The sequence below is a fragment of the Ciconia boyciana genome, chromosome 1, assembly GCF_034638445.1.
Source record: "Ciconia boyciana chromosome 1, ASM3463844v1, whole genome shotgun sequence".
NCBI classification, from domain to species: Eukaryota; Metazoa; Chordata; class Aves; order Ciconiiformes; family Ciconiidae; genus Ciconia; species Ciconia boyciana.
In genome coordinates this window covers 32,603,669-32,747,847 of record NC_132934.1, presented here as the reverse complement: position 1 = coordinate 32,747,847, position 144,179 = coordinate 32,603,669, and the positions used below count along the sequence as shown (strand labels likewise).

At 37.6% G+C, this 144,179-nt stretch overlaps 1 protein-coding gene across 29 annotated transcripts; it reads right to left on the bottom strand.

The window, feature by feature from the left end:
* Positions 1–39,344: 39,344 nt before the first annotated feature.
* Positions 39,345–104,587, bottom strand: NRCAM (neuronal cell adhesion molecule). 29 transcript variants are annotated; one of them, XM_072872983.1, is made up of 28 exons: positions 104,509–104,587; positions 101,403–101,599; positions 100,357–100,479; positions 99,807–99,977; positions 99,297–99,353; positions 97,059–97,170; positions 94,890–95,074; positions 93,364–93,495; positions 82,474–82,617; positions 81,355–81,466; positions 80,868–81,034; positions 80,637–80,784; positions 79,964–80,088; positions 79,051–79,080; positions 77,545–77,646; positions 75,028–75,225; positions 74,844–74,914; positions 73,776–74,001; positions 73,363–73,478; positions 70,016–70,220; positions 69,686–69,808; positions 68,494–68,679; positions 67,347–67,382; positions 58,525–58,650; positions 57,274–57,426; positions 52,800–52,931; positions 49,439–49,517; positions 39,345–39,582 (listed from the first exon to the last, which is right to left on the bottom strand). In XM_072872983.1, exons 2-28 carry the CDS (start codon positions 101,539–101,541, stop codon positions 39,345–39,347), a joined length of 3,636 nt encoding a protein of 1,211 aa, XP_072729084.1. In that variant the 5' UTR covers positions 101,542–101,599; positions 104,509–104,587. The 29 variants fall into 29 exon arrangements, with proteins under 29 accessions (XP_072729084.1, XP_072729254.1, XP_072729165.1 ...); XM_072873153.1 differs by having other exon boundaries at positions 68,503–68,679; XM_072873064.1 differs by lacking the exon at positions 67,347–67,382 and having other exon boundaries at positions 68,503–68,679.
* Between the last annotated feature and the right edge of the window lie 39,592 nt (positions 104,588–144,179).

Genomic DNA, 144,179 nt, shown 5'->3' with positions numbered 1-144,179 from the left:
GGGACACCCCGCCGCACCCGCTACGCAGCGAGCCGTGCCCTACCTGTGCAGTGCTGCCGCACAGCCGGGCTGTCACCCCGCGGCGTCCCGCCTCGGCTGCGCACACCCGGCACGGCACGGCACGGCCCGCCGCCCGCCCGAGAGCCGCCCGCACGCCCCCCCCCCCCGCCGCGCGCGGGGCCGCCGGGGCCGAGCGGGGCGCGGGGAGTGGCGGCGGCTGATTGGACAGGGGTGATGTCACTCGTGCGCGCGCGCGAGCGCGCGCGAGCGCGGCGGTGAGGGGAGAGTGGGGAGAGCGGGGACGTGAGACGTGAGGGAGAGGTGAGGGGCGAGGGAGGGTGAGGAGGGGAGAGGAGTCGGGATAGGTGAGGGCAGAGTGCTGCGGAGAGAGCGAGGAGAGCCGTGGGGAGTGGGAGGTGAGGGGAGGACTGTGGCGAGAGCAGAGTGGGGAGAGCCGCGGGGAGGAGGTGAGGCTGGCGCGGTGAGGGGCGAAGGGGCGTACCAGCCGGCAGCCCTGGCTGCGGTGGGTGCACCGTCTCGGGGGGTGGGGGAGCGGGCTGAGGGACAGCGGGAGGGTCGCTCCGTCAGCCCAGGAGGGGCGAGGGTGAGCAGTGCCGGGGACGCGGAGGGTTTTCAGCATCCCTCCATCCACGCCTGTCGCGCTCGCTGTGACACACGACTGCAGGTGGAGCAGCACTCCGCGCTGTGCAGCGGGCATGTGCGGCACCGAGTGTCACACACACTCAGCAGGGGCAGGCGTGCGCTCTGCACCTGCCCAAAGGGAGGGTGAAGCCCAAATGAAGCTGCTGCCCATACCCGGGCCGTGTCCCTCAACTGCGCCCGCATCCACTGACAGCAGAAAAAGAGGCGGGAGACGAGATGGACCTCAAGGGTGCCGCTGGGCAAGAGGCGTGATGCTTGGGACCCTCGAGAGATGTGCCCAGTAACGCCAGGTCCAAACTTTAAATTAATACCCTCCTCCCAAGTTAGGAGAATAATTTTGAAATTACAGGACTTTTCTTAAGCCTCAATTTATTTTCTGGACTTTGAATCTTCTATGCAGGGTCATATTTCTTAATTCTTCTTCATGACCACAAAGGCTAGATACTTATTTTTAAAGCCTCTACTTCTCCCTTCAGCCCCAGTCCTGTGTTATTTTCCACTTTGTAAATTGCTGCAGAAACCAAAACTCCCAGAGGGAAAAAAAGACAAAAGGGCTGTGTGAATGCACAGGCAGGAAAGTGCCCTGTCCCAAAACAAGTATGGGGCTTGCTGCATACCTGCTTGGAGGAAAGCAGACAGGGCCAGAGTGGAGAAATGATCCACTGAGGAGTCACGAGCTGCCAAATTTGTGATGGCTGCTGCAGGAAGGACTCATGAGGGATGGAACATGGAACCTGCAAAACTCTGAGACATGAGTTCCCACTGTATATGAAACACAACTTTTGGGGGAGCAGGGGCTGCAACCATGACACTTTATATTTACAGAGAGTGACAGATAACTCACAGTCACTAGCTGGCAGAGCACAAATAACACTTGACTAGGTTATGCCACCTGCACGGCAAAAAGGACCAGGGAGTGGAAAACTTCAGCTAGTCCAATGCCCTCAGCCTGACAGCCTGCAGCCCCTTGTTGCTCCATGATCAATCCTTTATGTTGGGAGTAGCACCAAAGTGCATTCATTTCCCCTTATGAGAAATCAGGTCTCTGCAGTAGAGAGGCATCGGAAGTACCTTTTTTTAGCAACTTGAGGTAAGGAGGGGTAGAAGGAAGTAAGTCAGGACTGCCTCAGTTGTAGCCGTCATCTCAGGTAGTTCTTGCATGTCTGAAATGATTTGAACTCACTCCTCTAAAATACAAGATACTACTGATCTTACGGCTTTACAGTCTGCAGATTGCAGCAACTACAGTTATGTCAATTACAGTGAGATCATACTGTCACAACCATGCAGGTCAGAAGCTTGTTGTTCAAGGATAAAAAAGATAGTTCATAAAAAAACCCCTAATAGATTCTCATTTAATCATTCCAGAGTTGGAGATTTATGCTTGGGTCTTAAATTCCCGTGTCTTAATCCAATACTGAGCATTGTATGCATACACAGACATGCAGAAGAGGAGAAGAGCTGTCGCTGTGGGTGCGCTCTCAAAGCAACAGGGACGGAGGTTGCACTCCAGGAAGGAAACTGGGTGGTACCAAAGGTGCAGAAAAAGCGGGAAATAAAGACTGAATAGCAGAGCATATTACGGTAAACAGGTTAGATATTGGCAAACAGTATATAGTAACGGAACAGAAGGCACTTGAAATATTAGTGAGCTTTGAAACTCTGGCACAGACTTCATCTGAACTGCAGTTTTTAGACACCTTAACTGCTTTCTTACAGTGAGGGCCATAAAACCATTTCAGCCCCTAGCAGTCTTAGGACTGCTCTGAATGGCGTTCAGTTCCAAAACTGCCTCAGGCTGCATTTTGCAGCTAGAAGCACTAAAACACAAAAGTCAACTTTAGGATGATTTGCTGAAGGGAGTGCTAGGCTGTTCGGCGTGTCCCCTCAGATGTACAGCACAGGCAGCTATATACTGCCGCAGTGTATTTAACATTTAGGATACTCTCTGAAGGATGTTATTCCCTAACGTTCAGTAATTTCAGTTTCCAATTTCACTGCCAGAAGTTAAGATGGCTGGCATACGCATTTTGAGGCAGGGTAATTTTTTGCTTAAATATACCAGCGGGTGTCTCTGCACTGCACAGAACATCCGTGTCTCTCCCTTTGCTTGATTCAAACATCCTTCGCTAGAGCCAGGGAGTCAGCAAAGCAAAAGAGGAACAAAAAATCTGCAAAAAGCAGAAACAGAGTGCATTCAGCACCCTGTGCATTTGTAATCATCAGCTACCCATTATTCTGTAACACTCTTCCTATGGTCAGTTTCTATCTGTAGCTCATACACATACCTGCATCACTGGGTACTTGGTTCCTGTGAGGAATTTGCTCCCTGGAAAGAGGCACAAGTCATTTAGGATCCGACCATAAGGATGAAAGAGGCATAGCTGCAGCGTGCAGCACTCGTGGAGGAACAGCAGCCACTGACCTCACTTCGTATTTCCTACAACAAACACTCATAGCATCCACCATGGGAGGAAGGGGGGCCAGACCAATATGAAGCAGGGACAACAGCTTTCTGTTACTATAATAAAATGGAGACACAGGCCAGCATGAGCTTTACATACCCCTACCCAGTCTCAGCAATCTTTTAGAGGATTAGTAAGATTAGAAGCCCCTATTGTTTTGCTAATGGCTGTTTATTTGAAAAACGGCTTTTCTTGTAAACATACAGAAATGACCATATGTTACTCCATACTTCAGTGCTGCCTTGGACTACTACTAAAAGCAAAGAATGAAAATCACGTTCCAACTGCAAATTTTACAAAAAAGAAACAATTAATTTGCCCTTCAACTCTGCTGCTGTGGAGTCTTAGCTAGTGGAGGGTAATGCATTAAAATAGCTTAAGAGTACTCTTTCTTTGAAAAATCTTGCTGCAGCTTATGCTGCTGTAAGAATGCTAACAATGCTAACAATCCATTTAAAAATCCGTGGTTATTTGAATTCCAGATGTATATTTGGAGTGATAATTTGAACCCTGACTATATCCAAGCCTATCATCCGTGAAGCTGATGCATGCAAGTTCCTTTTCATTGCTCCCAAATGATGCAAAATATTTCCCATTATATTAAAAATTCTCAGATGAAAGTAAGAGTTTTAGAGTCAGACATCACCAAGCTGAACACTACTCTTGTTGAATTCCAAACTTTCCAAAGTGAATGAAACATGTCAGAAAGGTAATTTTAATTATAGGGCTTAAAATAGAGCATACGGCAAGACTTAAGGTTGAAATTAGCTTCTGTATCTTACAAGTCTATTTTCAATAGCTTGTAGTTTAATCATTGAGGCTATTATTTCCTATGCTTGATCTCTTTCATGACTCAAAGGTTTCTGGAAGATGATTCAGACATTTTTGAGGATGCAAAAGGACAACATTAGATACTTTTAATGAGAAACAACTTTTCTAACCATTCTTTTAATGGGAATACTGTCCCTATATCCCTCCACAGGAGTAGGAGGAGTAGCAACTTGAGATCTGGCAAAAAAAAGGTAGCTTGGAGCTCAGATTTTTCTGTACAAACAAAAATATTCATATCTGACAAAGAACCGGAGCAGGAGAGAAATTAAGAGGATGACATGAGAGTATGTTTACACTCTGTTGATCACTGACTGGTACTGTGAGCTTTAGATACCAGTCCAGAGCTTGTAACTTTGGACATTAGGTTACTCTTAAGTTACACTGGGGTTTGTTTAAGAAGCAGTCACATCAGATCATGGGTTGGGTGAATGTAAAATTAGCTGTTCCTCTCAGTAAGCAGATCTCAACTTTACCATGAATCTAGTCCCACAAATTAAAATGTTTAACTTTCCCACAAAATTGTTTTCTCTATAAGCTGTTACCAGGATATCAGGTTTGTACCACAAGACAGGTGACTTGAGTGTCACTTCAGAGAAGCCAAAGTTGCCCAGATTCTCTCCTGAGTCAAAAATACAATATCTCACCAGTCCAGTCCACAGTCCATGGATGCATATAGCCAGATGCATATAGCTGCTTAAACTCACATAGCCACAGCCTTCTCATAGCAAAACAAAGGAGAAAAACAAAATAAATAACATTTTTAGGAAGCAAATTGTGTGGTCCTATATTGGCTATTTCTCACACATGATAATACCTATCGATGCCCACAGTTACTCATTTGGCCCAAGTGAGGGGCGATCATGTCGTGAACACAAAATTCCTCAGTTTAGTGACATTTCTACACATTGGGAAGATGTTTCCGTTTTCCTTAAGTATATATGAAAATCTGCATAAACACTGTGCAAAAAAGGATACTAGTACTTATGCAGTTGCAAGTCTTTAAATTTAAGAATTATTGTGTTACCTTAATTTTGTCACCCTACTGTTATGCATTATGTGAACCTTTACACGAGCTCAGTGTTTTTTTCTATGAATTCCTGTCTCATTCAGTATAAAATGTGAATATGTATGATACAGCATCTCTGCACTATTTCTTTATATTCTTACCAATCAATCAATTCAGGTGTAATTTACAGCTAAATGGTGCTAAATAAAAACTCATGGTCTTTTTTCATTGTGCCAATGAGTGCAGTTCCTGAGGGTTCTCCAAGGTTCCTGGCTTTGAAACTTTTCTTCCAAAAACTCAGGTAGGGAAAGATTATAGTCTCTTCGTTTCAGTATATGCAACTGAGATACAAAATGATGTGGAAATTCCTAAATAAATTGCAAATATCTCAGCAACTAGATGTCCAACTCAAAATATTAATAGCCTACTTTTTCAGAAATGCTAAATATTTTCCACATTCTTTACAGGAAGTGTGAACATAGAAAAGATTCCCCAAAATCGGGCCTGAGGCTGGCACTTCAAGCTGGTTAAATGGAGAATAAAGAACACGTGTCTACTGTCTTTGAAAAAAAATGACTCAAGTGGCTTGCACAGTAACACATAGTCTGCAAAAGATATGGAGCTTAGTCCTCCTATCTTGCTAACTTGTTTTAAGCACTTTCTGCTATTTGAAATCATGCAGTGTAAGGCTCTCACAAGAAAATGCACAGATTTCAAAGAAAAATCACTTCATTCAAACCTTTAGTAATAATGCAGACATAATCTTTACTTTGGCCTTTGGATTTTACTGTTCTTTCAGCATCATTTTCGGAGGGAAATATATAATGTGTATTTGTATGTTACTTTTTTTATTTGCTTTTTAAAATAAAATATTCATCAAATAGATACAAAAAAGAAGTATTAATTTACTTCAAAGGAGAAGAATTGCTGTGCAGTAGGGTTCAGCATATCTGTAGAGGCTATAATATGCTCCAGATTTCTGAAGATTATTGAACTATTCTTTGATGATATTTTCAGAAACTCTTTTAGAAGGAGCATTTCTGATGGAAGACTCCCAGTCACAGTAGGTATTTGGGTATTAGGTACTTAGCATTAGCTGTTGGATTCTTTCCACTAAGGTGTGACAGATGCCTTGGGCTTTTAGCACATTTATTTTTACACTCACTAGCCTGCTAGTCATCACATATTAGCAATGTGGGATTTAACCTCTATTGTTTCCTAAATCTTATCTGAAATCAGCCTGACAGGGCAAGGTACAGAAGATGATACAGCCCCTGTCTGATTGTGGAAGGAAATGGGAGAAAGAGATTAGTGCTAAAAATTGTATGGCTACTGTTATCTGTGCTGTTGGTTGCCATCAAGGTCAGTAACGGGTGGTTTCCTTGTTACTGCTGTTGTCTTCAGCTGGGGAATATTGACATGTCTGTGCCGAGGCTGGAGTGCTGCAGTGCTTGCAAAGCCGCTGTGAGACTATCTCACCATTCAAACTTCTTAAACAAAACAGCCACAATATCAGCTTGGTGGTAAAGGCGAGGCCAAGTTTACTGCTTGCCAGCACAGCCCTAAACACATTTGCCTCATGATCATCAGTACAGGAGATAAGGTGTATCAGAATGATATACTGGTGGTAAGGAATTTGGAACAGCATCAAAAGACATCCCCAAAGACTACCATCATCATCACTTGGTTTTAATTCTTATTTCATGAGCCAGAACAACCCTGCTTGAGCATCACATTCTCTCTGTATCTTTGTTTTCTTAATATCCTGTCTTAGGTGGCCTAACCCCAGCTTTATCAGGTTCATCAGTTGTACTACATCTAGTACAGTTTTTCTTTCCTTCTGTCCTGATAAGATTGTGCATTGTGTGAGTGCCGTGGTGAGCTTTACTGTGAGCAATGTACATTCTCCAAAGCATGCTCGAGTCCTACAGCTACAACGTAAGTGACACGGGAATTTGTCACATATCTACTAGTGCTAATGACAAGGCTAAAACCCCGAAACCTCCATAGCTGAAATCTGTTCGCCTTGCCTTGGCTGTGTGTGCACATAGGTAGATATAGATACATACATGTATGCATGTCCCTACATACAAATGAATTCAGAACAGTTTTCATCAGGAAGAAAATAATGAAAAGGACTATGTCTTAATTTTCATCCAATACAGTATTTTCTTTTAGAGCTCCAAAAAGTCTTTAATCTTCTCAGCAATGTACGGTTAAACTTAATTTAAAGAATTCTCATGGGACTGACACAAATTGGTTGCTCAGCAGTCGAGATCATCTAATAAAAGGCTAATCTTTAAACTACAAAGACCAGGCACTTTCACTTTAAAAGATTATGCTTTTTTCACTCATGCCTTTTCAAGCAAGGTGTTTTCCTTCTAAAAGGACACAAAAGTAAAGAAATAAAGAAAGGGAGATGTAACAAAATGCATACTTTAAAAGGTTTATATATTTTAAAGTAATATTTTTAATACATTTTACAATTAATTTTGCCAAATTTATTTTAATGAGTGTTATCTGTGGATTAGAAGACATTACCAATGAGAAAGATACTGAAAAAAAAAATTCTTAAACCTTTGATTATATGAAAGTTTAATTGACATTCATAAAGTTCTTTCCAAAAGTACAGTCATAATTATTGTGGTGTATTTTGCATAATGTGTTCCAAATTTTCAAGTTTCACATGTTTTAATGTTAGGAAATGTGTTAAAATATTTTCCCATTTCCAGCGGTAGAAGATGAAGCTGTCAAGATTTCCACCAGGAAACCTGACGCAACTGTCAGCAGCCAGCAGTGCGCCCTTGCAGCAAAGAGGGCCAACAGCATCCGGGGCTGCATTAGGAAGAGCATTGCCAGCAGGTTGAGGGAGGTGATCCTTGCCCTCTCCTCAGCACTGGTGAGATACATCTGGAGTGCTGGGCCCAGTGCGGGGCTCTCCAGTACAAGAGGGACATGGACATACTGGAGCAAGCCTAGTGAAGGACCACAAAGATGATTAAGGGACCAAAGTATCTGATCTAAGAGAGGGCTCGCTCTCTCTAGCTCCAAGGGCTGGGATGTTTTAGCCTGGAGAAGAGAAGGCTCAGGCGACTGTTATAAATATGTATATATATCTGATGGGGGCTGAGTAAGGAAAACAGAGCCAGTGGTGCCCAGTGACAGGATGAGAAGCAACGGGCACACATTAGAATACAAGTAATTCCGTTTAAGCATTAGAAAACCTTTTTTACTGTGGGGGTGGTCAAACACTGGGACAGGTTGTCCAGAGAGGCTGTGGAGGCTCCATCCTTGGAGATACTTAAAAACTGCCAGGACATGTCCCTCAGCAACCTTCCCTAGCTGACCCTGCTTGAGCATGGCGGTTGGACCAGATGATTTCCAGACATCCTTTCCAACTTCATGGGTTCTGTGATTCCGTGATGCGAATATTGTCCTGTATGTGGTTTTATGCAGATAATTCCAACTTTTAAAATATAATGAATACAATTTTGCAGTCTCTACATATTCAGGACATGAGACTTTTCCACATAATTTCAAGATGTGGTTCATCTTTTTCAGTACATTCAATATAGATACACTGAAGAAGTTTTTCTTAACACAGTGACATTTTAAAATAAATATATGCATGTGTACACATATGTATATGTATAATATAATGAAACATCAAAGCCATTCCTTATTTTTCAAAAGGAACAAAGATTTGATATCGGTTAAATGTGTCCATAAGTATTTGCAGAACTGAGGATTTTAATTTCAGATTGCATTACTTAATCCTTCTCTGAAATACACCCTCTTTTCTGAGTGGAATATGTCATGACAAGCAACTCTAAGCTATAAAAACTGCACAATTAATTTCAGAAGCAAGCAGAAAAATAGCATATTTATGCACACAACCACACACACTATTTCAAGTGCCAGGCATTACTCATGTTCTTGATCTTCCCCTTTCTTTTTGCAGAGTACATGATGCTTGAATCTTTTCATCATTCACTGAATGTATATATTAGGAAATGTTTTGTGTTTTGCTGCATATGGTGGCATGATTGGATGCTATATGGACCATTTCAAAGTAGACATAACCTTTCTAGTTTTCTGCCAGTCAGAAGGAGAGGTGCTGATCCATGTGCTTTCTTACAGTCTTATGTTCCTTCTAGAAGTCTTTACTTTCTGCTGACATGGTATTTGCTAAATGTAAAAACTATCTGAGTCTCATCTTCTGAATAGAAGGTCATTAACATGGGTTAATGATCTCATAAAGTTAGGCAACATGGATCATAGGCACATCAAGTTCTCAGCGTGGTGGTTTCTTACCTCCACTCTTTAGGATTCAGAGCAAAAGTCAATATGTATTATTTTAGACTGGCAGAATTTCTTTCCTTAAGGTAAATCCTTCCAGGGGCTGTAGGAATGACAGTGTCTGCCTTGTTTATCTTCCCCTCAACTTTTTAATAATTTTTGAGAGAATTGATGTTTTATGCTTACACTGTACATGTTTCCATCACACTGTCCATATGACCATTTGAAGAGCTCTGAACCTGTTGGCCAAATTTGAAGTCAGAGCTAAGTTCTTACACATTTAGTGAAGGCAGGGCAGAGTAGAAATACTTTGTAAACGGCTTGATTTAAGGAAAAGCTGTATTCTTTTAAAGATCATAAAAACTGCATGAGACTGAGCGTCCCTATAGAGGTCCCAAATTCAACATAAACTGCTCTGAGGATAACCCATTAAACTTATCCACAAGAAAAATCTGTCTCCAGTGCTGTAGGATTAGTGCAGTACTAATTCAAAACTGAGATTTTTCGTAGAGTAAAACACAGGGAAACAGCCTAGTTTTAGATGGTCCAGCCTGCTTGGTACATAAACCATGCTGAATTAGTGTCTGAGATTTGCTCCACCGCTACCTTATTTTGTGCTTACATATTGGTGCTTGCATGCTTTTCTTCTTGATTAACAGTTAACTGTGACAGACAAAAGCCAATAAACACAAGAGAAATAAAAATTCTAAGAGAAATGCAGTATTATCCATATAACGTTTCATTTAATGTCAACAAGGCTATAAAAATAAGTGAAGTCAGAAATTACAGCTTCAGTGAGGTTAGTATTTGTTTCTTGGTGGTTTGGTGCTTTTTGTGTTTAGCAGATGCTATACCTCAGGGGGAAAAAAACCCCAACAATTACAGTTTACAATTAATGCCTCTGTAGTTCCTAGCATTTTAGTGACTAATCACAACAAGCTGCATCATTACACTGCAGTATGCACAATTCCTCTGTTAAAAGAGTGGTTTAGAAAGAGAAATTTTAGTTCAGCTTAATATCCATCTATTTTTTTAATCCAGTGACATTCTAATGGAAAATACAGAAACTGTTCTGAACAGCAACCAGAACTTGAAGGTCTCTGTCTTGGATGAATGACATACATAATTTCTTCTTCTTCATCTCTCTCCCATTAAATCTTAATTTATTTTCCACATAGCTTCAGCTAGAGACTCTTAATCCTGCTGGGATTTAAGAACTAAATGTTACCAGGGTGCAGACTGCATTTGGAAAAATACACATATCCTAGAAGAAACGTAAAAGGGAATTTAGATTATTAGTAGCTATGAGTTTTGAGGATATGGGTCTTAGATACCTGAAATGACAGTTAGGTGGCACTTAAGTCCTTTTGTTAACCTACCTGTCTGCTTCTCTGCAGATATGTCAAGACCAAATTGTATCAGACCACTCTAATCTCCTCATACAACAGCCTAACCAATCCTGTGGACAGGTAAAGGCAGTAGATGTCAAATACTAGGAATTTTTTAATGTTTCCCATAACAGACTGAGCAAATTGGAGAAGATGGTTTAGGTAAAAATGCTATTGCCTGTCTACAAAACCAGTTATAAAAGCATATTCAGGGTAATTAGCACTGACTCAGAGTCAAAATGGAGACATGTGCTGAGAGATGTTTGTCAAGGGCCTGTCCTGGCATGGTATTGTTTAATATTTGCATCGTTGAGAGGAGTGATAGAAGAGACTACATGGCTTACTAAATTCAAAGATGGTCTAGATGGAAGGAACCCAGCTTGCCAGAGGACAGGTTTGAGTTCAAAGTGGAGTCTTGACAAATAGAGATTCAATCTGAAGAAAGTAGTGCATGGTAGGAAAGGATCTGTGGATTATCTGAGATGATTCCCAAGCACAGGCAAACAGCATCATATTGCTGCAAGAAAATCAAACATCACACTGGGACTTATAAACAGCAACGTGAAGCTGCAGAACATGTGAGCTGGTCCTTCCACCTTACTCGGGTCTGGCAAGGCCTTATTACAGTACCATGTCCGGTTTTGGACGCAACAGCGAATGGATGTGGAGCAGTTGGACAGAACTGAGACATGCTGAGAAGAGTCACTGTGCTGTATGGAAAAATCAGACAAAATGAGATTTTTTAGCCTAGAGAACTAGGGGAACTAGGTAGTGACATGACAGCAGTCAAGTAAAAGGTGGAAAAGAAGGAGGTTCACCTGCTGTTCAAGCCCATAGTAGAGAAGACAAGAAGTGATGGCTGTAAATTACAACAAGAAAGCATCAACTTAGATACTAGTGGTTTGAAGTCTCTAACTTGGGACCTTTGTAAAAGCAAGCATAATCTCACTAAAGATGATCTTGCCTCAGGAATTTGGCTGCACTAGGTGATGTCTTTAAAGCTCCTTCAGCCCTATGATTGATTGTCTTATTGATGTCTAAATCTCAACTAGACTATTTTCCTGTAGCAAAAGCCTCAAGCAATAGCAAAACTGAGTCCTGAATATCTTCAATCGCTTTTTAGGTTATCCAGACCATAGCAATATTGTATTCTGAAGCTGTAAAAGATTACTTTGCCAGTATTACTCGCATGAACTGAATGCAGGGAGTACACCTGCTGCTTTTCATAAGAAGATGCTGCAACAAAGGCAGTGGTTACTTCATTTGTTGCCCTGCCTGGGACCTGCTCAGCCGTAGCGTCACCTGTCAATTACAAAACAGACAACTACTGAAAATGCCAAGGCAGTGGCCAGATTCATCTCACCTATCTTCCTATATCTACAGCATAAACATCTACGACTGCACCACTCATGCTAATCTCCATTCACGGTGAGCAGAGAAAACTAGGCAATTTTGGGATGCAATTCATTTGACTTATTTTAGATGTCTATAATAGGGTGAGATGAACAGAAGTGCTTATTTTTGTCCATTGACTAGATGCAGACTAGATGAATAGCTCAGATGGGGAAATCTGCATGGCAAGTATCCTCAGTTTCCAACATAAATTCTATCTGGTGTGTCGATTTCAGAGTCCAACAGTATCCACATAACAAAATTAGATACACAACAGTGCTGACTAGCAGCTGTTTGAAAGAGAAGGTAATAGAGAGAAGACCTCACTCCACCTCTCAATTAACTCCTACAGCTGTTAACAGAAGATAAAGCTAGGAGGTAGAGATTATAAATAAAGTTGAAATGACTGACCCCATAAGAAAGGAGTATGATCATGCAAATTATGTTAAAACCAGAGAATTAATATGTAAAATCAGGGCCAATATCTTTCAGCTGAAGAATCTATTGATTAAAACTGCTATGTACACGACTGCAGTGCACTGGTGTTTATTTTGAATTAGAACTACCATTTATATTGAAAAGCATAGTATGTCTTCCCTTGGGCACTCCAGACGAAGTATTAAGATCAGGTTCATGCTAAGTCTGGAGTTACATATTCATAATCAGATTATTGTATTTTCAATCATTAAAAAAATATTTATAAGGGAGGAGCACTTCACCTTACTTCTAGTCCTAAGAGTTTTGCTGGAAAATGGCAGCCTTTCCTATTTCAGTATTTTCAGTAAAACGTTATTTTATAATTGAGAAAAGAGCAGAATGCACTCTTTAGCCTCAGTCTTTGGGTCTTTAACCCTGCTTACCCTTACAAGCTCAGATAGTTTTCTTTTCCTCTGGACTCAACCACTGTGTTAAATAAAATAAAATTGAAATCTTACCAAATATACACGTTATTACGAGTGCCTCCCTTGAAAGGCCAGGCATCCTGACTGGTTCCATAATCCCTGGCTCTTCCATCTCGCCCTTCTCCCCTCCTCTCCTCCCTCTTCAGCATTTGCCCCCAATGTATTTCTCTCTCTTTATATTTACTATAGTGTTCTGTTCTGGGATTGTCTGTGACAGTCAGACCCCATGCTAATGGCCACAGTGTATGCACCCAATTAGCAGAAGCATTTAATTGTCAGGTTCCATTCTGAATATTGCTTTGCACAGTGCTAGAGTCACTCTCAGACAGTCACTTGCAGAAGAAAAATAGAAGAAAACTCTTAGCTCTGGGGCTGCTAGAGACAATGTTTTCTCAAGTGCATAGAGGATTAATTGTTGTTTGATTGCTTGAGGATCCAGAATATAGAAGCAGATCAAGACGGACAAAGACCATCCTCTGGACATGTTCCCCATGGACCCCTGAAAATATACACAGCATCAGACTGTTTTTCTTTAAGCCTTCTAAAAAAAAAATCCATCAAGTTCTGCAGGAAATAGTTTGCATGTAAAACAGAATAAGTGCCCTGATGAAGTAACTGATGAAGGGATTGCAAGAAGACTTCTGAGAATTCAATGTATATTACTCAGATACTTTGGAGCCCTGAAAAATGAAGCTGAAGAACCTTTCTCTGAACAACAGGGGGTTATGCAGCACTCCCTAGAGCTTCATTATGAACATGTTTTTAGATAAGTCCTTGGGACTGGTGTTGAGATGGAAAAAGACTGTGTGGAGAAAGAGTTATTAGTTAATTCCACTCCTTTGTAACAGCTACAAAACTTTCCTGTTCTTGACCATGAAATTTTGAACACTCAACAAAAGTTCCCATGGATTTTCCAAGGTAAAACCCCATCATCTTGCTCAAGGGGAAAAAAAAAACTAACTACTATGCCTTGTAAAAAATATTAAACATTTTTGCACTGTGGAGTATTTGTAAATATAGCATGCAACACTATTGCATTTTGACTCAACTCTTACATGCCTGTATTCACTAAACTTCAACAGCTTATTTTAAACAGCAATACATTGAATGTGGCTTTGCTGAAATGCATCACAAATAAAACTGTTATGTTTCCCTAGCATAACAGGGCTAAGCACTGAAATTCAGACATTCCTAGAGAAGTTTATTCATTTCTAAATCATTTTCATGTCACTGTCACCCACAAAGATTGAAAAAACCCTCACACACAAAGGCTGTCATTGCTGATGAGGTCAATGAAATTACCTACATGATGAAATTTGCTGGATCGAGCTCTTAATTTCTTGCTTAGCATTTTTAATACCATAGGAAAAAATATTCATCAATATTTTATGTGCATATTTACTTATTTTCCAGTGACCTCCAGATAGCTGGTATGTTCCAGGCTGCAGTCACTGATATTGCATTATAAATAAACAATATAGACATGAAAAGCCAAATACACAGGTGGGTAAATAAGCAGATTCCAGAATGCCACACGGTTATCGCTCTCTGGAGTTAACACTGAGAATGCCGATGCATCCCCTTACTATGATTTAAATTATCTTCTAAAAAGAAGCAGGTACTCCAAGCTGGAGAACCCAAGTACCTGTGAGATATTCCATAACGTAGTGGAAATGCAAACCAAACAAATAAAAGATCAGAGAATAGATTGAGTGCAAATCAGAAGGGAGTGCAAAAGGCACTGCTTATCCGCCCAGTGTCTGGCTTAGGTTAGAGCAACATGCAAATTGTTCCTGTGTGGGTAAGCAAGGACTGCCTGGGAAGCAGATGCTGAAGATCACTTCTGGCTGTGGCCAGGCTGCTCCTGGTCTGGCCTTTGGCAGCAGTACCAGTGGTGGAGAACTCTAACACACCGCGCAACTGGCCCCAGAGCAGCCATAGCTCAGGGCCACGGGTGACGAGTGAGATCACGTGTTATTTTTCCATCCAGTTTCTGTTTTCAAGCAGAATCTGAAAATCAGCTGTCCAGTAAAGTCCAACTGCCTTAAGGGCTTTTAAACGCATGAGGATAGGTTTCAGACATCAGCGGTGACACCATCATGCTGTTAAGTGATACTTTCTGACAGACCCAGTAATCTTTGCAAAATGCTGCAGCTGTACGCCAGAAAGGCTCCTTCCATGTGCAAACCTGACATCAGTAAAGCATAAAAGATGGAATTGCCAGTAATGACTGCATAGCAAATGAGAATTTTAATGCCATATATAAAGAAAGCAAACAGCCAAGACCAGAAAAAGCCACTGTTAGGTAATAAAAAATTAAAAAAATAAAAAAAATCCAACAAGCTAGCAGTCTGGCAGCAGTCTTTTTTGAGCTCTATACTGATTTTCAGCTCACAGCTGCTAAACCCCAGCTGCGCACACCTTATGTGGCAGCCCACATGCTATTCCTGCAGCTTTCCAAAGGCCACACTTGGTGAGCTGACCTTTAAGAGAGATACTGGGGAAGGACTGCAATGTTTCCTGCTTGACCAAGAGGAAGATAAAACTACTGAAAATTATTAAGGCTTTAATGTATCCCAAATAGAAATCACTAGCTGGCAGTCTGCTGGAGAGAACAGACGGTCTGATCATACCACAGGTTAAACATCGCTAAAGCTGATGAGCTCTCTACTGCTCTGCTGGTGGAACTAAGAAAAGTAAATCTAATCTCTGCAGCATTACTGCTCCTTAAGCAAAGGAGCTTTTTACAGGTGTCGCTAATGGAGTGACTTTATTATCAATGTTGCCTTATACTTTGTATTAGGAAATTTTGTTCAACTTGCATATAGTTTTTCCAAACTAGTTTTTTTCCAGGCATATTACTTGACATTTTCCGTGCCCAAATACCCAGAATATAGTCTTTAGGGAATTCCTAAGATGCTGATGTTTCTCTTTAGGAAACCCTAGGACTTTATCCTTTGGACAAGGACTTGTCATTTGACAGGGAGGTAGTTTTTGTACTGTTACTTCTGTAATTTTGTCTCAAACTCAGGCAAACTGACTGCCCAAGTGAGTAAAGACTGCTGCTGTTTTACAGGTTACAGGTGTAATGAGTCAGGATGCAATAAGCATGACTGAGACTCTCAGAGTATATTCAGGCGAAAAAACATTAAATGTGCCTGTTCTCTGGTACAGAGAACAGCTGGCCTGGCATTGCCCATTGCATCATTATATTCTCTTTCTCCGTACAGCAGGGGGGGCCTCATTGCCAGTGCCTGCTGGGAAAGGTCCCTGGCTGGGCTAACGTCCGAATGGTGCCAGTGAATTGTTTGTCAGAGTGCTTGTTGGCCCAGGTCAAAGCTGTGCCATCACCTAAGAGTACAGACAGGTGAGCGTCAGTGCCCTGAGACTGTTTAATTTACTAGTAAAGCTTTGACCTCAGAGCTCCCGATCCCATGTGTCATCCTCACATACAAACATGCTTCATACTCTCCCTGTTCCTAAACAAGCTTGAGTTGCATGAGCAACATACAGAGCATATATGTTGGCCCAGAATTACCGGTGGCAAGCCAAACTTTCCTTGAAACTTCTTCTTTTGCCTAACCTTAGGAAACCCTTCTCCTCACTTTGGGGTCCTGGCATTGTGCTAGAAGCAGCCTGACTCAATACCCGCTAGGTTTGGTGTGCTGAGCAAGGGGCTGTGCTGCCCAGACAGGGCAAAGGAAGACATTGGAGAACTACCACGTAGAGCTTCTGGAGAGACTGGGACTGCCTGGGCAGGGGAAACAGCACTAGGTGGACACAACTTGTTGAGGCCCTTGAGCAGCATTCCCTATTAAATAGTGCCAACCCATGCCCAGAGTAGCTCCGTGATGCCACTCTGCATGCTACTCAGCATATGCTCTCTGAGACACCAGCTTGGTGGAGAAAATAATCTGTGGTCATATTGTCAAAGATCATTATAGTCCATGCATAAAAAGCGAAAATTAAGCTTGAACAAAAAAAGTTTGATTTTACCACCTTGTAGCTTTTTAGTGTTTGTCTTTCCAACATTAATAATGTACTTTTAAAACAGGTTTTCTGGCTTATTTGTCATTTAAGATAAAATGCATGAATAGTATTTATTCTTTCTCTGTACAGGGATGCCATGAGCATCCTGGGTACTATGGCTAAGCCAAAACACTCTAGGAAATGCGATTTAGAAATCGAAAATTTAGCTAACAATATTTGCAGTTAAATAGTTTAAGCACTTTTGCTTGTTTGTTTCAGATAAAAGTGCCATAGACCATCCTTCAAGCAGAACTCTGTGAGGATGGCACTGCATTGTTTGTACATGCAAATGTTACCAACTTATAGCTGTTGTAATGAGCTGCTGAACAGTGTATTGCTTTAATATTGGAAAAATGAGTTTAGAAAAAAGACATGCTATAGTTAATAATATAGTTAAACATAACCATTGCTCAAATCTCAGAGCTCTCCAGTAGGAATCACAGAAGATATTCTATATTTGGTACCAGGTATAGTGGAGAAATTTGACGAACAGTCTGTCTGATGGTAAAATTAAGGACTCATTGGTTCTATGGGATGCTTCAAGTTGTAATGAATTGCCTTCAGATAGGTTACTTGAACTCTTGTGTTGGCTTATGTATCAGCATCTGTGCAAATTCAAGCCTGAGAAAGTTAGTGTTGGTTTTATCCACAAAGGAGACCATCCTCCAACAGCCATTCCTGCTTTTTTGGTAGGGAAGCTGTGTCAAGTTAGTTCAAAACTTCATGAAGTTTTAGATATGGAAATACAAGTGCTGACCTCTAATGTGCTCAGAAAATCCAAATGAGATTTGGACCTCTTTTAAATATTAATTAAATCAGATGTACTATAAACTAATTAATATAATCTAGCCTTTGCTTTGCAGTAGGAACACATGAGATATTCACAGATAATAGGTCAGACAAGGAGACTTAAAAGGAGACAACCTTTTAATACAGAGCTTATATTAAATTTGATTTATTCATCAGATCCCTTATTGCAGTTATGAGATTTGGAGGCACAATATGTACTCATTCTGTCACGACAATATAAAACCCCCTTATTCTTTGGCATCAGTTGTAAGTGTATATTAAATAAAAAGCTAACACAAGATTAAAAACGGGGTCAAAATCAGGTTGATTACATTTTTTTTCACATCTGCCATTCAGTAATTATTTCAGTGTCTTAAAATGCAAGCGACCAATTCCATAAGAAATGGATTATCCATGCACGTATCATGAGGCAAATCCAGATGCTTCCCTCGTAATAAAAACCGTTCCCTTATCTCCCAAGAACACACTGTAGATTCTCCACGACTCCACACACTCGTTGGCATATTTTAGAGTCAGATGCAGTGACGAAATGGCAGCGCCACTGTGAGGACGCAGGCTTACATCACTAGCCGACACGAGCACCCTCTCCTGACCTTTATTTTCCTTGAACCTTTTGGACATGTTGGTCAGTATGCGACTGAAAGAGTCAGCAGAGTGATCTGGGTTTGGCTGGCAGTCAAACAGCGTGTGATGCTTGGGTTCAGACACTGCAAGTACTGGGCTTGGGGGAGTACGCTTGTTTCAAGGGTGGGAAAAAATGGCCACAATTAAGATTAAAATTCAAAATGAACTGCGGCCACATGCTCATTAAGGGAGCAATTAGATAAACTGTGTGGTTTTGCATGACTGTTTATTTGTGAGAAATGCTCCCAGTAAATATCAGATATTAGTAATACAACTGATAACCATTCAAACAAATTATAGCTACATTAAAAAGGGATTTTTTTTCCAAAGTGTCTGTCCCACGTTAAAAACTGAGATTTTTTTTCTCTGAAGTGTCTGTCCTTTTTTTCAGGAGATGATTGATTTTTCAACTCCACAAGGCCCTTATCCACGTGCTGTTCACCACCTTCCTGTCCCAGCTCTCCATGTCCTCTTAGATGTGGCCTGCTCCATACATAGCTGTTACATGCATATGTGCATCACTAAGCACTTCAGCGCCTCTTAAAATCGGGGCCCTAAACTCTTATGTGTCTATTCATTTTACCAAAATGAATGTGGAAAGTCTCTGCGGGTGCAGATTGATGGGAGGTCAGAGGGTTAATACGCACTGCATGTTCTGGGTTGTATGAGGATGGGGAGAAACTGCATCTCTGATTTCAGGTTGCCTACAAGGACAAGCTGAGTGTGCACAAGGGCATCTTGGAGACAGTCCAGACTCCAGGCTCTCTCGGGCCCAGATAGTTCAGCTAAACATAGACAGGATGATGGGGTCACAGTAAATTCACAGCTTTTATGAAAGGGAACAGATATTCTCAGCAACAGGCCCCGTCTCTCACCATCTGCACCATTGTACAGTACTGCAATATTTTTAAGTCCAAAAAAGAGAATAATTTTAGGCTTTAGTTTTCTTTGTTTCCACACAAAGAGACAACAACAGAGAAATATCTGGAAATAGAGAGCTTCTAAACATTCTCCTTGGTTGCTTCTGAAGTTGCATAGGAAGGTCAGTAGCTATCAAGTATTCATGAACAGCTCTGCAGGTCAGTAAAGGGGAGACGAAACTGGCTCAAAAACAGGTCAAGAAAGGTGCCTGCACATAGAACTGAATCCAATGTAATGCAAGGATTTGAGTGTTTTTCCAGGTTTTCTTACGAGAGAAGCCTTCTATTAGAGTAATATTTTGTCCAGCACAACATATTCCCTTTATCTAGGGAGTTGGCGGGGGGAGAGGACAGAAACTCTTCAGGCTGTGGAAGTTGAATTTAATAGGATTCACAGAAGAGATTTAAGGAGCTAATCATCCTTATAGCTGCTCAAGTCCAATTTTTATCCCCCAAAGCTACTAAATTTTTTAAGCATGTATTTTTGGCAGCGCTCTCCAGCAAATATCTCCCCTTGGAGCACATTGAATTGTGTAGGCTGTATTACATAAATGAGCTTCTTTGCCATCTGTGTAACCCCTAAATGCTAGTGAGACGAATAACTAGGTATTCCCTTATCTCACCAGCCTGACGTAGTCTTAGCCTTCCACTTAACAAAGCCAGAAGAGGACAGACATTCAACATAGGGCTTGGGACACAGTGGCATGCAGCACTACAGTGCCTAGATGCCAGGATCCAGAGTCAGAACTGACTGTATTAGGTGCTCAAAAAGTCCTATCCAAATATGAGGGAGGCTCAGGTGTCTACACCAGGATTCAAAGCAATTGGCACTCTCATCCTCTGCCAACCAAAGGAAATACCATAGATGGCAGTATGTTTGATATTCCATACATATATCTATAAACATATATTTTTCTGTATAGAGGAAAAAGGGTGGGGAAATGCAACCCAAGCCAAAGATTCCCTTGCATATGTTTATCCCTCCCTGGGTTGCCCCTATGATGGGTTCAGCATCATAAACAGGTAGGAAAGTGAAATAACTGTGGGTTTTGAGGTTTTTATCAGCTCACTATAGATGGGAGAGATACACAGCTCTGCTTTCCTCCCAAAATTCCTCTTTTTAAAGAAACACCCATCTCATACAAGTCTGCTATCTCCATAGCACATCCTCCTTAAAACATGAGGGCATTATCTTAGCTTAATAAATGCAAAGACACCTGGTTTGATTACTGTCCTTTCTGAAAAACTGTGAATGTCTCACTTCACAGCAGTTCCCGTCAAAAGAAACGCGTGTCTTGCCCCTATATGGCAGAAGAGGTTCATTCATCCGTGGCTGGGCTCACAGCCCTGCACAGGGAGACGGCCAAGACCGGTCTGAGCCACACAGCCTTGCTGCTCAGGGAAGGCAGGCTCGTTGAGATTTTCTCATCATTTGACGTTTTCTGCAGCACACTGGAAAAAGAGTAGGGCTGAAATCAGCAGATCTGGAAGGGCTGAGCAGCCACCATCATTTTCACCAAGTCCAACAAAGCTGAGGGCAGCCCACACATGGATGTTTGATTCCTCCCATCTACTCTGCTTCCATCTCCAGGGATCCCAGAGGCAAAACTCCCTAGTGGCTCCTGGGCACAGGGGGGCACAACACACTCTGAAAACACTCAAGAGAAAAGTAAGCCCTTCTGCTAACCTCAAGTTCCAGTCTTAGCTGCATAAAAAAATAAATATCAGAGTTTTGACTACTTCAGTTTTCAGAATTAGTGCACAACCCATGCAACGAGCCTCCCAAAGAAGTGTCATGTTCCTCAGGCCTTCCTATGGGTCCTTACAATTTTCCAGCCACCAAGTACCTGGCAACACTTTGTCAAACATTTTCTGTATTTCCTGGCTGGAAGCAGTTTGACTCTTGTAAAGGACCGGGTCAAGGCTGTCAAGGTTGATAGGGACTGTGAAGACACAACAAAAAAGACCTGGAAAGTACTCAGATGTAATACAAGATTTTGAGTGATTATGGGAAGGCCAATGTTAAAGAGACATCTGGAGGAAGAGGAGACTTAACGAAGATGAGGAACCGTGGCTATGTGGGTCTTCCACCTACCCAATACCCTGCGTACAGTAACTGTGGCTGTGCTGAGCCAGGCAGCAAGAGCCAGAAATCCCATCAGGTGAATAAAGATTGTTAATTAAATACCACAGCGAGTACCTGGATCTTTTCAGATGTACTTTAATAATCTAATTAGTTCCAACACTGAAAAGTGCACAACCGTACTTCAGTTATTATGTCTTTTCTGCCTAGGTAGAGTAGTCACCCCTTCATCTCAAGAAAAGCAGGTCAGTGCCAGTGTGTATCGCTCACTACCTGAAAATAAGATCTATATTGTTTCTGGGGAATCTCTCGTCCTGAAACCTTTGTCCTTACACTTGAAGAGAAAGACATGTAAATTGAGATCTCCAAGGTTGTCAATGGACTTGGATGATAAATTTTTACTCATTCCTATAGAATTTAGGAAATGGGATATTTCATAGCAATTTTGAATGAGATTATTTTAAAGGTTTTTGATTTATTTTCTTTGCGGTGCCATGTTGATAACATGAAAGATATGCAATATCACATACAATAACAGCAGAAAAAATAATTGCACCAGTGGACTACTAAAGGCTTATTTCATCACATTTTTATAACATTAACGTGCTGGATTAGAATATCTGATGGTGTTTATCAGATGAATGCCAAAACCCAGTATCACACAGTCACTGGGAGCTACTTCTGCAGTCCCACAAAAGCCGCACTCATTTACTTTCGAACTTGTGGCTATGAGCCAGTGTAAATGGGCAGCCTAAAATTATTAAACAAGGAACTGCTTCTTCAGTTGTGAGAATCTCTCTGGCTACAGACCTTCGGTAGCTCCTGGTGCCATTAAATCAAAAGCCTGATCCAATTCCTAGCTTTGTGTGGGAACTTGCTCAGACTTGCTTCATTTCTCAGTTGACCAGGGCTGAGCTTTCAAACCTGCACAACTTCCACAGTGTTTGTAAACTGCTGATGGTACAGAACTGTATTCCTCAAACATTGTTTTGCATTCTGGTGAGCAAAATAATTAGCATAAACATATTTCTATAATTGCAGTAAAAACCTTTGCTTTCTCATGGTGCTAAACCATGTTTTTAATTGGATTCACAAACTGAATTCATTTTATATAATTGCCTTGGATTCTGTAGTTCAGCTGTTAAAAATCATTATCCCGGCTGGCCCCTAGCAGTCTTTCCCCACATCTGACCAAGCAGTCCTGAATACAGACACGCGTGAAAGGCTGCCTCGTGCTCCAGGGGATGATGGAAATACGGGAAGCTATCAATAGCCAGCTCAGGCTAATGAAAGCACATCTCTGCAGGGGCTGAGCAAGCTGATGATTGGTTGTTAATTATATGGGGCAAGTTCAATTGCATTTCCCTGCAATAGGTTATGTCTGTTTGACCATGATATCTACTCGGTTTATATACCCATTTAATTACACTGCAGCCTTCATACTTGCAAACTGCAGAAACTCTTATTAAGTGAATAATTCAGAAATACGTCGGTTATCTCATTTTTAAATGTTTTTTGCCAGTCTTATCATATAAACTCATAAAGAATTTTCATTGTATATGTATGCATTGTATATGTAAATACCATTTGGGTATCTAATTTCTCCGTTCCGAAAGAGCAGTTCTCAGCCTGCTCCCTGTATCTCCCCTTTTTATCCTCACCTTTATATTTCTACCAAATGAGCCGTCTACGGCTGCTGCGTAGAGCTCCTCTGCCCAGCTCTTTCCTTGCTTCCACTGGGTTTGATTCAGCCTCCCTTTTGAAACTTCCCTGCACAGAGATTTTACAGCAGTTTTGGAGGAAGAAATATTGTGTCATCCAACTCAATGTCTCTTCTGCTTTCAGCACAGCAGCCAACATATTTTTTCTTTATATCCCATCCTGTGTGAGTTTTTGTCTGACCCCTCTTTAAGATCTCCTTCTCCTTTGTGACTCATCCACCTTTCTCCTACACTTCAACTCTGTTTTCTTCCTGTGCCTACTTAGTTTATCTAGTTAGCCGGAGTCAGACTGAGCTTCCAGCCTGACTCCTTGCAGATCTAACGCTTTGCTTGTTGCCTCTCTCTGTGCAGACTTGTGTCTCAGCCTGTCTCTCTCCCTTGTCTGGGACAGAGTTCCAGCTACAGACCTTCCAGCATCTCTCTCATCTTTCCAAACTCTCCCCATGATCTCCTTTCCTTGGCACAATTCAGAACTTTACTGTACTGTCTCTCTCTTTTCCATTATTTGGCATCGTATTTGATCTTCCTTCATATTTTTTTTCTCTGTCCAAGTATCAGTAGTTCTTCTGTCAAATCTCTCTGTCTGTCTGTGTCTCTCTCTTTCTGTCTCTGAGGAAAGGAAAGTTATCTTTGTTACAGTAACTGGAGTTCTTTTGAAGTGTTTTGCCCATATATTTTCCACACTTAGTAATGTAGAGCCCATGAAATTGGAAAGGGACTATTTTGGACCAGTAAGGGCATTAAGGGATCCTTTGCCACTGCAGAGTCCAGATTTGTTCAGTTTCCAAAGCAGAGGAAAAGAGTGCCAGTCATGGAGTAAAGGATGTCTGCGCTAATACGTAAGCTTTGAAGTTAGAGCCACGGGAAGAACCTTTGCCCATGAGACATGGTCTGAACCCAGCCAATCCAGAAACAGTGATAAATGGTTCAGCTGCAGGTCCGTCTTCCTAGAAACCATTTTATATATTGCTGTGAAAACATTCCGGTTAAGCAGTCAGCTGTGTTATCATAGCACCAAGTTCTGACCCTTGGGGTTATGTAGGATCTGTTCAGAATTAGTCTCAATAACATTTTTTTCCTACTCTCCCCAGACTTTTATACAGCTTCCAAATCTGAATCACAGTAGCTGTATTCAGTGCCTGGAAAAACAGTTCCTATTCATTATCATCCCTCCTTGGTCTCTCCAGTACTCCTTAGGTTGCCAAATTGCCATCAGTGCTTTTACTCTTAGTTTGTATTTATCTTCGTGTCCCACTGGCTCAGTTTCTTTTTGTGTTCTGTGTTCTTTTAGGAATGATAACTAAAAAATGTATCATGCATTTGTTTGAAATAATACCTTTTTTAAGTGGCATGTCCAGCTGCAGGCTACAGTGCTTACTCACTTGTATTCTACAGCCATTCCTCAAAGTACAACACTACGAAATCGTATCACTAATAGCTATGGACCCAGTGTGGGAGAGGGCTATGGGACCTCACCTCTTCGGGGCGTCAATGCACAACAGAACTGGGCTCCGAGGGAGCCAAAGGGTCAGGATTCAGCTTTTTGTTCCACAATTGTGTAGGCAAAACTAGAAGTTTTATGAAATGTTATTTGTTGTCCGTAATTCATTGATTTTGGATGGGACGTAGAGGTTCACACTCGATAACTAAAATACTAGGTGATGGAATATCACTATCAATATAATCTTTAAAATTTTTGTATTATACCCAGGTGTGTTTGTAGCCATTTTATCTTCTTGGGCGTACTGTCAGGCTATTTTTCAGGTACCTGTCATGATTTATGCCCTTTCTCTTAGAGTGAAACTTATTTCACTGGAGTAATCACAGTTTCCAGTCTATCTTTTATCAATGACATCAACTCACTCACCAGCCTAATGCTCCATTATCCCAGGAACCTCACGTTGTTGTGGTATTACCTTTCCCTGGAGGAGGCTGAATTGCTTTTATTACTTCCTGCTTGAACAACTGCTAATCTCTTTTCTGGAGTTCTTCCAACAGGATGACTATACTTCTGACATGACTGATTCAAATTGCCCTTGCCAGGATTTAACAGACTGAAATATCTGTCTCTCTTCAAGGACAGAGATTTGATTTCCTATAGAATCTATGATTTAAAAACAAGTGTCGGGTTTTGTGCAGTTTCCCATTTATCTTCCTTTTTTGATGAACTTTCCCACATTCTGAGTTTCCTGATGCCAAATTGCTAATTATTGGTACCTACAGCCAGACTGTATGAGGGTTTACAACCTGTAAATCCCACTGATTTCTGTTCCTGTTCAAAATCTAAACTACCCAGAATTTGTTGTTAAATTCCTGTTTTCCTGCATTAATTTTCTGGGCTGTGACTTCTTAGTTTGCTAACCTGAGCTGCTAAATCATCTGCCTACTTTTAAATCTAATGTTCAGTATAGAATAAGTTTTGTTAAACCAGTTCCTGAACTTTATTGATGTACAAAGAAGTTAGATCTTCTAGGGCCAAGAGCTTAACAGCAGTCACAGGACAAATACATACTGTACCCAGTCTTCACCAAGGTAACACTGTGGCTGTAATGTTCAAATTATACTGAAGGGACGCTCCCATTTCTAAACTAACACATTAAATTCCCCTGAGATTAAGCAGTAAAATTGCAGCAATGAGCTAGTATTCAAAAAGCTTTCAGCTTTACCATTGAATACAAGGCCCACGACAGGGCTTGGGACTTCCTGGGCTTGGGGAAGGAGAAGAGGTCTGAGGATGGTGGCAGAAGAAGCAAACGAGAGCCTTTCCCATGACCACCAAAAGCCTCCCACGATCCCCCTTCTCCACCACCCTGCCACAGCCCCCCAGACAGGTCCTGCAGTGGTAGCTGTACTGCTATGTCAGCTTGCTCAGGGGTCTATAAACAGTATTACTGAAGCAAGTTGTGTACCTTAACTTCTGCTTTTAGCTGGAGGTGAGTATTTTTTATATAAAAGTCTGTCCCTTGAGCAACACCCTTTCAGTTCTTGGGGAAGTATAGAAAACAGTAAAGTCAGTTCCTCCTGCTGACAGGGGCTGATCAGAATAAACATCTCAGACAAGTAAGTGGATAGTTGCAAGTCACACAGGTCCCGCTGTCTCTCCATTTCCTCCCCTAGTCTGTAATGTGCCTTTTTACTCTTGGCAGAAGGATTTAAGAGATAGGCCTGAGTCTAATGGTTGGCTGCCACTCAAGAGAATTGACAAAAATAAGGGGAATGGCTTATCAGTGTCTCTTGTGAGAGGATAAACATGAACTTAAAGACAACACCTAAGTTCGTTTTTTAAGCAGCTTAAATTAGATGGGATGGGCCCTAGCTCATTTTTAGTATCTCTTAACACACTGGGACCTCCAAAAGCCTCCTTGTTCTGTTGTAACATAAATAACAACCACAACAACCGATTCCTTCTGGTGATGGATCTGATCTCACGGAAGAAAATCACAGATGTAAGAGTAGGAAAAAGAGACATACTTAATTATGTTGAGATCTCTTTTCCAAGTTGCCTGGAGTCTGACAGTCCAGGTTTCTCATTTTAACAAAGTGTTTAGACCTGGCTATTTCAAACCAGTTTTGTCCTACTCAGCTCAGTGGGACCAGGTTGACATGGACTAGCTGAAGATCAAGTCTGTTCTCTTTCACTGCTGGAAGGGCACCACAATAGAAAGCTGAACGCACTGGAAAAAAAATTAGCAAAATATATAGTAAGAACAGTGAAAATCTGATCTTCTTTCCATTAACTTCACTGCCACATAAATTTCAAATTTCCCGTAAGATTATTAACCACAGGAAGTTACTCGGTTTGAAGCTGATAGCACACATGTCTATAGTCTACCACCTGTAGTTTGACTATCCAAAACATAAGCAGAGTTTTCTCAGTTTCTTCAGTGCTTGGAGCTGGTTTCAGAGTGGTGTGGGCCCCCAAAGGGACTGTGCTTTTAATTGTGCCTGTGTCTGGATTTAGTGACAAAACTGTGCACTCAGATATTAGGTCCATTAACAATGACCGCATTTTTAAATGGAGAGTGTGACTTATTTGATTATCCATTTAGTCAGAACATGATTGCTGAATACCCTTTAGAATAAAGTATTTAAATCAACCCAATTCTCCCCGGATGTCTTATTAACTACTATTCAATAAAAGAGTGGCAATTACTTGGCTCTAAAATTGTTTTTTTCCCTCCAACAAAAACATTTTAAGGCATCACACAAGTGTACATGCGGCAGTGGGCAGGAAGTTTCCTTTTAGGTTTGGGCAATCAGCCATTCATCTCTGCTTTTTGTTTCCTCAAGGTTAATCCTTCTTTCATCATGTTTCAGTGGCAATGAAGTTTTTCTGGATGGATTTATTGTTGCCTATTCATAGAAACCCAGTGCGAAGATCTTACAGATTCATTTCTTTCAAAGCTTAAGAAGTAAATACATCTGTGGTAGAAAAGTCTTGTCTTGGTCATTTACCAAGTCCTTATCTCCACCTTTTTTCTCTGATCTGTTGCTTACCTATTTGCTCACTGTCCTCATTCCTCCTGTGCCCTCTTCTTTGACACTTACTCCTGAGTTCTGTTGAGGCGTTAGTGCTTGAATGAGTGTGTATGTGAAACGTACCTTACATCTGGTACGCCTACATCATATATACCAGTCACCCTATATGGGTATGATACATTCATGTCCTCTGACCTATGCGCTTTTTCCTGTTCATTGCCACTGTTAGTTCATGTCTTTAAAAATTAAAATATTTTGTTTACCTGGAATATCCATTCTCAGCATCATTGCACAGATGTTCATTATCTCTTTGAAAAACACACTTTAAATATACATATTTAATAGTGGCGATTTCTTGTGTCTCAAGCAAGTAAAGGAATTTAATTGCATAGTGTCTTAAGAAATAGATCATGCCATACAAGAGAGAGAGAAGAAAGCAGTCTCTGACAAGCTAACCTCAGGTAAAACTCATTTGTGATCACAAAAAGAGCAAAAGCTGAGCACAGCAGTAGGATGCACCAGCCACATGAGATCAATTAACACCATTAGGACCTCCCTGTATCCTGTCTTTAGCTGGGCAGAGTCTCTAACGCCTCAGAGAAAAGTGGAATATTCTCCCTGGTCACCACTTGTAATTTTTTCTCACGCTGGGATGAGCTCTGTGGGATCTCCCATCTCGCTTTCTGGTGGACATGGTCTCCACTCTGCTTGCAATAAGGAAGAAGCAGAGATGGATTTTCTAAACCAACTATTTTCTCAACGTGGCCAGGAAACATGATTGGGTCACTTTGGGCTATTTTATTTAAAGTAATTATTGTTTGAGGGGTCCCCTCTCTCTCTTCCCCCCTCCCTTTTCAGGGTGGCACAGTTGTCATAGACACTCAGTGAATGAGACCACGGCAGTGCAGCGATATGCGCGCCTCAAAGAAGGATGAGTTGGTGGCCCCAGGGCCCAGGAGCACAGACCTGTCTGTGGCCTCCCTGCGCAGACCCTGCTCTGCGCCCACCGAGGCTCAGCCTGACCCTTCTCCCTCCCCAGGTCTAAAGCTGAGGTACTGGTATGGGAGCCCGCTCTTCCTAGGGCACGAATGCGGTGCATCCCGGCCGTCTGGCATGAGAGCGTGCTGAGATGGCGCTGAAGGGAGCCAGAGCTCACGCGGCCCGTCCCCATTGCCTTTCGGGAGCGGGTACCTCCGAGGCCCTACAGAGCCCTCGCAAAGCCCTTCAAAACAGAGCCTGGTAACGAGCTAATGGCGATGCTGTGGGGCTGGGCAGGGCTCCAGCGGTGAGCCTGGCCCGGGGACGCCTCTGATTAACAGCAAAGACAAACCCGCTGAGGCCAGTGCAGAGTCAGCAACGCTCCAAATGCGTGTTTGCATTAGGACTCAACTTCAGTTGTTTGCCCAAATGCAGAATGAGGCAAACCAACACGTTCCAAAGTTACACTGAGCCTTAGACAGGAACCACGGAGGGGCTTCAGCACTTGTTTGAGCTTTCTGAGAAATTATGACTGAAAATATCTGGGTATATGTATATTTTAGCAGAAATACATATACATTCTGCATGTGGTTTGAGCACATCTGTTTAAAAGGTAGGGGTGCAATTGGTAATTACAATATCACATTACTATCACTTGGTCACATACAGCTAGGCTATGTGCCATTTATTTTAATCAGTTTATATTTCAATTTTATCTGTGGTTTTATTCCAGAACACAGCTCCTCAAATATGATTTGGGCTATCACTTCAAGGTTAGGCATGTGTGCAGCTTATTAGGATCTTAGAAGGTGAAAAAATCAGTAGTGCATAGATTAATGAAGTTGACAACCCTTCCTGCAAGGATGATGCATGGACCCGTACCAAAACTGAAGCAGAATGCCTGGGGCTATTCAGTCTGGACAGTAACCTTTCAATGAACATATTTACCCAGACAAACTATATAAAGACCATCTCAGTTTTAGAAGAGTTGCACCAATGCATTTTCAGTTTGTTACCTGTTGTTAGTAGGAGCAGTGAAACACGGAGATTTACAGATCACCCCTGAGCCGCACCGTGTGATTCACAGCACGCGGCTGTGGCCAACCTGCAGCATCGCAGGAATATACTCGTTTTGTATGACACAAGCTTTCTCAGGATTTAGCTCTATGAGTGTTTTATGCAGTGAGGACAAAATAATCCCACATGCTTTTTTGTTTCATATAACATAATGGTGTACTCATTTCTGAAGAGCGTTTTGCAGGTGAAGATATACTGTAATGTTAAGTTGCTTAAAAAATCCATGCTGATATCTAAATTCCTGCTCCTGCATATATGTCTCAAGTGTCTCGATCAGAATTTAAAAAGCCAAAAGTCAACAGAATAGTTCTGTTAGTGTGCTGTTGACCAGCATGTGAGGTAACAGCACAACAACGTAACATGCTGTAAAATGAGCTGTTTATCACGAGGTTAGTAACGAGTACGGATGGATGGTGGCACAATATATTCAGGGGTTCATTTGCAGTACTGTTTGATTGTCTGTGCTACCAACAGCTACCGTATCAAGCATTTAATACACACAACAATGTGAATTAACAGAAAAGCACAGTATCTAGTGGCTTGACTTCTACCTAAGTCACAGCTTATTTGAGGGGTCAACCACTATGGCAATGCAAAAGAGATCCCGAGAATGACACATGGCTCTACCCACCAGAGCATGCCCTGCCTAGGCAGCCATGGGGCCGTGGGTGTCCCTATCACCCTCTTTTGTCATTAGCACAGTTCACTTGTGATCAGTCATCCCAGGAAAAGAGTAATTCAGTAGGAATTTAGGCACATAGCTCTAGGTAAGTCCTGCTTTGGCCATCTCCTTTTTTGCCCTGGACCAGAGTGGCTGGATGCTTGCTGTAGTGAAAGCTTGATTGCCAGCGCCAGCATCACGCCAGCCCAGAAGGACCTGGACACTGGCTGCTGCTGGCTCCCTCTTTTTTCTGATCAGGCAGGCTCTTCCCATGCTGGCAAAGGAAACACATCAACTAATTCGTTGGAAATAAACGCAGCACTTCCTTTGAGTGTGCGAAAGTGGCTGTGCGGGGCCATTCCTGTGATGAGGAGCCTCGTGACAGTGGGCAGACTGCTCTCTCCTAACCTCGGTAAATATTCATGTCTGTGTTGATGGAAATCTCTGCCCTGTGTAGGGAAAGGGGGTGATCCTGCTGACTTAAGTGGGTGTCTTCACATGTCTTTGACCTGCTATCATGTAACACACTGGTCTATTTGTATTTGCTGGCCTGAGTAAAAGGTGCATGGAGCCTTGGTTTACTCTCCATTCCTTCACCTGTTTGTAGAAGTAACTCCAGATGAGTCAGTTCTTTATAAAGATATCTAATTTTTCAAAATGTGCAATTAAATATTTGTTAAGACAAAGGTAAATCAAGTGGCCGCAGTGGCCTTGTTTGTGGGAACCATTTCCAGTGGGTGCCTGGTTAGGGTGCGAGAGGTTCACCTAGCACTTTGAAGAGGTGGAAAACCAAATGTCCTTTAAGCACTAACCTTCCTTTAGTGACCTTTCCCCCCTGTAACTCTTCCTCTTTGGAGCGGTGGTGGGATTCGGTGCTGGGTGAGACCGTGCTGCTGCAGAGAGCCCTGCAGCGCTGGGGAGCGGAGCCGGCTCCTCAAGGCTGCACACGGAGAAGAGGAAACATAACCCTTGATGTGAGGCTGAGACATAAATTAATGACTAAATTTTTAGCAAGGCTATCATTTCTGCTGCTCTATGATTCACTTCACATTATCTTCACCAGAAGCCACCCCCACCCCCCCCGAAATTTACCATCTTTTAATTTGTCTTGAACTAGAGCGATGCATATGTTTCATACATTAGCTTTTATTTTGTCAACTGAAGTAGTTGAACTTTTCAGATTCAATATCTGTGTAATTTTGTATCAATTCAAGTCTCACATAGAAAGCTTATTTGAAATTAAAATCTAAGTTACAGGGAAAGACTATTGCTAAATGAAGGACTAGGCTGCATTGATTGTTGTATCTGATTTTTGACAGACGTAGTCTTGTGGTATACAGCAATTTTTCTCTGAACATCTCTGAAAACCTCATCATCCAGTGACGAATGGATGTAAATCACTCTCGAAACCTATCCTACTAGTTGTATTAAAAAAAATAAATGCCTGACAGGCAACCAAAACCAGAACCAAACCTGCAGACAAGCCTGAGAAGAGTGACAGGCACATTCATCTTGTTTCTTATCTTTTACATGAAACATCAAATTCCAGCCATTAAAACCAGAAAATTTTATCTACAATTAAGAAGGACATTGCAATGATTCTCCCCAAGCTTTTGTGTGCAGAATTAAAATGTGCACTTTGAGAGCGAGCTTCTTAAATACATGGACTATGCCTCTGCAATGGTCCTTTCACATTATTTTTATTATTACAAATGTTTAGTGGACAACTGATGAGCAATAATCTCACCAAAATTAGCTTCATAATTAAAGTGTTTTCTTTTTCAATGTTTGTAGTGGAATGTTTTTCAATTGCAGTTTGAAATACATGATTTAGAAAAGAAAGATTGCGGTTCTGCCATGTGGCTGTCTCCAGCACGTAAACTGGCTGTGGCTGTGATGTCCCCGCTGGAGGCTGCTGTCATTAGCGGGGAAACCCTGACACTCTATTAGACAGTTATTCACTAAAGAAATATTCATTATGCAAACCTCTGCCCGAAGACCTGCCTAAAATGCCACAAGCAGAAGTCTCAGCTGGTGTAAATGAGCGCAGCTTCCATGGTTTTGGCAGGGCGGTGACTGCCTGCTCCATCTGAAACATCTGTCCTGGGTTCCAGTTTTCAGCATCTCTCCTCTCATCACCAGCAAAATTATTTGCCAGATTTTCTTTGTTGTTAATCATTAACCTGTGGCTGCGTTCCCATCTCTAACCTCAAACATCTTGTACCTGTGTATTTGGTATGATGCTGATACATGATGAATTTTCCATCTTGTTTGATTGGGAGCTGTAAGTAGTGTTTTGAAAACTTTTATTATTTTCTTAACACCTTAGGTTTTCTTGTTTTATTCTACTGCCTTGATCCATGCAAGAAGTCTCCTGCTACAAAGCCGTGTGCACCCTGCAAATGTTTTCCCTTCTACCCCTTGTTGCTACCGCAGGGATGATGTGAGGCTAATCCTGAAGGGCAGAGCCTCTGTCCTCCTCACATGAACGGGCCCTGACGTGCTGAGATGGTTCCTGCAGGCAGAGTCTCTCTGAAGGTGATGCTGTCTGACAACGTGAATCAATCCAGTGTTTCTTACTCTCATTTCAGACCAATGGCGCTTCCAGTGATGTGATACTGCAAATGTGCTACGCGTTGCCTGTCCTGACCAAAAGGCTTAATAGCGGTCACTGTCCTGGACACACTTTAAAAGGAGCGACTTACGGAGCGGCAGAGCAGGGGTGCCGGCAGAGGAGGCACAGCGCTGAGCTGTGCTCCCGCTGCTGCGACACCCGCCCTGCCTGACCGCAATCTGCTGCCTGACAAGCTATTCCCATCTTCATGCGTCAAGACCTTAAGCCCTTCTTCTTTGACACAGAGATTAAGGGCAATCCTGCCAAATTCAAAACCAGATCAAGCACGATACTTCAGCGAGATGAACTACTGGCCTACAAACTACCCGGCACAGGCTGGACTCCTGGGCTGCTCACGGGAACCTGTCCCCTCCAGTTTTGCAGGTTCAGCCGTGGGCACCACATCACCCTTTTCTGAACCTATTCTGAGCCTTTACGTGAATCGCGAAAGCTGAGCTAATTCGCTACGCACCAACCAAATCAACACCATTTTTTTTTAACTTTTATTTTTTTTACAGGGGTCAAGCACAGGTACCTACAAACACTGATCTGGGAGCTGACAACCTAGCAAGGCATTTGGCTGGTTTCTGATTCTGCCTCCAAAAAGCGCCATTTCTGTGTGCCTTTGGGACAGGACTGGCTGCTGAATTTCAGACCAAGCATCCCTGTCCCATAGTTCTTAACAATTTACTTCTCAAACAGCAGTTCTGCCCAAAATGTCCCTGAAATTTATGATCGTGATGACAAATAGGTGAATTAGAATAAGGTCATTGATATTATTGCTTACACAAATAGCATTATTGCTTTTTGCAAAACAAGCAAATTATTATGAACTTGTGTCTTTTTCTTATTAGCCACTATTTTATATATACATTTTCATATATGTAAGAGTATATATAAAATATAAATATACATGCATTCACATGGGATGTGAACTTAGATGCATTGCTTTGGGTAGCAGTTTTCCCTAGGCTTCTGCTAACCAACAACTGTGACTTCCCCCTAGTGGTCAAGTATTATTTTTAAATGCTAATGATTAAAGTGTGGGCTGCCTCACATTAAAAAAAAAATTGGTTTGTTTTAGAAAAATATATATGAGCTTCCCTTTTGATAAAGTTTATGGTCATTGCCTAATTTTAATAGAACAGCAGAGAACTGTTGACTAGAAAACTGTTTAATAGAAAAAAAAACTGTTTAATAGAACTGCAAACTTATTGGCAATTTTCAATTAAGTTTGACAGAAGCCTCAAAGATTATTAAGTCCTGGTAAGTCTCTTGAAACAATAGTTGGATAAATAGAAAAAAACCCCAAAACATAAAATTCCCTGGAAGGAGAATGACGTACTATTACTCCATTATATGCTGTTTGTCAACAACAGATAGTCTGGTCGACACCGAGTGGGTTGTGCTGCTCTGGACTAGCAAGGGCTCCTGCTGCCTCTCCCATGTGGGTAAAGTAGCCTTTGGCTGCTCTCTGCCTTTCCCCTTCAGGCCAGCTATCTAAATAGCTATTTCTCAAATCTCGAAAGGAAGCCTCAAATATTATACTTTGTTCTTTCATTTCTCTGTCCCAACAGTTTCATTTTCACTTCCTCTTCTTCTTATGGTGCTGGACAGGCTAACTTTTCACGCTGGCATGCCTGTAAGGCCTCCCTCGCCACGGCACATATATTGCAGACCATCTACTTGGAATATATTCCGAATACTGCCATTACAAAACTTAATTTGTCCCCTTAGTCCTATGAAGTCTTGAAGTCCTTGAGATCTTTGCAAACACAAGGCAGAGCAATGTATGGAGTGGGCTGTCAGAGAAGATGCTGGGTTTCAAGATGAAAGCATCCCTCTTCAGAGGCCTGTGGACTGGGAAATAGGGCAGCACCCTCTGGAAGATACATATCAAATACAGTTTATTATCAGAGGTACATGTAGTTCATTCCTTAATGGAGCACGAGACCTAGCAATTTTTAAGAAGTTAGGCACTAGAATTAGACTGTTTAAACCTTCCCTGTTCCCTGGACACGTGTATTTGTACAACATGCCAGGCTGGGGACTGGGGCATTTTTCCTCCTCTTCACTTATATTAAAAATGTAATAAAAAGCAAGGCAGAATTAAATCCAATTTACAGTAGCGGCTTATATTTTGACATGATGCCATGGGTTTTTTTCAGCTGATAGGGGAAGCATGCTATCTTCTAAACTTCTTTATTTTACCTGACCACCTCAGGGTAAGGGAGAACAGGACAAAAGGCTGGCCGGGTCCCGGTGACAGGAGCCGGGTCCCGGTGACAGGGGCCATCTCCTGCCCTGCCTCACTCCCCAACTTGTAACATACACAAACCCGTTACTTGCAAGCTGGCTCCAATTTTATCCCATGGGGCTTCCTCGGGGGACAAAGCCAACGCTGCCAAATTCACACTTGGGCAAACTTCTCCAACCCCAAATGAAGGATCCATCTTTCAGTTATTAAACATGATCTGATTTTTTTATCTGCTCACCTACACATGAGCACAGTAAGGAACTTTGTGTGTATTTTTGTTGCCAAAAGTCATGAGATAACAAGGATCACAATGTTCCTCCTTGCTTATAGTCACGATGGATCACATCTGCTGTCTGTCAAAGTCCTGTTGACATGTATTTATCCTGACAGATTGGTCTAAAGTTTCCACTTCATGTGTACAAAGATCAGCAAGAGACCCCTTCAGATATTAAAAAAAGATGGCCTGTTGGATTTATTTGCAATCCAGGAGGCATCATTTGGGGGTAGATTCCTACAAGTAGCACCTTCAGTTATTTCCATCTTCCCATCATATCAGTCGCTCCTTCTGCCAGCTCTCTGAAAAATTCTTTCCTAAGGTAGTAGGAGGGGGAAGACAGAGAGGGAGGGAGACAGACAGAAACACACAACGGACAATTACTTTCCAGAAATTATTGAAATCTCTTCCTCTTCCTGCTTGTCTCCCTAATTCTTCTTTCAGAGAAGAAAACACTTCCATACTGCAGACAATATTTCTTTGTATATTATTTCTCTAGTTTCTGTCTTAAAATGGGCCAGACAGCATATAAAGAGAATTTGGTTCTCAAATCTTTTGCCACTTTGCCTCCGCTATGTGGAGCCACAAGGAAACTGTATTTTCCTAGGAACAATGCGAGAATAGAAGATTACAAGAAAAATTACTGTTGGGGTATCCTCTTTAATTCCCTCCAGATTTATACAATCACTTCAGTGAGAATAAAACCAAAAGCAAAAGTATACCACTAAAAGGAAAACGTAGCAACTATACGTATTAGTACACTTTGGGGAACATGCACAAAGAGCGTACGTGTGTCTCCAGAAATGGTTATCGTATGAAATCTTTTGTCCCAACAAAGCCTAGGGAACTCAGACCCCTCTTTTCAGGAATTATTCTTTAATCAAAACAGAAACAGCCGTATTTCACATCTCCCAGTCAATGCATATTGCTGGAAAAATCAACAGACGCCTGTACAGAAAAATAGCCAGCCCAATATCTGAAGGTGCCAGAACTGAGACTACGCACATGATAGAAGCTGGAATAGCCAGGGGTTTCCAATTACACATAGGTGGCTCAGAAGGCTGACAGAATGGCTTCCAATTCAGTGATAAAATCCCTCTTTCAAGCATCAACTTTCTGATGTATCTCCTGAAGCATCTGTATCTCTTGGAATCCGTGGCTCTCCTGCAGTCTTCTCTGCAGAGCAGCTGCCCTCCTGCCCAGTCTACTTCCATTCATACACAGAATAGACAAGATATGAAAAGAGCATTGCAATGGATTTTGTGTACTGTAAAAGATGTTATTTAAAATTCCCTCACTTCATGTACTGTTTAAAACAAGCGCCCAGAATTTTATATGTCAGGTAATTCCTTTAGGACACAAAATCCTAATTTGCGATCCTACCTGAGGGCTCTGAATTTCAAATAAACATTCTTATTTTCTCTTATTCACTCTTGCAGGTATGGAACATGACTGTTTCAGTTTTTTTCTTTGCAGAAATAAGACTAAATAAAGCATCCATGGAAGTAAAATGTAAATAGCAGGAGATTTCAATGGGAAATAGTCAGAGAAATTCACATTTTTTCAAATGGTAGCATGTAAAGATATGCAACTTTCCGTAAACAATTTGGCTGCGGTACATAAAGTCCTATAACATCATGGGAACAGCTTCTGCCAGAGTGGTTTCATGCCTTTTTCCACTTTGAATTCTTAATGACATGGTGAATCAGATGTGATTTTTAGTGCTAGTGTAAACAGAACAAACAGTGAAATTTTAAAACCACATTTATTTTTAATACAAAATCTGTTGCACTATTACAGAAGTGAGCCTGTATGTTTACCCTCACATGCACAGATAATTCAGCATCTACAATTAAATAAGAGTAAAATTATATTTCTCTTTGACCAAAAGCATTGTCAAATCTTATTAAGAAATGTTCTCTTTGTGCTTTGTAATCAATGTTTGTAGAATTCACTTCTTATTTTGGTTCCCATTAAGAAAACTGATCAATGGAAAGCTCAAAGGTGCGAAAGAAGCTTATTACAGCTAGCTTGCATTTGTGATTACTTCAGTTGTGCTTTACCTACAATATATACATGAAAGCTGCGAGGTGTACTATGGTCTAATGTAATGCACTGGCAAAAGCTCTGAATGGTTCAATTAGGAATCTGCAGTAAATAAGCAGAACAGTTCACTATTTCATTTTCACAGCAAAAAAAAATATATATTTAAGTAGATGCTTTAAAATACCATGCACACCATTGGCTATAGTACTTCTTACACAGTACAACATAAGCTTTCTTGTTTTATTTGTCTGTAACACCTAGAAGCATATAGCATCTACGCTTTAAGTGTATTTACAAATTCAACAAAATATCTACATATAAAAAGCTTACTTAAAATTAAACTTGATGCAAGTTATGAAAAACCAATTTATTGGCAAATGAAACTGAGCATTCCTTCAACCATAGGTTGTTATAAAAATTTATATTTGGAGGTAAACATTTGATTGATATAGTATGCAAGAAAATAATTTTGTAACTGATAATGGTAATCCTTTACCACTAAACCATATTAGCACTTGTCAGATTGAATTCTGTGGTTCCGAGCGGTAACCCCAACACTGCTTCAGGGTGTAGATAATTACAAAGCTGCCACACTGATCAGGCTGGGACACAGAGGGAAATGCACTCTCGCTGGTGTAGTCGGCTGGTTTGGTTTTTTGACAATTTATTTTACAAGAGCTTATACCTTGCTGTGTTAGTAAATAATTTAATTCTGGTTGTGTTTTGTTGTTTTTTTTTAAAATCTTCTGAGGCCATGAAAACATGTTGTGCTGTAACTGTCTTGAAAGCATTTATTTTATTTTTAAAGGAAAAAAAATCATACTCTTCTTTGTGTAACTTAAAATATTTAAAACTTTCCATTTTTAGCACAACAGTTTCATAACACTTTTTTTTTCGTCACATTTTTACTTTATTTGGCAATGATAGTAGTCCGCTAATCACAGTTTACTGCACCAACTGATTTAGTAGTACAGCACATCATGGAATGCATATTGTATAAAGGCACTGAATGTATTTTGCCCTGTGTTTTCTGGAATATTTTCTCTCATTTTAAAGTTTTTCTTTCAGTGACTGTACAAATTCCAAAATGCATTGCAATGCGTATCTTTTATGCCCTAAAATCAATCCAATGTGTTTTGATGTAAAAATAGAACACTGTACTGCTGTAATACTTGATAGATTAAAAAGGCTATAAAGTAATAGGAGCAAAGAGCAGATAATAGGGTCTCATTAAGCATCAGCAAATGCAAGTGTCATACTTAAATCATTTAGCAATTATATACTGTACATACTGTTCCTAACTGTCTTGCAAAAAGACATATGATAGCTAGACATTAAGTCACCAATTGCACAACAATGTCCACAAAGACATTGAAGTTCTATATAATACTACTATAACACTCTGACAATGAAAACGGAATTCATATCCAGGGATTCAGCTGAGGACTGCATAACAAATTGTCAAACCATGTTTTTATAGTGTACACGAGATTATCTGTGAATTGTGTAGCATTTTTTTTCCATGCATTATACTGTATTTTCAACAGGAAACAAAATTATAAGTAAATGTTATTGTTTGTGTCAGTTCCTTCTAAAAAAAGTAAAAATACCCAAATTTTGAACAAAATTTGAATTTCGTATTTTGATTCATACTAACCTACCACTTAACGTGTCATTATGCTGTGTAATTGTATTGACCTGCATATTCTCACAGCATAAACATCTTGTGGTGAGGAGCTCCGTTACCTGCGTGTTCATAGTATGAGAAGGAGGATGTACAAGTGCTTTAAACAAACTGAAGATGCAAGGGGATCAAGTTCTGTGGTTACACAAATGAATTCATGGCATTTACAGGAGAAGGAGCCTCAGAGCTTTCATTTCCTTCGGCAGGTTCTTTCTCTTTTTTACCACTATATTGTCCAATAAAGGAGCCATCCTCATTGAACTGACCATTTACACCTTCTCCATAGTCAACTAAACTATCATCACTGTCTTCTTTTTTCACAGTTCTGTCTGAAGGTGTCCGGCTTCCTTTTTTTAGAGGTTTATGGTCCTCTGCATCACTGGAGACACAAACAAACAAACAAAAGGAATTAACTGATGTATTATATATTAAGACAAAATCAGCCATGCATGCAATTTATCAAAAGCATGTGTGCAGCCCTATAATCCTTTAGTAAACCCACATCACATTGTAGAGACAGATCAATATGATGCAGTTGACATGAATACATGGTGTAGGAATGGTTTAAACAGAGAATGTCTTCAGTGGGGGGAGGGGGTTTTGTGGTTTCTTTTTTTCTTTTTCTTTTTTTTTTCCCCATCGTGCATGACTTTTCAATGATAAGACTTATGCCCTTGGCTTGGAAGCAATTTAGATGCAACTGCAAGCATTAAAAAGTGGGTTGTAAAGTTATAAAAAAAATAATTTATTTGTTCTCCAAAGTAACAAGCTTATGATGTGTCGTGAAGTTAGTCTGTTAAACTTCTTAATTTCTTTGACTCCTTGAACATGAATGAAGAATGAATTTGGTTAAATGAAATATACTGATTTTCTTTACTAGTATAAAGAAAATAAAAGTGCTGCATTTCAAATAATTTGTTACGTAATGCAGGCCAGACTTGCAATTTTCAACCTTACCTTTCAAGAGACCTACATATTCCATTAAAAGGGTGCAGAAGAAACAAATGAAAATAGCCTAAGAAGAAAAGCAAATCCACATCCTGATAGTGATCAGTATTTTATCAGTAATAATTTGCTCTTAAAATTGCTAAAACATTTACTGTATACAGGTAAAGCAACAATTTAGCTTTCAGCAGCTACAGTTGAGCAGTTAAGAGCATGCTTAGTTTTTTTCATTACTTATCAGATCAGCCTCCTTATCCTAATCCATAACTGATAACATGTTCTGAACAATGATGATGGTGATTTGGAGAAATCAAACAGAAAAAGGAACGAAAGGCAGGAAAGAGAGATCCCTGTAGCAAAGTACTGTGGTCTTTCCCTTATCAGTGGAAAAGCTGCAGCACCATCAGCATCCCCAAATAAATTTGCAGCTTATATTTCATGAAATAGATGTAGTTGGGTTCTTTTCAAAATCCTCTATGCTGCATTTCAGTTTCAAGATGAAGATTTCAGCAGCAGCTCTAAAGCATTTCCAATTAAAAACCACTATTGCCAGCTGTACTTTTGGATGCAATTATTTACCTTGTCTTAAACAGAACATGTGACTATTTGCAGAGTACAAAAAAGTAGGTGATATTTGTTTTTTTTATTTAAAGACTCCCAGCTTATCAAAAATATAAAGAAACATGTACAGAATATCAAGGAAATAAAAACATATTTACAATATCCACAATATTAGGCTGAATATATATTCAGCAAATTATTTTAATGGTGTAATTCCTAAAAACAAATACCTTAGTTTCTTCCAATAATTATATTTTCTATTTTTTTCTATTTAATATCTTTGAACACCAAGAGAAACCATATATATATATAGCATGTACAAGGTCACACAGATTATATTGTTAGCTAACAAATGCCCTGTTGAGAAACATTTCACTATTGCTAGAAAACTATTGCACCAATTTTCCATCAAGCCGCCTCTCCTCCTGTCATCACCTTTTTTGGAAGACTCCAAGTTATCACATTCTAAAAGAAGTACACCTCTAATATGCATATACTTACAGAAAAAGCATACCAGAGATTTTATTCTTCTATGCATACACTGGAAAGACATGGTAGGAATATCTATCTTATTACCATGTAAGAACACCTTCATGTTTAAAATACACAAAGGCAAAAACTCTAAACTTGACTGTATCAGTCTTGACTTTTAGTTATTGCTGTGTACATGGCATGAGGATAATATTGTATCGTTGATCTTCTGTGCTCACTGATATTGCAAACATATAGGCTAGCAACATTTAAAAGAATGCTACTCCAAAATGTCAAGCATCCAGCAGCAAAGTGCAAATGTTTATAACACTGCAAACACAAGCAGATCAGAGAGACCTTACTGAAGAGAGTCCATTCTGGAAGGACCCTATATTTAAAAGGTTGAAGACAGAATTGAGTATTTAAAAATCACACGCAATGCAGTTTCTCCATTGCCTTCATCAGAGGGCATTAGAGTCATCGTAACAGGTTATACAAACCAAATGAAGACCAGACCCTCACTTTGAAGTAGTACCAGGTCCTTCTCCCAAAGAAGAATGATCTGCAGTGTTCAATGCTTTCTGAGTAACAGAATTTAGTAAAGAACATTGCACATATGGTTTGCTGTTTAATTTTAGATGAGTAGCTTCATAATTGCTTGCACTGTAATATGTAGGAATGAAAATAAATTAAAATTGCATTTGTACCATATTCCAACTGGTCAGCAAAATCTGTGCAAATATTCTAAAGTGTGACCCTATCCAGTGTAATTCACTAGGCTGGAAGATACACTAAATAAATAATACACCATCACTGTATTAAAAATATCCACATTTTTGTGTTTAATCCAATATAAAGCTCGATTTTCATTTCAAACTTAGATAAATCTGGGTACAGGAACTTCTGCTCTTAGGGTTTTTGTGTTTGCATTTTTGAAAACAAAGTTTATTTATAAGCCAAACAATGAAGAAATACTTACACAGTTGGTTGCATTGTGTCTGTGATTTTTCTATATTTTAGTAAGGATGCAGATTCTACTGTCCGTATAATTAAAAACAAACAAACAAAACTGCAGATTTACCCAGGAGTGTACCTGCACAGAGGTGGGCACTGGTGTAAGAGCACGGTTACAGCAGACGCAAAAATCAAATCTGAATCTGGGGTTTCCCTCCCTTTTTGCACTATACAAGTCCAGAAAGAAGTTCTGCCAAGTCTCTGGCAGTGGAAAAAGATGTGGGATTATCCAGGGTGCTTTCCACTCCTTGTTCAGGAAATGGAAATATATGCCATGGTACCATTTACTCTTTATCAAACAGGATTATGACTCTTGTATTAGATGAATACAATGTTTTGGGTGGAAGGGAAAGAAACTTTGGGTGAAAGGGAGGAATAAAAAGAAAAACAACAAGCAGGAGAGAGAGAGAAAAAGTGAAGGCATCAATGTTTTGGACAGCACTTTTGTAACCCTGGGGGTGCAAAACAGAGAAGGGACCCTGGTGCTCTGGGGAAATGAATGTATTTTCTGTTTGCCACCAAGAAGCAAACTGCAAAAGCTGCTGAACTGCATTATGAATATCGATGCCCAAAGAGCTATAGAACACTTTAGGCTGTAGAATATATAATACTATATTGCAAAAACATGTTAAAGCCATAAATTTTGATACAGTATCTGCAAGATTTGCTAATCTTGCTTACAATTGTTCATAAAACTATTCCAAAATGCAACCAGGATAGATCATAATTTATTTTAGTTTTTGTCTGTGATTTTGCTTGCTGTCTTTTATAATAACCTATTGTAATACCTTGAAATGAAAAATAAAGTACAAATTGGGTTGACTAAAATTACAGTGGAAAACCGAAGAAGTTTTTGACATGTGTCATGTATGCAGTGCATAAAATTAATAGTAAGATGATAAGTACTGGGAGGGAACAAAACAGAGGTGAGAACGGGTATGAATTTTATATTTAGATCAGACAGCCATGAAAGTTAAGTTTAGGGATACTTCTACTATTTGTTGTCTTACAAATAAATTCCATACTACTAGTTTTTTAGGGATGAAAGTTGCTCAGTGAAGACTGATATGTACCAGTCATTTTGATAAGCACCACAGTACTGATATGTACCACAGACATTTCTTGCCCTTTTAGTAAGAACAGTGTTTAATATTAAAGCATATTCTAAAAGCATGATTTAAATATTTTTCATAAACAGTTGCTAGTATATGAATACATGCTTCTTTTTCTTCTTAGTTTAATGAAACACACAGCAAACTTGCAGCTAATGATTAAGAGATATTAAGAAGTATGGAGGTGACAATAACGCATAAGTGCAAAGTACAAACTTTTTTTTTTAAAAAGTACTTCCATTTCACAAGCTCGTCAGTTATTGAAAGAAATATGTACCTTGAAATCTCCTTTCTTCTTTCAACTTTTCAATTTTTCTTCCTTAGATATGGGTACATGCAGCAACCAGTCAGAATGGGGAAGACAGTTTTACGATGCCTCTGCAGTCCAGCAGGCAACTAGTTCCCACTAAACTTTGCCACATTCATGGACATGCAAAAAGACTCAATATATGGTTAGCAATATGCTACTTTTCCTTATAACACAACTGTCAGATGAAAGGCAACATAAAACAAACAAAATGGGTAAAGTATTTTGGGCTATTGGACGCAGAAAGAGGATGCAGAAGATGAAAACTGTTGGCAGTAAGTTCCTTTTTCTGTGCCCTCAGGTCAATAGCCCAGAAATGTTTAAGTATAAACGGTCACGCAAAGCCACAGAAGTACCTTACACTATGGCTTCCCTGCATGCTCCAGGAGAACCTCTGCCCCAATACCTAACAGATTTCTGCTCATGCTCCTAAATTGATAGGACTGTGCAGATGAAAAATGCTTTCCCTAGACACTTATGCACCTGTATCAATCCAGACTTCAAAACATTTTACTATTTCTAATCTAGCTAAGACATAAGTACATCTATATTAGTTTTCTGAGTAGTTTTTCTTTAGCATCTCTGTAATATTCAATCTTCAATCCTAGCAGAAGCTGGAAAAACTGAGAGATAAAGCTCTGGCTTTAAATGGCAATGGGTTGAAAAAACTGTTGTTAGTCAAAGAACCTGACTCACTCCTTGTGAAAATTTTAAAGAAAAATCTGCTTGAGAGAAACTCAACCAGCTTTCCACCTTTGCTATTTCTGGTGGAAAATTACACAAAGGGAAATCAAAGCACTGATTTAAAAAGTAGTGACACAGATGTTCAAGAATTAAAATAAGAACCATCAAAGAAAGCACGTGTGCGTAAATGAGGACACAATAAGACCACTGCCAAATCCAATCAGACTATTCAGAGACAAGAATTCTTCAGGCAGTCCATTGACATCATCTCTTGCACTAGAAGGAACCAAGCTTAGAATTACAGTGCTGAGGCACAAATCATTGCTAGGTCCCCCTGGAAACATACCTAATATTGAATAATATTCAATAAAACTTGAGTAACTACAAGAGAAAAAAATACTATTGTAGTTACAAAATATATTCTCATTGTTAATCAACTCAGAACAAGATGGAAGAGTAATATACTATCTAGCAATCAGAACTCTCCACCAACCATTTCCAGAAAGTCTCTCATAGCATATCCAAGAATTTCTAGGAAAAATATTGTGTGCGTCAAAATGTTGAAGAAAAGAGGCAAAATAATTCAACAAAATGTGCAAACATCCTGCATTACCCCATTAACAGTCCTACTACTACAGTTGCCTTGTCCTGTTTGATCTTCCTAAGAACATTCTGCAGACTGCAATGAGATGCTAGACTTTCATACTTCCCGTGAAGTTAACTAAGAAATGCATGCTTGCAGTCTCTCCCTGCCCATGAACCCACAGGTCTGTAGATGCCATAACTTCTTAATTTCTCTTGATTTAGGGCCCAGGATGGAAATTTAGGCTGATTTCTACACCTACATTGACCTGAAGAGGAGCTCTAGGTAGTCTTTAATTTTAATTTAAATAAACATACATTTGTGGTACTCCTTGTATTTCTTGCAGTTTCTTAGTGTAAGCATTGACTGTCCACAATTTACTATCTCAGTCTTCTACAACTGAGGAAATCACTGGGATTGTAGTGCAGTTTGCTACAGAGGCACGGTTTTCCGTTATTATGTAAAAGTGCAGGTATGCCTCCAGTCACAGTAACATAATGTACGCAGTCATTCTGTGGTTCCTGAAACACCTGCATTTCCTAAAGCATTATTTCCTTTGTTAGATCGATATGGCAGGAAAATCCGATGTTGGCTGGTTCTCCAGAAAGTATGCTCTTCGATGAAGTTGGAGAGTGCAAAACTTGCAAACAAGTCCAAGCCATCCCAAGAATACTGGGAAGCCTAGAAATTGAATGTGACAAAAACCTCCCCTAAAATTGACAGCTATGACTTCTCTAGAATATCTTAATTAGTCATTAAGTTCTAAGTAATTTAAGAATTTCAATCTTATTTTGAAATGACTAATTTTCTAAGCATTGGGCTTACTTGTCCAGAAATATTGCAGTCTATTCAGTATAAATTTCCAAGTCTTTCACTCTTCCCAGTTCCTGAGAAAGGAGGAAGCAAGTCTATGTTCTTAGAAAGTTCCTCTTGATGGTCTGGTGTCTCTCTGAAAGTGAGATGTCCTTTCATACTTGGCATGAAATGACTGTGAGACTTTATACTTTCCCTTCCCTCCTTTAAACTTTGGAGGAGAACGAAAGGAGCTCAGACGCTTGTGAGGATAAGAAAATGAAGAGCTTCCAACAGAGCTCTTTTTTTTCAGCTGACGTAAAGAGTGTTTGTGTTCTGAGAAATCCTTCATGATCTGGACCAAGGATTCACCAAATAGCTTGCCGCCTGTGTATGGTAAAGACAGCAGTTTACATTTTAGATCTAGCGATGAGGTCCAAGGACGTAGCCATATAGCTCTCCAGGCTACAGTGAGGCATGCCATATTTTTAACGGTGAGTCTAAGAGAATCCTCAGCTGCATCATGGATAAAATTAGCTGCAATTTTACATAGTCTGCGTTTCCTCTGCATGGCAACAGATGGGACCCATTTCTTTTTGAATCTGTCTCGTTCTTCCTCCAACCATATTAGTAACGCTCTAGAAGCGTAAGTGCAGTAGATAGATACTCCAAGCTGGGCTGCAACTAGCTTAAAAGATCTTTTAATTGCTTCCTCAACCTTTCTATCAGTAGGATCTTTAGGGAGAGCATCCATATTAGCAGGCACTGATAGTACAGAATCCCCAGTAACCAATGCTCTGTCTACCTGAGGCAAGGTCCCCCACAAAGCAGCTTTATCCACTGGAAAAGGATAGAGCTTACGTAGGACTGCTGGGGCTTCATGCTTTGCCTCAGGATTACCCCAAATCCTACAGACAAGATCTTCCACTGCTGAATGGATAGGAAGTGCATTATCTACCTTGCCTTCTTCAGAGCGGATAAGTAGTTCTTCTGAGGCACATTCAGATTTGGAAGATTTTAGCATTAACACTCTCTTTATGTGCTTGAACAGAAAATTCTGATTTTCCATGTCAAACTTACGTGGAGGATCTGGTCCTTCTTGGTCTTCTGTAGGGGACTCAGATGACACCTCCCCATCTTCAGGGGATGACTCAACCTCCAAGGCCTTGTCCACCTCAGACTTCTCCTTCCCAGAAGCTGTTTGATCTTTTAAACTGTCCACATGGTCAGACTCAAAAGTTTGGGAACTGCTCCCAGTTGCTTCTAGAGGAACCACTGGAACTTCTGTAATGGGATGCTTTACTGAATGGGACCTAGCCTGTGCCACAGAAGTTATACTTTGTCTGGCGGCTGTCAAAGCATCCTTTAAGACAGTAGCTAGCTCAGGCAAAATTACAGATTTCATTAATGAATTCTTTTCAGATTCAGAGAAGTGAGTAGTAGTAGAAGGTCTTACCTTCCTGTGGTAGGAGCTCTGAGTGTCTTCTGAATCTGAGCTGTAGTCTGGGGTCTGGCTGAACCAGTGCTGGAGAGAAGAACGCTGCCTTGCCAGTGAGCCACGAATTGAGTTGCAGCTGAGGGGTTGCTGGAAAGGGGATGGCTGTCCTGCCTGAGAATCTGAGCCCTCCTCCGACCCCATTATCTGTTGCTCAGAAGCATGATGTCTACAGCCATGCCTGTACTTCCATTCGTCTGACCTCTTTTCCTCTCGGCAGAGGGAAGCAGAGACAGAACTAACCCTTGTAAGCTCTGAAGACTGCCTAGCCCTCCTCCTGCTGTAGGAGGTCTCTGATCTGGTGCTGGAGTATTGATCCCCTGACCTTCTGAAGAAGTTGGATCTGTCAGATCTCACAGACTTTGCTTTGGTAAAGACAGGGTCTGCTTCAGGAGAATTGGCACAGCTACCTTTTCTTTTCTTTTCCTTGTCCAGTTTCTTTCCTGTCCAAGCAGACATGGACCTGAAGTGATGAAAAAAGTTCAAAATACTCGAATTCCTAGATCTTTCAAAAATTACTTTTTTTTCCAAGGGAAACCCTATACCCTTTTTCCTCAAAGAAGCACTGCATCATGACCAGTGCCATGTGAGGCAGACAAACTGGGAACTGAGTGACTGCAGTGATGCTGGGCTGCAGAGAGGGTGCCAAGATATCTTCTGTAATCTGACTGGTTGCTGCTGCTGCCCTGTCTCTAAGGAAAAAAGAGGAAAGCCCAATATAGACTAATTACACAGAAATGCATTTTAGAAAGGAGTTTTTGCATGGTAAATAGGATGAGCTCTTTCATGTGAACAAGTCTGAAAGCTTGGCATGCATCTGTCCATATTCATCAGACATGAGGTGGATAAATGCATTATAAAATAATTTAATAAAGCACTAGATGATTCTATAGATTAATTCAATCCACTTAAATATGGAGACATAAATTCAAATCTTGCTACAGGTCACACATGAAAGCAGACTTGAATAGTCTTATTCTAGGCCTAAGAAAACATGTATTGAGGTCATACCATTTGTACCATTCTGTATGAAGGTCAGTTTCTGCTGCTGAAAGTTCCAAGTATTGAAAAACAGAGGAGCAATAAAGGAGAATGCAAACTGGACTGCCTAGGAAAACTTAGAGAGTACTTATTTACCTCTGCTTCCAAACATTGCTTCACACTTCCCTTTTTATCAGATGAATGTAATTAATCCATATGCACTTAATGCTGTAATAAAATACTATTCTGAACTCATTAACCCAAGAACAGAGTATTGTATTTTTTTAAAATCAAGGAAGAATAAACAGAAACTGTGCTGTGGCATTCAGAACTGTAAATCTATTCCAGTCAGATCAAGATGCACATTTCCCTTATATGAAGAAGCTATGGCAACAGAGCAGATCCTTCTTGAAAAAATGGATTTTTCTATGTACATTTGTAAATGTCACATCTTCAAAATAATAAATGGCTTTTACAATGCCTTTGACACAGGAATGCACTATAAAATCTATTATAGCACCCATGTAAAATATAATGGTATTGACATATTTAGAAAATAATAACATTATTTCCTGTACTAATCAAAAAACAAATAAAATGCTGCTTATTTAATAAGCTAGACTCATAATTGTTATATCAACAGATTTGCCAAGGCATGCTTTTTGTGATGCCAGGAGATTCAGCTAGACTAGATTTACAATAAAGGAAGAGAGACAGGAATAATAGCTGTGTTGCATGCTTTGAAGCTGCTTGCTATGTATCTTGTACTGAAATACATGAAAGGGAGATTTTATTTTTCTCGTAGGACCTCTTCTTCATCTCTGTGTATAACATCACTTCCTTGTTATTGGATTAGGTGTTAGTACTGGCAGCCATTTTAAATGCATTTGTTTTCCAGTCAATGTAACACAAGATTGTCTTTATTAGGCTTCAATTAGAAATGTATTTTCAAAAAACACAATGCTAAATGTGCCCTAACTGAAAGGACACTGTATCTGGTATTTTAACTATGTGAAAGGTGCTTTTGTAAATAAAGATTCCTCAGTTTGAGACAATTGTGTTTGAATCTGGGTTTCACCTTGCATTAGTGAATGGCTTATTCTAGCTTGGATGTTTCATTTTTTTTTCTAATAGTGTGGTTGAAATGCTATCTATAGTTCTATACAATACTGGACACAGAATCTTTGTCAACATGGAAAGAAAGTTAGTTTTGAATGAATAAGTGTGATGTTATATATAGTACATGTGTGACATGAACAGTGAACATGACAAACCACATCAGTTGCTCACCTGTATTCACCAAATGTTCCATCATCTTCCTTCATAGGTTGTATTTCTGGATCAGCATGTGCATCCTCCTTTTCCTTCACTAAAATATTTGAAATAGTAATTTTTATCACAAAACTGCAAGACGAGAAACCTTAAGACCTTAATTTTTCAAACTGATCACATTTGGCAGAAACATGGTTTGAATAAAAATCATTTTTTTTGAACTGGGACCTTAGGGTGTTACCTTTTTTCTTTTGAAGGAAAAGATCTGTTAATTAGTTACAGAATTTTATTTTCATTCAAGTACAAAATACTGTATTAAGTACAGTCAAGTTTGTACAATTTTGTACATCAAGTACAAAATACTGCATTAGTAAAACTTTTTCTCCCTTTCATTTCCAGCACTAAAGTGAAAGTTTTGTTAAAAATCCTGCTAACATATTTTCTTTACTTATGTTATTAATAGAGCTATTGTTTACTGAAATCTGAATAATTTAGTTTTACTTATCCATGCTCTGTATTTCCTCTTGATATTCCTTTCATACTGATTGATAAAACTGAATCAGATTCACTTGTGTTCGCTGTCAGTTTGTACACTTTCTGCTTTCATTTCATGCACTAAGACTCCAGGGAATTTTAAATAGTATTTTAAGTATTATTAATATTGGAAAAAATAGGCTTGGTCTGTTAATTTCTTCTTTCCTATAACATGATCAAAAGCAAAGCAAAACTACCTACACTGGAACCTAAATTTAACACAGTTGTATCTCTTGCACATCCTTGTTATAGGTTTAGTCATCATTCACTGGTGGGAATAAATCCACGCATGTAACTTGTCCCTGTAAAAAAACCTATGTAGCACTGTGTCTTTTGACACAGAAACCTGCTAGCACCTGAGAAGACAGGTGTTTATAGAAGACATATATTCCTATAAGTTAAGATTGTTGACAGAGTAAAATAATACACTGACTTCTAGAATTATCTTTATGGTTCTTCCCTTTGCCTTTTCATTTCTGTTTTACTGGCTACTACTCAAATCTTTCCCTTGTTTAGCAGATACAGTCATATAATCCAATATACAATCTCTTATCTTTTAATTTCCACACTTAATTTGGTCTGGTAATTCCCACACGTAATTTGTACATGATTAGTTTATGCTGTTATTTAAGATGATATGAATCATTCTTGACAGTATTTTCTAAGTCTATAATTACAATAATGCTTAACACGTTGAAATGTATCTGGCTGCTATAATTTCATACTGAAATAATTTATTATTTTTTTCAAACCATAAGCAATCTCAAAATGACATGCTAAAATTATGACAAAAAAGAGTTAATAACTTTGTGCTTTGCATTTGTCATTATCTGTGGAACAGTACATTTGCAATGACACAAGAAATACAATTAGCTCTAGAGTCACTGCTATAAACAAGAGTACATACTGAATCTGGAATCTTATATAGAGTCAAGGTCTACCTTTATATATGTGTGTGTATATGCATACGTATGTGTGCATAAAATAATTAATACCTTACCTCTAGTAATTCTGCAGAAGCAGAGAAAAGAAGGGCATAGCAGGCATCTCCACAAAGTAATGACAACCTTAGCATCCAACTGCCTTCTAAGCTTTTACTCAAACTGTGTTTTACCCTCTTCTAGATGGTGGCTCACTCCAAGACCTCCCTAGTCTTTTCAATTTCATCACTTTACTTGTTTCATCTTCCTAATTTTCCTTCTCTTTTCTCAATTCTCTCCACTAAGAGTCACTTTTCTATACCATCTGTAATCTCATTTTCTCTTTAAAAAATCCAAATATTAGGAAAAAACCTAAGATGATGTCTTCAGGCTGTTGTTCAACTCTTATATAACACTGTATTCCTTAATAATCTGTCTTTTCTCCATGGGCATAGGTGGTTGGGACAGAAGCTTCTCTTACTTAATTTTTGCTGTCACTACAAATCTTTGCTCTCTCCATAAAACAATTAAACCATTAGATTGAGCAGAGTAGGATTCTTGTGCTTAATAAGGTGATTTTATTTTCTTATAAAAATAATCTGCTATGCTAAGTTTAGCTATAAAAGAGTTGCCTATGAAGGGGAAAAGTTTTAAGTGTTCACTGACACTAGTATTCAGAAGTGCACTGGTCAAAACAAGCAGGAGAAATTAAAACAGAGTATGGATTTTTTTTTTTTGTACTTTTGTAAGTGCAGCCATCTTTTTCACGTCCAAATTAACAATATGAACTTCAAGAAGTTTGAGTTGACTTTAAATAAGCATTCCAGAGACTGAATATTTATATAATTTCCAAACCTGTGGAGTCTGTAATATAGAACAAAATTTTTTCCTGAAATCGAGATTTTACTTGAAACTTAGCAATTCTACTTTCTATTGTAGGTAGGACAGGAAAAAGAAAAATCAAATTATCCTTTGATGCCCAGTTGAAGTCCATTCATATCCACTCATACTTCACGGCTGCTCTGAGACCCTATGAGGCAGGTTGTCTATGCACTATTCTATGCAAACTGGTTGTCACTATCCTTTTCAAGAGAGCTTTACCCTATGGATCTACTCTATAAACACAAATATAAGACTGGGGAAAGATATATATGACACATACGCATGCACACATACATACGTACACACATATATGCCTTTTATAAGATGTACACCCAGAGGAATCAGAGTTTTCATAGAAGATGTACATTGTATAGTTCCAATTTTAATTACAAATTATAAAATATACTTGGCCATTCCTAGGCCTAATACTAAAAAAAAAAAACCCTAAAAAGAAAAACTCTTATAAAGAAAAACTTACAGAAGAAAAACCAGGCTAACTGAAGGATGGTAACTTCAAATTTTGCTGCAAAAATGCAGAGGCTGAAGACAACACAGATTCTGAGGAGGAGATGCATTTGAAACAAATTTCAAATGTATTTGAAACAAAATAATGTATGAAGGGATTTGTCCTATGAAATGCATTCCCAGTACATTAAAGTAACATGGCAGCTATGATCTGGTATATGTTTCCACACTTTCTGACCAATTAAATTCTAATTTGGCTCATTTTAGTGGGTTAAACCCATCTGGATTAGACTTCAGAAAGTGGCGGGGGAGGACCAAGTATCTCAACCAAAGCTCAAACCTCTCTAGAGGTTTGACCCTCCAGGAATGAAGGAGATATTTTTCTTATGTTTAAGCAGATTGAGGTTTTCTACCAATAGGCAGATTGCTCCTGACAAGCCTATCAAATGATGACTGATTTACCATATACACAATGTAAATGTAAACCAGCAGCAAATGTAATTTCTCCATTAAATGTGAGATCTGTCTTAATGGATTACCAGTAGATGGATTTTTAATCTCATTGTTATATGTCATACCTGGATATTTGCCACCCTTATTCCTCCTTATGAAGCAAACAATCAGTAAAATCAAGATCAGAAGAGCAACAGCACACATAAGACCAATGAACCATCCTTGAGTAGCGATGTCTACCTGCCGACTTGCCATTGCTAGAGAATAAAAGAAGAAAAATGAGATGTTTTGCTGCAGTTAAATGCTGTGCTAATTAAAATAAATAATAGCCAGTATACATTGTTCATTAATTAAGGAATAACATTCACTGTGAAAATAAGTATTAAAAAAACAGTGATACTGTATTTTGTGAATATTTTCATTATTTAAAATGTTTCCAAGTACATATGCATAGAACTTACTTTTGAGTATACAAGAATTCTGCCAACATTTAAGCTTAGCAACTACTTTGCAAAACCTATACACATTCTACATTGCTTTCCACAAACCTCAAAACTATTCTCAACCATTTTACATTAATTAAACTACTGAAATGAAATTGCAAATTATAATTCACACAAACATGTCGATTGCATTCTCAAAATGAATAAAAAGCCAATACTCATTAGCTAAGGCACTCCCATTAGTCTGAAATGGGAAAACAGATGGGTCGTTCAAGACCCTAACATTCAATTTCAACTAAAAATCAACAATGAAGCATCCTTTAAAGCCTTATTAAGCATCACGTTTTCTTCCTCTCCTCAAACCCGTACCTCATCCTACAATTTATCATGATTGCCGTGATTTAGCATTAGTGAGGACTTAACACAATGCAATTGGGAAGCTTTTCCTTGGCACCGTTTCTCTCCAAATGCTGACTCTAACTGGAAGATAATGTAAATGATAAGCAAACTACATGGGAAACACTACCGTCACTAATAAGGACAGGAATTATCTGTATGGTCTGGGGGCCGGATCCCTCCTACTAGTCTCCAACACAGTAGGAGGATTTTCCTGGTGAAGCTTATTCTCTACTCCCCTGTTTGGAAACACACTATAGGCAACTGGCATTAGGATTTGCTGTTGGGAGAAAGTGGGAAGGGTGAGAGGAGTTAGGGATGCGTGCTACAGACGGAAGAAGACATGAAATGGAGGAAGATGGACATCCATCCAAACATATCTTGTTCATTCTTCACCTTTTCCTCCAGCCCCAAAACCCAAGAGTTTGAAACTCTATGAAGAGTTGCCCAATAGACCTCTCTCTATTTGGGAAATAGAGACAAAGATCACCTTCCCCCATGAATAAGGAAAGTGACATGTAAAACACTTCCTACACATAACTCATATGGCATTTTGGTTCAGCATTTGTTGTTTTTTCTGGCTTCATGAGATAAAGTATCAGATTATTCACAGCCAGTACATTACCAGGATTTTAGTAAGCATCAATAGTACTTCAGATCTCAGCTTAGCAGACACTTTGCACTAGGGCCAGATTATATTTGAGACCTTCAGTAGCCTTTTTGTTTGGATGCTGTGAGTACATCAGCTCTTACAGCACAATATGTTTCATCCATATCTGCTAGGGAAGGTCTGCAGACTTGCTTCCACTGAAGTGGAGGACACAATGCATGAATAGCTTTACACACAGAAATGTGAAAATCCCAGAGCCCCAAAAAGACTTCCACCTCTCCTTAGAGAAGATATGCTTTTAAGGAAAGGCTCATTAAAACACATCAGAGAGAGCCTATTTTCAATGCAGCATTAACTGTTTTCTAGCCACAATTCCAGGTGAACTCTTCTTACAAAACATGTTGGATGACAACTGGGAACACTCCTGTGCTGCTGCTGTCTCTTGAACAATACCTGAGCCTTGCTTGGCAGACAGCTAGCTGACAAGAGACTGCACTGGGCTGGCAAGCACACTAACAATAAAATGTAACAATATTCAATTATAGGCCAGAATTCAAGCCCATGTCTCAATGTTATTTATTAGTTAAGACAGAGGCTGAGACAGCTAGCTTGGAAACATCAACTCTCAATGGTCCCAAGATTCCTGAGGGTTTTCCATGGACTGCATGAAAACTCAAAGTACCTCTGATGTCTGGAGATGGTATCTATCCTCCATTCCATAGGGAAGACCAATGTGTATTCCACTTTAGAAGTACTAGGCTAAAATTAACTCTTTATTTTGTTGCCTCTTTTTGGTCTTACTGGGAAAAGTTATGACTTGATTTTCATTTAAGAAGATTAATGAATTAATGTGCCTGTTGTTGTGGAGTTACAATTAGGAGATTTCCCAGCTTTGTTTAAGAATATGCTTTCTGATGTTTTAGAAACTGACTCTTTCTTATATGCACAATAATTTAAACTATTTTTGCATAAAAATGTCTACATGTTATATAAATATACAGCTTATATACATATATATTTATACTTCACATACCGCATATAAATACATAAATATATAAATATAAATATATATAAGTGGCAGTCTTAAAAAACAAAATCACAAAGACAATCTTCCTCTGATTTATAAATCAAATTAAAATAAAATTTTGTTTCCACATTAAGGTTAAACTTATTTTGAGTTTTGCACATATGCATTCATAATAAGGCATTAAAGGTTGTATAGTACATACAGTGACAAAATGCAAAAGCACATTTAACATTCAAACATAGTAAGAAATAGCATCAAGCAAAACAACTCATGCACAAATATATGCAAGATAGATGGGAAAGAGTAAAGATGAAAACTTACTTATGCAGCTTCCTGTATTCTTTAACTTATTGCATATCCAGCAGGAAAGGGTTTCTAGATCTCAGTGTAACATTAAAAATGGCACAACATTTCCTGCTTATGCTAAGCAAATCATCTGCTTCAGGCAGAAAGACATTTACTCTTGGTGAACTGCTAATGCAGGAGTCAATGCAATACACTGTACTGGTATGCTTCAAAAGATAAACCCGCACACTATGAAGATACTCTATTAGAATACTCGTCAAAGAAAAAAATGTGGCAAAAGCCTCATATACCAAATATTGCAGTTTCATTCCTAATTAAGGACATACTCCATATTCCAATGTTTTCCTCTTTGTCCACTTCATTTTTTGCAGTGTTTAAAAGCTTTGATCTAGGCTGAATACAGTGTGACACATTTTTCTGTAAGAAATATGCTACGTATATAATTTAATGCTGGACACTGAACCTTTCCGTTACCAAAAAAGCAGAAAAGAGTGTCTTTAAATTCCCTTCCTCCTTAACTACTCAAGGATATGAGCCAAGGTGACTGGTTCATTCATGGATTCCTTATCTACTGGCTCAGTATTTTTTGTGCAGAAAGATGCTTTTGGGAAGGTTTCCATTCAGCTTGTTTTGAATTATACTATAGTCTTGATCCTTGCTTTACTGCTGCTTTAGGCTTTGGATGTGTATTTACATAAAATTTTACATATCTGCTTTTATACCACTAGCTGTCTCTGGCATAAATAACCTCTGTGTTTAGCCCATACATATTTGCTTGGCACTGTTATTCAGCACCGTGTTTTCAAAGCTTTCCTGCAACATGATAAACTGTGAACAGAAATGGAACAAAACAAAGCAAAAAATTATGATTTTAGAAAGTGCTCACTTTCAAACTGTCATACTCATTATTTACTTCGTTGTCTGATAATTATTACATATTGTTCAAGCATATTTTCATATTTAAACAACTTTCTTAAATCATAACGTTCTGGAGTTGGTGAGGCTACTGCTAAATAACTATGCACTGACCAAAATGCTTGGAATGAACAGAAGTGGCTAGCAAATACACAACAAATACTAACAGCTGACCAAGAACATGCTGTGATGTCAAGGACATATTCAGCGTAACATCAATAAACTTCCAATAAAGCCCTTTCTCTGAATTAAAGGAACAAGCATTACTGATTTGCTTATGAAGAAATATGACTGAAATATCTACATAAGGAACTTAAACAGCCTTAGTGATTCACAGGATATAGTTGAGACATCAAATCTATATAAAACCAGTATATGACAGGAAAACAAACATTTACAAGTAGGAATCTCTTGACACTGGTATAAACAGATTACATGAGGCATCACATTGAATCTGCACTTCTGATTATGCAAACATTTTAGCTCAGATTTTTTGTATTAAAATTGACCATATACAGATTGTTAGCTTAAAAAATACATACTTGGCTCTATTAAAGTACACTTTATTTAAATATAGCCATCTAATTATATTAATTAGAAATAAATGAAATAGGTCATCTTCGGTGCACAGCACACAGATGGAGTGTGAGCAGTGAGTATCTTGCCCCTAATATAAACAACAGACAAGTAGAGTGAATTGAAAGGATGAAAACATTCGTAATCTACATAATAAATATGCTGGAATTAATTTAGGACTTTATAAAATAATTCAACGTTGCTCTAAAAAAAGAACATGCAAAGATGCTAGCTACAACATCTCTTAGCAAGAAGCAGTTCAATGTTTCAGCACTTGGTCTACCACAATTCTGACTACGATACAGAATTGGTACGGTGTGCCTCACCTGGACCTGTCTCAAACACATCCTCTGAACTCCTAAAACCAGACAGGCCCTCAGCACCAACCCGGACTTTATATGCAGTTCCTGGTGTTAAACCCTTTAACACAAAGAAGCTTCGAGAACCATTTACAATTTCTTTTTTCCAATCTTCTTTGCCTACAAAAATTTTAGGAAAACAACATATTGGAATTTTAATTTTCTCTGTATTACTGAAAGTTTCTAGACAGAATACTATCAAGTTACTTGACTAAACTATAGATTGACTGAAAAAAGTAACTATTCTCTCAAAAAATAATAAAATCATATAAAATTATGACTTCAAATAATATATTGCATGCAATATATTGAAGAAGACGTACATTAATTATGAAACTATTTTAAACATTTGTTCCATTGTACGAGAGAAATACTGTTTTTGTTTATTTTTTAAAAGGCTTATTGAACTTGCAATTATAAAATACATTCAAATAGATTTTAATAATTTAATTAAATTACACTTCTGTAGTTTCAGTCAATATTTACTTTAGTTGAGAAGTTCTACTTCGAAATCTGAACCTGTCATATTTCCTGATCATTCTCTTACATCTTTTTCTAATACAGTCTCAGCTGCTTCTTTGACCAATATCCAGAAAAATGCATTTATATTCCAATTTTCAGATTGGTCATCTTTAGTCATAATTTTAGAAGGATAGAGTATTTGAATAGAAGTATCTTGGTTTTATTCCCTAACTGTGTTTTAATTATTACTGGTATTATCAAAGATTAAAACTTGTTTTTATGCCAATAAAAGTATTTAAGTTGGTTGATACCTTAATTTAAGGTTTAATTTAACAAAGAATATTGGTTTGATTGGCTCTCTTATTTAATTCTTTTTTTTTTCCTGAATTGGACATAATTTAGGAAAACTGTTATATCCTATTTTAATGCAAGTAATCATATTTTTACACATGTAATCACTGCATGATAAACAACTTCATGCAAACTACATTTTTAGAAGTTCACATTCAGAAGAATTTATCAAATAATACAAAGGAACAAAGGCTGATATTCTATCTAAGCATCAAAATGAAAATTATTAAAATTATTTCATTAAAATGAAAATTATTTGATCTTCCTGATCAAAGTAAAAAATAATTCTTCTAGACATTTAACAGCTATCATTAACACTGGGTCAATTTATGACCACATTTACTATAAAAATCTTTGAAAATATATCTGAACACTTTAGCAAAATTTAATGAAATGACTTCTTACTGCCTGCTACACCATATTCAACATAAAAGTTCGCATGATCTGGTCCCTCATACTCCCAACTGATATTGGCATAGGTCTCAGCAGCAGCTGTTGTAACATTTCTGATCCTTGGATAAAGTGGTTGCACTGAATACACAATAGAAAAACAAAGCAGAATACGAAATTGTGACTTCATACATTAAAAAAAAATTTAAGAAGTTACTATGTTAATTTAGACCATATACAGGGAAAGTATAGTACATTTGTCATTTTTTCCATTACTGGAAATTAGTGACTAAAGCAGTGTATTTGGTAATTGAATCCTAGGCAGTTACTACACTATCAAATTATAAAGTAAAATCTACGTACTCTACTGAGCATGCCCTGTATCATAAAAACTGACAAATACTTAAAAATACCTAATTGCCAAAATTCTGGAAAAATTATTTCTATTCACCTAGAAGTAAAATGCAGACAGCTGTAAAGTGAGAATATTGTCAGGGTAATGGGAAATGGTAGGAGAGAACAGAGTTATGAAGGTGGTACACACCTCCCTTTACGCCACGTGTCACTGAATGGACTGCAAATGCCTCAACTGCAAGCCCTTATAGGATTTTGTCTCTATTGCATTGATAATGATAAAAAAGGAAGACAATACCCTTATAGAATGTTGGACGGACAGTGTGCATGACTGGGGAGGTTGCAAAAAGGGTTTCTGAATATCCTTCACCATCAGAGATAGTAGGAAAGAAAAAATAAAGAGTAAAAACACTTTGCATCAAAAAGTAACATTTAAAAAATACAGTAAAACCTTACCTGTTAAATGAATAACACATGCACACTCTTAAGTTCATGCAGGATTCAATTAGTTTTACTTGTTAAAATAGGAAACAGCTAAGTGATACACATGTATTTGAAAACAAACTGAAGTATGTGTGTACTGACACCTTTACTTTCACACAATGTTTCTGAAATCAGCTTCATTAACGTTATGGATTCACGGCACCTTTAGACATTGGAACATTAGACATCAGTTACTGGAAAGCCAGTATCAAAATACTCTGGTATGAAGGACACAGATCACTGGAATGCAAGAAGCTGTTCATTTTAAGGTACTGTGTCTTACTGTTGATGTTCTCGTTGGACAACAGTGCTTTTCACAGAAAAGCATAATGCCCACTCCTATGAAAAGAAGTGCTTCTCTCTTCAGCATCCTGTAATTAGCCACTTCTTTGCTCATACCTTAATTCTTTGTTTTCCAATTACACTTGTTACAAATGGACATATATTTCAGTATTTTTGTTTGCCTAATATTAATGAAAAATAGATTTTAATAGTTATAATACTGTAATAGTGCAGATACAAAGAGGATGCTCCTCAAAGGCATGAAATTAGTTTTCAATGAAAATGCCTCACTCAGTTTGCCACTGACATTTCTATCCTGCTAAAAATATCTTTTCTGTTGGAAACAACATCAAAAATACTTCTCAAAGGACCATGAAACATCAGAGGTAAAAACCTAGTCTTGGTAAAGACAAATGGAATGATTCCAATGGCTTCACCTACATCAGAAAATAAAATGGGCAAAAGCCTGTTCTCAAGGCAAAAGGTGCTGCACAGATTTTATCTATGTACTTTAATTATTTTCTCCTTAAACCAGGATGGCCTTGTCCATATGGCTGACTGGAAGAAGTTCCAAATTAGATTCAAAGACAAAATGGCTTACTTTGGCATAGTAAAATAAATAAATCTGTGTACAATCCCGTAACACAGACTAAACAATAAGAGTACCATGTCTAGAAAAATATAGTTTCCGAGTCTTTTTACAAAATGATGCAAATTCCATCAATTCTCCTGAAAATGTATTCTCATGATTACAAATTTTCACACTATCAGACTTTTTATCCCCATACTTGCATGAAATTTTTCTTAACTCTATTCCAGTAGTACTCATTCAACTCTTCAATCTGTATTAACTAATTAGTCCCACATTTGGTGTCTTTGTAGGTAAGTTGTGCTTATATATATTTTATATATAATTTCTTTTGCTAACCAAAAATAGTAAGGAATATATTTAAATAATAAAGAATGTATTTATTTCTTGGCTAAAACCACCTGAACAAAATCAAATAGAAAGCACAAGATTTTTAAAAAGCCATCTAGGTTACTAAGTCAAAACCAAATACCCTAAGAAATACGAGAGCCAGGGCTGTCTATGGGAAATCTAGCATGTAACCATATACACTATGGTAATGCCAGGGGATTAGATTCTGCTTCTCTGTGCCACTTGAAGGTAGCAAGAGGAAAGAATATCAGGCTCTAAATTTAGAAAGGTGCAGAGTCTGAGATTGCAGACAGGATATATAAACTTCCTTCCTCATTTGCACATAGGAACAGGTGTTTGTTACAATCAGCATCTAAGCATTTGTTCTGTGCCAAGAAAACAACTGGTTTGTATTCTAAATGCGACTTTGTTTTGTTTCATTAAATTGTATTTTCTCAAACCTGTATTTTCCTGGATTTTGCTCTTCCACAAAAGATGTCTAATTAGCAGCACAACTGCATGACTGATATTTGTCACCAATGTTAAAGACAGAAGAGACTATTAGCAATAATATGTTTCAAACTCTTGCAAACAGATGCCACATAATTACACCTAATTTCTCCCTCCTCATGCCTGAGCACTTGGGGATGAAGGAAACTGTCTCATCTTGTGTGAAAGACTCCAGAAGACAGACAGCTTCTGAAACACTAAGCAAATTCGATAATCACCTTCCCTGTAAAACCTGCATCTCGTCTTGTGGTTTGTTGTTTTTTTTTTCCATCTCCAATTTCCAATTTCTACTCTGATTAAAGAGTTGCCTGCTAGATTGAAGACCTGGTATCTGATAAATGTCTTTCTGTTCATATGCTTGTATATAACAATTAAGTTGGCTCTGAAAACTACCTTAGTTTCCTTGGTGTCTTAGTTTCTAAATCCTCTCAAGTGACTGATTTATGCTTACATTTATCAGATGTACTCGTATCTGATTCTTACTGATAGCTGTTCTATAGGTTTATCCATGTGTAGTATTTGATCAGATTTAAGTTCTGTTTTTTCCCTATTGAATACAGTGCACCAAGAAATTTGTTCAGTAGCACATTTATTTAAAAAATAATTATTTTTTTAATTCTTCCTCTTTGTCACTACTGCTTGACCTAATTTTCTAGCAGGCCTGGAAAGTTTTAGTGAAGTTTGTTAAATGTGTCATATTTGCAACATGAATACAGACATAAGAAGATAAAAGATGGCTGATGGATCCTGAAGTGATGAAAGCCTTGAGTCAAAGTGGTTACAACATTTAAAGCTTGTCTCCAATCTACCCAGACTGTTTTCTTCTCAATCAGCACACCTCTAATTATAATTAACCTCTTAGTTCTTCAATATGTTTCCCAGCACTGTTCCGAAATACAGAATGTGTAATTTTCAGCTGGCAGAAACTCTCAGCGTGTGCAAGCGCCAGTTGGTAAAAAGGGGGGGCAGAAAGCTTTGTCTCGGGGAGCAGAGCTTTTTCAGTAGCAGAGCACTGTGCTCTCTTGATCTGTAATCATGCACGACGCTGTGCAGCAGTGTGGACAAAAGCGTTGCTCTACAGCTGATGGGAGTGGATTGTTAATAAGTTAGAGTTTTTATACAGACTGACTCTTATTCAGCTACCTCCAGTAAATCAAGCTCTTTTATCCATGCTACGATACAATGCAAAATTTAGCTGGCACTTCTGAGTATGGTTTCATTCCTGTAGTGAGATATGGTATAAAAGCATTTGCCAATTGTTGAGAAAGAGGCCTGGGCTCAAAGTGAAATTTTCCTTTCTTTTCAAATTAATTCCAGTGCATTTTTTAGTGGAGTTTTTTGTAGAGTTGTATTTAATCTTCAGCCTTTCAGGAACACAGTTGGCTCCAAATAACACAGTTACACTTGGGCTGCAGATTCAATAGAACTTAATAAGACATGGCATGAGATATGAATGGATTTTAACAACGGAATAGGTACTCTCTCTCAAGATTCAGTTTAGCAGAACAATAAATTAAATAATCCCCAAAGTGACTAAACTTTAGGAATTTTCATGGGATTCACCTATCTCCAGGAAAAAATGTCAGGTAAGTGACCAGAACACATTTGAAGATTGGTGTCCAATGGAAAAAAAAATGCAGAGCAATATATCATAGACAATTAGTTAAAATGCATATATAAAGAGAAAAAAAAATTCAAAGGAAAAAACCCCACACCCACACACAAGAAAAGATTAAGGAAAAAGGTAATAGATTCTGCCAGAGCCTGTAAGACACAGAGAAGGGTTTTGCTTTTGTTTGCTTTTTAACCTGCAACTTTTACAGTATGAAATTCAAGCCTTAGTATAACAGTAGGAGTGAATTCCATTTCTGGGAGTGAGAGATGGGCATTAGTCACTTCTAAGATTATTTAGGCCATTGCAAGAGCATTCCTGTAGTGCAATAAATACAGAAGACAAAAAAGAAATGCAAGAAATCATTTCACCGATAAGAATTTAGCGTGGCATGGATTTTGCATGACATTTACGAAGCAAAAGGTATTTGCAGGAATTTTTGCATTGCAATAATCATTATTTCCTCTAGTGTTGTATGCAAAGCATCATCATTGTTCCCAGTAGACTTTAAAGAGGACAAAACAGTGGTTCTGCATAACAGGTTGTACCGAAAGGATCGCATAGCTATATGATGGAGAAGTCCACAGGGAGAGAGTGGCTGAAGGAGGAGTACAAAAATACTATAATCAACTTGAAAAGAAAAAGCAGCTTGAACTTGTTAGCAAAAAAGATGGAGACATTATGTGAAATGATTCAAAGAGGGAAAGAAAACAGATGGTGGGCAGGGAAAATGATTTAAAGAACAGTATTTTGTACGGAACAAAGAAAATTGAGATGATCCTATCTTTTACGAAGAGATCAGAGATATGAACTCAGCTGAGAATGATTTGTAGCCTACACTGAAAAGCTACATATTGGAGATTCAGTCAGAAAAAAAGAACAGTTTCAAACCCAGAGGCTAGACTACTTGTTTTTTCTCCCTTACAACAGAAGTATTTCTGTCAATAATTCTTGAGATGTGAAGTTCACAGGAAGAAGGCAGACCAGACCGAGTACCACATTGACAGGAAACATTAGCTTCAATTAAAGGTAACTGTGATCTCACAACCTTATTTTAATTGCAGTTCAGGACTGCCATTTACCAGTGTCTCGTGCATGCAAACTACAAGACCTTGCTTTCAAATAAAAATGTTGACTAAATCAAAAAGAAATGGAAAAGTGAAACAAGAAGGCTTGTGAAATGTAGAGACTGACATGTCATGGCATGACTCCCTACACTTCAGCTTACCACAAACACAATAACGAGCCCCTCTGACTGTTTATTTTAATCAGCAACTTTATTTCTACCACTGGCTAAATTTGTATCCTATTCCTTCCTCTATAGTCCAGTTATTTAAAACTTCTAATGGAAAAGGATAGGAAAGACTTGACTCCAGTGATTGCCTGAGTCACTTTCCAGCTGCTACTATTATTATTTTATATGTAATCAGGTTATTCCCCAATTTTTCTCACACCTCTGTTACCTCACGCCTGTCGTTAGATGTCAATACATAAATGGCAATATCAATGCATACTGCTTATCTAATACTGGGTATAATACATTATGTTTTACATATGCAGTTTTCAGACACATTTAGAACACAGGTTACTAAGAAGAAAAACAATTATTTTTTCTTTGTAGTGCCATAATTTGATCCAATTTCATCATAGCATCACAGTATTAGAAAGGAAAAAACAGTGAAAGTCAAATAGGAGTATCAACTATAACAGGATAGCTTGCCCATCTAGTAAAATAATGTGTCTCATGATTTACTGATGTGGGCTTGTGAGAGAATGACATGGATCTCCTGTGTGAGGTTTCCCTTAGAGAAGAAAAAAACCTCAATTCTTGTAATTTGCCAAGATCCATTGCATTTCTGCTATTTGATGCAATGGCACTGTTTGTCCAAAGAACTTTTTTATTAGGATGGAGCCCATATTACAGGAAGACAAAAATCCCTTCTTTATATTGCCTCCCATTTGAATAGAGCTGCTAAATTTTATTCAAGCCTTTATCTAAATCCCTTAGCCTTGACCTCATATTTCATGTTTTTATCTAAAATTGTTATTTTACCTTATGGGAAAAATGCACAAAACTTGCTTCTCTGCTTATTGGTCTAGAAGATACTGAATATCTTTACTTAACACCAGTACAGTCATTATAATCAGACAAACTCTGTTGGGACAAATATTAAAAGTGTCTAGTGTAGCAGTAAGCAGACTGTGGTTACTTTCATTGTTCTTAAACTAATAAAAGACAATGAAGGGCCCACACCTGTCTAAAAAGATGGCAAAAGACACATGGTGCCAAGAGACAGGGAATGGATTTCAGGACTACAATAAAAATATTGAGACACTCTAAGATCCTTAGATTTACCGTAGCAGTATTTCCCTCTGCACTTTAATATATAGTTTTACTCTGAGAAGTGAAATATGTCCCAAGTGGCACAGCTCATCCAGGTTTAAATTATTTGAATTCCTCCAGGACCTTGTGTCTAATGTTTCTGACTGGCCAAGATGCAGGTCCTCAGGGGCAGCTAGCCAGTAGAAAACACCAAGTACAGAAATTTTAGTGCAATTTAGGCTGGCTGAATCTGGGACCTGTTGTCTTCTTAACTTCCAAGATGAATGTGCTCAAATTGAAAGAGAAAGGATAATTACATTCTTATAGTAAGTTCTGCCCTTTAAAATGAAAAACTGAGATGTTTTTGATAGATCACAAAAAGTCTGGGAATATCTAAATTTCACCTTCTCCTTGATTTGGCTCTGGGTCCACATTAGGAGGAACTGTATATACGTATAGGCCCTCCTGCACTTAAAGGAGGAGTAAAAATTCACTGCCGGGTATGGCTTCTTCTTGAGTGGGCTGAGTATTTCCATCTACCAAATCCACCTACTCATGAGACCAAATAATTTGGCACTTGATCTTGATAATATGATCCTCCTTTTCCTTCCTCATAGTCCCTGATCAGTAGCGAAACAGTTAACACGTTAATGTAAGTAACCACTGAGAACATTCATCTCAAACCTGCAGCAACTCAGATGTCCTAACAGATGTCACGGCTTTAGTTCCATCCTGTTTGCAGTTCCAAAGTTTTCTTTGCAATTGTAAGAGCTAGATGCTACAGGAATATGTGAAAACTTTGAAACCATAAACGGCATGGAACCAAAGGAAGACATCTGCTTAGTTTTCAGAGAATCTGAGATGACAGCTCTGAAATATGAGCTGGTCCAGCTGATCTTACAAATAAGACACTTTCTGCTAGCCACAGACTGTGATACAGCTATAATTAGACCTCAGTTTCACACAGAGAATCCATTTTTCCTTGCATGAGTTTTTATAGTCAGCTATAAATAATGAGAACTTAATTTACATTTCTGCTGTTAATGCCCAGGACTACAAGCCAGTTTGATTGTTCCAATCTGGTCTGACTTCTCAGCTACAACTAGACTAAAAAACAGTAAGAAAGACTTGTCATTAAAATAAATCCATAACTCCATACACTTACCAGAAATGCAACTGATATTAGAATATACTTATATATACACACAAATACATATATATATATTATATATGCACAAATGCATGCATACATATATATATATATATATATATATATATATATATATATAGTTTGATTTATACCAGTCTGAGTGAATGAAGTTCTTTTTTATGGCTATTATAATTCAAAAGACCTGATCGTCAAGTGGAAAGAAAATATATGTAAAACAATTTATGCTATCTCTTCCAAGTTTGTAAAAAATGTTGGGTATTTCATGCACAGAGTTTGATTTGGGATGTTTATGGTCTGAGAATCTGAAGCACAGATGTTCACTAGTGTTAATGACACCTCTGTGATACAATGACACATACGTATAGAGACACCTTTCTGACTTACAGCTACCTAACAGTCCTCAGGACAATCTTTGCTTCTGACAGTAAAGATATCAAAATTCATAAAAACTGCGTGCAAAAATGTGAAGAACACCTTGCTAGACAAAAGAACTGCATCATAAAGAACTAAATATTACTGAATTCAAGAATAAGGAAGATAATACCTTCCCCTCACTGAAATATCCCCTCTAGTGCTCACTCACAAGATCTGTGAACCTAAGACAGCAGGAAGCCATTTGCCTGTATATTCAATCTGATACTTGAACTGAGAGGTATACAGAGGGTATTGTCAGTCATCTGTCTCCTATGCACAGCTGGGCTTGTGAATGAAATAAATGTGATCAAATGGGTAGCATTAATTAGCAGTGAGAACAAGAACGCACCTACTTTTTTAAAACAAAAAATGCACATGGCACAGGCAGTAAAAAAATCTCCTTTGCAAAAGTGCTGTTTTTTCTACTACAGCTAATCAGTGCTAGTGCACCTGGATCCTGAATATTTATGACAGTGACATACATCTGTTAAATGTTCAGAAATAATTAGACTTTGCTGAAGCAAAGCTAATGAATTCCCCTGGAACTCTGTGGCAAAATAAACAGATGAAAGGTATTAATAAGCATTCTGGATTCCTTTTTTAAAAAAAGAACAAAACCAACAAAACCCACAAATGTTTTCTTCCAGCACTGATTAATACTTTGTATAGCAATGTGTAGTCCCACGATTTTCTGTCCTTACCACTGCAATTTCCCCATTTGCAACACTGCAAAATCCACACATTAACAAATCATGCAGTTTCATTTTACCTTTGCCTGCACCTACAGCAGGACGGAGAATACCAGCTTTAATGGAGGAAAACAAGAATAGGAACACTATATAATTAGATACAACACCAAAGGCAACATACATATATAATTTCATTATAAACCATGAAAGCATGCAGACTAGATAAAATGTATTAATTCAAATAAATTAGAAACAATTCACTTAGGCTGAACACTGACAGACTATTACAAGACAAAAATTAAAACACATGCATTTACAAAATGTTATTGCTCATGCTTGTTAAGATTCATGATTTAAAATAAATGTAGGTCATATGCAACCTTAATACACTATTAGAGAAACTGCATTGCATACCAACTCAACTATGGCAATTCCAATAAACTATAATTTTACTAAGCATAAAAATATGTGAAAAGATGGTATCAAAATAGACTTTTAATATTAAGATGTGCAAAATCATAAAAGGCATTCCCCCCAAATTTCCCCTTTGCTTTAAATCACTCTTATTTTATTAAGCTTTCATATTTAAATAAATAAGATCTTCAACAAAAGAACTGCCTAAATCATAGATCTAGAATGGCTATAAATATAAAAATCAATAGTGACAGGACTGAGCAATATACTTAAGACTATTTAAATATTATACAATGTCACCAGTTACTTGGGGCCACAGATGACAAATTTATTTCTGCAGCTTTTTTGAAGTTAGTTTTTGCCAGCTCTGTGAAAAAAGTTTAGACCTCACAGAAGCTGTTGCATACTTCAAAAGAGAAATACATCCTCTAGCCATAAAGCTGCACCATTTCAGTATTGTTCTCTGTGACCAGAGAAGGTCAATGAAGCAGAAGAGGTGAATGGAGGAAGACCACTTAAAATGTAAAGTTACATGAAATTTGGAAGCCCAGAAAAGCCAAGGTCTTAGATCTTGTAAGTCTGTATCAAAAAGAGGGGCTTTACACCTGTTTGGGGACTTCCACTACTGTAGAAAACCTTTGCACATCTTTTCTTAAAAACTATTTAAAATCTTTTATTAGTGTATAATACAGTTAAGAAAGCTCTAGAGGAAGTTTGACTAGGGGCTGTTTCCTTAATGGAAGGAAGGAGTAGTAATATTTTAAATAAAATTTGCAGTAGTTTTTAAATTCAGTGGGTTTTCTTTATACATACCCATCTTACCTTCATCCATAATTGTTACAGCTTCCTCAGTTATCTGATTTCCTGATCCAACTGAAGTTTGTGCGTTAAAGTAAAACTTGTACCGTGTGCTGTAATTTAAATTTTTTAGTATCAAGCTGCTCTCGTTGGCAGGAATTCTTATCTCTACCAAGGGACCTAATTCATGTGTGTTGTTAACTGTAGATACAAGAAAAAAGAAGGAGTTAGTTAGGAAAATTGCCTACATTATCATTGTGTTAAAACAGGCTTTTTCTGTTTGTATTTATTTGTTTTGTTTGTCTGCTGCATTGTTCATTTCAGATTATATGAATGATAATCTACAGTTTCAAAAGAAAGTCACCTTTGTGTAAAAAGGATCTATGCGAGGGTCTAAAATTCAACAGGGAGATAGGGAACACCTACAAGTTTAAGTTCAAGTTCCATTCTCTTAAGCATCTCAATCCAAGGCAAGTGAGTCCACATCAAATCATCTGAACTTACACACACATGAAACACTGTTCATTAAAAAATTCTGAAACTCTAAACTAGCTGCCTCATAATAAATTCAGTATGCTTAGGAAAAAAATACTGGAGTGACTTGTATTTAATGCCAAGGAACAGTGGAAGTTCCTTAAGGAAGAAAACAAACTTCCTTAACCTGTTCCATGTACACGAATCTCTTAATTTCCAGTGTCACTGCTGACAAATTTCTGGGCAAGTAAGCAGTGGCATGGGGATCCTAAGGAAGTGATTTATAGCTCTGATATGTAAATGGAACATTTATGAATTTTTCATTTTAAAACTAAAATACCATGAAAATTGAAGGCAGACAACAATATAATTGGATGTATTTTGATCTGCTTCTAATGATATTTTCTCTGCAGTTGGAATTTGTAAGTGGTAGTATCTTGCTTCTAACTTGTCTGTCAACTATACGTAGGACTTGACCTCCATTTTTCTGTGAAGCATGGTTTGAAGAAATGAAAGTAATGGAAAAATGCTGACCTTGTACTTGAGCAAGTGAAGTTTTCCAAAGAGAGTCATCTACATTGTCAAAATACATTAATCTTTTTCAAACTTGACATCTACAATGCAATCATATCTTTTGTACATTATAAACTTACAGAATTTTTTCTTCATAAATGGATTGCTCTTTGGTAGACATGTTGTCCAAGCTAGAGTTATATATTCATAATTAACTTACTTGGCTGAAACTTCAGTATATATGATGTCAAAACACCATTTGGATGGGTAGGTGAACCCCACTCCAGAGTCAGAGAGTCCAACGTTGGGTTAGTAATCTTCAAAAAGGAGGGTGAGCTAGGAACTTTTAAGAAGAATATACAGTAAATACAAAGTAGATTAACTTAAAACAGCTCATGAATTATTAATTCTTAAGAATATTACTGTATTGAGCCAGATTATTATTTTCTGATGTCCAAGATGCAAATTCAGCAATTACACCCTTCGTGTTCTGTTTCTGAATATACGACATTTAGTTTATTCTCTAGCTTTCTCATTTCTCATTTCATACCTCCTTCAGGGGTCTTAAATACTTTGTCTGGGCTTGCTGGTCCTTCTCCTTTACCATTAACAACTCTAACATTCAGCTTGTAAGAACTATAGGGCTCCAGCCCTGGCAACATTCCAAAAGTCTTGTTTCCCCTGAAAGTCAAGATCTTTTTTTCTACATGCCGCCTACTCCTTCTGGATAGACTCTGCACTTTCCAGTAGTAAACCTAAAGACAAAAGAAAATCTACAGTGAGTGTTTAGGTGTTCTGATTTTACAATCTCTTAAGCTTTTATATGAGTATCCATGAATTATAGGTAGGAATAACTGCAATTTTAATAAGCTCGGGTGAGACACAGCATAAAGCTTTCCTGCTCCAGAAATACACCTTGTCCAGAAACAGTCATATCTACACAACTGGGTGAAGACTATCACCTGCCAGTTCTGCTAATTCTCAAAGCCAGTTTGACACAAGTTCTGGTTTGCAACTACGTTAGTATTTGATGGTTCTCATGTTAGCAAGTCCATCTGAGAGGCAGGACTCATTCATACCATCCATTCTTGCAGTAAGATGTCTACACAGCTTCTAAAGCAGAACTGTACTTTGCCATCTTGTTATGTCACGCAGCTGACCATGTTATTCCTGTGATGTGGAAGCCAAGTAGATATTTTTAAATGGGAAAGAAACCAATAGATTTGTATGGGCTGGAAAAACACACAAGTTCTGAAAGGACTCTGAGGTTACAGTCATGGAATGATCTCCACCTAGGGACAGGAGGACTGTTCCTCCATTTACATGACAATTAGATTGGACCACAAAGCTGATTCTGGTGTCCATTTTTCTGATTGAGTTTCTAAGAAATACAGGTGAGCCTCAGAGTTAATTACCTTGACTGCAGTCTCTTTACTACACTGTCTCTCTACCATGATAACTGGAAAGATATTAACAGTTGCCCCTACAAAGACTTGGCTTACTCCTAGGATTGTCACCTTCAAATGCATCAATGTTCATTTTTCACAGCCTAATTTTCATGCACGTATGATCACACACTAAAACTGATAAAGCAATGTAAATGAGTAAAATTCTGGTTCCATTTAGGCCAACTGCAAAACACCTCTTTAATTAAGGAAGCTGGGATTTCACATATGAATTAAAAAAAGGGAACTGTTAAGACTTACAAAGCCCAACTAGATAGCTTATAAAGCAATGTTACACTAACATCAGCTTTCTATTGCTAACAACATATCATTTCACTTTAATCACTGTTAAGGGCCACGGTATTTTACATGGCTTGAGTTAATGTTTTTGAACACCACCAGCTGTCATCCTGTAGCTCTCATCCTACCAACTAGTGTAGAAAGCCATTTACAAGCTAACAAAAGCTTCAAGTGTTGGTACTATTAATATTGAAACTCCTCAGGTATAGTTAGAATTGTTAGTCAGTAACTTTTCACAAAGCACATTATTACAGTTGGATCATCACTTGTCACTAGCCAGGCTGAAATTAAAAGAGAGCTGTAATAAGCTGGGTTTGATAAGCAGTGATTTGGAAGAGGAATACGACAGTAAAAGAGACTGCATCACATTTTTCACATACTGTATTGAATAAACACTGAATTCATAAGAACAACAGGAAAAAATGGCAGCAATAACAGTGAAAAGAATGATTTTTAAAATTTCTTCTTAAGTTTGAAATGCTTTATAGTAAGGAAAGTGTGCAACCCATTAGCAAATACAGGACAGAAAATAACCCTCAGAGACTCCAAGTCTGAGGAAAAAGAAATCTCCATCTAAAACTGGGAGGGTGACAACTCACTGTAACCATGCCTTTGATGGGTGAGAACTTAACATGTGATATATGGGCAGACATTCGTGTCTATGGATTTTTTTGTATTATTAACGATCTTTAACAGAAATTTGGTGATTTGGATTATGAGCATTAGTGTTGCTCTAATTGGATTAATAATAAGCATTAGCTTCACTAAATTCTAACTCTTTAATCCTCACATAATGGATGTTTTGTCTTGGTTGCCCATTTGTGTGTGAAATACCACGTTGATATGAGACTGTCATCTAACAGATAAACATCTAACAGACTAGTAAATCCTGTTTCTCAGCCCAGTTTTTTATCTAGGGCAAAGCACCACACTAACTACAAATACTTACACTAGCTCATACAGAACTAGCTTAAGTCTCTCTGGACGGTGGTATTTTGTGCCAGGTAAGTGACATCCACTTACCAGGAACTCACATTCATGTGGTAACCATGCACTAAATTTTTGTTTCAATGCTCTTGAATGCTAGTCCTCCATTTTATAAGTATGATGTACATTTATTCTCCTCCGAATATTCTTTACTCTTTTCATTTTTCAAATATTTCTTTTTCCTCCTTTCATTTAAGCAGAAGTAGTTTAAATTAGTCTGTCTTAAGAAGTAAACTAGTTCAGGCTGTGTAACTAGTCTGTTTTGTTAGAACATATTTATTAGTATACTTGCAGAGGAGCAAAGAAGTAATAATTTTTTATTTTCTTCTATTGTTGCATGGGTAGTCAGTATATCCTCTCATTCCACTCTTCCCTCCACAACCAGTCTACCATGCTTCTGCAGTTTCCACTCTTGAGTTGCTTCTGATGGGCTTCTAGTGCAACCTCTGAAGCAACTTTTGCCATCAGATTTTCCCTGTCCCCCAGGGACACCAGTTCCCCCTGTTTCTAACCTTGAAGTCCTTCTGTCTCCCATTCTCTATTAAATGCAGTCTTTTGTCTCCAATACAGCCTTCTCAGTTATCATCAAAGCCAGCACATTATCTTACACTAAGCTTCCTTCAATTATATGCACAGTCCAAATCTTCTGCCACTTCCTGTCTCCTTAAATTGAGCTTTTAAACTGAGATTTTTCCTGGCCCCCAAAAAGACACAGCACCCAGCATAAGCTAGTAAGTGGCCAGTTACTCAGAATTAAAGATGTGATTAATCATATTATGGCAGATGATGAGTAATCTTAGCAGTAGACCTAGAAGAGACTCATACAGAAACTATTTCTCCTTATCCTCTAAATATGCTTTTGGAATAAGATCTGTAAAACTATTATCATTTTTTTAATCTATATAATGTGTGCAAACTTAATTGCAAACACATCCCATTTTTCTTCAAGGACAATGTCACAGGTGGCTAGTGCTACAAGGCTGGAACATTGCTGAACTTTAAATGAATTGTATCAGTGCTGTTGCTCCTGTCAGCAAAACTTGTGAGCTCACTGAAAAGCAGGAGTCCTCTTGTATGTCAGTTACTTCAATCTGGATACAGTCTCATATAGGAAGAATGATCTATTTTAATAAACGAGGAACAGAAAGCTTTTGATTGTACTTACTTTGTACCCTTGAAGGTGTCCTCGGACAGTTTTTAGTGGAACTGGGTCCCAATGCACCTTTGCTAATGTGCTGTTAATAACATGAACCTGCACATTGCCTGGAGCAACCATTGGCACTGTGTGGAAAGCATGCAACAAGTGCCTAGTTAGAATGAGACACCACACGAACATACTTTTTCAGAATGAGTCTCTGCATTGCACGCAAGGAGCAGGTTAAAATGTTCCTATGTTAAAAAGCTGACCTCAGGATTAATACTACAGAGTATTATGAAGCCTTATTATCTCCAAATTACTTCATTTTCATTAAAAAATAACTACTATCCCCTTTTTTCAATATTTTAGTATTTTAAATACCCATTTAGGTTACACATTTAGTTGCTTTTAGTACAGTTGAGTTAAACTACAAAACTTACAGTCTTCCCCTGAATGTCCAATCACCTCTGATGGCTCTGGTGCATATCCCAGGTCATTTAAAGCTTGTACTTTTATTTCATAGGGAACAAAAGTTGGTGTACCAGACACAATATATTTAGATACATTTGCAACTATAACAGATGTCCATTCATCATCAACATCCTTCTGACGCCAGCTGACTTTGTACTGAAGCCCTGGTCCATTAGACTGAAAACCTTTTAAAGACTGAAATAAAAAGAAATATTTTTTAAAACATTCTGAAGCATCTGAAAAATCCAAAATCACAAAGAAAATACACTGATTCTTCTTCAAAATTTTACTGAAAATTTACCACTGTAAATTTACCACTGTTCTGTGACAGAGACACACTGCTGAAATTTCCAAGCTATGCAATTTAGCTTTTACAGGAGGTCAGTTCAGTTGCTTTTCATTCATTAGTAAAAATCCCATTGAATGGTGATCCTGGCTAATTCTCATGCAACCATACATTGTGATTTCTGGAAAAGGGAAAAACAGACTTACACCAGCTCCCTATAAAAAGTGTTCCCTAAACAATGTTTCTTTCCTGGGATGGGAAATTGGTTTTACATGGCTCTCCTTAAGCTCCTGTCATAATGGTAAGGGCATGACAGAAAACTTTTGCACAAAAGTGGAATAGTGCACAATAATTTAGTTTATCACAAAAGTTGAGGGTAGAATTAAGATTCACATTAGAATTCCTTCTAAAAATAAGACTCTACTTGAGATAAACCACTATTTACATATTTAAGTTTTCCTAAATTGGCAGCAAAACATCCTATATTACTAAATTAATGGCTTATCTTCAAAATCACTCAAGGAAAATACGTCACCTTAATTTTTTTTTTTTTCGTAATGCATGAAGCTTATCCCTGAAAATGAAGATGGGGAAATGTCTGCATTTTACTCTTTTTCAAGAATGTTTTAAGCAAGCAACGCATGGAGTATTCTCATAGCATGTTCACAGTTAGATCATTATTATTTCTCTAAAAAAATGCTACTCACAGACCTGAAAACAAACAAATGAAACCTCCAAAAAACAAACTTACCTCCCATGTTATTACCAAATTATCAGGTTCTGAGCCTATTCCTTGTACATTAGAAGGATTTTCATCAGGGTCTAAAAATAAAATATTTACACGTGAAGAAGAATGGCTGCTGTTTGCATTCCCAGCAAATTCAATGCCATTCATAGTATAAATCAATCACTGGTAAGTGGGAATAGTTATTTACTTGCAGATTTTGTCAGGTACTGCTCAGATGGTTCACTCGGCTGACTTCTGCCAATCTCATTGACAGCTATCACACGGAATGAGTAGTTGACGTACGGAGACAACTTCAACTGTACTGTTGTCTGAGTTCCAGGAACTTCCGTCTGGTAATTCCATACCCCTGGTTCATGCAGCCCATCTTCATATTCAATCACAAAGTCTGTAAACAGAAATTGAATCCAACTTTATGTCGAAACTTGCAACACATTCCTAGATCAGTGTAGGCATTTCTAAATGAGCTGATCAGAAGGGAGTGATCCAATCAAAGTTTTTTAAAAGTCACTAAAATAGAAATATAAGTACATAAACCAGAACAAAAATCTATAATGTGGATTTCAAAAGTACTGCCTAGATAGAAATATAATAGAAACACTCTTACTTTTACTATTTGGTATTCTTACTAATGCAGCTACCTGTCAGGTAACACATTATTACAAGAGCTCTCTCTCAGGTACTGGCTTTTAATGGAACAGGAACCCTTGAAGTACCACAGCAAGAAAGTGGGACAAGATTGGGATTTTGATGTAAATGTAATATTTGTCTGACAAATATATTGGTCTTAGTTGTATCGAGCTGACAGTAAGTCGTACCTGTGCAATATTAAAACTCTCTGAGTATTCCATTTTCCACAGTGAGACTGGCTTAGTGAAGAACTATTTAAAGTCAAGGACCAGTACTTGAGGAAGGTTTTCGAGAGCACTTTTCAGTATCTTCAAATTAAGTCTAGGAATGTATGTTCAGAAGCTAAATTTATTGAGAGTTCTTTGTGTGAACATTACGATGATTACTGTTAAGACCCTACAGAGTATATAACCTCAGGGATAAACAGGTTTTTAGAATTCCAAAAAGAAAATTATATTCATTATCAAAGACAAAATGACTTTTTTTTTTAAGCTGTGAAACAGCCAAAGAAGCTTCCTGCTCTTAGGTATGAGATACAAATTTTGAAACACTTAAGAGGAATTGTTAGGATACAGTAAATAAATGGGAGAAGAATGTGTAGTCTGAGTATATTCCATGGAACCTTAAGTTTAGATATATGAAATTTACATGAACATCAAATGTTTGTGTGTTGTGTAAGAAAGATTTTGCCCTATCTCATCTATAGGTGGAGACAAGGTGGGGTATCATAATTAAAACCAGCATTAGTTAGTCAGAAGAGTTCAATTTCCAATATCAGAGTGCACACAGTATCTCACTTCTAGAAAAATTCTAACATGAGCCAACACCATCTAGTATCATTTCTTATGAAACAGTGTGATCTCATTCCTATAGAAAGGCAACACTTGTGTCTTTTGGTCTGGAAAAAATTGAAAATACTGATACAAGAGTATATGAATAAGCCATAACTTAAATACAATTCAACTGTTTACATTAAACTTATACATATTATATTTTTAAAAGTATATTACTAGTTGATATACATTAGACAAGTCTGAAAGTGTAAAACTTCAGCAAAATCCCTTGGTGTTTCACTAAAATGCAATCAAAATCTTTGATGTGTTCTGAAACTTGTGAAATTCTGTTTTTACAAAACTTCTTTTCCAGATGCCTGATCCTTACGGTTTGTGTTCAGTGTTGATACTGACCAGCATCAGACCCTGGAGAGCAACACTCAATAAGTCAGCCTAACTCATTCACTCCACATATAACATGTACACTGGTCTCAGTAACTTGTGGCAGCTATTACCTAAAAATACACTGCATATATAATTAAATAATTACATTAAGTTGCTCATAATGGAAAAGTTGCCCCAACAAATCTTTCTGATCCTATTATTTTTTGGAAAACAAACAGTAACATCCTTCTTCCTTCCTCCTAAATTCCCCCTCCATCCTCTCTGCTGAGTATAAGCAAGAGTCTCTTTCATCATGTTCTACTGGGAGGAATAATAGCATTTAAGATCAATTTCCTGTCTCAAAAGTTTATAGATATTTATTTTCTCTATCTTATGGACATGCTTTATTCCTTCAACTGTCTGGACTAGAAAAAACCAGAAAAACTATCTGCCTTATATTTTGATGAAGAATAAGCTTCTGTATCAGTAGTGAGGGATAATCCCTAAAGATATTGGTACTGATGCTATTTCAAATGCATGGGAATTACAAAAGAGTTAATGCAAGATGTTAGTAGCTCTCTCCTTCAGAAGCATACAACTAATGAACAAGTCTACTCCCTACATATTCATAAGACTGGGCCTTGTCAGACAGAGCTCATATCAGTATCCACTTCTGTGTTAACTAGGACAGGTTTTTGGATCAAAACCCCAGCTCTTTAGGGCAGTAAATAAGTCTTTCTGTTTGGCTGTACAGTAGAGGACATTCAGTGAATTTTTGTTATGTAAATTAATGCCAACTGTAGCAAATGAATTTACCATTCTTCCATGCTGCAGGCAAAATTTATCTCAGAAGTCTTTCGAATCTGAAAACAGTTAACGTAATGCTTCTAACATAATGCAATAGATACAAACAAACGTACTTGTAATGGGACTGTTATTTTCATCTCCTGGTATCCATGAGAGTTCAACACTTCTTTCCAGCTGACCTGTCAATTCCAAGTCAAAGGGTGGATTTGGCCGAGCTGTAAATCAAATGAACACAAAGTAAATAATCACAGCAGAATATGTAGTTTCATCTTTGAAAAAATCCTTACATTCCAATCAAAAGAATTCCACAAATACAGCAGGGCAGATCTACTCACTTACGTAAGCATGACTTAATGACCATTAGCATGCAATTGTTACAAAACAGAGATAAAATGGAGAACTGATGTATCTGGAAACTTCTATACATTAACAAGAATCTATATTTGATTTTATCTACGTCTGATTGCACTGTAATATAAAAATGTGATGAGATGCAAAGAATTATGAAATGCATGTTTAGTTTATCTTTGAGTGATTATGGGTGGTTATCTATTGTAACTAGAAATATTTAATAAAACATGGAAAATAAAGAAGCATTCACATCAAAGAAGTTTTTCTAGAATCACTACAAATATTTTGCATGTGAATTCGAAACAAGTGCAGTTCAAATAGAAACTAATTACAAGTTACTAAGTCATTCATTTATTTTTTGCTGTACTTTTAAAAAATCCTGAAATACCATGCAAGCTGTTAATATACATCCTTACAATGCATAAAGATGTAATTGTCCATTCCAAATTGCTGAAAATAATTCATTATATGATTTGTTACACAAAAATCAAGACTAATAAGTAGGTTCATTTAAGAATACATAAGCATTTTCACTGAATGTGATAGGATTTACATAAAAGTGCTTAAGATGCTCATACTTAAAAGTGTTTTAGGCATATTATATTGCATTTTAAAACCCAAACTCAGAAAAAATACTACCAAATTAAAGGCTGTATGAAATACGGTCAAATTTAAGACTGTACCTGACTGGCAGATTTTTTGGGGGAATTTCAGGTTTAATTTTAAAATCCTTATTAGCAATTTCATCAATCATACACCAAATGGTCAATATGGTCCTATCCATTTTATGAGTGAAGTAAAATTAAGACAAACTATGAAATAAAGTACACCAGGCCTACAAAGCTGTCATCAAAAGCAATGTAAAAACATACCATAATTTGGTTGGTGCAAGTTCTTTGATAGTGAATTAGCTTTCAGTGAACAGTTGGATTTACCTTTTAGATCTTTCATTTGTTATATAACCAATTTGCATTACAGTGTTCTCTATGAGAAAAACATTATCACACTGTAACCAACCTTAATTAAAAATAATTTATCTCCGAAAATCATTTATTCCCTAAAATACAAAGTAGCCTGCACTGTAAAATTCCAAAGTCCAGTACTCCAGTAACGAAGCAGTTGGTAAAATGGGATGAAACCACACGCACACACACACACACACAAACACAGGAAAAAGGGAAAAAAAGAAAATATGTTGCACTTTGCAACAGGCAAATGAGAAATATATCTGGCAGATGATGTAGAAAGAGAACTTCGTATTAGTTTACCGTAAATGATAGCTGGAGTTGGGGGAGCAGCTGAAAAGAACATTAATATAAAGGATTTAATCAGTTAGTAGCCAAAGAAACAGAATACCGTAGGTAGTTAAATACTATAATTATTAGAGACAAAGAAAAGTTAACTTATTTAGAATAAATGGTTGATTTTAAATAATACATTGATAATTTTTCACTGAAAAGTTATAAAAGTATTCTTGAATATTTTATCCACTTTTTAAATAAAGATAGACCAAGAAAACAAATAAAGTAAGCGATCTTATAAAAACTTTTAAATAAGTACTAGACATTTGGCATATGTCATTCCTGGATAGCCATAAGATCACAACACAATTTTAAGACAAGCATACTTGACTTTGAATCTCAGCTTGAACTCAGGTAAGAATCATTCAGAACATTTACTTAAAACTTTCTTACAAATTGCGAGAAGGGGCAAAGTAACGTATTTTACAACAATCTGCAATCATAGAAACTTAACAGAGTGAACTAATTTAAAAAGAAAATCCTTGAAAAGTCATATAACCAAGCACTCTCAGTCTTTCTGAAGCATAATTTGGCGGCAAAAGAGATTCCTGAGATAACATGTTTATGTTCAAATACTCTGCAATATGTAATCTACTGTGTTAGCTCAGAGGTGATCCAAATGAAAACCTATTCAGCATGAAACTGAATATGTCCTGTAGGTACAGGACCCTTTTGTAAGTTGCTGATTCAAAGGCAAACTTCAGGATAAAACTATATTTTTAAAAAACTGAAACACATTTACAAATAGGTGACATTTCCTTTGTCCTGTCCTATAAACGAAAACTATGTTTGTGCTTTTCATTTTAAATGTAATGCTGTTTTCATACTTAACAGTAATTAAACACAGTTCTGCTATCATAAAGTTTGAGAGTATTCTTACCAACAACAGTAAGCACAGCACTTGCTGAAACACTGTCCAGAGTAGTATTAACTATGCAAGTGTATGTTCCATCATCTTTATCAGTTACATTCATAATGGTCAAGTTGTCTTTACCAACTAGAAACCTGTAAATACAATAGATTCAGCCACTGATTTTTCCATAACTGGTACTGTTATAAGAAACTTGCATAAGACATTATCAAATCCCATATACTTGTGTATTTCAGGAAATACCTAGACAGCAATGTAAGCTATGGGACGATGTCAGCCTTTTCTACATTGCTCTTGACCATCTTCCCACAGTAACTGTCTATCCTAATGTGCTTTTATTTCCAAATATACTAAAACAACTTTTAATTATCTGTGATCTAGAGCAAAATAGTATTCCTTTATCCCTTTGGCTTCTTACGCCAATTATCTTCTCCTTACAATTGACATACATGGTCAATGGCACAATTAAAATTTTTACATCTCATTTTATTTGGAATTCTATCTTAACATTTTCACCACACTAGATAAGTCCTTTAGTCACCAAATATGGGATAGTGATGATATTTATCAGTCTTCTTTGGAAAATGTCAATAGGTCAATATGTTCCTTTCAAAGATCAGGAAAATGAGCAGACAAAAGAAACTAGAAAATTAAAAATAAAGGAAAATTATTTTGTCCTTACCTTTCATCATCTGGCAGTTCATCATTGTCCTTCAACCATATAACTGTTGGTAATAAGGTAGAATCATGTTTTATTATACACTCAAATGAAACTTGGCCATATCTCTGGATCACTTTGTATTCTGGCTGTTTAATTATCATTGTCGGATCTGAAATTTAAAATGACTATTAGATATTTAGAAAGTCTGAAATTCTATACTAACCTGTGATGAAAGAGTGATTCATTTCTTACCTTTAACTTCCAATTGCACCTCATTTTGTATCTTTCCTAATTCATTCCTTGCTACACATGTGTATGTACCAGTACTATCCTTTTGAGCCACTGGAATTTCCAAGGTTCCATTATCATGGAAAACGTATTCACTTCCACGCAAGATGCTACCTTTCACTCCCTTAAACCTTCATATAAAAAGTAATATCATTATCCAACATCATAGTTAAATTCTGTTGTATTTTATTACCAGAAAATGCAAACCTGGGACTGCCACAGTAGAAAATAAGGACAGAATCACATAATGAAACTTGACTCTATAGGGATAACTATTGCTACGCTAAGTATATGTAATATTGTATTAGTGTATTGTAATCAGCATATATTTTAAAATACCCTGGTTTTAAATTGTAAATAGAGTTAAAATAGTTTTAAAGCTTTAAATGTTTGCTTCCATAGATATAACTAGCTCTTTTTACATAACTTAAGCACAACAACTATAGCTTACCATTCAATTTCAGGCTTAGGTGAACCAAAATAAGCACAGTCTAGCAATGCAGGACTATCTGCGATGACTTGATACAGTTTATTAGCAGGAGTTAGAATTCTTGGTGGCTCAGCTGAAAAGACAAAGATATCTGGATATAGACACAAAGATGCAAATACAGAATGCTAAGACATCAAGAATGGCCTAAAGAATTGTAAGTTAACATCCTTCTCTGAAGTGATTGTTGGTCTCAGACTAGGTCCAAATATGTTCTACTGCCAGTAGGCTGAGGAAGCGTTAATGTAAGAGAATAATCTTGTGAAAAACAAATGCTTCTTTCGTGTTTACAGGTAATAGGGATGGGCACCAAAGGCAGTGATTTCATTTGGAAAATTTAAATCAGAATATACTTCAAGAGGAGAAACTCCTGGGAACAGACTAAACTACATAATTCCGAACAAACCTGCAGGCAGAAAGAAGCTAAGATGTATTTTTGGTGAAACACCTACATATTTTAAAGGAACCATGGAACCAAAGTGAATTCTTTCATTTAAAAGACAGTGTCTCTCAATCAAAAAATCCATCAGTTCCTGCAGAAGAGCCTTTAGAGGCCATTCTGCCTAGGATTTTGCTACTAGTTTTGTCAAATTCAGTGAGAAGAATTAGAGAGGCCACAATATCTACTAATCACAAACATATTCTTGGGAGGCCTTCAAGACAAATGCATAATCATGTCCCCTTGCAATAGCAATTTAGAGATCATCTATTTAACTGATCCAAAACACCCGCAATCAATGAATGTGTACTGAAATATACTAACTTAAGAAATATTAATTCCTCCCTTATTTGTTATGCTTTCATTTGCTTGATTTACATAAACAAACAAACAAAAGAGATAAAATTTCTTCCAAGTTTTCCCCAGCTTTCACAACTATCCTTCTTACTTAGGAATAGTGAAAGTGAAATTCAGGAATATCCTACAAAAAAATAAGGTATGTATACTCTTGCCTTTTACAGGGCTCAAGAAATACGTCCATTCCCACTGAAGACCTCAAGCAAGGCTTGAGCATGCAATCCGTGTAGTAGCAGGAGACAACTGAATATGCAAGAAAAATGAAAAATATAAAATCTGTTTCTTACCCAGAACATTCACAAATGCATTTGCTAGCAAATATCCATATTCATTAGAAGCATTGCACTGATAGACAGCACTTGACCTTTCTTGCACATGTGAGAAAATAATGGTATCGCCATCTACTTTTCTGCTAGGATCCTCTGGGGCAACTGTTGGTGTAAAGAAAAAAAAAATTGTTTTTCCTAATCTGCTGTCGGATTATATGTTTCACACTTCTGAAAAGAAGAAACAATTTGAAAGACCAATATGCCCTTTCTTCTATTTTCCTGGGTGACTATTCTCTGGTTAAGATGTGAATTTCAGGATGATTAAGGAAGTTCTTCCAATTCTATAAATATTTAACTCAGGACGGTAGAGTTCCCATTTTTTGAGGGTTTTTTGTTGTTGTTTGTTTTTCAAAGAAGTGAAGCTGAGATCATAGTTTGCGTGCATTACAGACGAAAAATACTGATATGACAAGATTCAGGCAAATACAGATAATATCTAGAAAAAATAAGGAAATATTTCTGAGTGTCAAAAGAAAATTATGTTAGAATTACATTGAACTTTACAATCCTCTGTGACTTAAAGGTTTCAGCTTTTCAAATCAGTTGTTGTATATAAAAATAGCCTTACTCACTCAGTTGAAAACTCTCTCAGAGTAAAACTTAAGTAATTCTTTCACACAAAATCAAGAGTCTTAACAAAATAGACTTACTCAGTTGAAAACTATCTCAGATTAAAACTTATGTAATTCTTTCACGCAAAATCAAGTCTTCACAAGAACAGTGATAGTAATTCAGTAGGTGGCACTCTTTCCCTTTTATAAGAACTATACAATGCCATTTCCTCAACTGTTCTGTAGTAGCCTGAGCTGTCAAACAGCTCTTGCATCCCAGAAGAATCGAGAATGTAACTGAAAATAAAATTCTGAGATATTACTGAAGAATAATAGCTGTCAGTTATGATACAACTGGATGGAGTTAGGTGTAACAGAGAAAAATGCACAAACTATAGTTTAATATTTTAAGTAAATATTAAATCAAAACACATCAATGTGTTATTAATATTGAAACTTAATGTTGACATTATTTATATATTAATCTTAAAAATAAATGCATATATGCATAAATAAATGCACCATAGTTTGGTTGCATCATCAAAATGGACACCCTAATATATTATTGGAACTTGAGTAAATAACTATATTTGTGGAAGACATCTTCATATAAAAGCACTTCTCATTTCACAGAAAAGATCAATTCACTAAATTAACATCAATTTTTTAAGCGGCAAAACCTCTTGATTCAGACAATATCTCAGTACTAATCTGTAAAGAAAAAGGAGAAATTTCTCCTACATTTTCTCAAATCTACCGAAGTACCTGTTACTGAATTGTCTAAGAGAGAAGAATGAAAGGGGACAGCTGAAGGGGACCACAGTTCTGTACTCCTGCTTAAGGGTATTTCCATCTTGGATGAACTCTAAGGCCATTTTGCATATAAAGTAATTACATCAATTTCCAAACAGATGCCTCAAGAGCAGTTATCGACTCAATTTTTAACTTTTATCTTCCATCACTCTGAGTTCAAATCAATATCACAAATTCAAACATTTCAGAAAGGAAGAAAAAGGTACTACTGGAATTTTAAATGCTTATTCTCTGGGCTTCTGGATTGCTGGCACTAATTTTTCTCCTCTTTTGCTTTACTTCCTATTGTGTTCCATGTTCCACATTGCTTCCTATTCTATGTAAATGCCATTTTCATTAAAAGATTCATGGGCTGAAAATAGATGGAGCAGGTGAGCAGCCCAGCAGGCAGGCCAGTCAGCTGTGAGAAGTGGTCTGTTTCTGCATACAAATCACTGTTAAATGGAAAATACGCACAACTGCCCTCCCAGGAGGTAGATCAGCCCACGGCTGTTCCAATCATGGCTACTTCCTGGCCAGGGCTCTGGGCTTCCCTTCACTCATGCCCTCTGAATCCTGCAGCATTTTCTGCACACAGATAGAGCTTTAATGGGTGCACAGACTCCCCCCCTCACACGCACTCTCATACATAATATCTTACAGGCTGATGGGAGGGCCCCTTCAGAGAGATGGAAGCCATTAGTTCAATCCTCTATGACTGAAGAAGGAACTGGATCTTAAAAGAATGATCTAACCATTAAATTATCATATAAAACAAAGGGTAGCATCTTCCCTTCCCACTGCTGTATTGAAGAAAAAAAAAAGAGATATGCCTCTTCAGTTATTTGAAGGAAAGGAGGTAGGTGCCTGTTCTCAGAAAAGGGCTTCAAGCTGTGGGTCCCAAGAGGAAAAAAAACAAACTGAGGAAAGTGTCAGGTTAGTCAGTGCTTCCTTTTGGCTGGTCTAGCCACTTGCATGCTGAAGGGCACCGATTTTAGAAAGCTCCCTGTTGAGACTGGCGTCTATTCAACAGTCTGTCTTCTGACATACCTCATCCTCCCACGCAGCACCAACAGAACCTACGTGTCTTTGCCCATGTACTACACTGTTTTGCAGGGCTGGGCCCTAAAAGTTAGATGCTGTTATCATTCAGCTGCTTTAATGATCTTAAGCACACACTGCTGCACTCACACACACAGAATGGTTGAGGCTGGAAGGGACCTCTGGAGGTCATTTGGTCCCACCCCCTGCTCAAGCAGGGCCACCTAGAGCCAGTTGCCCAGGACTGTGTCCAGATGGGGGAAGGATCACTTCCCTCGATCTGCTGGCAATACTGTTGTCTAATGTAGCCCAGGATAACATTAGCCTCTTTGCCACAAGGGCACATTGCTGCCTCATGGTCAACTTGGTGTCTCATGGTCAACTTGGTGTCCACCAGGACGCCCAAGCCTTTTTCTGCTGAGCTACTTTCCAGCTGGGTGGCCCCCCAGCATGTACTGGTGCATGGGGTTGTTCCTCCCCAGGTGCAGGACTTTGCACTTCCTCTTGTTGAACTTCACGGCGTTCTTGTCAGCCCATTTCTCCAGTCTGTCAAGATCCCTCTGGATGGTAGCATGACCCTCTCATGTCTCAGCCACTCCTCCCAGTTTTATGTCATCAGCAAACTCGCTGAGGGTACGCTCTGCCCCATCATCCAGATCATTAATGAAGATGTTAAACAGGACTGACCCCTGGGGTGCACCAGTAGTTACTGGCCTCCAACTAGACTTTGTGCCACTGTCTAGTTGTCTGTCTATCACCGCTGTCTGGGCCTGGCCATTCAGCCATTTTTCTATCCACCTCACCGTCTGCTTATCCAGCCCATAGATCAACAGCTTGTCTATGAGGATCTTATGGGAGACAGTGTCAAAGGCCTCACTGAGGTCCAGGTAGACAATATCCACTACTCTTCCCCTCATCTACCAGGCCAGTCATTTCATTATAGAAATGTATCAAGTTGGTCAAGCATGAATTCCTCTTGGTGAAGCCATGCTAACTACTCCTGATGGTTTTCTTGTCCTTAATGTGCCCGGAAATGGTTTCCAGAATTAGCTGCTCCATCACCTTCCCAGGGATCAAGGTGAAGCTGCCCAGCTTGTAGTTCCCTGGGTTCTCCTTCTTGCTCTTCTTGAAGATAGGAGTAACATTTGCTTTCCTCCAGTCTTCAGGCACTTCTCTCAGTTACCATGAGCAATCAAAGATTATTGAGAGTGGCCTTGCAATGACATCTGCCAGCTCCCTCAGCACTTGTGGGTGCATCCCATCAGGGCCCATGGACTTATGTATGTCCAGTTTGCTTAAATATGCCCTGACCTGATCCTCTTCCACCAAGGGTACATCTCTTTCCAGCCTTTCCCCTGGTCTCTGGGACCTGGGATTCCTGAAGGTCAGTCTTGCTAGTAAAGACTGAGGCAAAGAAGGCATGCAGTACTTCAGCCCTTTCCATGTCCTTTTTTTAATTTTTCTGGGGAAAGAGAGCAATGGCAGGGCCAGTCAAGCACTGCTTGCTTTTACAAGGATTCTAGTCACATTACAGGATAGCTACACGAAAAGGATAAAATGCTTTTGACATGCTTGACAAATCTGAATTTGGCACTGATAGCAAAATAGCAAAGAATTACATAATACTTAAAAAGGGTTTGTACAATCAGGATAATGAATGATGAGGACTTGCTATAGGAGTTCTGCTGCTGTATCAGACAGCTGAACATGTGCCCTGTAACAGCCAACCTTTACTCCCAATAACATCAAGTCTCAGCTTATGAACGTGTTTGTGTCCTTTCTGGACAAAGACCTGATTGCCTGGTTTCACCTAATTTTTCCATCACTTTGTATAACAAGACAGCTTCTTGACTCTATAGCCATGTACAACATATTCTTGTACAGAGAAGGTATAACCTCCATCAGATACTTTTGTCATAGTTAGTCATCAGCACCCTGAATATCTTCCTTTCATCTGAATGCATACTTCCATCTGTTTCATAAAGTTCAGACAGCCCAAGCAATTACTTTTGTTAGGATGTTTAAACAACCGCTATGGCACCATTATTACTTTTTTTGTGGAGAAAAAAGACAGAATGAAATGTGCTCTCTGAACAGAAGCAGTTAAAACACACTATTATGCTTAAAACTGGAAGGAAAAAATCCAGATTTTGTTGAGATGTTTTACCCTTTTCTGTTGAAGTATTTCATTTTCCTGATCAATTTTAATTGCTGGTCAATGTGCATTTATGCATATGCAGGAAGCTAAACACAATGAAGAACAGAACAACTGCCAACTGATGATGCAGTATAAAATATAATGTTATCAGTCCAAATAAATGATACAAACTTCATCCTGATCTATAAGAAAGATATGTATTTGGGGCAGAAAATTATTAAGACATTAAATTGGTCTACCAACTTCAAATTCTTTAGCTCAGATCTTTAAGCTCTGTGTAAAATTGGGAAAAAAACCCGTTGCTTGGAGTTGTGAGATTTTTAACTTAAACATAAAAAGAAAGTTTTTATTGTGAGGGTGGTCAGACCCTGAAACAGGATGCCCAAGGAGGTGATGGAGTCTCTGACCTTGGAGATAATCAAAATCTGTCTGGACACAGTCCTGACCAACCAGATAACACCCTGCTTCGAGGAGGCACGTTGGACTAGATGTTCCTTTCATGCTCAACTATGTTGTGATACTGTGGTTTTAAAATAACCTAACAAAAAATGAAGACTGAAAATAATTTACTGGGAAAGAGGTATATACCTTTGATTGTGATTCTGTAATTTGCTATTGTTTAAAAAAGCTAATAACGTGAAAATCATCATTCCTGAACTCAGAGTTTACTGAGTATATTATACTGTTACCCATTCTGAAATACAACAAAGTGAGAATGAGATCCAGCTGACATCAGAAGTTCTCAGCTCTGTTAACTTAGACTCCAGGTCCCAGAGGGCACTGAACCAGGGTGGTTTTTGTTGCCTGAGAAGTATGATGTAACCTAAGGTAGTATATATTTTTTTCCAGAAGCATGTTGTGGATTACTATCATAGTTTGTAGGATATGTGAGTACTAACTGTTTCTATTCTATAGTGAAAATGCTTATGTCATCCTCAGATGTTGTAGTACAGATTCCCTCTGGCTGAAAACAAGCTGGAAAAGAAAGGGATAAAATGACTTGACTGCTTTTCCCTGTATCAATGAGAACACGTACATCTTCAGCATGTGTAAGAGCTAATCTTACCTAGATCAGTAAAATGTCACAGAAAAGCACAGTGAAAGCAGAGAATAATTTCTCTTCAGAAAAGAGCAGAAATACTCATTACTGTCTTTAGATGCCTGCATCTTCTTTAGCAAATCAAAGTTATGAATCAAAAGTAATCAGTCCTGCTATGCATTCACCATGACTATATATGATTGTTGGAAAACAAATGTAATAACACAAAGTCTGTTGTTTAAGTGTTATAGTGCTTAGTCACTCATTTCTTTAGTAAAGCTGAGCTATCATTTTGTTTCAATAGCAGAATATTAGTTTCTCAGAGAAACTGAGACAATTATTTGATTTAGATTTTTATACTGAACATTTGTTGTTGTAGTTCTACTATTACTGTAATTCTGTCCTTAAGTTTATGCACAAATAATAGTGACTGTAAATGGGAGCATGAGATCAGCACTGGCTCTTAAGCCATGATTTTCAGCAACTCTAACTTCAGGGAGAGCTTTGAAGACCCTGTTATTGTGGAAATATATGAAGAAAGCAAAGACAGGTTAGGTGCTTTTTTTCTGATATGAATGTAGAAACATATGGTCCTTGTATAGTGATGCTCACGTATGCTTTTCGAGTTCTGACAGGATCACAGGATCATTTGTGTTATAGTAACTTTTGCTAGAAGTATTCTATCATTCTTCTTGATCTGCTTATTCTTCCAAAAACTCACATTCATGAGTAATTTATGAATACAGTAACCATTTTCAAAACTAGAAAAGTCTTTCTGTGGTTAAAACTAACTACAGTTGACTGACTGAAATAGGATTTTTTAAGAATTATTTGTATAATTTTGGACATCTGTTTTCAGATAGATTAGCTACAACAACAGGAGAATGTGATAGAACCAGGACTTCACATTATCAATCAACCAGCCAAGAAAACTGGGAGGAACATCCAGCATGTAGTCATCAAGGTGGCTTGATAGGAAGATATGTCCCTTATGGAGGGACCTCCTGATTTTCTGTAGATCATAAACCATACAGTCTATGAATGAGCATCCAGTTAACATTCCTCTAGCTGTAGCTGACTTTCCTTATAACATCTGAAAGTCCAAATCAGGGGCTATTATGCAAGACAGACCTGTTCTCTCATCTCTGATCATATTGCCTCAATACCATATTATGTATTTAGAGAATGTTGTGTGACTAGAATCCTTTTTTTCTTCTTTTATTTTGTGGGGGAGGGAGGCTGGAAGCTATGCTTTCAGAGTTGAACACAAAACTGGTAGTGAAATAGCAAGGGTGGGCAGTATAGTGCATCAGACACTTGAGAACCTATAGGGTCAAACCAAGACTGAACCTAAGCAAGAAAAACAAGAAAAAAGTAATCCAGTTTTGCCTTACTCTACCCCTTACAGTGAACTGACAAAGACTTAATTCTGGAAGAGATGGGACACAGAAGAAGATGCCCTTTTCCTTTTCTTACCAATCTCACTCGCTCCTCAGCAAAATATTTTCCTGTGATCACTGAAATCCTTGTTTCCAAATTTCTGATTCTGATAGTACTATTACCTCCAAAGGGACAGTAGGTTATTACCTGCACTAGCCACAATCGTCCTTTGACTATCTTGTGCAGAACAAAAAAACCTGATTATCAAAGGTTTTTACATCTGCTGCAGTTCCTAGGCCAGATGTACAGTTCCAACACAACGACAGCAGAAGCAGTGGATAAATGTCTGCCCTGGCAGTCCTCTCCTCTCCGAGACTGAACTCCTCGGGGCATCAGAGTCCAGCAGACTTCTCCCCACCCTCCCATGGCTGTGGTGAACAGCTTGTGTGTGTACTCACAGAGAACATGACAGATGACGAATCTCTGAGCCAGGGATTATCGAAGCCTTTCATGAAGGAAATCTAAGGTCTAATGTTTCTCCCTTAAATTCAATGTGATTACTAATGGAGACTAACTAAAACCTAAGATTCAATGTGAAATGTGATATAAACAAGTGAAGAACATGTTGAAAGAAGATAAATAGCGCCTTTCAGTGCACTACTTTGTATAAATCTAAGTGTGTGTATTTAATATTTAATAGCTCATCATTAACTATAAACTACTGAACCAATAAATTAGTCTTTTGTGCAGTATTTGCAATGCCTTTCTGAAGTCCAATTATGAAAGTGCTTCCCTTTCCCAATTAATCTGGGTTGTTACTTTCTTAAAAGTTGAGATACTTTATGCATGGTTTCCCTTTTGTAAAACCATGCTGAATATCTAAGCAGTAAAACACAACGGATTACGCAGCGGTATAAATAATGCAGAACTTGAGTGTTAATTGAAGCACAAGGCAAGGCAGAGTCATGGCCTGAACTTTCAGTTGCTACTTGCCAAAGTAATTCTAATTGACCTCAATGGGACTATGCATGTGAGTTCAAATTACTCCTGTGAGTAAACATGAGGAGGTGAGGTCCTTATCACTCCAGCATGTCTGAAGCAGCTTTCTTTTCAGACATGCTGGAGTTTTTCTTTTAAGCATTATTGTTGAAAAAAATTAATTAAAATATTTCAAAGAAACCTAAAATCCTCATTTAAAAATATCTTTTTACTCTGATTTATATCATCTGGAACAAAATTTACACCACTGCAATTTTTTTTCCATAGGTGCTTAAGACACACTACATTTTTGGTTTTTCTTCCCTTTTCCCTTTTGGTATTTAAGCCTCACTCTTTGACTGAGATATGGACGAATGGTTCTTTCTTCAACGCTCCCCCTTCCTTGTCTGACTCCATTATGGAAAAACAAAACCGGAAGAATTAAGCATCTCCCAGTTGTGCTTTCCAATAGAAAATTAAAGTATTGCAAATAGATTACTGGGCCACAGGAGGCACATTGTGGGATATATGATGACAGCAAGGCTTTGAAATTCAAATGTAGCTCTTTTTCTTTGAAATCCTGCCATGGGTGTAGCGCTCTCAGCACTGCCCTGAAGCTGAAACAGCTGCTTTAGTTTCCTTTTACAGTGCTTTACTAATCATTCAGTTGGAAGAGGAGGGGCTCAATTCTATAATTTAGTAACAAGTGAACAAAAAGGCACACTGTACTTGGTGGTTTCCAGACCAGCTTTTGGTAACTCAGAATAATACGAAATCACAAGAATCTTAAGAACTGCACTTTCTGTGATCACGATGCTTCTCTTTCTTAGATGCCCTGACAGACTCAGTGTATTGGAGCATCCAATCAACTTGCACTTAAATATTTAAGGTGGATAAAACTTCAGCTTTTCTCAGCAGTGAAAGTGACCTTTAACATAAGGGTGAGCTACCCAGTTATTTATTTCCTGTGTTCTTTTCTTTTTTTTTTCCCCCGACTGAGGTTGAGTGGGTAATTTAATTAAAGTCTCTTAATTTTTACTGAGTTCCCTTCAGTAAGACTCTGTGTACTGATTCCTCGAGGCCAGCCAGCCAATATATACTGCCTTCCTATTTGGGAAATTTGGTGGCATCCTGCAGTTGCTTCTGGAAACTCTCTTGTTTCTTAATGTTTTACTGCTATCCTGCAAGAATGCAGAACACATCATTGCTTTTCTGGAAAATGTTCTTGTCTGTTGTTTGAACAGCATGTCCTACAGCTTTGACAAGGAAGCAGTGCAAGGCAAAGGCGAATCTCATAACCAGGTGAAAAAGATTTTACTAGTCAGGAGGCCTGAAAAGAAGAGTTAAACTATCAGGACAGCAGGATAAAAATCTCCTCAAAACAAACCAAAAAAAGTTAATGGTAACTATATAGAAAATAGTAAGGAAGATGAGACCACTGAAAACCCAGAAAGAAAAGAGCAGGACAGGTACCAAACTTTGATTATAAGGCATGCATTATGATATATTTATGTCCAATATATACAATAAAATATTACATTGATATTTTCCTGTTTTCCTGTAATACCATTGTTTGATGAGGTGGTTAATGTCAGCTTACATAACTTATTTAACCAATGGAAACTCCTCATTTTAAATCTCAGGCTAGAGATCTCAACTTACATTTAATTAGGATTCCTGAAACAGGTTCTTTGCTAAATATTTCTGTTTGTTTCAATATATACCCTTACTCTTCCCCCCAAAGTTGCCTATTTTCCCCTCCAGTTCGGTTTAATCTCTCTTGTATCCCGAATATTTTGAATATATCTAATGAGGGTTCTCATTTACCTGTTGCTGTTTCCTAGATTCTCGCTGTAGAGAATCCTCCTCCACGTCCCAAACTCTGTGACCTGTACTTCATCAACAGACTTAAACATCTCCTGAAACTCCTGAAAGTTACACTGTCATACTTGCAATAGGTCAGCACAGACCAATATTTTAGAGCACATTATCTCTCACGAGTCAACAGCATAGATTGTCTGTTTTTATAAGATCGTTTTGTGAAAGAGGAAGGACAAGGGTAGGAGAACCAAGTGTGATTTTACGGTACAGCCTATGCCGAGTGCAAACCCAGCTGACAACACACTGCAGAGTCCTCCAGCAAGTTCTTCCCAAGTAAAGTTGTGCTATATATAGCAGCTATCTTGTGTCTGTCTAACAGTGTTGCCAGTCATTACCCTGCAACAATTAAGTGACTCAATCACCAACTCAGGGTTGCTTTTCTTTCCCATGCACACAGAAACAGCTGTTTCACTGCCTTAGGGGTTCCTTTTCTTTGACACCTACTTGGCACAAGCTGTTTGCCAGGCACTTGCTGACGCATTCAGTCAGTTTTGCTGCTGCTGCTTTTTAGTGCTGAAGCCTGCAAGGCTCAAACATACTCTAAGCTGCAAATCTTGCAAAAGTGCTCTGTACATCCACAGATGTGAGGACTTGACTTTTTATGTCACCTTTACGATTCCTAGACAAAATTAGTGTTGCAGTGGGGAGGCAAAGGAGACATCTAGCAAACATGACTGCCACGGCAACACAATGGTAAAAATTACACCCCAGCAATATCCCTGTAAAAGGGGCATAGCGCAGCTTTGTTACTACGGCCCCATCTCCACAAGGATGCTACCAGCAGAACACCAGGCAGAATAGCTAGGAGTACAGTCACAAATTTTAGTGCTCTCAAGCACATTAGGGGCATATTTTGTTGTTCCACTTTTATGAACCACAGTATTTTTATCACCTCATTTATAATTTAGTATTACCTGTCGGGCAAAAACTACTCAAATACATGCTCTTCATTTATATTTGAAAAAAACCACCCTGATATTCCTCATATTCTCTTACTCATCCTCCTGTAAGGTAATTAAGAATCTTACTTGCTATGGGAACACCATTTGCTAACCAGCTTATATTAGGCTTTGGGTTGCCGTTAGCTCTGCAGATCAATGTCCCATCTTCTCCAGGAGACAAGACCAAGTTTCTAGGTGCTGTTATCCAGTACGGGGCAGCTGGAATTAGGAAGAGAAACACAGCAATTGTTTTCCAAAATTATGTACAGAAAATCATAAGGCACAGTCATGGTAACCAGAAGATAATTCAAACAAGGTACGTATAGTTACAGACTTACACTTACGCTGTTGATTTTTTTTAATATAGATATATTTATATATATATGTGATACTCAATGATTAACCGGTAGATTATACTTTGGCTAAACTGAGCTATTGGCTACCCACTGCATTAAAATTCTGAGATAAGCAACAAGAGGCTATTTGTTTCATTTAGGGTTCCTTGCTTCGAATCTAATTTGCCTTTCCTAAAGAAAGTAAAATTTATCTGAGTATGGCATCTGCAGAGACTAGAGTGGTCTTTTGATTAATTTCAGAGATATCCATGCTCACAGGCTGTTAGAAATGAATTTAGGTTTGATTACATAAAATATTTCATGTCAAGGGTGACATTTAGAAATGGAAAAATCCTCAGTCTTGCTGAATTCAATGGGTGATTGCAGTGGGGCCAGATGTTTACTTCAGACAGCTGAAAACACACAGAGATCAACATGGATGGAACACTGTCCTTACCAAAAGATATTCATCTATGTCTCCATCTCTTTTACAATAAATAACCACAAATAGCATATGTTATCACATCTTGCAATTAGATTTCAGATTTTGGATTGATGGACAGATGCAAACAGAAAATTAAACTTCTGCTCTTAAAAAGGAGGTTGAATGTGATCATAAAATGACACTGGTCTACAATAAAATAAATGTCTATTTAGCATGCAAAGTAAGCACTGCAGTTGATTATTTCAATGATTAATTAGCTGTCATTCTGGGTTTTTTGTTTCATGGTATTCAAAACATGCTTACAATTCCTCAATTTGGACAAACATACTGTAACTGTTTTTAGAACTGGTACGACATCATCTTGGGTAAAAAACTTGAAGAAGACAGAAAACCAGAAATGTCAATTAGGAGAGAAAAAGGAAGAAAAATATAAGACCACAAGACAAATAGTAAAATAGAGAAGAGAAAGAATCTGGTCTATATGAATGGAGAAAATAAGGAGATGAAGAAGAGAGATGGGGAGGAAGATACAAAAACAAGGGAAAGAAGCAGTCTAATGACAGCTAATCAAAAGATCTAAAATAAATGTAGCACTGGTACAAGCTAAGAAATTATTTCACTACTGTTACAGTACAGTCTTAATTTAGCCTGTTGCTTTATAAAATAACATATTTTAAAAAGTGGTAGAATTCAGTCAGTTTAATGATTATTTCCTCAGGGGTTTTTTTACCATTATCATTCATCCTTTCAGCTATATTTTATCCTGGAAAGCTTACTTCAATCTTGCATGCTGGACACTGACAATATTACACTAAGGATTATTTTAGTATTACCTTTCACAGTTACTGAAATGACATGATGAGCAGAACCTAATATATTTCTTGCTATACATTTGTAGTTCCCAGAGTCCGCTTCAGAAACATCTATAATCTTGAGAGTTTTCTTAAAGTTTTCAAAAAATGTTCTGTTGGCTGGCAGTTCCCCACCCTCTTTAATCCAGTGGATTACCGGTGTGGGTCTGGAGAAGCAAAAGCACAGATCAAATTTAGGGACTGGAGAAAAGGAAGATGAGAGTTCAATACATTAATTTTTTGAACATACATTTTACAAATAATTATTTTAAGAGCCTTTACCCAGATTTTGGGGCATGTCCAGCAAATGTGCAAAATATGCCAGCATTTGTTTCTAGGAAATGACAAGCCTCACTAACACTGTCAATGGCCATCTGTTCGTAGGCTTAATAATTATAGAATACATTTGTCTGCTGATTAATCTAAAAACCCTGATGGTTAAGAAATGAGTACAAGTGTGTTTCAAATCTTATTGCACTTATACTATTAAATTGATGCTCATGGTGATTTTAAAGGTAGTTTCTAGATAATGACAAGTTATACAATTGTCCTTCATTTAAGCAATACTCTAATGCTTCATGAACGTCATAAATTTTACAGCAGAGCTGTAAGGAGACAGAAGTATTTCCTATGAGAAATGAAGAAAACCATGTCAGTGCTGAGTCAAGTATGGCTACTTGTCACTGCACCACGTCTAAATCTTGGCTATGCCCCTTGGTGTCCACTGAAGTTGAAAGTTGTCCAAACACATGGAGATATACTTTTAATATTACAAGAAATTACAAGGTGTGGCTTACTGAGTAGAATGTCCTGTCTCAAACAGTAATGATTCAAGGCAAATATTCCCTTAGCAGTCTAATATCACATATTTTATAACACGGACACCTAGCAAAGTTGACTTCTAATTATAGTATCAGTAATTAGGAATAGTTGTTTTAAACAAAATCTGAATCTGGCCCTTTGTGGACAACTATGTAAGCTTCCCTCATTGAATTATTTTTTTTTAAAATTACATGACGGCTAAAGACACAAAGCCATATAATGTATAATATTATATTTTTTTTATCCAGCCATTTTATTGGAGTTTGGATTGCTGAATATTTTTATTGCAGGGTTGTCAAAAAGCATGTAACTATATTGCAGGTGAAGATTACCTGAGCTGATGCTACTCCCACTCATAGGTGTGGTTTTGCTAGTGGTGCTGATGCAAAGGCACCTGAGCAGACCACAGCTGAGACAGAAATACTGCACTGATGCTTGTATCAAGCTGTGTCAAGCTGTGCATGAGCGTGCCCTATGGAGCTTATGCAAGTGAATACATGTGCATGATGCTGTGCTGCATCATTTGCAGTTATTTGCTTTCCTCATGGCTACCTCAGAGCACTCTGCATTATGTGCTTTTGTGCACTGTAAACATGTTTACAGTTCCTGAAATAGGTACTAGCACTTCTGCACTACCTAATCTATTCTCAGATTTCTACCTGAGAATGAAATTGATTTAAGATCAAACTAGTTCATGAAGTTAAATTGCTCTTTAGTCATTTTCTACTTGCACAATAACCAGCAGAAGCAAACTTGCATTACATCAAAGAAACAAGTACCAATTAAACTCAATTACAATGAGAAATTGGATGTAAGGAGCTGAAGGTATGTTCTAACAACTCCCACCTAGCTGATCTACTAAGTAATTATTAGCATATATGAGCAGCTTTTTCAGATTAGACCAGCAGATTCTTATCTATTTTTATATAATTTGAGAGCCTGATTGCAAATTTAGGAAAAAAACAGAGGCTTGATTCCTGAGTGCAATTCTGCAGATGTGTGTCCAAGGTTACCCTATTGGTGTTTCTTCCTTGTGTCGTTTAAAAAAACAATGGTACAACCTGAATGCTGTGCATAGGGTTTGGGGAGATCAGAAGGCAGAGGCCGTAATATTTATGTTCATGGTCAGTTTTAAAATCTGCTGATGCCCAAGTAAATGGTGGACTTCCTTAAAAGAGCATTTTACATTTCTGTTTCATTCCATTGTACATTTCTGTTTCGTTGAAATACCTAAGCTTATACAGTGGTAACATTTTAAGCACCTCTGAAATGTTTCCCTCTGTTTCTGTATTTTTATTTAGAAAAAACACTGTCTAAAAAGTAACTCACAATCCTGCTGCAATGCACTCCAACAAAAGCACATTTCCTCTGAGTTCCACTTTGGTACTTGTGCTACCTGTTGGTGTTAGAAGAATTGGTTGCCTCTCTGTAACTGGCTTGGCTGGAACAAGAAAAAAATAAAATAATTAATGTCTAAATTTTATTTTAATATTTATTTATTTATTTTAATATTGATCAAATGCGTACATCCATTCTCACATTTTGGACAGAGATTTTGCTCCACATTGGTCTTTTAATTAAAAATCATTGTGTTACACAACTACACAGTTCAACAAATCAGGTTTTTGACAGACATAACATATCTCAACCTGTTAAATGCTATAATTTTGAACACATACATGAAAAATGTTATTATTAAAGTCGGGAGCAATTGATACATAGTTTTTACATAAGCCACTATGCAGCCTGATGGATGGATGCTGAGCTTTAATCCTAAACAGCCCTTATTCACTTCAGCAGAACTATTACAGGGAGTAAGAGGTCACTGATGTGAGTCATAGTGCAACACTGAAAGTTACCAATTATTTCTAGTCTTCTATCAAAACACAAATAAAGCAAAGTTATTGTATTCAGAAACATAAACCAAGGGGATAAAAGGTACACTCCACTTTGCAATATGCTTTGTTTAATTTTCTAGACAATGTGAGGCATCTTTTCAGAAGTTAAGCCTTGTATTCTCCTCTTACTATATATTTAACTTTAATTCAAGCTGTTCCCCAGTCTGGTAATAAAGAATCATTGATTACCCTGCAAGAAATAACCACTGTAAACAGACAGGTATAAATATAAGACCCATTTCTGACATTATACTCTGTTGGCTTTTGAAGTATTATGGTAGTTCATATGCCTTCATTGAAGTCAGAATAAGAGTACTTTCTGTAATAACAGAGTGCTTTCTGTAAATACTCTAATGTTCTTTTATAGCAATTTTAAAATATAGGATTAAATTGCTCTAAAGTGCAGTAGCAGTCTGAACCATTACAGTAAATTATTGTATTTTTTCTAAATGTGAGCAGAAACATAATAAGCTCTTCTTTATTAGGGTACAGGATTTACTGATAGATTAACATAAATAGAACACTTAATTTTGATCAGTATGTGCTATGAATTCCTTAAAAACTAGTACGTAAACAACTTAAAGTTGGGAGAAAAGGGCCGTCTAGAGTGAGGAACACAGTTGATAGTCACAAGCAATAACTAATCTACCCAATTTCGGCCCTGCTAAGGACTGCTGACTCCTTTTGCAAGACTATGAAAATTCAGAATTACCTCTGGTATTTCTGAGTTGTGAGCCAACCGAATGGTGTTTTCCTCACTAATTGCAGCTAATATATAAGTCTGTGTTCAGATACATATTTCTTGTTTGTTCCTGAATGACATCTTATTTTTATGCAGAGAATTAAAATATTCCCTGCCCCTGTTTTATTTTAGATTCCCATAAGTTATGGTTTAATATGTACAAAGCCTCATTTGACAAGGAAAAAGACAAAACTAGAAGAAATATCATGTATTTTCTATCTATCTCACACAGCATCAAATGGAGAGTCTAGAACCTCAAGTGTTACAGTATCAATGTTGCTCCAAAGTCAGCCTTGCTAAACACACATACACCTGTTTGGGAGGATTTAATTCACAATATACAAAAGACCATTAAACACAGATTAATGTAAAGATCAGCTTAAACACCAGACAAACAAAACTCATCTTTCCCCTACAAAGTTATTTATACAGATAGTATTAAAGTGTTTAGATTTTACACTTATGAAATATGTTAAAAATGAATGGTACATTCAATAAACTATTAAATGTGAAGTGCATCTGTTAAATGCTTAATTGTTATTATGCAGCATGTGATATTGAATAGTCCTAGTGATAATGAACATATCAAACTACTAGTTAAATTGGAGGAAAAATATAAAAAAGCAACACAGTATAGAAGCAATCAAATAGACAGTTTTTAAAATCTGCCCCAGTGTGAAAGGACTTATTTATTATAAGAGTTTACGTTTTTTAGGAGCTATATGTTACAATAACATTGAAACATTAAATATTTGAAAGGATCACACTGTGCAGCTCCTTTCTAAACATGTATTATCACCAGCACTAATAGATACCTTTATTAGAAACCGAAAAGGGAACAAAAGGTTAAGTAGCCATGGAGGTGAAGTTAGTTAACTAAATGCTACTGTGAAACAGGGAATATCAGTGGGGACCAGTGTAACTCACCACCATAAATATCAGTGTCACTCAAATTAGCAGCTATAGTGTCATTCAATGAATCCACTGAAATAAACAGAATATAATGAAGAATGCATACAAGAGGGATAAATCAAAGTACTGGGAATCAAAAGGTGATGATATGGCCACGGTGAGTTAATCAAATGATTGATTAATTTGTTTCAACAGTTACAATAATCATAATAATTTTATATTCTTGGACATGAAAATCATCTGAAAACTATTACTTTTTACACTGTATTTTTCCAATATTTCAAATCTTACAAAACATTTTTTCAAATGACAAAACCTTATAAAGGGAAAAAATGACAGCTTTTAAAATGAATTGTATGTCAGGAAAACTGGAGATTACATTTTAAGTTTATACAGTAATGTAATTTCTTATTCAGAATTAAAATGACAAAATTCCCTAGCATAACACTACTTAACTTTGGAAAATAACTTGAGAATTCTGTATAGATACTATGTAAGTATGTAATTAGGTAATGCAATACCTACTTGAAAATACTTTTACCGAAATGGGTTGTTTCTGCTGTATAGTTTGCGTATGATTAAATCTTGCATAGCAGATATAGTCCTCCCGGGTGTCTTCTGGTTGTACATTAGAAAAATAAAGGTCTCCATTTAGACCTTGGGAAACTCTTTCACTTTGAGGCAGCCTTTGGAAAGCTAAGGAAAAACAAGAACACATTTATCTCAGTTATAATACACACTCCTTTATTATGATCTGCAGACTCCACATTCGCTTGAGTACGCTGTTTGTGGGTTTGTAAATATATAGACCTTTCTAAGTTTCCTCTTGAGCTCCCTTGTCTTCCCATTCTTCCCCAGTGTGTTAATCTACAACTTACATTAAGATCTCCAGCTGCTTTTGGCTTCATGCGTTTGGGCTGCATATCTGCTTGTTTCTTCATTTCTACAGAAATGGAAATTCTTTGAATTTTAACTTAGAGGGAAACTCCACCATCTGTGGTCTTGGTAAGCAATGATCAACTATGTAGAAAAACTGCAAAAAGTAAACTAATTCTGCATAAAAAACCAAACTCACCATTATCCATCCAAAATATTATAGGTGGTGGTAAGCCAACAGGAGGTCTGCAGTGTAGTACTAGTGAATCGCCTTCTCGAACCTGATTTGGTTCTAGTTTTTCTTTTGTCCATAAAGGGGATCCTATAGAAAGCAATTTTAATACACTTACAAACTATGGGTTGCCAAAAATTCCAGAATTTAAAGAAGAAATGCACATGCATCAGAATGTTATCAGAACATCAGAACTACATGCATCAGAATATTAAGTCCTATCATGTTTACTAAAGATTGAATTTTTGTTCTTTTTTATGTTTTCTTGGGAGAAAAGTAGGTTTTCTTTAAAACATTTTTTACAGCAATTATTTGTTGAAAGTATAACCAACTGATTCAAATTATTTTGGCTACTCATTAAAGGTTCTGTAACAGTCTTGGAAAGTTTTAACTATGATAATGCAAAAAAAAAAAAAAAAAGTGATGCACTAATTTAGACAAAAAGGTAGACTTTCCTGAAACAGTATGATACACACACAGTTTTATTAAAACATGTGAGAACAGCACATTTTAAGCTGAGAAGCGTGAAAAACTGATCTGAGATAAAAATCACATAAAAAGCTGTAGGAATAGCCTACCATTAATCAAAATTTTTTAGCTTTATCTTCTTTTTTGTCCCAATCTGTTCTGTATTAAAGCTATTATAAAAACTATGGAATACATGCATCAGAAAGAGAATAAAAATTGTCCTCATCAATGATGTGCATTAAGGATTTAAACATTTTATTTTAATTGTAGCGTCATATATACAACCCAATTTTAAACATCACAGTTCATCCAGACATACAAAAAAAATCAGGAGAGCATTTTAGTTATTAAGTTTTCCAAGGAACATAGGAGAGAACATGCATTACATTATTAAATCTGAATACCAGAAACTATACAATACCTTCTAACATGATCACTTTGATGATTAAATTTTTAAGACAGGAAAAAAAACCCCCGAAACATTCATAAGAAAATAAGCAAATTGAAGTGTTTCACATTTTATGAACATTAAGAGCTTCACTTACTAGAAGGCCTTATAACAATATTGTTGGAAATGGCTGCTCCTCGTTCATTCCTTGCTGTACACTGGTATACTCCTTCATACGCTTCTGCCTTCCCACCATTCATAATATTGATCACAAGGGTCCCTGAATTTGGTTTCATTGTTACCTGTGCATCTTTATCTATATCAAAATGAGTTCCATTGCGTGTCCAGGAGAAGCTAAAATAATAAAAACAAAAAGAAAAGTTTCTTCTTCATTTGCCTTTTGTAGATTGTACGGACAGAAAGAAGAAAAAAGTAATTTTCAATAATACACGGTATTTTTTCTTTAGCAGATAAGTAAGACTTGTTTCCAAACTAAATTAACTAATAAAGTAATAGAGCACTTTTAATATAAGAAATCTGGCAATATTTTAAGATAAAAGGCTTGGCTGAACTTGTTAACAGGATCCATTTCAAAGGCAATATTTAAAAAAAAAAAATTACATTAAAAGATTCTGAAGTTAATCGTTTATGGAAAAGAACTGATTTTCTTTCTACTAAAGATGATACAGTAACATCTGTGAGAACTGATATTGCTAAAGCTGCATTAGCATTTCCATTATAAAACCTATTGTTGAAAGGGTTTATAAACCTGCCTTTAAAAACTTGCTCTGGGCTGAAATGTGTCATCTCAGGTCCCAGCAGGAGACCATTTCTTTTAATTGGTTTGGCCATTTTAAAGTAATGCGAGTGAATTAAAGACTGTATGGTTAGTTTGATTTATTTTCACTACTCTAACACAAACAACCATGATTCTTTAAATGAAATTTTGCAGTCTGATAGCCCATAATTAATCTAGTAAATTTATACTGGTGTTACTCAAAGCAAGAGATGTTTTGAAAAGTAGTCACTAAAAATTAAGACTATTAGAACTCATTAAAAAAAAAAAAAAGCAGAGATTCAGTCTGCAACTTATACTACCATAAACACCAATTTCTTACATGTGCTTTGTTAATGGCTAAAAGTATAGTTACAGAGAACAAGACCAACGCCCGTGAAGTGCTGAGCACTCACAGGTTCAAATGTTGTGAACAGCAGTTTTCCTACTTGTTACACTTCTGCTTCATAACCTTAAACACAAACACTATATATACTTACTGTTTGAATGCTTCCTAAAAGTATAAACATATACAGTACTAGAAAAGCTCAAATTTTAAGTGACTCAAATTGTGTGCTGACCTTCTGCAGTAGGAGGGCAAGACTGGGCATGCTATTTGCATTTTGTGGTGGGGAAGAGCAGAAGAACTGGACCTGACCAGCAGCACTGCACCACACTGCAGTGCTTTTGGGAGGACTAGTGCGCATACTGAACCAATAGTGAACCTGTTTCTTACGACTTTGCGGGTGAAGCTGCAGAACGTGGGGTTCCTGTAATCCTTTGCCACCAATAACACTGAAGGATACAGGGAACTGTAATGTAGTTTCAAATGAGAGGTGACAAATGTGGTACGAAACCCTGAATTTGAGATACATGAAAGTCAGAATCTTTGCTGCTCAAGCTATAGGTATCCATAAACCTTTATGCCAGCTGCTCTCCCCAATAAGAAGTTACCCTGTTTTAACAAACAATTCACACTCCGGGCTGGGAAAGTTCATCTTCAACTTCAGAGCTTTGAAGCAGCTCAAGTTCCAATATGCATTTTCACATCATCAAGACTGACGGACCAGACTAATTATTGAAATAAATTATTTGGATGTCATATCTTTAAAAATAAGCAAAACTAAGCACAAGCTTATAAAACTCATTAGAAAATTCTGCACTTAAATCCTGTCACTTCCTCTGTAGCAGGGGAACAAAGCAAGATACAGGTTTGATGGAAAGGTGAGGCTGTACAACAGAGAGCCCTGGCACGTGACTCAGATATGTCAGTGTCACGGACAGTGCTCTTAGTCTCTCAGGTAAATCCAACACAAAAAAGGCCTTCAAGAGAAACATCTGCAGAAGCACTACAGTTGTCCCAAAGCGCACAATAATAATCTGATCCTCCAGGTCAACACCCAGACTCTTAAGAATGGCATTGTGCCTGCTAAATAAAAATGCTGGTAAACATAGCAGCTTTATGGCACTCCTACCATTAACAGAACACTAGAAAAGTTGACAGTATCCCAGATAATCTCCATCTTCTCCATTCTGCTGCCCAGAATGATCTCAAGGCATGGTCATAATGATCATGATCCCAAGGCAACCAGAAGTAATAATGTAGAAAAAACCCTGGTTATTCAGAGGAAGTACATTTAATGAGCTCTGTGTGCGTCTGAATGAGCAATTATAGACTGACCGTGTAAGTAAGCTGAAACATAACACTACCAAGCACAGAGAGATGCACATTTCTCTTTATAGTCTCTGAAGTCAGAAGCAGTTACTAGCAATGCCAGAATGCATCACGGCTCCTGCTGTTTCCAGTCCAGGTACTCAGTATTTGGAATAAGTAGTTTTCAAATATTTCAAGATACTGAAATAGGGCCTTAAAATGGAAGACGATCAGGAATCTGATCTATACACATGGTTACCATTTCTGCCAAAACCAAAACTTGAGGCTATTAAATACACTTGGTAAATCAAGGCTACTGATCATTAAAACTGATACACATTACATAACTTCCAAAAAAATGCTTATGTATTTCAAGATGAGCCTCGTAAACTGGAATGTTTTACAAAACATTAAATTTGAATTTATTAGTGTTACTCTGAATTTATTCAACGTCCATTCTTCTTAGACACTATGCCTAAATCTGGAATATGATCCAGTTCATAGTATGGCAGGCCTCTTAGTGCATTCCATGGGCATTTACCTATCTGCTCTTGTAATAGTCGAGTATTATTTTATTGTTAGAGCTTTGAGGAGAAAAAAAATACCACAGTTGTGTGATGATTATAGAAAAGCTTAAATGTCAAGTATGAGAAGAGTCAAGTTTATGCCACTATCTGGTAGCTGTTTAAATTACAAAGGTAGGAGTGCGTGCATGTTTCTGCATGTGCAAGCACATACATATGCATATACTTGTTAGTTTACAAAAGTTACATTATGTTCTCCTAGTTTTCCTATGCTGTTAGGCCAACAAAAGCAAAACAAAATGCTACTAACCTAGGAGGTGGCTTTCCTTTTGCTTCACACTGTATTACAATATTCTCTCGAGGGTCAACAATGTAATCTTTTGGAGATTGCTGAGTTATCGTAGGAGGTTGCGACACTTCATTATGGAATATAAGAAACAGAGAGGAATTTAACAATATTTTCAAAGTATCAGCAAGATAGTTTTGTAAGCAGAGAAAGCAGAATTGCAATTAGCAATCAAATCATTGACAGAAAAGTGGGATTAAAGTATCCTTTCTATTAGGAGGCTGAAGCCCTCTACTCTTGTAAATCAGTGTAGCTATACTAACTTCCAACTGAGCTATGCTGATTTACAGCACATGAAGATCTTGGCCAAAAAGTCGAATGAATGTCATTTCTATGTGTCAGATTTCAAGATTTTCAAAAAACCAAAGGACAGTTGAATTCTAAGTCCAACATACCCTGAATGAAGACTTGTGAGACATATACCCACACAAAATGTTTTTTACCACACAGAAGAAAGAAAAGTACATTGCTTTGTATTTCTAAACATTCTATGTATTTCCAAATTCTCTACGGGTGTAAACTTTTCACACATTTATTGTGCTCAACATATTGAATTAATATAAAGAGCATGCTTTTTGGAACTACTTTTCAGGAGTAAAAGATGTGTTACAACTAAAACACTGTAAAAAAAAGACAAAAATAGTAACTAGTTTCCAAAAAGAGTAGACATGTAGGAAAAGTCTAGTACTGGTTCTCCTTAAAAAACCCAACAAAAATATAGTCAATCTTGTGAATTGCCCCAGGAGAAACAAACATTTAACATTTATGATTTATCAAGTACTCGAGAAAGAGTAACACAAAACTGAATTTATTCACCTGACAAAGTGGTTGGTGCCTACCTATTTAAAGTAATTTATAATCTGTTACATTATCTATGCCAATTTTTGCATTAAAAAAATATCCTGTTTATGATATTAAGATAGTGAGAAAGGTGTCTTCCTCAACATTATTCATCTGTTTATAGTTCAGTGTCATCTAAAGGAACCAGTTTAATAACATGCCCGTGAACATCCCTGTCTAATGTTGTAAATTGTCTGTCCAGCAATACACTTTGCTAGTACTCTGGGGTCATTTCTAGCCACTTTAGCAAAATATTTCAATCATTAGAGTTAACTGTGTTCTCATGCCTCACTCTAGCCAGTTAAAATTGTAAAACTGGGATTTTTATTTTAAGTCTTCCCTACCATTATACATTAAAGTACTCTGTTGCACAGAAAGAGGTAGCTGTCTGTAAAGCCCTACGCACAAGAAATAGCCAGGAAAAAAAAATCAGATAATGGAATCATAACGAGATATAGCAGCTACGCAGAACAGAACAGGCCATGCAGAGCTGGGTTTTGCTCCTCTTCCTCGCTGCAGAGAGGAGAGTGCTTAAAAGAGGATGGTGACATTTTTTACATGATGACGACTTTTTGTGTATTTCTTTAGAGAGGCACTTTGAAGCCGGTCCTTTTCCCTCTCAGAGGCATTTCTCTGGGTCAGTACACGTCAGATGCTTACTTGGGAAAAGCAAGCACACTCTGAAAGGGGACATGACATGAACACTGCCCAACATACAGCATATTCCATCTGATGCACATCAAAGACCTGAAGTCTCCACCCCTATGCTATGCATTGCACTTAAAACTTACTAAATTAACCATGACAGTAGAGCTGAGTTAGGAGATCCCATAAAAGATAAGGTCTACTTAAAGAACTGTATCCACTGTATCCACTTAAAGAACCATCCACTTAAGGATATAAAACTATCTCCAACTAGGACATGTAAAATAGTATATAAGTACATATATTCCAATGAATTTATTTTTTATCAAATATATTTACTCCTGAAAGTAGTAATAAAACATTGCTCATGCTGATATTGAGTAAAGATTTTAATGTTCAGATAGCACACAATCAAAAATCACACAATTAATTTGTTCAAAATATCAGAACACTGATTTATGTACAGTAGTATTTTCTGAACACTGCATGCACAAAACATTTAGCTACAGCAAACCAAATTATCAACTAAATGTCAGAATCACACATTTTTGGACTGCAAATTCAATTTGCAACACAACCAGTATTAATTTTCAGCAGCACACAGCCTAGTTTTTGTGGACAGGAACTTACATTCTTCTAGAAGTTTTGCTTTTATTCCCCCATCAGAATCAGCAGTTGAATGGACAAATGGAGATTAAAGAGAAACATTTGTTAGTTAAAAGAAAATTAGCATTTTGAGAGGGAAGATAAGTATCTCTGACAAGTACATTGGTCACCATTAAAAAGAAAACATTTAAAACATTTAGCACTGTAACCCATGCAGTGATGCCTGAAATTCCAGTCATGGTTTCCATTGTGTCAGATATTACTACATTTATCTCAAAGCTCATGGTATGAGAAACTTTTCTGAAGTGTTGACTTTTTAAGGGCAACCATGGTATGTGATTTTGGACTTGCAAGGACACAAAACACTGATAGTGAGGAGACAGCAAATCAGAATTAATGGAGTGCACTGCCCTCATGCTGCAGTCAAAATCAATCCACCCATATGAGCATATGGAAGAACCAAAGGAATGCTTCAGGCTAAAATTACTCTTACAAAGACGAAAGCACCTAATTCTACTCAATAGACATGCAATCCCTTTTGATTTGAAAAATAACTGAAAAAAAAAATCATCTTACTTGTCACATCTTTATCGTTTACTTCAAATATTTTGCATATATATCTCCTCATCAATAATGTTTCAGAGCAAATCAAACTGCTTTTGGTCAGATATATTGTCAGTCATCCTTACCTACTTTGAGACACTGACAAGCATAGGAACTGCTAACCTGGATGAAACCTAAAGGTTCAACTAATCAAGTATGTTCTCACCACCAGGTCTCTGTGGTGGGTATGTAGGGAAGACCCACAGAAAAGGTAAGTCCTTCCCTTGTGGTGCTCTCCCAGAGCCCATTCTAATCATTACTTATGAAAGCAATAACATCATTATAGATGTAATTTTGGTTAATATGATTTTTGGCTAAAAATTCAAGTATGTGACTTTATCAGACCTAAGAAAGTTATTATATATTATGTAGTAGGGAACAAGTTAATTGAAAGTTAACGTGATACATCTAAAAGGGCTACTCATTTTTGTTTATTGATGCATTTCTTGTTAATTTAACCTGAGGTGTTGCTCTATACAAACGATATTAGAGTGGTGCACAATTTACATTAGTTCCTAGACTACGAGATGGGTTTAAAACACTATTTCTAGCCTGCAAAAATATTCAGGGAGAAAAATTAAGCTTAGAAAATAAGACATTCATTCATCAAACTTTTAAAGCCCTTTTTAAGCCACAGTTTATTGCTCCAAAGGCATTCACAGCACAAGTCTGATGTGATTCAGATATATTGATCTTGTTACAGAAATACAGGTCATTGGTTTGAGAGGCTTGTAAATATGCATGGGGTAAAAACCACCAAAGCAGTTGCAATTTATGTCAATGATTATTAAAGAAAAACATGCATTTGTGGAAGGTAAGGACCAAAAACATGGGAGTAAAGAAAGCCATGCCGATTAGAATCATAGGCAAATTTACTGACGTATTAATCCATCAATTTAACACCAGCCCTATGTTCTCTTCTCTGGTAACTGTTTAACAAATGAATAGTCACTGTGAGGTGCAGCATGGTTCACTGAATTCTGAAAATGTGATCATGCTTATCTTAAGAAGAAAATAACAACCTGAAGCATGAATAATTTCATAAAATTAGCTATTAGGGCTATAAAACGCAGCAGCTACCATTGCTTCCTGCTACCTTCAAGGTTCCCCACTAACACAGTCTTATATTAGACAAGAATTTCAGATCTTGGGATTTCCTCTCTTCTAGATGTTTCCTCACTGGTTAATGCCTGAGTTCCCTGCTCAGCACACATGCTTTTAACTTAAAGTTAGGCATTTAACTGTTTTCAGGCACTGCCTAGGAAATCTAAGAGCCTAAATTACTCTTCTGGATTAAAAAGTAAGATGCTTCCAGTGTCTGAATTTTAGGTATTTGAATCTTTTACTAGATCTCATATCAGCTCCTGGAAACCTCTTATATGAAGATAAGGGTGATTGTTACAGCAACTAGGAATTGTCCTGGGGCTTTCAGCAAATTGTCAATATGATCTTAATTTCACAAATAATTAGCATTCAACTGGGCTTCTCTGCCCTTCTTCATTTTAATCTAATAAAGTGTTCAATAAAGGCACCCTGAAGCGTGAGTATTCATGAGAATCCTATGTTAACCCTTCTCAAGTGAACAATGTAAGTCATTTTATATGCACAGTTTTTGAAAATCTTCAGTAAATTAGTGTAAATATTCATAATCATAATGTCCTGACTGAAGCAAGCAAACACACTCCATGTTTAGCTCCATGTTGGAGTTATCTTCATCTTCTTATACAGAAATTATTTAACTAATCTTCCATTATTCTGCACTTATTTAGCAGGTTAATACTTACAGTCAAGAGGTACATCCAATGCAGAAATCATTTGGCACAGAAAGAGGACCAAGGAAGCTTTGCTTGCAGATGTGCTGCTCTTTTTCATCATGATTTTAGGCTGTATGGAGTAAATCACACTTGAAGAATGAAGTACAACTTCATCAGACTAGGTAGCTTGGAATAGTTATGTAAATATAGACAAGAAACCTGGTAAATAAAAACAAGAGAATAACACTATGTAGATACTATGGGGAGTTGAATGATCACATCTTAATAATATTATGAAATACAAGCAGTCTACATACTATATCCAGGGATAATAGTTACACCATGTGGTCTAATGAAATCCAAGCAGAGATCCAGAAGTTCTTAGGACACCTAGATGATAACCCTTTCTCAAGGAAGCTAGTGAACAACTCCTATAACCTTGTTGAATGGAAATACAAATGCATCTCCTAAGAAGGATAAAGCATCAGTCCAGCTAGTTAAAAAACAGTATATACTAAAGATAATAGCCCTCTGATGTAGATTTAGGAGACTAAAGCTGTGAATGCCCACCTAGTCTCTCTTTCAAACACCCTGAACAATTCTTGGAAAGAGTTATTTTAGGCATCCACTCCAATGAAAACATGTCTGGCCACAAATTTGCTAAGTAAACTGTGGCATCTTCCTGCAGCTTTGAGTTAGGTATCTTAGCTTCTCCCTGCTTTGGAACTCTTCCTAATAGACAGCTGTAGACTGAATACAGAAGACTTCATGGATTGCCATGCTGAGGTGCTAGCTTATATACTGTATAGGAACCTAGGCTCCTATTCCTGGATTTCTCATTCCACACAAAATACATAACATTGAAATACTTAGTCATTTCTAGCCTGAAACCAAAATCTAATTAACTGGCAGCACACTATCAAACTCTCTTCTCCTCCTTTCCTATGTGAAGAGGTGTCAGAAATGAAACTTAAGGGAAATCAGTTCTTTGAAATGTGCTAGATTTTCCCCCTCAACCGAGCATGAGAGATCATGTTAGCCACGGCAGAATGATTCTGGCTCCCTCCTTATTTTTACTGCATTCAGGACCAAGCTCTAACTTAGAAGAATGCTGAAAGAGTAAAAACTAGCTGCCTGCAAGCCCCATCATCATCACCAGTGACCTACAAAGAGCTATAAGAATACAGCCTTAGAAATCCAAATGGTGCTTACACAATGCATTCTCAGTAAATGGACATCATCTGAGAAAGTACCTCCCAGATGCCAGACTGATCAGAAAGTTCGCAGTGACCAGCATTAATTTACCTTGAAGACAGCACTTCCTCAGCTATGCCTACAGATTTGAAACACAGTAATATCAAGTACACAAAGAGTTTAAGTTGCAAAGAAGCAGCTGCCTTACAAATGTTAAATAAAGAGTTATTTGTGCTTCTGGAAGTTACTTAAATCAGTCTATGCTAAGAATTTCCCTCAATCTTCAGGTTACAGAAGAAATTATGTCTCTTAATTGCTGCTGTAAATGGTCTTTCTCTTTGTATAGTCTTCTGAGCAGAGACTGGAACTGGAAACCAGAACTGAGGTGTAGAGCTCAACCTCTCATCCTAACTTAGCACATCAAACTCCCTGGGTCTTCCTGTCACTATCTATAACACAAAGGTTTTTTTCAAAATCCAAATATCCCAGCAGGTTAAACTCCTAGAGACGTAGTGCTCCCTGGAGCTCTTGGAAACTGCTGACTGGGGCACCACGTGAGAGGGCAAACTGCTTATTCACATTCAAAACTATCTACAGTAGTGCAAACCATAACAAAATAACTATTTGTCACGGCAGATTAGAATTATTACAAAACTCATCAGAAGAGAGAACACCTGAGTTCTAGCCTTTGCATAATTATTTATACAAACTGGAACTGCAGAAGCAGACAAGGTGGCAAGCCTAACTCCAAAATACCCAGAAAGTGGTTAAGGCATACAGCAGGGAACCATGACAAGTACTCAAGACTTTCCTAGAAAAATAAAATGAACATTTCTACATTTTAAATGAGCACCCTAAAGCGCTGGAGGTTTAGCTGGGGAAGGGGAGAAGTGTTTCTTCCATCCCACTTTCGGCACATACAGTTTCCTATGCTCCTGCTGCAGTGAGTAAGGGGAAGGAGAAAGGCTTCTCTTGAGAGTGCCTGAGAGCACTCCAGCGTGTTTCCCGCGATGAAGTGCTCTCCAGAAGGCTGATTTTGTTCCATTGACTACAGCTGTCTGCTCTTCGCCAGTTAAACTAGGTTCTCACACACTGTTCTCCTGATCTTTATGTCATATCCTCATTACAGCATCACTGCAATTAACAAGGTGCCCTCCCTGTACAATGTGTTTGACTCAGGATTTACAGGATACTCTTTGAAGTATTCTACAAGTGAACCTTGACTTTTACTGTTTCTTCTCCAAGCAAAATTTCAGTTATCCTTACAAAACTCTGAGAATCTGATTATCCACTTTATTGTCTTGTTCTTTCACCATGTAAAATGAGTATTGCAGTGATTTGAGAGTATTTTAAAATTAAATTGCATTCCCTTTGAACAAGTACAAATGAATACGCAAGCAGTGGTGAATCAGGCATGTACAATTAAAATGATTGTGAAAGTAATACCCTTGAGAAAATGCCTCACATTGTCTACGTCTGCTACCACAATGTTCCAGTAGGATACTTACTGAGTCTACTGCTGGGATGTTCAGATATAATATGGGAATTCAACAGGCAGTGGGAATTATAAAGCTGAGCTTGCACACTGACTTTGTCATCCTTCAAAGAGGCAATGTGCCCAAACGGCTTGTGATAGAACATATGTAACTGAAAAGGATTTTAGGTTTGTCAGCACAACTGGGTGCTCTCATTGAATATATTCAAGATTAAATCTGACATAATTTAGTAAAAATACAACAGCTGCTGAGTAGAACTAAACATTCCTTTGATATAATATTATCTACTACAAAATAAGGCCAGGCCTCTAAGTGCAGATCAATGTAAAGGCTTCAATTTCAAAACTTGAAATATTTATACAGCAGATTGCCTTTTCCTCCAGATAATTTATTTAAGATCTCTCATAACTCAGACATTTTGTCCTACCCCTTTCATAGGAAAACACATATATTTTGACAGCTCATTCAGAAGTCTATTCACTGATTTCTACAAAATAAGTTTCTCTATACCTACATACCTCTTATGTACATAACAAAATATCTCTCGTTATATCTTCTGTGCTTCTTGCTGAGATGCTGATTGCGAGTAAAAACATGGACTAAAGGTTGAAGCTATGGTGTAGCAAACAGGAGTCAAGGTAAATATGAATGCATAAGCAAAGTATAATAGTATTTTATCACAAAATTTTATCACATTTTATCAGATTTCAAAGGGAGAGCTTTTATGTATGACAAAAGAACAAGGATCAAGTGAGAGACATCCACTTTTTTTTCCCCTTTTTTTTTTTAAAGATATTACTACCTTTTACAGCTGAGCTACAGAAAGACATGTGTGGAAGAATGAAAGCACCAGTGAGTCTGAGGCAGAATATCTGGCAGGAGCATGAAACACAGTTTGGTGCCAGTGATCTCTTCACTGTGACTCACATGTCTGGACACTTTTGGCCATAAACAACAAAAACGTACATTGAAAACACTGAAGGAGCTAGGAAAAACAGCATGCATATGGAAGGGATCCTTTGGGAGGCAGAATCCAAGATTCCTTTTCATAATATAAATCAAATGGGACAGGGACCTTCTCCTTGATTTTAAGAGCTTAAGAGCAAATGAATCATAGAATCATAGAATCATTTAGGTTGGAAAAGACCTTCAAGATCATCAAGTCCAACTGTAAACCTAGCACTGCCAAGTCCACCACTAAACCATGTCCCTAAGTGCCACATCTACACGTCTTTTAAATACCCCCAGGGATGGTGACTCAACCACTTCCCTGGGCAGCCTGTTCCAGTGCTTGATAACACTTTCAGTGAAGACATTTTTCCTAATATCCATCTAAACCTCCCCTGACACAACTTGAGGCTGTTACCTCTCATCCTATCACTTGCTATGTGGGAGAAGAAACTGACACATCACGGCTTACATCCCTTCTCTCTGAAGGAAGTCTCCATACTACCTATGCACTGTGCTACTCCCTGAATGATGTCCAGGCATCCTCTGGGAGAATTATGGTTGGCTCAGGTCAAAATCTGCCAGGGAGAGTGTTAACAACTGAACAGCATACATGATTGCAGAACACACAGAGTATGGTATATTCTACTATACTATATTAGTACTAAGTTCTAGTAATTCCTAATTGGGATATTAATACAGACAGACACACTCTCAATGGACGTTTCAAAGTTTAATCAATTAAGGCTCTAGTTGACAGAGGGAACACGCTTTTCCTCTAACTATCTTCAACGTAAGCTTTGATTTCCTTGTAAGTGCAGCTGCAATATTTTTTTAATAGGATGTAAGAAGTGTAAGGGAGTGTATTTACTGAAATTCAGCCTAGTGCAAAGTTAAAGTATTTTCTAAACGTAATATTGTTCCACAGAGTTTTGATGCATCAACCGATTATGCATTTCTACTCAATTACATTATTTTAAGACAAAAAGGTCTCTATGAACATGAATTGAAATCATGGTCACTGTTAGAAATGTGAAAGGGTTATAAAACTGCAAGAAAGAACAACTGGAATACTTCATGCACATTAGGGAAAAAAGCATTCTATTCTATATTGTCATGATTAAATTAATGGGGACCAAGTTAGACACTGCAAATGAGAGGAAAATTACTACTGAGCAAAATACTTCCTCTGCTTCATTTGTCTAATACCTGTATTTTTTCTCACAGAAATATATGTTTTTATTTCAGGGAATAATATAATTCCCTGAAATAAAATAGGGAAATAAATAATTTAAATTATTTATTTAAATTAATAAACAGTTTTCAAGGAAATCTGTTTCAAAGCAACCTATATAAAACTCCACAGAAACATGAAAAGCAATTTCAAATGAGGTAAATGGATTTAATGACTTGTACATAAAAAAGTGTTGATAATACACACATTTTATTTTAAACAGATAAAAAGCACAAAATGCTTGCTTTTGAGGACAACTGCAATACCCTTATCACTTAATGACAGATCTTTATAGGGCTTATGTATTTTATACAACTATGCTAACTATGCAAGTATCAATAAGATGATTTAAAATACTTTTGCACAACTGGTTTCAATTTTCACACTTCTTTTTTAGCTTATCTAGCATTTCCAGCAATAGGTAACATTAAAAACTCTGATTGGAAACAATTATTTCATTTAAAATCTTTCAAATAGAAACAGGTAACAATGCACTTAGTGTTATACTACCTAAGTGGCATGGACATAGTACTAACAGAAACAATAATGCTATTTAGATATCGGCTTTATTCTAGCTATTTTTATGGAGGTAGCATGTCTTAATAGACCAAACACCCATGTACATGTCGACAGACCTATTCTGAGTCCTACTCAAAATTCTGCTCTTGAATAACCATGTAGTCAATTCAGCCCCCACTGGTTTGCTTTCCCCATCTACCTCTTACCTATTAGATGTAAATTGTCCAAGGTATGGTCTATTTACAGGTAGGTGGTCTTCATCTACTTACCACAGGACGCATAGCTCTGGGGTGGCTGAATACAGGCCATCTGACACCCACCCAGCTGATGCAGCCTTGCATGAGGTTGACTCCTCTGGCCCAGCCAGGACTGAGCAGGGTCGTACAAGGGCATGAATGCTCAGGGTCTACCTAAGCACAGTCAACACCAGATCAGTCCTTTAACAGTGTTTTATTAGGGCAGGTAGGGGTGAAGATATGAAGATATGTCTGTTCGGGCAATTCTGTAAGGTGTACATAAAAAGAAATTATTTTTAAAACTTCCCAAAATACACCGAATTAGAACTATTTCTAATCCTCTAGAACTCTGGATAGTACCACACTGCTTTCCTCCAAATTATCCATTTGTCACAGTCTACTATAGATACATAATTTAAAGTCATCAGGGAATACTAAATAGTCTTCTCTGACCTCCTGTTTATGAAGCTTAAGCCCATTGCTTTGTTTTTGGCTACATTGTATGTGCTACGGGGACACCCATGTGAAGAAGACTGGATCAAGAATAAACTCTGCAGAGAGAACTCCTGAGTTCAACAAAGAACTCCTCAGCACTAATTCGGATGCTGCAGGTACTTATTAGTGTTAGATGGTTATATGTACTTTAGCCATTTTTAAGCTTTTTTGACAAAGGCAGATGGCAAAGCTGTGTGCCGCACTCTAAACGTTTTCAGCAGTTCTATATACAGCGAAAAATCATCAGCCTGGTCACGCTCCTGAGCTCCCCCTACACACCATTACTTTTTTGGCTCTGAGACCGTACTTCAGCATTCAGACTGGTCTCCTTCCTTCCCACAACCAAGACACAATTTCCAGTTACTCTACTCTTATCCTCTATTTTCCACTATGGGAAAACCACTTAGTCCTTGAAACTCCTTTACTGACAATCCTATATTAAGACCTGCTAGCTGGTTTGTTATTCATTAAAGTCTGGTCTGTTTCATTATATAGTTCAATTTATGTTTTTTTTAATCGGTTTCACATGGCAATAAGTCAAATGCTTTTCAAAGTCTATTACATCGACAGCATAATCTTATCAAACTCGTAATTTTATCAAATATTAAAAGATTAAAATCAAGTTTTTGGTCAATCATTTGTTTTACAAGCCCTACTTTCCATAAAACTATGTTGAGTAGAATTAATTTTACTCATGGTCTTTAATTCCCTATCAGCTGAATCCCCAATCAGCTTTTTCCATATGTTCACTGTGATTTATATCAAGCTATATTTACCCTGCTCAATCTGCTTGTCTACTCTGAATCTGGGCAGAACACCAGCTTTCTTCCAGTCTTAAGGAACGTATTAAAAATGAAAACCTGTGAACCAGAAATCTCCCCCACCAGCTCCTCTAGAACTCACAGGTAGACCCATCGCACTTAGACCTGCTGACTAAAAATATGTATCTTCAGCACATATTATTTAATATTTATTAATGGTTACTATGACTAAAAAAGCTCTCCATCCTAACATGACGCATCATACTTTTTCTTCCAATTCATCATGTTCCTTGCAATAAAAAATCAACAGCAAGAGAAGAAAATGATTGTGAAGCAGCTCGCAAAACAGTGCTAATCCTGTTTCTGTTCTTAAGACTTGGTCCTGTAAAAACAAACCAACTATTTCTCTGCTTGTCCCCTCCATGGCAATGGCCAACACACCTGCCATGAGAACAGAAGCTCTTTCACACAAGTGTCAGTACTGACTGCGCATCTGCACAGCCCCAGCACAATGCGACCCAATCGCTTCTAGGGTAACTTCAGAATCAACTACGGAACTAGCAATGTAGAACAGCTTCATTATCCACCCATTTTGCATCATTACTGAACTGCACTTGTACCAGGCCATCTGACACCCACCCAGCTGATGCAGCCTTGCATGAGGTTGACTCCTCTGGCCCAGCCAGGACTGAGCAGGGTCGTACAAGGGCATGAATGCTCAGGGTCTACCTAAGCACAGTCAACACCAGATCAGTCCTTTAACAGTGTTTTATTAGGGCAGGTGGGGGTGAAGATATGAAGATATGTCTGTTCGGGCAATTCTGTAAGACATCCTCCCTCCAACAGCCACTTGCCCATTGAATGGGAGACAGGAGGAAACCCCTGGGTTCCAGGTCAGCTTTGATCTTTTCCACATTGTTAAGGCATAGGCAATCTGGATCTTGACTCATTTACTTGTTTCTGGTTTTTTGCAAAAAATTTCTTCTCTCCAAATATTTTTCCCTTTTTCTTTTGTGAGTCTTTAGTGTTGTTCTTCCCTGAACACTATAAAATTTTATAGCTGCTAACTGCGGCTCATTGGTAAATCACTATGAGCACTGGGATACAGCTAAAAAAGCAAGGATATACGTTCTTAAAAATGCCACTCAGCAAAGTCTTATTTCAACCGTCTGCTCTAGAAGTACAAATGCCACATCCTAGTAGTGCCCAAAAATGCAGGGTAAAAAGAAAAAACTAAGCACGAAGTTTAAATGTCTAATGAAGCGCTGCAGGTAAGCCCATAAACTCAGTCATCATCCATAGATTCAAACCTTCTCTAGGGAGCAGACACTTAGACTTGATTTTTAAAAGACTAGAGCAGCGCTGATCTGTCCTTTTACAGTTGTCTTACATATTCCCTGAGGACCTATACTGGATTTGGCCCTTCTGAGGATTTAAACAGAGGAGCACTTACTTTCTAGATCCTGCTCAGATTAAATTATAAACTGCTTTGGCTGGGGTGATTACATACATGGCAGAGCAAAGCTGTGGATAGCCCTCAAACAGGGAGGTAAGCCTAGTAAGCCTGGCAAGTTTAGATGCCTCCAGAGTCAAATCAGCAGCTGAACAGCATTTTTGGATTGCAAATTTAAACTCAGACGTCTCAATCTTGCTTGGGTGCTTTCTGGTGTCCTAAATTCTTGGCTGGATCCAGTCTCTTTCACCTCTTTTACCTCCTCACAACAGAAGATGGAACGGAGCACAAAAATAATGGTTTAGTGCCATTTATTTTAGTAGTCCTTTAGAGTCATTACAGCCTGAACAAATATGCTTCATGTCTTATGTATGTATGCATACTTTGCTGTCTTTCAAAGACTTGGTTGAAGTGCTTGAATTGAGCGCAACTTTGCAAATCTACTGAAGACTATGAGTTTACACAGGAGGGAGTAAAAATATAACTTGCATAGGTTTAGAGAGATATAGTTTGGCTTGAAGCGCATCACTAAATATGATCAAGGAGACTAAAGAATTCAGCTTGATTATTAAATTCTCAGTGAGTTAGAAATCATTCAGGGTGAGTGAGAGAAAACAAATTAAGAAAACACATTTTTACAGCCCCTGGATGTTAAAAACAGGTACCTACATGATGGTATCGTTAGGATAGCTCTTCAGGCTATGCTCTGAGATTTTTAGAAGCATGCAAATGATCTAGTCGCTCATTAAGTCCACTTTCAGAAGATCTAATTCAGACTGAACTTCAACAAGACAAAGGTTTTCAAGTAGCCCATCTCTTTCCCTCTGAAAGGTTTTGCAATAGAGCAAAACAGTGCTTATGAGAAAAATATCTGTGAATCATCAGACTGCTATGACAGCCATACCGTACTGTGCAAACAGAACCAGAAGGAAAAACTGCAGAGTGGGCAGAAGGAAAATGCACCATCATCCTGAGTGAAGAATCCCAATTCAATGATTACAGTTAGTTCCTTGTAAATATGCAAAAGGGATGCTCAGCTGAAATGCTCCCTGAAACGTTAATTTCTTTACCCGGGAGATATGATGAAAGGGATTTTTTTCCTTTTTTTCCTTATTTTTATTTTTTTTAACCCACCAGAATTCAGAGCAGGTGCCTCAGAGAGCTCACTTAGGAGAAGGTAATACATTCTGTATTACTCTGGTTAATTACCTTCTTTGCATCCCTCCAGCTAACCCCAAAAGCACTATCTGTCTAGAAGTATTCCTGCAATCCTGGAGATATTCTTGTGAAAAGCATACTGTGCAAAAGAGCAGAATCTAATTCAAAGACAGGGAAGCTCCTCCCTTTGGGAAGTAGAGCAGAAACCACTAATATTAGCATGAAATGCCAGAATAGTTATGCTAGGGAGGAGGTCACTCAGAATAGGGACAGTGCCAGAAACTGAGGACTAAGGCATTCTGTCAGATATAAAACCCTAACAAATACATGAACAAAGGAGGGTAAACAGTGCTGAGGGAACAAACTGTACAAACTCCAGCTAGCTGCCTTGGGTAGATATTTTGGAGATGGGGGTTGGGGACTGGCCACCTATGTGTAACATCTATTTAAGAGGCAAAAGTTAGCATGTTTGCTGGTTTAATTTTAATTAATTCTGTTAAAGGAGTTACAATTACATCTGTTAGCTTGGAATCTCTGCCCACCATTAAAAACTGAAATGAACCGAAAGCTCAGATATAAACACTTCTACACTTTAGAAATATCCCTGCCTTTCTCTCTAAAAGTGCTGATAATGTTCACGATGATTATAGCTGTGCAAATCAGGTCTGTCCCTGCTTTAAACAACACTAATTCATGCTGCCACTGTTCCCAACAGAATGATGTGAGACTTAAGCAAATGAACCAACTCCTTAAAATTTGTTTGTGAATATCACCAGTGCTGTGCTACATTTCATAAGCAGGTTACCATGCGCAGGTACGCTACTGAGGATGAGGGATGCAGGGATGAGTAGTGCTCTAACAACGGTCAGAAAGAATTTGCCAATTTTTAAGATTTTCTGACTTTATCACTTCTCTATATGAGTATCTCTAGTTCCCCCTCACTCTCAAATAATTCATAATACGCAAAGTGCTAAGTAGCTTTGTCACCTTCATAAAACCTGCCTGCTGCAGCTGGCCACCTCAACTCTATAGATAAAGGAGGGAAGGTTGGCATTCAAGCCTCCTTTTTTTTCCTGCTGTCTTTGCTTTGCTTTTTATTTCTTTTTTTTCTTCTTTTTTTAATATTAACTTGTAGAGCTTCCAGCTCCCTGAATACATAGGCTCTTGTGGACATTGTGGAAGCTTTAAGTGGGAGTACAACAGGGCAAGGCCTGACAGGCCATGCACTGCATCTGTGCAACACCATGCTGTGAACAATGACACAACCTCCCTGCCTGTCACCATCACCAAGAGCTGACTTAGGCGGTTGGCACTTGAGAAAGCAAAGGAGGCTTGGTGTCTGCCCTCAAGAGCTCACACAGGGAGCTCACCACCACAACACGGGTAAAGTCTGCCAGGGTTTCTTCCGTTGTCAATGAGTAGGGCACAGAGCCGTCTGGATGCACTGTCTTCTGCCCACGAATATTAACAATAACGTCAGTCCTCCATTAGGTGGCAGATTGACCCAGAGAGAGGCCAGGGCAGGCGCTTCTCTGAGCTTGGAGCTGAGGGGAGATGAGGGTGAAGGAGTGGGGCAGGCAACTTGCAGCAAAGCACTGCGACGACATTGAGAACATGCCAAATAAACAGTAGCTTTCGGGGTTTGTTACATGGAGGGGAAAGGCAAGAAGGAAAGAAAGTGTGAACATATTTAAAGGCATTAAGGTTGGAATTACATGTTAAAATTTTATATACATAAAGTCAGATGTAGAGAAATTGAAGGTATTCAACATGATATTAACATGAAAACAGAAAAATAATTTTCCAGCAGTGTTGAAAGCCACAATCTGGAAGATGATGGGGCAACTGCCCCCCCCGTAACAGCCTAGTAGTTTGCACATGAATATTTGCTGCAGCTCTGCCCCCTTCTACAGTGAATTCACAGTGACGGATTATTTCAGCATAGGTTTCACCTTTAAACAAGGGCTACAAGGGCATTACAGATATTTCACAGGAAGAAACAAGGGAAAGGTGAAAAAACAATGGTGCTGTAATTAGGGAATATTTAAAAGCACTAAGGCCTGAAGGCTTCTGACACATTGTGGATCCACTAAGGATCCATCGTAAAGCAAACTCCAGAAAATCTGAAGCATACAGAGAGATTACAGCACAGACCGCTGTGACCCTGTCACCACCCCGACCTCTGACTCTGAAGTACAAATAATGGGTATCGTCCTCCTTATACAGCTTTTACATTAGCCAATTCTATTGCCAGCCGGACATAGAAGTGAAGGTTTTGAGTTCAGAGCAGGAAAAGCACCTTGGGTGAAACCAGCGGAACCAAAGATGACATTTGGGATGGACCAGCATTTCACCTGTTATTACTCCCCCCTGGAGTCCACTGTTACCCACAACTACCATGTTCATTCCATTTATTAGTATTTTTTCCTTCTTTTTTTAAACAAACTATGTGATTTTAGCCAGTTTTACTGCCATTGACTGTTAAACCTCATCTGTGTAAATGCACAAATGTACAGACCCAATGTTGTTACGTTATTTCAGTGGGACAACTTCAAATAACAGATAAAATGTACTAAAATTCATATTTTTAGGATTAATCCCTCATTTTGCTGGTGTTATTCAACCAAATCTGGCACTGGCTTCATCTGAACTTGGCTTGATTAAAACTCTTAAGATTTATTCTATAATCTTTATTGCAGCTGATTCTGTTAAATCTCTGTTCCCCAGCCATTTCCTTGTATCTGCATTATCAAAGACCAAAAAAAAAGTAATTAAAAATATAAATGAAGGGCTTATTTTTATGCATTTCATGTTTATGTAAATGTGGAAAATTTCTCTGCTATTATGATGTTAAAGGATTAATATGGCTTTTTAATTGAATGTATTTTTTATTTTAATGTATCAAAAATAAAACCCTGCAGCTTAATTCTCACAATAAATCTTGCACTTGTAATAGCATTTTAAAACATCGTTATCAAACTGAAACCTTCTAAATGAGATGTGCTAACCTACATTTCCATGCTGTTGCTCCTTCATTTGAAATATATTTTATATGTTAAAAATATTTTCAATTTTCTGTTTAAAAGAATGAGAGAAGGCACTTAACACCACTAAAATAACATAATTTTAGGAGCAATTTAGGCAAGCAGCAATAGGACAAAGCCAATAACTAGAGCCTGAGTGAGCTTTTTTACACAAATCATTAATTCAAACCTTTAGGGTAAAAAAAGCTCATTTATTCATCAAGACGTTCATCCAGTTTGTTCCCTAACTGCGAAATAGCTTTCCCTGCGTTTTTAGTGTGTGTACGCTATTCATTAATGAAATAAAAAATCTTACCCAGGACTTCATATCTATTATGCAAGTAAACATTACACTTTGATGTAAAAATTTACATTGTTCACAGATTCATTTGAATTTCACATTCACATTACCACCACGGAGATAAAAGAAATTTCTTTCATACTGCCATGTTTACTACTGTTTTCTTTGGCTTGTTACAACTAATTTATCCTTTAAATCAAGATCTCAAATGCAAACAGCACACACTGCAAGAATAGCAATTTTTTTTGCTGTTTAAATTAAGCTCAGTGCAGTTCTGCACAGTTGCAGCAATGGATGAGGAAAAACTTTTTTCCATTCAACGTACTCTTTCAAATAGTCTGTTTTCTCATTATATGAATACTATTCTAAGCACATATGATATCCTCCCACAAAATCAATAATAAATATTGAATTAAAGAAAGATTCTTCAAGGTAAAGGAAAAAATAACATTGCAAGAGGAAAACGTATTACAAAATAACATTGCAAGAGGAAAACGTATTACAAAATCCCAAAATAACTACAAAAAAACTTTCTGAAATTCTGCTGATAGTACTGCAAAAGTACTTTACTACATAACTTGTAATCCAGAGTGTATGTTGGTACTAGCAGACTGATAAGTATATTATTTTATCCACACTGGAGAATGACTACATTTAATCACTCAAAAATAAAAATAGCTTATTAATATATATACATATATAATATTTGTATCACACAATGAGGCATCCAAAGAAACATCTGCTTTTTATGACAATACATCTAGGCGCAGAAACAAGGCAGCATGATTTCACCCCACAACTGAATTCTTATTCTCAGGAAAAGACACTGTTTCATAATTATGCATCCATTTTATTTCCAAACTACCATTTTTTTTTCTTAAGCCAGGTTATTTGCTAAATTTCTAGACATGCACAAAAAATGAAGAACAAATTTCTCTCCAATGATATGGGTACACTCATCAGTAATTTCTAGCAGCACAATTATTAAAAATTATTTCAGTAAATTCTGCCAGTTCTAATTTTTGCATAGCTGTAACATCTAATGCGTATTTTTCATGCAAATGCAGTACAAAATATGAACATTTGAGAAGGAAAAACTTCAAGAAACTATAAAAAGGAAGGCAAGACATTTAAAAAGTGAAAATAAATAATACTCCTAATTAGCTTTGATTACTTCAAACACTTGGCTATGCTTTATCGTTTTTATAAATTATCTTACTCTTTGAGGCAATTTTCAGTCAATCCAGTCATAGTTAGAATAACAGTGTATCAAGGCAGCTTGTCAGTCAGACCCCTCTCCTTTGCACATCTTGAAATATTGATCCTTCAAAGAAAATACAAAGGACTGCTCACTCGACTCTCAAGCAACACCTGCAGGTGATACAGCCATATTAGCATAATACTGTTCTGGATTTCAACATGTAAAGAATGCAAAATTGCTATAAATCAACATTAAAGGCTAAAATGATTTTCTCAGCCATGCTAATTTGAATTGAGAGAGGTGCTGTTGTCCAAGGATTTTTAATTTTACATTAAATTGCCCTACTGCTTATACACCAGAGAAACTGTAATATAACTAAGACCAGAAAGTACTCTTTAATCTTTAATATAAAATTAAATTTTGCTGGTTTTTCAATTTATCCAGAGACTTAGTACCACTTAAAACTGCGCTTTGTTGTATTCATTTTAATCAAATGTTATTTTAATTGGGTCTGTAAGGACATGTTGAAACTACTGCACCATTGGGAAGAAACTAATTTTTGATCTCCTGTTCTTACATCTCTGAAACCAGCCTGGTTTTCAGTCTCACCTTTAACTTCCTTTCAGGAATTATTCCCTAGGGTTCCACAGCTTCAATTCCCAATTCAGATTTGTTCAGAAGAATAATGTGTCTCAAAGCAGTACTTCTGGAAAGAAAGACTTGTGGAAATGGGGACATCTTACCAAACTTTCCATATGGTCTATGGGAAGAAGTTGAAGCCTAAAGTAGGACTGCTGGGAAACATTTCACCGGGCACATGGACAGAGCAAAAGGAAAAGGCAATTCTACCCAGTATATAGTTTCACGACGTTTACGAGGGTTGCCACTGTGCGCGTACACTACAAAATCAGAGTGCCTCCTTACAAAAAGGAGCAAGAAATCAAGGCAGGACCTTAGACAACCAGTTGTGTATGTACTACATCTCTCCCTCTCCCACCCTGATCTCTCCTAAGTATCCTTCCTTCTCAAAGACAAACAGATGCTGCCTTTTCTTCCTTCCTAAAAGCTGTAAGCTAGCCAGGCACCACCAGACTGGCGGAAGAGCTGTTCTCCATACTGCTGAGCAAGTAGCCATCTATGAAAGAAGGGTGATGGGAAATAAAGTCCACCAAGGAAAAAAAAAAAAATCAGACTTTGAATAAGAACAATCTACCTCATACTGAGGTAGAGGCTTTGAGATAGGCTCTGAGAGGCTTTTCTTACCATCAGAACAATAAAATACTAAATTAATAATAAAATACCCTCTCACAGTTGCAATAGCTGAGATCAGCTGATAATACCAGGTGGCAAAATTAGGGCAGCCCTCTCCCAGCCCTGATTCCTTCCTTCCTTAGCAGGAACTTGACTCAACCTGTTTCACTGCAAAGATTTGGTAGGTAGTTCACCATTTTCTATCCTAAACTACAAGTTAAATTCATAACTATATTCCACAATTAACTTAGGTTCAATTTGTCCAGACAACCTTTAAACTGAAATAGCTTCACTCCCTGTCAGAGTAAAATTTAAAGTAGCAAATGAACTTTCATCTCTTAAGTCCACGAAAACAATGTTTTTCATATCAAGACAGATATTAAAAGTCTCAAAGATGGGGGGGGGGGGTTTAGTTTTTGTGGGTTTGTTTTTGGTTTTTTTGTCATTAGAGATCCTGGAGCAAACTTTTTGCACTGTATTTTAGATGGAATTGGATCAGGTTCGTGAAAGAGGTTATGTCACGTTGGTTGCCTGTGCAGCAGTGCCTCATAGGCATCTCCAAATTCACACTCATGTCTTGGTTTTAACTTCATAATTCATTCTTTAACAGGAGCTGGTTGCTGTAAAAAGGAGTCACCTGGAAGCGTTCTCCATGAAACCATGGAGGAGGTAAAGATGAAGTAAGACCTTTTCTCACTCTTCTTTAATCTTCATAGTGGTTTCCCAGCATTAGGCTGGGTCCAACAAATTACATGCATTTTGACATATAATGCTTGCTGCGGGGTAGTTGGCAGGTAAGATAATAAAATTTCTGCTTAATTAAACCACGTTCCTTTATTCCACAACAGCTGACAATCTTGGCTATTTTTAACATCGCAAGATATATTCACATCAGTATATGCTGGGAAAAGTGTGATATAACTTTTGTTTAATATAAAAAACCAGAATTTCCAGACATAAAGCCAACAGCAAGCATGATTGAGACGCTCTGAACTTCACATATGCTTTCTCACATGTTTAATCAAAGAAAGTTTACCTAAGTCACTGCACTGGTTTAGCAGAGATATTGAATGTCATGGGGAAAACAGAAAGAGGAAGGAAAGACTCAAAGATTTAAAAAGGACAGGAGGATAGTTAAAATATTGTTTTCAACAAAATGAACCACTTCTAATGTATTTGGGTCAAGTCACCTGCACCAAAAAAAGCAGCCAGTGAAATCTGAGTTGAGAAAACAAATACAATTAAACCTGAACTAACTTGATGGCTGAGTAAAAATGAAGTTAGCCATAAAATTGCCTTTGCTACTACAAAAGCATTAAGGGCCAGGTTGAAAAGTAGTTTCCTCTTTTTTGTAGTTTTGCCAGCAATCAATGTAGTCTTTTGATCATCAAAGTACTTTATTGGAAGGTACATTTCAGTACTTAATCTTTCATATATCCTAAACAACTGCAGGTATTGAAAAGCAGGTTCGTGGAGACCAGAACAACCTCTTTTCTTCTTTGGTTTACTGGGTAGAGTCACAGAATTATGCAGCTAACTAATTTCTACAAATTAAAATAGAACCTGGCTGAGGCAGGGCGAGGGGGTGGAATTAGGGCTATCCATTCACTGGCCATACTCCCTTTTTTGCAAGAGTGGTCCTTACAGTTCTCTCCAACATTACCTTTCACTTGAGTGAAAAAGTTGGTACTTTATTTAGGGGTGGATTTTCAAACTAGGCTTGCTCTGATCTAATGACAAATAGCTGTCAAGAAGATATGGAGAGGTCCTGAGCTCTTCTTCTGTTCTTCACTGCAAGTTCCTGCCCTCTCCCCTTGTATTTAAGAATTGTAGTACCCCCAGTGAGCTACATCAGTTCATTGATCCAAGAGAAACAAACGTATGCAAGAAAAGATTAGGTTCTGACATGACAGAGATTTCCCAAAAGGAACTATCTCTTTTGGATGACAGCATGAAATTAAACAAAGTGAAGCATCATATGAAACTATACCCCCAGCCTATGTCTTCATGGATCTGAGCTGAGTCAATGCCATACTGAAGTATTCCCATCACTCTAAGTTGACTCTGTTCCTCCCTACTGAAGCACTGGTGAGGAATACTCTGCAAAGCCAAGGAAAATGACTTCAGAGCAAACATCTGAAAACGTGTATTTATGCACAGTTGTTTTTCTTCTAAAAATAATTTTTTAAAAATCAAAGAAATATCCTAATATCTCTGATTTACTCCATTTGAGTCAATGAATGAGAAGTCAACAACATCCATCATGATTTTTCAAATCTCTGTGAAGTCCATAAAGGTTAAAATACACATTATTCAAAGACAGCATCCCAAATAGGCTTTCTCTTCACCTACTTTGCTATGGGAAAGAATTAACTTCTCAGAGTTGCAGACTTACTGCATTTCCCAAGGAATTCTGTCCTGCTGCTGGCACAGTCTTCAAATTTCATTTATATTTGGTTCTTTCATTCAGATTAATCACTTCCTCAATATGACCATTCCTTTGCGTGGCCTTCAGCTAGGACCCAATTTCTTCATGTCCCTGTGATTCACATCCATACTTTCTTTTTAAACTGCTTTTTACTTTAGCATTCCATTTGCTGACTTTAACAGAATCTTATATCATTCAATCATTTAATGCTTATAGTTTTGGAAAAACAAGAGATGCATTTTATTTGAAGTAACTTGTTGGAATCCTTGTCTCGTGTTCAGCAACTTTAAAATACACACAGAGCATAAACAGTCTTTAATGTTTTTTCACATGTTCAGGACAAGGTGTTGGATAAAACATGACACAGGGATAGACTGTAAGCAGCAGGCTACCAATAGATTAACTTCACAATGGGAAGGGATGCTAAACTTCTCCTTACCTACTGGACATTTAATTAGGTCCAGAATAGGCTTTGATAGCTTCAGATCATGTAAGTAATAATTCAGAATTGATCTACTTCATCTTAAACCTCATCTCGTCTTTGAATTCCTCTTGCCTTCTTTCATGAACAGCAATGGAGACGTGTATTAACATTCAAAGGCTTTGGGACTGTTCCCCCCTTTCCTTCTTAAAGGGAAGCTCTTCAGACATATCCCATTTCCTTCTGGATGGTAAAACTTTCAGGTTTAAATACATTCAACTGCAGGATGCAGTAAGCAAACAATCATATAGTCCTCCTACCATTAAAAATCCTACACTAAAATTTCCAACTCATAGAAAAATGATTGCAGATGTAATGATCTGGCTAACAAGAACTAACTAATAAGAACACTAACTTGAACCGAGTTCTACTTTATTTACATCACTTCATATGCATAGAACTGCACTAATCTCAGTGGAATTATTCCTGATGCACATGGGGAAGAAGAGAACAGAACTGGTTCTCTTGCCCTCATACACTTTCCTGTGACATGTCTGTATCGCAATAGCACAGCAGCCTGTAAAGCCCATATTGACTCTTCTTTCACCATGTCTCAGACACATTTCACAAGATGACAGATACATTCATATATTTCACTGAACATTTCCATCAAAAAAACTAGCATTGACATTTCATTTTTAGTATCTTTATGATTCAGAACATGTCCTTGTATTTCTTCCTAATGAGTTGCAGCATTGTTCCTAGTGCAGTCTGTTAAGATGTGTGAATTTTTAATTCTGAAGAGAAGTGCTATACTCTGCAAACTCCGTAAGTCATGTAAAAAGGAATGTCAAACCTTTATTGGAGTTCCCTGACTGAGTTTTATATCCACCAATTTTACACTAATTTATTCAAATAACATTTATTTGGTTTATCAGGAATAAAATAGTTCAAAAAAGTGTAGGCAACTATCATACATCAATGTACGCAGTCTCCTGCAAAATAGTTCTAACGTAGTACCATCCTTCACGTATATTTACCAGGATGCATTTTATAAATAGCGTAAATGCTGTATTTGAAGGCTTTTATTTCTAAAGATAGGAAAATAAGTTGTATACATAAGTCATACAATTACTTAAATTATATAGTTATATAATTAGCAATATATGTGTGTGTGTGTATATACACACACGCACACACATATGAAAACAATATTTAGTCTGCCCTGTGACAAATAACAACTGTATTTCTCATCTTAGTCAGAACTTATTGCTTTTATGAGTATTCACCTTTAAAAAAGCATCCTGACTGTGCAGTTCCTGTGCTCACTTGCATCTCAAATACATGTCTGGCACAACAGAGCTTTTCTGTTTGCACATCAGTTTGCAAATGATATAGAAATCATTAAGTTATCTAAAAGTCAAAGCAGTTATTAAAAAGGAAACTGAAAAGTCATATTTAAGGTATTTATGGAAAAGGGGTGCAAAGACAGGTACTTGACAGAACATTGGTTAGGTTAACGTAATACTCTGGAATGTGACACAGAGGGAGAATTAACCCAAGATTCTCCATCAAAACTCACTGAGCTATCAGAACTTTAAATCTATTTTTGCTAAATAATCAGTTAAACTGTGTGCCATGTTAAAGAAAAGCTCATATGGGAATGAAGATTTGCAAGAGGTTCTGGCTACTAATTTCATTTCAACTGTTGGTATACTTTTAGGATGAAAAAAAAATTTTTTCAAAGTACTATCAGTGTAGTAAAATAAGAGAAATGTTGCTTTTGACATGAATGCTGACCAAGAGGCATCTCGGTGTGTAGGTTATTCCAAAAAGGATATTTTAAAAACGCATTTCATTCATCTATGAGAGTCTAACATGACGTTCTTTCAAAAATAAATCAGATGTTCTTTTTGTGCTCAAAGCTTCATAGCCTTTTCAGGCAGCACCCTGACCAAGCAGCTTACTGCCTCCGCTTCTGCCCAGGCCACACACTGACACTTTTTAGGCTGTGTCAAAGCTTCTCCCTCCCTTTCAGCATGTTGTTGTCTTCAACGAATTTCATTCTTACCTGTGTGAGTGAGCACACACATGCAAACTATCCTTTTTTCAAATCTGTAGGAATCTTTTTTTTTTTTTTTGGGGGGGGGGGGGGGTTCTGAGTGGAAAGATGTTTTTGAGTGGACAGGCATTTAGGCCTGTTTAGCTTTGTCACAACAAACAGCAGTAGCTAAGTCTATCAGCATCAAGAAGCTTTATCTGATGGCAATCAATAAACATTTATTTTGTATTCTAAAGGTAGTCAGGTACTTTAAACACGAAAGAAGTACCAAGTACGTTACTAACAATTGTAGAAGGATGTCGATAGGCACAGGAACTTTCGCAGAAACTTCTCTACGAAACTAGTTGTAAAGATGCTCTACTCTGAAATTTGTAATTAATTTACACACAATCTTATTGAATACAGAATGCAATGAAAAACACAATAACCTTTCTTGATGAAAGAAAGTATACTTTTTGAACAGAGGTGAATGCACTCCTCTGGTAGTGAGAGTAGGAAGTGCCTTTCCTTTTGCCACTTGACTGAGATCGAGTGCTGCAGCAGGTAGACACAAAAGGGACTTTCTACTGTTCCCAGAGAGTCCATCCATCCTTTTTCTAGGCTGTCATGACTTGCTTTAAAGGAATTACAAAACAAGGCAGGGATAAAAGCATTTTGTGAATAATCCACAGATTCAATTTTTATTGTATTTTGCCAGGCCGAATATTTAATTTCTTCTGTCATTTTGCCACTAGATTAGGTCAGTAATTTACTTACAAAACTCTAGTATAAATTTTAACATGAGAAGGATATATCCTCTTTCAAAACAACTTTTTCCTTTTTAATTCATGGCTGCTTTGATGGCATTTCAAAAACTAATGAATATACTGACAGATGACTGGATGACAGGTTTCAAAGAAATGTTTTTGCTTTCTGTGGCTAAACATTTGACAGTTTTCTTGCAGAAATGTGTTTCCTGAATAACACTTTATAGAAATTCAACAAAAAGGATTTATACTCCAAAGTTGTAAAAGCCAAAACCACATGAACTGTAATTATTTTAGAAACTAAGTGGCCATCAATGTTTGTATATCCAGTTTTTGTTGTTTTGTTCTAGCACTGTACACTGTCATTATCTGTTCTTTCAGCAGTATTAAAAGGCTTTACAAACCGCTGATACTCAGTCATTTACTCTTTAGTGAAGCCAGAGAGCTTTACAACATTACCGGACCACGTCACATATCAAAAGACACTTAGCTACTGCAAAAGAGGGCTCCTCATGCCAGACAGATGACATTATCGCGCTATTACAGTACTCACATCTGCTAATTTTTAGAAGACCCATGAGAGTTCATGAATCCCAAAATAAAACCAAAACCCTCTGTGGAATAAATATGAGATTAGTATTCTTCAGCATGCATTATTTAACATAAGTTAACAAAGTTTCTGCTTTGGATTCCACAAATCCTATATAGATTAATCATTTAATAAAAGCTTGAAAATGTTGATGGTCCATAGATGCTTTTCCAAATGTAATAAGTTTTTCTATTTCACAAAGGACTTACAAGGGTTACAAAAAAGGCATAACTGGAGAATTTTCATATCACAAATTTTAGATTTCACCTTTTGCAACAGAGATAATGCAATCCCTGATGTTTAATTAGAAATCTGAAATCACCTGCTGCATTTGACTATTCTAATACTGATCCCAACTGAATGCAAAGTGATACGGTAAGCATTTGTTTCCCTCTGATGATAGTGCCCACACAGCCCAATCTAGTACTTTACTGATCATGTTATATGGTCAGTGAGATTTTAGCTCAGCTCTGTTCAAAACTGAGGTTATTCTTCTGGCCTCTGCCTAATAAGTTTAGGACCAAAAGTTTTAGATCTCTATCCTTAGACTTATACATGCTAGACTAGGTTCCACAAATCCACCTCACAAAACCAGAGCCACTATCCCTAACTCATCATCAAGTTATACTGGCTTCTGGTCCACCACTACAGGTCTGTGCCCAATTTAATTTCATCGCTAGCATACTATGGGTTCTGTAAGGTTAAGAACAGATGTCCTCTTCCAGCTGGCTCAATTAACAAAGGAATTAACAACATTTAAACAGGTAAAATATCAAATGAATGATTAAGCTGGCTCTCATAGGAAGGCAATAGCCATCAGCAGGGAGAAAGTCAGGCAGGCTGATAGGCTGTAAGCTCTTTGCTGGCTCAGCTCTTTGAAGAACACCCATCTGTCTACGGGCTAAGTTGAGAGGTCACCATGTTAGAAAGCAAATTACATCGACACAGGATGGTGTGCTCCTTCAGCCATTTCCTATTGTGAATAAATGGTTTCTTCCTAATGTGAAGAATTATGGTTTCATAAAAAGCAATGTCTTCGTAACTGCTGTTTAGTGATAATGTCCAAATAAGGGCCAAGCATATTTGCTGTATGAAATGTCACATACTGTGTCACAGAAAGCTTTTCATATCCTGTCATGGCCACTCTTCTTTCAAATTAATTAAGCTGAAAAAAGCACAGACATCTTTGTATGGATCTTCCTACCTGTGTAGACTAGTACAGATGAAAAGGGCTTCACAAAAATCAACTAGAAAAGTACATTAAATAATCTGAACCTAATTCTATCAGTTTTCATATACCACTACTAATGCAATCTCATCACAGACACCCAATGATAATGAATGATATCCTAACCTGGTAATGTCAATAGGAATTCTGCTGCTAAGTTCAATTAGACACGATTGCATCCAAACATGTTCCTCAAATCAAATAAGGTTATTATCTGGTTGAGTACAAGTACCAAAGGAGCTACACACCCTGGTACAAAGTGGGTGCCTCCTGGAAACAAAATGGAGGTGTGCTGGTTTGGGCTGGGATAGAGTTAAATTTTCTTCACAGTAGCTAGTATGGGACTATGTTTTGGATTTGTGCTGGAAACAGTGTTGGTAATACAGGCATGTTTTCATTACTGCTGAGCAGTGCTTACACAGAGTCAAGGCCTTTTTTGCATCTCACAGCACCCCACCAGCAAGGAGGCTGGGGGTGCACAAGAAGGTGGGAGGAGACACAGCCGGGACAGCTGACCCCAACTGACCAAAGGGCTATTCCACACCATATGACATCATGCCCAGTATGTAAAGCTGGGGGAAGAAGGAGGAAGGTGGGGATGTTTGGAGTGATGGCGTTTGTCTTCCCAAGTAACCGATACACGTGATGGAGCCCTGCTTTCCTGGAGATGGCTGAACACCTGCCTGCCCGTTGGAAGAAGCGAATGAATTCCTTGTTTTGCTTTGCTTGTGCGCACACCTTTCGCTTTCCCTATTAAACTGTCTTTATCTCAACCCATGAGTTTTTTCACTTTTAGCCTTCCGATTCTCTCCCCCGTCCCAGCTGGGCGAGCGGCTGTGTGGTGCTTAGTTGCTAGCTTGGGTTAAACCACAACAAGAAGGTTACACTGAACTAATGTGTTTAAATTCAGGAGAAGAGTATGGGTCAAGTAATCTGTTTTCCTGAGGTCTGTGAGAAGACAGCAGGGTACAACAGAGTGCCTGAGAGCAAAGGTGCTGTGCAAAACACATCTCACAGGCTCCACAGAGAAGCTACTGTCAGACACAACATGTCACAGGCAGTTATGGTACTAAACAGATAAGGAAGGTAACTGCATGCATAACAGAGATAAGTGCTGACATCTGTCAAGGTACGAATGCACATACCACATACTGCCCTTACAGTCTGTTTGTGTCCTAAGCCTGTCTTCTCTATAACCTTTCTCTCATATGCTCACTTCTCTGTGCAACATCTCTTCTTGAAGGTTCCCTGCAGCCCGAAGGCAAGATCTACAGCCTACAGCAGATACCTCCACTGAACAACAAGTGCAGGAGAAGAGCTGAAGCTTTGTAAGAGGAGAAGATGTTGTGCTGCAGCTGCAAGAAGAATCATGGGTACAGAAACATTTGTTGTTACAATCTGCAACTCGGTGTGTGTAGTATTTGTTTATTTGTATTTTTCCAGGGAAGAAAACCTTGTTCTTGACTGGTTAGGTCATTCATTGCTGGATGCCATGCAACTCAGGGATATTCAACAGCTCAACAATGAACAACCTGAGAATATCAAATATCGTATGTGCAAGCCACAAGAGCCTGCTTGAACACCTTGGACCAAACCCACAAACAACAGACACAGTCTTCCCAGCACTAAACACCATAAGGACATAGCACCTAGCTCCAGAGAAGAATTCACATTGTTGGTTTGGGCATCCACATTCCTTATTACATTGTACACAAGAGAGACAGATGTTTGTGCACAGTATTCACAACAATTAACAGTCTCAGTGAGGAAATGCCTATCACTACAGAAAAATTTCAAATTCTGTCTTTCTCCTGAGAGTTCAGAGTACTGTTATATCAGCATGAAACCAGAAATCCAAGCTGAAAACCTGTTGCGCAGTCATGAGACCATACCAGGACTTTGAGTATGGAAGAAGGATGCAGCAACACTTTGCACAGTAGTGCGGTAATGCAACTATGGAGTAGGAGGAAACGTGTATGCTATGCTTTTTCCAGTTCAGGTCTAAGCTGGCAAAAGGCCATAACTGCAAGACTGTCAGGAATTTATATTTCTCCTGAAGCTGGGCCATTGTGCAGTCAAGAAAACGTAAGTAACTGCTTCTGTGGAGTATATACAACAAAGAAGTAATAGCAGCACGCTATCTTCCAAAATCTAGGTATCTTCTTGTATAGGGCTGCCCTCTAATAGGAACCCAATACTCTGATATGCTAGTTGCTGTTCTGTGGAAGCTATGTCTGGTCCTTAAGAGTCCTCAGTCCCACTTCGTAACGAGTAGACCCTGCTACAGCATGTTTGTGAAAATAAAAAAAACTAAGCATCCTCCTTGGACCTTTAAGTAAAACAAACAGCTACATCAATGAAAACTATCTTTATTCAGTTTGATATGGCACAATAAACATTCAGAGGTTTAAGGAAGCTTTTTTGTGGCTCTTCCCCTTTTAGGTACTGAAGTAAAGCTCTTCATATCAAAATGCAATTACTTAAATCCTCTCCAACTTCACCATTCCTCCCAGCTCCTCCAAAGATACAGCTTTAAATTAATAAATGGATCTCATTTCAGTTTCAAAATGCATTATCTAAGAGTTGTGGTAATACTGGGAAAACACAAGGATGGTGATTACTGTTTCAGTCAGTATAATACGTTTGTTTGTGGTAAGCCTTTAATATGATTGTTTCAATAGAACATATGGGCCAAACACCCTTCCCAGTTTTACTTCCTACTTATCAGTACTCCTGCAACTTCACACAGGCTACCCACATGATTTTTGCGACAGCAGTATGAAGAATCAAGCTCTCAAAATCCTTTTCATAACTTAGTTTTGGGACATCAATGAACAAGCGTCAAACACCTTGGAAGGACTACTTTGGTTGTAAAAAGAACAGGTGTGGATCCAGTTTCCTTATAGTTTAAGCATGAGTTACTAATCCCTTTTCTGCATCAGTGCCAAAAAATGAGTCAAAACAAAATGCCCCATCAGCTTTTCTAAACTTGTGTTAATTTTCAACTGACTAAACAAAGCATACTTCTGTAGTGAGCAAACTGATTTTACAAAAACTTCAGCTTAAAAAGCTTACTTATAAAGTAAGTTAAAAACTGATAGCAGCATACATGTGAAAATGTTGAGAATCACAATTGTATTTCACACCAGATACTGTTTGGGGGGAACTGTGTAAGGAAAGAGACAAGATTCAATTGTTAACGTAGAAAAATAACTCTTATGGTTCCCATTAAATCCCACAACCACTTTTAACATCTGCAGGCTGCAGGAAAATTTTGTGTCTTTCCAGCGTTTTATATCAACTAATTTAATTCATCAACATTTCACTAATCAAAGTGCTGTATCTAAACGCTTATACTTTTCCACATTCCTCAACCATCTCATTGTTCTGGTAAATATCCCAAAGTCCCAAAAAGAACAAAATACTGTCTTTACTCTTTCAACAGAAAATACTGTGCTAGCTGAATCAATGAGACATGAAGTAGTATAGTGGAAAAAATGTTAAAATATACTGTTAGAAACTTAATCCATTTAGTTTGCATGATCTGAAGTTGTCTGACTCTCCAGGGCTCTGCAAACAGTCCAAGGCAAGTAATACTGTCCTTTAAATAGATGACTAATTTGGAAGAATGGTTGCTTTATGTTATTCTATATCACCATTCAAGATATGGCTCTATCTCATGAGTTTTAGAACTACTTGAAAGACATTAATGGGTGGAAGCTCGCTGTCCTTCTGCAGTCTGCTGTTCTAGATGTGAAGGAGCTTTGATACCTTCAAAGCCTGCATGGCCTGAGAGCTACCACTTCATGCAGAGGATTGGAGAAACTTGTCTGAACAAACTTAAACTAGTAGGAAGATATGACAGTTGGTGGTAGGTTATTTAAAAATACCTACAGGGTTTAAATCATCCTTGCAACATTCTTCTCTTTTCTCTGGCTGGAAAACATCCATTCCTGCCAGCCAAACATCCACTTTCCTTTGAAGTACTTCCTGAGAATTTAATTGCCAAGTAAATTGCCAACAGAACTTCCAAGTTGTAGACCAGCCCTGAGACTCCAGAGGGAACAGCCTGTAATACTTAATTCATCTTTCCACAGTCAGTGAGGAGGGCAGAGTTGCTCTACAAGCCTACAGCCATAAAAATAAATTTTTGACTGGACAAAGTTCACTGAGCTAAATACAGCCACATACAGGAGGCAGCAGTTCTCACCAAACACAATCAGAAGTTACATTGGAGCAACACTTTTGAGAACTGGGATATTTATTCAGATAATTAGTGGATCTAGCTACATAAGCACTACAACTCAAATTTGAAAATGTTTCATATTTGAAAACGTGTTTCTTAGACAATTTAAACTTCCACAGTTATTTAGCCTCTCTTACACAGTTCTTTCATTCTTGGCAGGTCCTCCAAATTGACTACTTACCATGTATTTCAAATTGGCAAGGTTCAAATGATGACACAACATAAGAAATACAGTGGAGAGGGCCTTAAGTCACTAAAATATTTTTAGTAACTTAAACAATTTTAGATTCTCAGTTTCAAACCTTCTCAAAATAAATAATTTCCCATAATAAAGCAAAAACACTCAAAATTATTGCAACAGGAAATACAAAGATTAAAACGGAGTAATTTCTTTTTAAAGAAAATGCCAAATAACTGTAGTAAAAATCCTAAGAGTGCTGACAACATTTCACAATACTGTAAACTATGTACCTCATGGAGTTCTGGAAAATCTGTTATCTGTCAGGAAAACATACATTGAGGTAACACTAAATTGCAGTAATGCCTAGCATGGTATGAATAATCTATTTATTTTTTGTTGTTTGGAAAAAACTGTTCTGCAAAAAAAAGTTTATGCTAGAATACAGGCTGTTAATCACTCATGACACATTTTATTGTGAATATTTTAGTGAATACTTTTTAAATTGACAATTTAGAAAAATAAAGATTTGTAAACACTAGATACTCAGGCCTGTTAAGGGTGTTGCAATACATTATCATGAAGGTCTAACCTTAACTGCGTTATTTCATTTTTAATTAAAGGTAAGCTTTTTGCATGCAAATTCATACTAAAGATATTACTTCAATAGCTCAACTATCATTTTTTGTGTTTTGTTTCAGGATCTTCATACAATTTATTTTCTACTGCTTTTCCCACTTCACTGAGAAGCTTCTCCCATTCAGTGCTTTGTAACCTTTCCATCTACTTGAGCATGTTCTAGCAACACAGCAGCTAGAAAAGCACAGAAAAAAATAGAGCAGCAGATGAGCAGCAGACATTAAAAGATTTGTAAAGAGTGTAAATTATTTAGGAAAAACAATGGAAATGAAAAATATTCTGGAAGCTTCAATCTGTGTACGTCTATATTCCCCAGATCTTTGTACTTGAATTCTCTATCATTTTTTAAAATACTGAAATGTGTGTACACTTATAGGATAAAGAAGGAGAACAGAGATCAAGAAGGGTCTCTTAAGTCACAGCCTGAAAAAAAGTGTCATTGACCTCAAAACTATTGACATTATTGAAAGCTGCTTTTCAAAAAAAACCCAAAAACAACACCACCACAAAACAAACAAACAAACAACAAAAAAACCCACCAAAAAAAACACCACCACCAAAAAACCGCCCTGGATTTAATTGTATTTTAACTTCAATACAAAAGTTCAAATTGTTACCAAATTCTCACTTAGTCTTCCACCCAGAAGAGGACTCACACTAATGTAATAGTTACACAACCTGATGGCCCATTAGGACACATCCACTTTTAATCCTGGGATTCTGGTACAGTGTCTGCTTGGGTTTCCGAGAGTAAAACTAAGCAGTGCAACTTAAGTTTGCAAGTCATGTTTTTTAATTATCCTCCAAGAAGTATTAATTTAAAGAATCAGTTTTCTTATATGTTTCTATATTTTAACCTCAGTTAATATCTCTAAAAAAAACCCCAAACCCAAAAAATTCTTTGTGCAGAAAAAATATAGTCCCTTCCTTCATTACCATCTTCAGACTTTCTTGTCTTCTCTAAATTTATCTCTGTACCTCTCTCACAATAATTTCCTAACACAGCATGTACCTTTTTTTTTTTTTTTAAAGGCAGTACCCAGGTATTTTCTGGTCACCATGAATACCTCAATGCCAGAGTCACCGTATTGCCTACAAAGCTGGCAAGATCTCTTGTGTCCTGTTGAATGAACCTGAAACAAACTCTTGAATAAACCAGATACAGGGGTGAGAGGGTGGAAGCTTTGATGATGTGAAATCAATGAGATTTGGAAGTATATCTCCAAGGTCAAACAGGATTAAAAAATGGCTCAGAAATGGGCTCATTTCAGGAACACGACAGGCTGATATCCGCTGAGAGTTATCAAACACATACAACATGCGTTGACCCGAAGGACACTTCGTAGGCCTACAAAAGCAAGAAGCACCTCTTATGTCTGGTAAAGACACTCAGGAAGGAAGAGAGACACAGAAAGAACATGAAAGTCAGGGAGATCCTCTGATCCATTACTGATTGGGTTTTCAATCCTTCACTGGTACCGAGAAGGGAGAAACTATCTTATCACAGAAATCTTGTGGTTTCAAGATTACATCTCTCTCTCACGCACACATGCACAGTGAAATGTGTGCTGTTCACAGCAAAGAGATTTAATACACTGCAACTTTTCTTGCTGGAAAAACCTTTGGCATCTATCCCTCCCTTGCAGGCATAAGGTTTATTAAGAAGAATCGCTCTGTTAGATTTGTTTTGAATGGAAAGCAAAACCATGTACATTGAACAACTTACCACTTCTTTGTCTGAAATCTACAGGTCTACATACTACACCAGAACTCATATGAAATATAGCATGGGTCAGAAATGAAAGACATTGCATTTCTTGAAATATAAAATGAGATTCCTAAAATACACTTTTTAAAATATTCAAAGAACTAAGAATGAGTATTTTATTAAAAAAAAAAACAAAAGATGAATTAAAAAACTGGCACCTGTATGTTAGAAAAATGTCTGTGGTCTTCTGCTGGACTTATTTTTAATCTTAATCTTCAATTGGTAAGCATGTCAGACTAGTTTCCTTTCCTACATATCCTCAAGTCAGATTCTTGTATTATCATATGCAGCACCATGGGGTAGCAAGAGATAAAAAGCCCCAAGAATGTCTTGGGCCAGGCTTCAAATGAGGGAAAGCAAGCTATCTACTGCAAATAATGCAGACATCTGAGACCCCATACAAGGAAAGAGAGAAAGGAACCCTTGCTAGTAAAAAATGAAATTAAAATCTGGAAATAGAAAAATCAGCTTTCCACCAGAAGAAGAGACCAAGGAAAGGCTCAGGATTACAGGTCAAAAGACATGAAAATACAAAACTATCTGAACAGCTCCTATACCTTTTGCCTGCAGCAAAAAGCTGAACATTAGTTATCTGTCCAACCTTCCATCCACAGACAATATCTGTGTTGCTGGGACTAAATTTCCCATTTTGTTTTGCAAATCTTATTTCAGAAAGTAGACTAAGTTATGAGAACCCTAGTGAAGCTAAATTGTTATGTTAAAAGTCTGATCTGACCTGCTTGTAGAGGCACATGTGATACAGGCAGCAGAGAAGTAGTTGGTGTACACCAACAGCACTCCCTCTTATCACAAAAAGGAGCAAGAGATAGTAAAGCTGCTTCTCCTGTGTCCCTACTGAGCCTCTTACCTGCAAACAGGCCATATTCCTTACTGAAGAAGAAAAGAGCCTCATAGACCACTATCCCGAGATCAGGCACCAGCCTCATCCTCCTCTGAAGACAAAAGGGCTAGGCGAGGAATTAACTCTGGGTGATGTACACACAGCATCATGTTGGGAGTGGTGCAGGGCACCAGAAATAAATACAGCTTCCACCCTGTTACTCTTAACACTTCTGTAAGTTTCAGAAGTTTATCTTCAGTTTACTCAGGAGCACCTGAGGCTCAGAAAACATAAGCAATTCAGATCCTAGTAAATGGACTGATAGATAGCACAACAAAATATTGTTCAGGATTTGAAGACTGTAGCAAAGTCATGATCAAAGTCCATTCAGTGGAGCAATTACTACCTATTACTCAGCAGTAAGTGACCTTCTATCCATTCTGTGCCTTCCCCTGGTGTTACTATATGCTTCTGATGCAGGTGAACTAACTGACAGATATTTCTGGCGAGAAAAAGAGAAGGGGGAAGTTAGTTACAACCCACTATTTGCCTTTATTATTTTTATCTTAAAGCACAGATCTAGATCTGTTAGCCCATTATACCCCCAGCTTCTTAGAAATAAATCCATGCATTCCGGATACCTCTTCATGTACTACCAATTTGTTACACTGATAACATGAACATCTTGTTTCAGATATGAACATGTAGCTCAATCAATAATGCAAAAATTACTCTGCAGTCTTAAAGCTTTTAGAATATTATTTCCTTGAAATAAACAGTACAAAATTAGAATGAAATGTTACACTGCATCAGTCATTTAAATATTCATATGCATTTAGACATAATACAACCCTGTTGCAAAACACTAGAAAAATATTCAGATAATTAAGGGTTATCTATACTCCTCTGCAAAAGGACATCGGCCTTCAACAAAGGCTGAAGCCCTCCAGATATTAAAGTGCACCACATTCGCTGCCTTTATTACATCCATTACATTTTATTGATGCATAAATCTGTCCAGATCATCCAGTAATACTATGTCTGTCCATTACATTTACTAACTCTTCTACAAATTTATAATAAAACCAAGAAACTGCATCTTCTTTTCTTCTACTATTATAGACAGTAATAAAAAAATAGTGACTTAAAAAGCAATTTATCCTTCTCCACGGTGAACTGCTATCCTTTGTACTTTATATCCTGCTGTAATCCCTTCCAGTGGTCTTTTCCTTACAGATTTTGTAAGCTCATCTTTTGTGTCATACAGTATCACAAGTTCTTCTGAAATCTCGATTATGTCCTTTGTTTCAGTTTCTTTGTTTATTACTACACACTCCTGAAAATGTGAGCATGAACTTACATGCTGGCAAATCATTCCATAAAACAACTCAGCATTTCCAAACCTTCCACTTGACAGACCCAGGGAAAAAAGATGTATTCTGGGATTTCGTTATGAAAGGTCTTGGTACGATGCTGCAGTCTTTTTCAGTACTACGTTTATTTGCCCATTTCTCATGTTAACGTGCTCCATAAAATATTTTAGTAAAATTAGACTTTAAACAAGTAAGTCTAATGCTTCCCAACAGTATCTTAGTAATTTATAAAGTATTAAGTCAGGGTGGTGCTAAGGCTCTTGTACATTCCCAATACCAATCCCTAAAGTCACAGTGGAAGGGGGGTTGCAGAAAACACACAGCCAGACTTCTTCAAGGTGCATTACAAAAAGCCAAGAGGCAGTAGTCACAAGTTACAGCAAGGACAAGTTCAATCAGACTTAAATAAAAAATTCTCCAAGGAGAGCAGTTAAGGACATCCTAAGTTGTCTGAGGAGGCTGTAGAATCTCCACAATTGGAGATTTTTAAAACTGAATGGGACAAAGCCCTGAACAATCTGCTCTGACTCTAAAGTTTGCCTTGCTTTGAACAGGAGGTTGGACTGGATGACTTCCAGGCCCACCAGAAGACTTCAAAAACTAAATTATTTTCTTATTCTACTAATTGCATAAATTGAAGAGTCTTTAAAGATCAAATGATATATATTTGCCATACAGAGTAGCTGCAATAAGTAAAAGCATGTGTGTAAATTTAATCTAAGCTTCCACTGAGGCATCATTATTTTATGGGGGGAAAAGTTATTAAAAAAACTATATAAACCTCACCGTCTTCCAAACTTCAGGAGGACTTAAGTCACAACTGAAAGTTATATGTACTCATGTAAAAAAATTCTTCAGTTGGAGCTTAAAAATTGTGTTTATTATTGGTCAGCTTAAGCATTTGCTTTATTCTGTTGGATTTGTAAAAAGTTTATGGTAACCTTTACTGTTTCATTACCTCTCCCCTATCCCCCCTACATGCTTCTTTATAAAACAAACATATGCACAAGCTGGTGTTAATGTATTAACTGAAAGAAAACTAAAAGGAATCTAGTAGTTGTTCTGTAATTAAAGCAGGATCAGCTACAGGGAGTATTGTAAACCATTGGGAAACTTTCAACTAAAAAAAGAAAATAGCATTTGTTTTTAAGAGTGTCTTGGCTTTTGGTTCTATTTCTATCTAGTGACATAGTCATAACAGAAGATGTTTGCTTGTATCAATTTAGACGTATGTAACTGACTTCACCAACATTTAAAATAGTTTAAATCGCTCCTCTTACTGATCCAGAAAAAAGAGTACTTCCCAAGTTGTGAATAAGTTTCAAGTAGTGAAGTGTTTCCAAGCTCAGGAAGGCTTTCTTACTACTGGAACTGGCCCGAGTATTCAATATTTATGTTCTTCAATAATATTTTAAAATAAAACTCTTGAACTACAAGCACTCCTAAAAGCTAGCTTTGAAAGACAGAAAAGGTACAGTCGTGGATCTCTGGAAAGCAAAGCTTTGAGATCATTTGGGCATACTGAGATCACTTGGGCACAAAAAACTGAAATACAGGAGGTTCCCTCTAAACGTCAGGAAACACTGTTTTACTGTGAGGGTGACTAAGCACTGGCACAGGTTGCCCAGAGAGGTTGTGGAGTCTCCATCCTTGGAGATATTCAAAAGCCGTCTGGACATGGCCCTGGGCAACCACCTCTAGGTGGCCCTGCCTGAGCAGGGAGGTTGGACCAGATGATCTCCAGAGGTCCGTTCCAACCTCAACCATTCCATGATCCTGTAACCATGCATTTTGTTACAAGAGTCAAAACATTTGGAAATAAATATAGCTAACTGGAAAGCTATTTTAATGGTGCATATAAATACTTTATTCTGATAAAGAATCCTGTATAGTAACAGCAAGGTATGTTAACTTGACTTTCAAAAAATCTTTACTGAAAGTTTTAGCTTTTTTCAATAGTTTCAATATCAGGAAGCAACAGTAACAAAATTTTTCTCCTAAAGCGGCCCACTTTATACTAGCAACACTATATTTAAAAATGGACAAAAATAGTGAGAATGGGTGCAACAACATTTTCAAAGGAGGACTAATAATTCTAACTTAAGAGAATTGGAAAAAAAGAATAGCTGAAAGAAGCAGTGAAATTCATAGGCTGAAGTTCCACAAACAAATGTTTCTGCAGCAGCCCACTGACCTCCTGTTCTCCCTCATGCCTACTTACTACCACCTTCTCTGCTCCTTGTTAGCTCTTATGCACCAACTCTTTTTCATGCTTGCACACGTTTGAGGGGACATACAAAATAGGCAGATAAGAAATTAAAAAGAGAGTTAAAATTGCCTATCAAAAATTGTGTTCCTCTTTAATTGGATCAATTCCCATTGATTAAACAACTATGCTGTTAATCAAACTGAGGTATCCAAGCACCTAAAATGAGGTAGAATAAATCCATGTCTTAATTTTTGTGGTTCCTGCCTTCTGTGTTTCACAGTCAGTCTTAATGGGGTATTAGTGAATGCATAAACAGCAAGGAACAAAAATATGGCACACATATATTCTGAAGATCTTTCACTATTGCTTCTCTTGCAGGAAGTTGAAAGCTCAGAAAGCTTTCAAATACACAGAAAAAAATAGAAAACTGGTTTAATGTTTTTTCCTTTCTTTACCTCCCCTCCTCTTTTAACATTATGTTAAAAAAAAGTTACAAAATGTTTATTTATGGCATCTGTGGTTGTAGTCATGATTACCACATGAACCAACTCAAATCTGCAATAATGCATGTAGCATAAGTGACACTCCTAAGTCATCACCAAAAGTTCTTGTGAAAAGACTCTACGCATCAGTAACTGAGCAACTGAGGATTATATATTTTCCTTACATGCTGTCCTTTTTTAGCATATTGAAAACACATGTTGCAAGAGAGCTAAAAAAGGAACATCTGAAGAAAGAGGTCCATTGCAATCCCAGGAAATCAGAGACTGTAAAGTGAGGAAAAAAAGCTGGGCAAAACCTAACATTTTATACTAACACTACAATTATCCTAGAAACCATACACTTAGACATTTGGGCAGGCTTTAGTAGAACTAGAGTGGCTGTGATCCCTAAATAAGTTACAACTACTTCTGTTTAAAACTCGGTTTAGCTATAAATGAATTTATGAAACCCATCAGTTTATTATGACTAAATAAAAGCTTAGGGAGGTATTTTTAACATAAATAAATTCATGCTTTTCCAAAAAAGAAACTAGCAGTGTTCCCTTTCTACAGCCTTCCATTTTCCAATCCATTAAAAATGCCTCTGATTTCTACAGGGAATTTCTGTCACTTAAAAATACTTACATTTACATTCTTGAATAAGAACACCTTTTCATCCTCTCTTTGCTGATGTTAAGAAACTATAC

Excerpts from the sequence above, each read along its gene's own strand:
- NRCAM (XM_072872983.1), bottom strand. The coding sequence starts at position 101,541 with ATGAAACCAAATTCAGGGACCCTTGTGATCAATATTATGAATGGTGGG. Across the intron at positions 74,915-75,027 it reads GTACCTGACAAAATCTGCAA|ACCCTGATGAAAATCCTTCT; the intron begins GTAAATAACTAT and ends TTTTATTTTTAG. Across the intron at positions 57,427-58,524 it reads TGAATATGGTGTAGCAGGCA|GCAAAGAAGATTGGAAAAAA; the intron begins GTAAGAAGTCAT and ends AAATTTTTGTAG.